This window comes from Spea bombifrons, chromosome 2 (genome assembly GCF_027358695.1).
Source record: "Spea bombifrons isolate aSpeBom1 chromosome 2, aSpeBom1.2.pri, whole genome shotgun sequence".
Classification (NCBI taxonomy): domain Eukaryota; kingdom Metazoa; phylum Chordata; class Amphibia; order Anura; family Pelobatidae; genus Spea; species Spea bombifrons.
Genome location: NC_071088.1, coordinates 8,756,040 through 8,896,393, shown reverse-complemented (window position 1 = coordinate 8,896,393; position 140,354 = coordinate 8,756,040). Strand labels below are relative to the sequence as shown.

Here is a 140,354-nt window from a genome sequence, read left to right as displayed (position 1 = left end):
GCTCGGGTAAGGGTCACAGAGGTAGCCGGACCCCAAACACTCCCTGAAGGGATATGCCTCCCCTTCCAGACATAAGCCTGAAGGAGGACCAGGAGATGGTCCTTTTCGAAGCCCAGTGAGGAGTCAGGAGCCAGAAGACATCACTGCCTCTCCCACCAAAAAGAACCGAATCTTGAAGGAATCCGGCTCCAGAGTCCAAAAGTCTGTCAAAAATTCTTCAAATCAAGTATTCCTGATATACAAAAACCGCACCAAAAAACCACAGACCAACAACTACATGCAAAAGCAGTCAAGCAGGCGTGTACAAAACAAAACAGCGCGTTTACGAGGGCAAGTGAAAAAGGCGAAAAAGTGTAATCTTATGTTTGTGTAACATCAGTTAAAAAGACTAAATGCATTTTATTTTATACGATGTAGAAACACATTCCCTTTCACGTTGTTACTTTTAGGCCTGTAGAATCCTGCGATATCCTCACGCCCAGCAAACATGCCGAGCTCCTAGAAAAGAGGGACGTCGGGGAGGAAAGAAAAAGGACTGACCCCCTAAACATTATCTATTTACATCGCAAAAACCGCCCGAATAGCGGACATTATACCTTTATTTCGCTTCCCTTGGACATGTCTATACACTTTTTTCACCCAACTCCCATACTCTGCTTAACACAGATGCCGATCTGGGCGTGTAATTATATTTTAATTTACACGGAGCAAACAATATACGCAGCACTCCTTACAGTCCATACGTTTAAGGGAATAAGAGTATTCGGAAGGAATATCACGGACGGTGAAAGGGCGTTCCATGAGGTATAGGGCAGCAGGGAACAAGAAACAGGTGACTAGCGAGGAGAAAAGCCTTAGCCCATCTGAAGAATGTCTGGGAAGGGGAGAATTTTGTTATTCAAGACAGCAGTTGCTGGCATTAGATACGAGTCCTCCGTCCCGTCTCAAGGTCTGGTATGTTTACCCGGTAGTTTCAGAAACATTTTGGTGGCCAGACATGATGTCCATTGCATGTACATATTAACCCTTAACCAATAAATGAAGAAGCCACAGACACAGTTTATAAACTCGATATAAATGGCGGTAGCTTTAAGCTTTATTTAAAGGGGTATAAGAGGCATTAACAAAACATTAACCATTTAACGTAATACATACAAACTAGATACAATCCACCCTTTCTTAGCCAGATTGTTTAGCCACCAAGCCTCTGTCCACCTCAACACAGAGGATTTAGAGGACCTAGCCCGCCAAAATTTGAATACCCTAACCTCCCTGACGTTTTAATGATCCCACTTATCTAACTAATGTCCAGCAATGGACAATTAGCGTGCCGCTTAGGAAGCTTGCGCTTTTAATTCTGCCGCTTTGGGAACCACAACAAGAATATATGTAATAGTCCATTCCCACACACATTATTTCCTCCTCCAACACCATATGAAACGGATAATCTATAGTAAAACAAAAAAAAAGTGTATCCTCAGGGCCAGGACTGGACTAAAGGAGGGTAAAACATCACCGCACCTCTTATTTACTGTGGTTTTATTATCCAGATAGTTAAGTCGCAACTAAGGAAACACCAAATGCCCAATTCAGGAGTTAAACTCAGATTACTTTTTCCCCACTCAACCATTTTACCGTACCGTGTGCCTTAGTTTCCGAAACACAGTCAACGCATTGAGATGTCTCAAACATTTCTTCCTTTTAGTTTTGCTTTTATTGGCTTTGAAATAAAAGTAACATTTTCAAAACGGTCAGGGGCCGATAGGACCGATGTTGCTCCAGATGAGGAAAAAAAACCCCAAAAACTGGAGATAATTGACCTACATTTTAATCCCATTTATGTTAAAACCGCCAATATGGGTGGAAGACCCATATTACATGCGTGAGCCCAATGTAAAAAACAGCCACAAAAACCCATTTACAATCAGTTTATTTTGCAAGTGCTGTACATGGCAAATGTGCAAATAATTCACACAAACCAAAATAACTTACATTCATAATTTTCTTCCCCCATTTTACATCATATTAATTCAAATATTCAAAAAACAAAACAAAAAAAAGTCGATATACCGTTCAGATTTGCGGCACATGTTCATCAAAATTTGAACGCCATGACCACGCCCGAACAGATAATGCAACCAAAATTTCCTTTAAAACAGGATTAAATATTTAAATTCCGACAATGGAAATTCCACTCATCATAGACCTATGGCAAGTGAAGTAATAAGTTGGATTTCTCCTTGTTTCACGAAGGTACCGATGTGTATGGGGGCGCTGTAGGACATCTAAGGGGAGAGAGCAAAATACATGCATCAAGATCTTCAGGAGATACAACTTTCAATCACTCCATGTAGTCAAAGTAAAAATATTCAGTGGCAACTTACTCCATTTTGTCCTCAAGCTTATGAATAGTCTGTTTGTCCAGATAACGACAGAATAGGGAGAGCAAATTGCTGGGCAAGAAAAGTGGTTCCACCATAGAGGACTTTGAAACATGGGATAACTCTTTTGCAACCAGGAACACCGTGTCTGTCCTGTATGAGAAATATAGCTGGCTATTTAAAAAGTCATTAACATTGCGCCCATATCACCAGTCCCCAAAATCTGATGGTAATTTGTATATTACCAACAAAATAATTTTATAATGTAACAGAGGTCAAATAGACCAGAGGCTGAGCATTATGGTTAAACACTATATAGATAGCAAACTTATTACCTCTTCCCCCAGCAAATCCAAAATGCCATCTCCGGCATGGTTTCTCTACGTTCTTCCAACCAGATATCCCTATACTTAATCTACATTCTAGATATCTATATGCAGTTTCTTTAGCAGTTGTATATATTTATTAACTGAATATTTATTAACCTGAATCTATTGGCAGAAACCCAAGATGCAATAGCATAGGGAATTTAGGTGCTGGGGGCACATTTGCCGAGACCTACCCTGCCAAACGCGGATGGTTTTATTGAAGGTAAACCGAGAACAAACATCTCTATGTCCCTACACATGCGCTACCCTCACCTACAGATATGAACCAGAATAATGTTTATATTCTCCTTGCGACACATACTCAGCCGCTCACAAGACAGTCAAAGCTTTGGGTATAAATAGCCGAAAATGACTCGATTACCATTTTTCAAAGTCACCAATGCACGGTTCCATTGGCGTGTCAGAGGACAGGAGACGCTCTCCTTGGCTTAATAAAGAGTATAACAGGGATATTCCGAACTGGAAGAAGATAGATGTAAATGAGTCAGCAGTATATATACGTCATTGTATTCAATACCTTATACAGAAGAGAGAAAAAAAAAACCCAAAAGAAAACGCTTAGATATTTCAGTTCTTACAGACAAGTAGCTTTTACCTGGTTTTGAAACGCCACAGTAAGAGGCATCTCATGAGTGTCCGGTAAAGGTCGGGTAAGTTCTTGGATGACTCCGATAAGCTCGGTGAACGTAAGCCTATTAATTATACCCGTCAGAGGCCCATACAAAATGGGGAGAGACTACAGGAAACAAATAGAGATAAAATATGAGAATCAGGACAAGTACATTCTGGGCAAAACTGCCTGTTAATTCAGCCAAGTTATCACCTTTTCTGCTGCATCATTTTTAATGAGGAACGACAAATGATGGACCACCACGAGGAGGACTTCTCCTGCCTGCTCGCTGTGCAGGAATGGAAACAGGCGCACCAATAACTTCTTGCCTTTCCCCACTTCTAACAACTGCAAGAACTTGTTCTCGGTTTCACTGCAAGAGGAACCCAGTGATCGTAAAAAGGACCATACATGCAATAGGCAACCAATATCTCTACTGTCAATATATGTGTGTAGCAGAATCAATAACCCAATGACAGCCAACGTTCTTAATGCCATGCTTTAGAAGAGGCGAGTTCTATACCAAATGTCATCACATACAAGAAAACTTGGACAGCCCCCATTCTTCCATCGTTTGTGCTTAAAAGCATTACGATAGAGAGGTCCCTTTAATTTCCATGGTGTCCCTCTTGAAAAGAGGCATATTGGGGAGGAAAGAGTGGCAACATTTGTTTTGGCACAGATAGAACCATCTGCTTGTCATAAAGCGGCCAAGTGGGGCTGCCACCACTTTAGACCCGTCTCCCTAGGAAGGGTACACCACTACCCCCAATGAAATTAGCACATTCACACTTAAACCTTACATATAAATAGTGCAGAAAAACCTTCACTGTGGCCATCATTTAGACACCTTACCTATAGTAAGTACATGTATGCTTTCACGCAAGAGAAAGTCCAACAAAAGGCATTGATTTCTGCCCACTATATACAAAGCACGTTTGCCCGCTCTAATGCAGCGTTTTGTATACATTGTGGTTTAATTCACGTACGCTTCACGATTGCAGGCCGTGACCTTTAGGGAGCCGTACAGTCTCTGCACTTTGTAGTCCAGTTTTTGCTGGAAGCGGTCATGTTGCTCCCCAGACACGTGGCGCATTTTCCTCTCCATTTCTTCAATCTCTAGCAACATTACAAACAACTGAAAAAGAATTGTAAACGTGCTGAAAGACAATGTAAAGCAGTAAGCCATGCAAAAAAAGGTTCACTCGCAAAGGTTCACTACAATAGGCTTAGCAGAATTTATTTCCAAGCAAAACCAAACTCAGTGAGGTCTTCTTGTTCTTTCATGCGCTTTATTTACTTGCTGGTTACTCATCAGATGGCTGCACAGCACCTTCATAGAACAAATTCCCATGGAAGGATGGCGGCAGGCAGGCATCTGCCCAATAGCTGCCTATGGCCACTAAAGTCACCTACCTTCAAGTAGCATCTACCTTATTGTATATGAAGCCAAGTGGTGGCTGGCACAGGTAGGTTAAACAAAACCTTTTGGCTCAAGGATTTATTTATTTATTATTAAAAAGGTCTGTAATTGATAAGTCAGCTTGGGATCCGTTTGCTTTATACATATGAACCAAAAGGGGGGAAAAAAAACAAAACAAAAAAAAGACAGAATTAATTACTCACCTTCTCTACATGTCTGAGAACCCGCAACTTCTGGTAACCAAGAGCTTTGATATCCTGGAAAAAAAAAAAAAAAAAAAAGTTCGCCATTAATGTTTATCATGGACTTCCAACTATACAGGTTACCCTTTACAGCGGCTGGTTTGGACGTATAGAGACGGATTATTTATTGCAGTTACCAAGAAAGAATGTACAAAAATATTCTAAAGAATGCGTAAAGTAAAGGAAGATCTACACACCAGAAGTTATAGTGGAGTACTAGTGCATTTAACAAGCCGTCAATGGAGTAACTTACAAAAATGAGATAAAAAAAACGCTAAGCAGAGACCCTTTGCCAGATCATGGACAAACATTTTTGTGCAGGAAAATGCAGAAGAGGAATCACACCCCAAAAAACTACACATTCAGATTCTGGGGTGCTGCTGAAATGACTAACATGTACAAACAAAGCAAGAGATCAGCACACACAGCAAATGCTATTAAAAAAAAAAAAAAAAAAAAAAGCCACCACATTTACACCTGGGAACTTTCTGGGTCGTGGGAGCGGCGTCTTGACACGCCCCACTCCCCGCCCATTTACTCTTTAAATGGGGAGGGGGGGTGTCCCACATCACTGGAATTTTGGGCACATTCTCCTAAGACCTACTTAGCTAATGACAAGTGTCAGACATGCGCAGACAATCGTTATATCACTTATATTACCTCTACTGAAAGCAGGGAGCATAACCCAGAAAGCTACTTGCACATGCTGCATAGCACTAGCTTTCTAGTAAGCCAATCACATGCATGCTATCCGATCGCTCATGTTTTGTTAGAACGAATGCAATTGGCTGCAGCATCAACCTCAATGGGAGAGCAAACTGTGTATGTGCAAGAAATTTACACACTAATCCTGCCAGGCAGCGGAGTAACACGGGCTCAGGGGGTCGCAGCCAAGCTCGTGACACTCCTGTGTTCCTTAAATAATTAGCATGTGTACATAGTTAGGGGCATATGCTGCTTGTGACATCAGGGGACCTGGGGTAATTTTTGCCTGTGGTTTCCATTTACACCCTTGCTTCCAAGTGGACAAGACGACGACAGAAATAGTCCCCCCCCACCCCAATAACTAAAGAATTTACATGCTTAATGGACTTCAATATGCATTAGAAATAAAATAGTGGGACTAGACTGTTCCTTTATAATAAAAGGAATACTTACTTCATCTGGTGTAACAAATGAGACAGCATCAATTGCTCTTCGGGGGCTGTAACAGGTAGAGACTGCCACCTGTCCCAAGGAACCTTCAATGTGGACCACTAGCAAATATGAAGTAGATACAAAGAGCACAATAAAAAAAACATTCAATATTTAGCACATAGCCATTAGGCTGTTTTTACCCCCAGCTCAACGACAGAGGCAAATGTAATTCATTGCAGTTGCCATTTTTGTTGTTGTATATACATGAGCTTTGTTCACTCAACACACTAAATGCCCAGTTAACACTACATACCGGATTCATAGGTTTCTGCCTTTTGTATATAAGGAGTAACTAGTTTAGTGGGTTCCCGTTTTTTCCGTTCCCCCAAAAGCTCTTCCTCAGCCAGCCTTCTCTCCAACCTCTCATAATAAGTCTACAACACAAAAAGAATATAAGAGAGCGGACATCAGGATGATGAATTCTAGGCTCTGAAACTTGTATGTACCATAACCTCATGGAGAAACAATACATTGGAATTGAACCTTTTCAGTAGCATGATTAGGCTGGGCTATCCTCCCTTTTCTTCTGAGGGACGAAATATGATGTCATCCAATGGATGTCATAAGTCAATGGGAAAAAAATACTGTCTACTGTAGAGAAGTTGGAAAGGAAGAGCTCTGATCTTCCCAACCGTTTCCTATAAGTAAGCAGCGCATCTGGATAAAATAGGCCCCTAGTTTGGGCAGCAGAAGGGGCCACTGCCCTCCTGAAACTGCCCTAGGCCAGAATATGAGTTTTTGTGTTTTTTTTTTTGCCACATACCTGGTAATAATAATCATCCAAATGGGGGTTTTCACTTTGCAGTTGAATCATCTGCAGTTTAATTACCCATTCCTTCTCTTTCTGAGACATGAGACTGGCATATGGATCAGGCCTGTTGTCCCACTGCTTCCGTGTAGAACTTAGCAGGGGTGATAAATAGAAGAAATTATAATTACATATCTATATATACACACACATATATATATATATATATATATATATATATATATATATATATATATATATCCTTCGATGAAGTCTCTCAAACGACCTTATAAAATCCAAGATTATAATGAATAAACCGAAACCAGCATATTTGCAGTACTGCCGATTATCTGGACACTGGTCCAGCACCTACTACATATACCCATTAAGTGGCCGTTCCGAACCATTCCCGTTACCTTTGTGTTCTCTGGCGCTGATTAAGTATTCTGCGATGCTGAGGATGTAGTTGTGTTACATGACCTGGAACCCTGCATCATGGGAGATAAGAAAACATATTAAGGAGCTCATCAAAGGTTCCATGATGTTGCAAAGATTTGACCTATTTAAAGAGCTTTATTAAAAATGCATGCTGGGATTTGGATAATACATTCAAGCGATCCAAATGTCCTCTTTGCACGTGCATGCTTACAATAGTATTACATCCTTTTCCAATACTTCATATTCCGTACCATACTGTGGTTATTGTAATATTTATTATCCCAAAAGAGATTCATTATCCTTAAGCCTTAGCATTACTAGAGGGGTGGTCCGCAGAGAGATTAACAAGGAAAAACTTAAAATCAGCATCCCATTAAATATATTGCATTGGGATTACAAAATTGTAATTTTTTTGGCAACACAAGTGTAAAAAAAAAAAAAAAAAAAAACATTTGGGGACTAGATATGTAGCCTTAAGTGCAGTTTAAAGGCAACAACCTGTGTATATTACCTAAAAGACATGCATTCACTAACAAAGCAAGACTTGCAGATGCATTCACAGTAATGAAGACAGGGTTGGGTATTGACTTACTTAAACCTCTGCAGTGTGTTACCCATGGGACTGAAGAAGGGGGACATGCTCGGACTGGGCGACATTGGGCCAAAGTGCATACGGACCATTTTTGGAGTCATAGGACGGGATGGTGTGCTGACATTGGGAGACATAGGTCTAAAGGGAGTCTGAGACATAAAACCCGGAGACTATGGGAAAAGAAAAAAAAAATGCACGTTTATATATAATCATTTGCATAAAATGCACAAAACTGTAACAGAAGCTGCCATGAAGGATTTGTAAGGCTTAATACACAAATCCATTTCAGTCATTGATTAATCACTCAATTAAAAATGGTGAAAAATAAATATATGTTTAACATAAGTGTATTGTGCCATCATTACAGGCAAGACCATCCCCCTCTTTGGACACTAAAGGGTGAGCTGTGGTCAAGCAGCAACAATAATCTAATTCCTTACTAAAGAGAAAATACCTGGTTTGGTGAAAAAGTCGGATGCCCCCTTCTTGGCGGGGTAAATGGATAGGATGGACGCATAGGGCGGGCTGCCAGTGGAGATTGCTGGAGAGGAAAAAAAAAATTTCAGAATCTAAAAATCCTTAGAAAGGTAGAATTATAGAGATACACCCCCCCCCCCCAATATACTAGGCCCGCTTCTAACCTCTGACCGCAAAAATACTACTAGTAATAGGAATACAAATAACTTAAAGAACCCATCTAGTCTGCCTAGATTCTGCAGCAAGATTAAGCAATTAGTTTGATCCAATCTCATATTTAGGGATGCCTTACATGCTATCCCATGCGTGTTTAAATCCCCTATTTTTTAGGGGGCCATACCAGAAAAGAACACGCTAAGCAGGTGTGCACATGTGTTGCCCAAGTTTGGAGCACATACTGACTGCTACATCTTACATCTGGTAAGTTAGAGGACAACCGATTGCCAGATAAGAACCGTTAAATAAATGGATAAAAAGCCGTTTATAACAATCATTTTCTTTTGGTTGGAACCAACAGCTTTGAGACACCAACACATTTCTTATAATAGATATTGTCACCGATTTCTTGGATATCCACTCACCTGCCTCATGAAGCGCTGCCGATAAGGCTTAGGAGACATCGCACCCATCTCCGGGCCTTTGAGTCTCGGTGAACACATATATCCTCTAATGGGAGAGTCCAGGAAATCCAGGTTCATTGGTGGAAGGTAAGGAGCCTTATCCATAACTCTAAGGATTGCTTTATCCTACAATGAAGAAAAAAAAAAAAAAAAGTCACTTTCCTTACATAAAGAGGCATCGCAATATGTTCCATAAGCACATAAATAAAACAAGCCATCTGTTCTGCTCACCTCGAGCTCCTCACATGACCTATGCTATAATCATGGCACGTTCTGTACCTGTACGTCTTAAGGCGTTATTGTTGCCGGCAGTTTATGTGTTATTAGTTTTCACGCGTATTGTACGCATCATATCAACTTTCTATTAAGTGGATAGCTCCCACTTCTGGTATTTTCACTAAAGCTGCATGATCTTTTATAAAGACCTACCAGTTTGCACGTTATGTCCAAAAACAGTAAGACCGCCACACGTTTCACTTATGAAAATGAAAGTGTTAACTCACTAAAGGTGCGAGTTTGCCGGAGAGTTGCGGTTCCCACTGGTCATCTTTACCATTTAGTATAAAAAGACCAAGATCTGCAAGGTCGCCCTTAGGCATCGGCTAGCAGGCCCCCAGGCCCCATGGTACAGTCGGTTATTTCTCTCCCGGTCTTTACCGTTCTAGCCCCCCCCCCCCCCGCTCCCCTTCTCTCAGCCCTTCAGAGGGTTTGAGAGAAGGCAGGAGCTCCAAATGGCCCCTTCCTGAAGGCAAAGGAGCTCCAAAACCCCCTAGCACCTCATCATACACAGATTTGAAAACTGGATTCGATTTTACACAATTTATGCATCGTTGGACTTGAAAATGTACGCCATAAACATTTAAATCTTGTCCATTATATATAAAAACATTCATAAATAAATCATGAGTTCAGACACAGACTGACCACACTGAGAAAACGCCTGGTGCCCCCACTCGTGCAGTGGACAACCAAGGGGCATGGTGTGGGAAATAGTAAGAAACACCACAATGAATTAAGACATCATGCCCTAAGGTGTCCTGCCAAAAGAAAAATACAACGAAGGGAAGATTTGTAGGTATCTGTAGGTGATCTGGGGAAAAGGGAACTATTGGGACAGTGGGATCTGATAGAGATTGGTATAAGGGGATCTGCTGGAAGAGAGAGATATATAGGGGTCGGTGTTGGTAATATGGTAGAAGAGGCCATGATAGGGGAAAATCTCCAATTCAACTGTTATTACAACACAGCTATCTTGACTTACATTTTCCAATTCTGTTGCACGCCCCTCAAAATTCTCACGAGGTCTTTGCTTAGTAAATAGACCCTACAGTGTTCTATGTATTCAAGTTTGTCAATACAAACATCTCTACATATACATTGTATATATCTGTATAAATAAAGAACATTGGGATGCTGTGCTTTAAAATGCCTGGGCCTGTTTTAAGTCACAGTTCGGAATGTTTAAATAGTGGAGAACGGTTTGAAAACACTATAAAAATTACGAGATTATGAATCCTGGAGTCTCCTGCACGTCAAACCTATGAAGCCGGCATAGTTGCATATTGCATAGTTCCACCTACAGCGTAGAGAATTTCCACATTCACATAATTCAGATGCACAAAAAAAAAAAAAAAAAAAAAAAAAAAAAAAAAAAAAAAAAACTTAATGTTGAAATCTTACCTCCAAAATCTGGTTAGCTAGTGCTGCTGAACCTTTTGGAGAGGCCTCCCAAAGTCCTGAATCCATCCCGGTCTGGGTATAAAAAAAATAAATTTTAAATAAAATAAATAAAATAGGAAAAAAAAAAAAAAAAAAAAAGGTCTATATATTTCAACCAAACGGAAGGGTAATTTACCAGTTCATATTCTGTATCAAATTCACACCAAGTAGATCCTATTCCACTGTCCACAACGGCGCTGTCCACACTCTAGAGAGAGGGGAAAAAAAATAATTAAAATACAATTTTGATCATAAATACGGAGCACCAGTGAAGAATGAGCTCTATTTGTTGTGTTTTTCTGGATCTAGCATTATTGCAACTAAAAATCAGCATTAGAAACAAACGTTTTTAGCGCCTTCCTAGAAACAATATCTTGCGTTGTGTTAATTTGTGTCTCTATAGCCATAAATCAGAAACACTTAATCACCAATGGGAATTGGATAGGTTGTTGCCTCGTCAATTGAAAAAGCTTTGTGATTAAACCTTCAGAGGAAACAAAATAACGGGCCTGCTAAGGTTAATTTGCTAAACATATTAGAAAGTGCAACTAACGTTTACCCATAATTCTACTCCATTGTGTTATACAAAAAGTAATTAGGTAGTATGCATAATAATAATAATAAATAATATATAATATAAATGTGGGGTGTCTGCTGCAGAGACATGGATATCGGATTACCCTTCACAGTGAATGTTGTAGGTATTGCATTGAATTGGGCAAGTCCATGGTGGGCAAACAGGACTTTTATCATACATTTAAGATAGATATATGGTACAGTTTTCCTAAACTCAAGTTACCTCTAATGTTGGTTTTCCATGATACGCCTTCATCACAGCAGGGTCTCCCAAATCAGAATCTTCCACGTGCGATCTGTCTGGATTATCATGCATTTCTACTGAACGTTCTGCGTCTTTATGAGATTCCACCACAATTTTAACTTCTTGAAAACGACACTTTTTATCCTCCTTTTGTTCTTTGACAGGCGATCTGACCGAGGAGTCCCCTTCTTCATCCTTCACCTCAGCTCTCTGTTCAGGCTTTTCCTTCTCAGGCTCCACTGGTTTTGAAACCTCATCTTCAGAATCTTGGTCTAATGAATAATTTTACAGGACGTTAAATGTTAAAGATCCGCATTTGTCAAAGTGTGTTGCATACATTTACACATCCTGACTAAAGCACAATATACACACACTGTTACCTTATGGAGAAGCTGCAACTCCCTGCTGACTCTATGTCCTGACAAGTCTCGCTTCAAGCAGCCAATCAGTGGCAGGAAAGCAATGAAATCACAAAGTGCTTACTGCGCATGCACACAGGGGTGTCTCAGGCCCCCACTGCACCTGTTACCAAGCTAGCAGGGCAGCAGATCGGTGGTAGGTAAACGATCAGAAGATGTGTTCAGCTGTACACATCTTCCCGCAAAACAGAGGCAAGGGGCAAATGCACATGGGGGATTCTGCAGAACCTTTCTATACATATCCAACAAGGACATCATAAAATTTAGAACAATTTCAACTATTATAAAAGTCCATATGATGGCTGGAGGATCTGTTTAAGATGGTCTATTAAAAAGGTCCACTGCCATTGAGCTCATCTGCTTTAAAAGGCATACAACTACCAATCCCATCCCCTACGAGAGGATATAGTGGTCTATTATAGACATGCGCGTGACACCTTTAGTGAAATATATATATATGCAAAACAGACATGCTCGATTCTGAGCTTCTTTAACCTTAAATAAAACCATTGTGTAAGACTTTACAACCGTATGACCCACCATTCCTTACCTAATCCAAACGTCACCTCATTGTATAAATCAATGTCTTCATCTTCCTCTGCCATTTCTTCCAGTAAAGATCCTTCTTCTGCCAGAAAGTAATCTTCTGGCAGCTTTTGCAAGGAGAGAACGCAGAATACTTGAATAAATACGGTATTTAAAAAACACAAAAAACACATCTTCTCCTGTAAATTACCCCCCAAGGGAAACGCAGACTGAAATACTCACAATTTTATCCGAGCCGAGGTTCATGGCTCACGTTTCGGACTGCAGGAGCGTTTGGAAAAAATATTAAACCTGCAGATAACAAGAAAGGGGGTTTAACAGGGAGACATTAAACAATTTACCGGGAGGGCTTCACTTGGGACATGTTGACACAGCCACATTATAGGTACACCCCATATATGACCCAAAATACAACACATGAGAAAGCGAGCAGAGCTGGCATACATGCAACACGCTACAGGACCGACATTTTACAGCTCCTTTTAAAGTGATCAGCATACACAAATTCTCATGAAAACTGGAGTCCACGCACAATGGGCTTGTATGCATTATATTATATATATATATATATATATATATATATATATATATATATATATATAAAAAATGTACAGAACAAAAGCCAAATAGAATTTTTTTTTTTTTTTTTCCAAAACATACTTCAGCTAACTACAGTAAACATAGCAAGTATGAGATATATCTAATATATACATCCATACACACATTACACAGTAAAGTGCATTTATGTTTCAAAACAATAAACATTAACAACGAAGCAAGAGCAAAAAATACTTCAAATTTACAAGTTTGCAATCTATTATCAAATAAAAGAAAGTAAACGGCATCATTCAGTGCAAATACAGTTAAAAATAAAACCCCTCTCTGGGGGAGGATTGGGGTTATTTTTTGTTTGTTTGTTTTAACAGAAATAACCTGATGCATTTAAATGATTTACTTTGAGAGGCATTGTGGACATATACCTGCTAAATCAATCCCTTACGTTACATAGAGGATATGAAGCTATAGGATTATTCCCATCAGAAGATAAATACAGGACTTAAATGTTCCACCTACCACTCCTAGCTGTAACCAAACTCTCAGAGCCAATCCACACCCCAACCCACTAAATAATCCACTCAAAAGTAGTCACCTGTGGGACTGCTCTGTGCAGCCATTTATGAAACCCACTTAAAGAAACAGAGCCTTTAAGGACTAAATAGGTTCTAGGAGAGATATATATTTCATATATCACAGAAACACAAAAGGATATATAAATCCAACAAAATATGCCAGTGACTTGAAGCATATAATGGTTCTTATCTCCAATCAAATACATGTATAGCACTGATCTGATATGTTTGAGTTTTTTAAATAAATTAGTTTTATTTGCTTTTTTTTTTGTTTTGTTGAAAGCGTCTGCCATGTTTTTAAAAACTCTTAGTGGCGCATTAAACACACTTATTACTGCTGTTTTTCTTTGCGGTGTGTAATCTAATGAAATTCTACGTTTCTGCGTGACTTAAAATATACAGCAGAAGGTTTCAAGATTCTGCATGTCATTCCGAACGAGTTTAGAAATGCATTTCTTCTGTTTTTATTACAGAAGAAATGCGGGATCTTCTGTTTTATTATTATTATTTTTGATATTATTTCTTATTTATTTTATCATTTTAGTTAAAGCAGTGAAACTGACGAGAGTCCTCCATTTGGCACCGATTTTCAAATACAACAATTCTACTAAGCAAGAAGAAAGGCATAATGTGGTTCTGTAACTGTAACCCTGTCTGTTTTAGGTTACTTATGTACATTAAAAGGGAAGCCTCATGTAAAGATATATTTCTTTCCATGATCATTAACCCCGGTGCGGTATACAGTAGGTCATGATAAAATGCTGTTTAACCGTTCCATTTGTGTATTTTTTGTTTAAAAATATTTTTTTCTTTAAAATAGCACCAAACTTTAACATTGCGGCCTATAATCGAGCCAATACAGTAAATAAAGATATTGGGATGCAATGGGTACGCAACCGCCCCCTTAATCAGAGACAATAGGGTCAGTAAAGGGATTAACAATACAATGGGGTCCCAACCTCCACTATCTATTACTGGCCGAATCAGTTCCAGGGATGGCTTGACCGGGTAAATGTCTGTAGTGGTGGTGGGGGGGGCTGCCTTATACAATTAGTGCACCATGGGGGGTGTCTGACATTAGACTGAAACAATGGCGGTCACTCCCTGGTTGCATTTCCTGGCTGTCTGCCGGAGATAATCCCCTCAGCAAGTGATGGGATGATGTAGTTCTGGGGGTGACACAGAAGTCTTTACAAAGCCAGGGCCCATAGGCGGTAGGGAGGAGGCTAGCTCTCAGGCCTCTCCAGTGGCCCCAGTGATGGAGGGTTAACTTATATGGGAAGTATGAGACCACTCGTGTCTCAAATGATACATGGACCCAGTAAAGTTATCGGCCAAAGTTCCAAACTAAAATGCGTATGTTCCAATTTTGACCCCACAATGTCTGAGAAACACAACTAACCGATGCATATGGGGTGTTGCTGTGTTTGGGGAGGGGGGTTGCTGAATACAGATCAATAATGTTTTTTTTATTCTTTTACATATCCGCTCAGAAACAAATCAGGAAGAATCTACAAAGTGGATGTGAAAAATGCTTTATTTTTTTGTTACGCCAACGTGGAGTCGTGGAATCAGCTGCCTGGGACACGCCGATACGCCTCTAACCAGATTCCCTGAGCTGTCTGGTTTTTGAAAATATATGGATTTATGGGGTTAAATTGAAATAGGCGACCTCTTCTGTGGCCCAAATGAGACGGGGACCCAGCAAGTGAGCTGTCAAAATTTCAAGTTCGAAAACCGATAGGCGCATGTTCTATTTTTGACCCCACAACATCTGAGAAACATGCCATAATCATGCATGTGGGGTGTTGCCGTACTCGGGGGTGTTATAGTAAGTTTCAGTAATTGCATGTTCCCCCTGGATAGAAATGTATGTATATAATGTGTTTGTGACAAAATTGGGGGGGGGGAAACTAAATTTTACTGCAATGTTTGGCACAGATTGGAGCTAAATTGATTAAATAAATATTTTGGGATTATTATTTATTGTTGTGTATAGCGCCATCATATTCCGCAGCACTGTACAGATACACCAATAACTGGTTTCTGTCTCCGTTACGATATTTTGCTCTTGTGTATTTAACTAAATCAAATACACGTCAGTGAAAATTCTCACGATGGAGTCCGTTCCACCGCGGCTCAGACTGCTTTATTCTCCTGAAAAATCATCTAATTTCACTGGATTTACCAAATCTTTATTTTTTTCTCGCCTATTTACTATGTTTTTCAGTAAGACTAATTTCTCCCTTAAAATTCCTCTCGCATACAAAACACCTGTATATTTAGAACATAGAATGGGATGGCAAATCGGCCCCATTCGGCCCGTTTTCCCTGCTGTAAAGACTCAAACCTTAATCAGTCGCTGGTCTCGTCTTAGATTCAGGAGCCATACGTCTATCCCATGCCCATTTAAATTCCCTCACTGTATTAACCTCTAACACTTCAACTGGGAGGCTCTTCCATATACCTACCACCCTATCTGTAAAGTAAAACTTCCTTACATTACATCTGAGCCTCTGACCCTCTTAGATTACGGCCTCTTGTTCTAACGCTTCTCTTCACTCCTGTCCTTTGAAGATACAGCGCTAAATTTTAGCACTTGCTCATAATAATAAACTTTTTTTATTATTATTATTTTTGGACTTTTTTTTACATTTTGCTGGAACTGGATGGTTCCCCTGATGGCGACATCACTGCATAATTATTTTTAAATGTTAACACATTTCTTTAAAAATATTTTACTAATCACATTGTGATTAGAATGCTAGGTTCGATTGACTTGCATGGTTGAATGCAGTATTTGTATTCAACCTGCAAGGGGAGCCAGAGTTCTCAGGAGGGTCTGGAGAGACCCTCTTGGAACCTTTGTCAACTTGGTTATTTTTTTAAATGACGCGCCTCCATCTTGCGAGTGGCAACATCTCTCGCAGTGGCAGTTGTGACTGTTCTCCGGTCACAGACGTGCCCGACCTGTCATTGGTCATTAAGGGGTTAAATCCCTTATTCCCTACATATTGAGAGCAACGTGAATTAATTGCCAATCTAATTGTAAAGCGCATCAGTTCTCACACGCATACAAATATACTTTTTACATTTTTTCCGCAGTATTTGCTCAGATAGATATCTTTAGTTAATAATCACTTTAATTTATCTTAAAACCCCCACTCAAAAGAAACAACACAGGTATTTTTAGCAACAAGTGATCTAAATATGTGTATAGCTTGGAGGATGTGAAAGAAACAAAGTTTTATTTCAATGGAGGAAACGTGTTAGAACAAGAGGCCACAATCTGAGGTTTAGATGTAATGTAAGGAAGTTTTTATTTTACTGACAGGGTAGTAGATAAATGGAACAGTCCCCCAAGAGAAATGGATGAGGCTAATACAGTGAGGGAATTTAAACACGTATAATACAGACATATGGCTCCTGAATCTAAGACGAGTCTTTCTAGGGGTAACAAAAAAGAAGCCGAATGGGTCTGATCTGCCTTGAAATTCTATGTTAAATGTTGGTACAAAGAAGCAGCAGATATCACGGTAAAATGGCCGGGATACACATAGAAAGTCCGTTGCTAAGGTGACAATAAGTAATTGGCGTTAAGAAGGGGCATAACCGGCTGTTTCTTCTATGAAGGAGACACAGAGGCGGCGTACACCCCGCGAGCTTCCAGAGCCTTCCCCAGCAGCCACTACGCTGCACTGTGCGCGCCCCCAGAGGACTTTACTCCCCGCGGGCACGCGCAAGCCAAGGAACCCTTCCATTTCCCGCCTTTGAGGCAGATCGGGCTCCCTGTGGTGGAAACGTTAATTCTACTAATCCAAGTCTCCCCATACGTACTGCCCGCTGCCTCTAACGCATCGTCTCTACCCTCTATGTGCTTTCATTACCCCGTCTTCTTTTATGGGAGCACATAGCGGATATTCCAACTGATTTACTAATGCGTTCGGCCTAGGCATTTCTGATTTTACCCACACAACCATCAGTCCTCTCTTTTAACCCCTTACACTCCCAGTGATTAATAAAGTTTTGCTTTCCCCCTTCCAGGTTTAAGATAGGGGTTAGTCGTCTGCCAGGTACCACTGTGTGGAATGGCGGAATGCACGGACGTACCACCAGTTTCCCCAGCCGTGCCCGCGCACTCAGTCAATGCTTACAGCGCTTAGCCGCGTACCCGCGCCGAACCAATAACACGGAACGGGTGCGCGAGCGCGCACGTACATGCGTCGGTGTGTCGGAAAGAGTCTGGCGGAGAAAGCGATCTGGAGGAGGAGGTCCGGGGCGCCATGGCGACCAACATAGAGCAAATATTCCGCTCTTTCGTGGTGAATAAATTCAAGGAGATCCAGGAGGAGAAGCTCAACAGGTAACCGGGCAGCGGTGGGGTTAGAAAAGCGATACGATAAGGGGAGGCCGCGGCTGTGCGGGATTGGCCGAGGCCTACTTTGGTTCCCCCTCCTCCACCGTTACCTCCGGGGCCTTGGAAGTGCCTGGCGATCCCGTGGGCGTCGGTGCACGGGCTGAGGCCCGGTGGCTACGGATTAATATCGCGCGTGCGAGGCGGGAAATGTATCTTGCGCAGTATCAGGAACCCGGAACAAGGTTGGGGACGAGTTAACCCTTTGCCTCCCAACTGGGCCTACGCAGCAGTATATTGCCCTCTAATATGGCACCCAGAGAGAAGTCTGATAAACACAACTAATAGACAATGGTTCCAATTGCCTTCGATTACACATACATGTGGTGGTGGGGGTGCTGCATAAGTGATGAAATATGGGTTTATTGCACATCGTTTTCTTACATAAGCAGCCGATAGGATGATACCCACCATATACATTTATTGTGGAGAGCATGGATGGGCCAGTTCCAGGCTAGGGATAGGAAGGTGGAATGCTGCCTATGGTAAAGTGTGGGCAAAGCCAGGCCCCGGCTGGTGTATGATGCATAGTAGACCTATGGCTGTATGAGATGCTGATGGCACGTGATACATATTAAGGAACTTAATAAGTCATGTGACTTTTGTATGCTAACTTCACTATGCAAAGAAGACTTCTCTGAGGAGGTAGTTAAGTGGAGCAGCCTTTCAGCAGAAGTGGTAGAGGTTTAAAGATAGGCTATGCATAAGCCTGTTCTGATGAGATGAGAGCAATGACTAAGGTGTGAGGTTTTGAAAGTAGAATCGTTCTTATCTGCTGTAGAATTCTGCTTTCTGTGTTCCAAAGAATGGCTGCAGAGTGTTTTTGGGGGGCTCTGGTTTGTGTCATGGCAGAGCTTTCTTTGGATGCCATTTTCAGATTAACAGTTAAACATTTAGTTTGATGAATACATTAATTTGCTATAATTGTTGCCAAATTGACTAAAACACCCAAAAATACTGCATTTGCTCTATTATAAGATGACCCCCCCAAAATTTGAATATTAACTTAGGAAAAAAAGAGCCTGAATATAAGACGACCCTTTAGGAAAAAAGTTTTACTAGTAAATATTCACATGTAAACTATTTTTTCGTATTTAATAATTTTTTTTTTAAATTTTGTTTTATTTGCCACTTTGCCTCAGTTATGCCACTCTGCCCCCCTGGAAATGCCTTAAACCCCCTATATGCCACTCTGCCTGCCTGGAATGATTTTTAACCCCCTATTCGCCACTCTACCTACTTTATAAGCTACTCTGCCCCAGATCTGCTTTTTAACCGCCTATATGCCACTCTGCCTCCAGAAAACCATTGAACCCCCCCATGCCACTCTTAACACTGATTGGAATTTGGAAATTTTTATTTTGTGAAGCCTGTGTCACATTTGGGGCTGTCTAGAAGCCCACCAGCCTGAAACCCCCCACAGAAGTATGTATTCTTCTGAGAGAAGATAAGCCGGGGTATTTCGTTAGACACGTATCATACAACCAGCGGGTCACCGATCCCTGACAGAAGGAGACGCAACATTAATTTGTGTTGATTTTTTTCACCAAGTTTTCCATGTGTTTTTACAATTTGTTGCCCAGATTACACGCAACTGCACAGAACCTCAACAAAACGCATCTCCACATTACAGAAATAGCCCAAATGCACAGGTTTTAGTATATATTTATACAGGGCCCGCTACATGACCTGCGGATTTCATTGGCTACAGCACACAGAATAGGGCAAGTTAGACAGAAGATAGAGGGTTAAATGACCCGATACACAATACAGTTTAGATAAAAACACCTTTTCGCAAGTATGCCAGCCTCTCGCTTGTGGGCCCGCTACTCCCACTACTCCCATCAACCTTATCGGCCTTGCTAACGGTGATAGGAGTTGTGATCCGGTGTGGGGAATTGTTTTTTAGTATTTGTGATTGATTTTATTCAGAGGTAGGGGTGGCTGGCTGTGGCATAATGTCTGATCATAATGGTTTTTTTTTTTCTCGATGGGCCGGTGCAGGCAGCCATAACGCCTGCTCCCTGCAACGGCCGCTGCCTTTCTTCTAAGCCCTGCTCATATTGCATACTGTGCTGGTGCTTTATGTAACGTGTTTGTAGCTGCCCCATAGCGCTAATATACTGCGCATGGATAAATACTGCTAAAGATCACCAGCAAGTTTTTCTTTTTTTCCGTCTGTGTTTTAGTTAAACCCGCAGAAAGTAGTAACCGGGACTTCACAGGCCAGTCTTCGGTTATACGGTATAAACATTCGTGTTTGTTTACGTCTCCTTCTCCATAGGCAACAAACACTGCAGATCGCATCTGAAATATGTGCTTTTTTTCTATTGTACAGTGATATTTTAAAGTTGTTCAGAGACCCTTTACATATTTTTATTCTGTTTCTAAAAAGTGTAAGCAGTGCGTTACAGCCGAGTCTGTACCCGGGTAAATTGCATCGTTTGTCTGCTTTTTCTTTTTAATCGAAGTTTACAAAGTAGTAGGAACCATTTTTCCTGCCCTAAAAACCCAAACCACAATCAGTGTCGTTTATATTCAGGAGCCGTATGGTTAAATTCCCTCACAGTATAACTCTACCACTTTTACTGGTAGGCTGTTCCGCTTATCTACAACCCAATTGCCAAGTTAAAACCTCCTTACATTAAACCCAACACTCTGACCCTCATGGATTTTAGTGCCCCAGTGGTAGCTTTGAGAGAAAATACTAAATTGGCACACAGTGCGGAAAGGTTACAAACGATTCTTACCCCGTCTCATGATTTCACAGACAGACGGTAATAAACCGCAGCTCATTGAACTTATACTATATTTATACATCTAATATATATACGCTGTCTGCGAGCGGAGCAACACTATGCAGAATAACGCACTTTTTAATCGAATTTAAAGATTTATAGAGATATGCTAATGAGCTGCGTATGTAGACCCCTCCTACTTCTACTGGGGGTCTGTTCCACTTATCAACCACCCTTTGAGTGAAATAAGTCCTATTTACGTTACATCTAAAAAATTGCGGGCAATCGGTGCTTTCCTGGGCAGATCTCCTGATGTCCCGGTGAGTGTGATAAAAGGACGTGTATGGTGTATGTGTGCGCGGTAGCGGGGGTGGGATGCGGGGCGTTCGCTTTAGCTTTACTGTAAATGTGTTAAAAGTAATCTGTGACATCGGAGGATTGGGTTCTGGCCTCATTACATTGGTGTGTGTTAGACATGACTTTAGGTTTCCTCCAGCAGCTCATTGCATCTACGTATTTTCCACCGGCCCCCGTTCTGTCGTTCAGCAGTCAGCTTTTATCACGTTAGGGGTTTCATTCTGAGTCGGACACGGCTTTCTTTATTACACCGTTGGGAAACTCTGCAGAATGCCATAAAATAGTAAATCTATCTGTACGCTCCAAAGTACTCGAGTCTGATTATACGCCTGACGCGTTGTACTTGCTATTAGCAGGTTTCCGGCCATCTTTCAGGAATCCTTCTTGCTTTTCGTTTCGCGGGCACCTCCCTCTGCGCTGCGCATGCGTCTTGGTGCGTGGTATGGTATGACGACAGCTGCTGTTGTAGGGGACGGCTGGCGCAACACCCAGCCGAGCTACAGCTCTGCTTCTACGTACCATGATGTTTTTCATGAAGTTATTTCTCTGGTGTAGTTAAAATGTTTCGTTTCAATAAAATAGCAACTTTATTGGTTTGATCCGTGTGGCTTTGGGTCAAGCATCGTTCTTTTATTGAAGTTCGACATTATGTTTTTATATAAGTTGATAGCCTTAGTCAAAATAGACAATATTAACCATTTCATATCACATGAGCCCCAATTAAACTGCCGAAGCAGAAATTGGTTGATGGAACATATTCTTGATTTGAAGGTCATTAGTTTAATAAGGCCGAGTCCATTACGGGAATGACCAAAAACGTACCCCTGTTTTTTTGACATATGGACATTGTGGGACAGAGAAATTATATAGCAATGTAATGATTCAAAGATTAAAATCGGTTAAGTGTATAATTGTATGTGTACGTAGTATAAACAAAATCTCATTATTGATATAACAGCTATTCACTTATAAACCCGTTTCCAGCCATTCTGCCTTCCTGATGTATTAGTGAAAAGCTATTTGAATTAAGTTTTCCTCCGTTATCTCTGCTGAGCTGAAGCTGGAATAGAGATTAAAAAAAAACAAAAATGGCAACTTGATGGGCTGCGGGCTTTCCCACAATCCAACCTATCGTGTCACAGAATACTGCTTGCACTGCATTCTGGGATGGAGGAAAAGGCAGCCTCTAACATCCATCGCATGCGCGATTGGGGGGGGGCAGGCACTGTCAACTGGTGTAGTTGCTAGCACAGTGTGTATATAAAGTGGAATATTGTGGTTTGGATCTAGTTAGGAACCAACTTTTTTTTTTTCTTCCCCAGTCATGTTTATTTTCATAATACCCAACCTGGCACCCAGTGTTTGTTGAGCCTCACCATGTACTAACATACATTTGCATGCTCTAACACTATACAGTAACACCATACGACACACCAGTGCCATACATGTACGCACTGACCCTGACACACCAGCGCTATACATGTACACACTGACCCTGTCACACCAGCGCCATACATGTACACACTGACCCTGACACACCAGCGCTATACATGTACACACTGACCCTGTCACACCAGCGCTATACATGTACACACTGACCCTGTCACACCAGCGCTATACATGTACACACTGACCCTGACACACCAGCGCTATACATGTACACACTGACCCTGACACACCAGCGCCATACATGTACACACTGACCCTGACACACCAGCGCCATACATGTACACACTGACCCTGACACACCAGCGCTATACATGTACACGCACTCACATAAACTATTCCCCCCCTCACCTGTCACGCCATTGCCTATCATTTGCCATCGCGAAGCCGGCACACTATGCTTTCCTGCGCAGTAAAACGAGCGATGCGAGGCATCCAGGGGGGTCAAGTCGCTTGCAATATGGCCGCCAGGAAATTATTTCTAGGTGACCTGGTACCCGGGATTTGTGAAGCCCTGGTTTATGACAATGCTAATGAAGCGATTTCCACTTCCACCGTAGACACACACAAATTTTTACTTTGCAGCTGTTGGAGAACATATATATATATATATATATATATATATATATATATATATATATATATATATATACACACACACACACACACACTACAGGTGAATTTAAATATACAGAGCTATAAAATGTTTTTGATGAGCATTTCAACCTCAGTGTTAAATGCCAAATGTAGCAACACCTTTGTAGAAATTATATATAACGTTCCTTTAATGCGTGACTCCACAAAAACTCGGGCACTAGGTCACCGTGGCTGCTAGGAATTGCACCCTGGCGCCTGGGGTATCGTTTTCCAAACATACCAACCGGCTTTATACGGAACCAAGTCATAAGTCTGGCTTTTCCCTCCCCTGCACTGGCAGGAGGTCAGTTGTAACTTAGTTATTACTTATAGTAAAGTATTTGTGTGAATCTTCATTCATTTTAACGCGCCTTTCAGAGTCAACTGAATTAAATTGTTTATCTCCTTAGCTAATGACTTGATCCATCGCCATCAAACAAGGACTGAAAAAGGCAAGACTCCTACTGCGTGTAACTTATGTATACTTACTGTATGTTTCAAAACAAGCAAAATCTACCTGTATTTTACAGAGAAACCCCATATAGATGAGGCTTATTTACCAGTAAAGACGTTTCTACAGTTCTAAACAGCGAGTCTCTTTTAAAAAAAAAAAAAAAAAATGGAACGGTGAGAGCTACCGATGCTTTGTTGTCCCTCTGCAGTAAATGTAGAGATACCATGGAAATGTTTACTGCCAGGAAAAAGAATGGAGATAAGATGCCTATATAGTAGGTATTATAGGAACAGTCAGGGCAGCTGTTTGGCACCATTAGAAGAATCCCTGCTGTTTGAGGCCACACGGCGCTGGCACGTGGCATCGTATCACGGAGCTCAGGAGACTTTCATCGGTGGCTGGTGGAGGGTTGGGGGACACAGGGCTAAAACACGTAAAACAATGTAATTCTTAGGGGCTTCAGAAGGGAGCCTAGTTAAAGAGTTTGTGGACATATTACAACAGGGGTCAACAAATTTGCTCTGTGTGGTTCTTCTACCGATTTGCCTCTCAGCCCAACAGAGACATACAATAAAGAAGGTTTCAAATGCAATGTTGTACGTCAAAATTATGACTTTACCGAGAAGCATGAAGAACATATTAGCAGATGCCACAGGGACATAGAGAAAATTGTTGCATACACTAACCCCCTTCACTCCCTCAGACATGTCTGCAGTAATCCAACTTTCTGCTGCTGACACTCAGCGCCATGTAATGCGGGTGCCTGCCTGAGCGTCCCCCTATAGCCAAGCCATAGCGGACCCTGAGACAGGTAACACAGGTATACGGCACTCAGGTGCCCGTGTTACATGAGTCTTAGAGACAGCTTACATGCAGTGCAGACGGGTCTGAGGAGGGGTTGGTGTATGCAAAATGTTTTTCTTACGTCCCTGTTGCATCTGCTGATATGTTCTAAGTACATTTTGAGGCTTGCTGGGGAGGGCGCCCACAGACAGACATACCTCCAAGGCACCAGGTAATGATTTTGAGTCGACCTGGCGACTCTTTGGATTTTACGGCTGGCATATATTCTGCTGGCTGTTCTTTTGGATCTATCACGTCTGGCTTCTAGATGGGCAGATGGTTCTCTGCCCTCAGATTCTATTTTTCTGTGTAGATGTAGTTTTTGTTCAGTCCTTTCTCTGTTTCCATTATTCTCAGGGCGCCATTTGTGCCAGGGTTATGTATATGTACCCTTCCTTTGCTTTAGCACACATGCTGTGAGAGGACTGACCAGATTTATTTACTGAACCAGTGGAAGTGTGGCTTCTCATGGAAGTACCCAGCAAAGCTTGTTGGAAACATTGGGCATCAGGGGGCAAATCATAGTTCGCTTCACTGATCTGTGAAGAGATTGATGTTGTGCTGCCCCTTTTAAATTGTTAAAGTATTACTTGTTTAAGTATCAGTTGCTTAATGGTCCCTGAATGCTATACGTACAGACTTTTAAACGGTGAGAAATAATGCAAAATCCATTGTATGTAGCACAGTGTTTTATAGACCTTTCTAAAAGTAACCATGTAATACACTGGAACGCTAGCATAGGGTGAAAATTTAACATAAGCCAGCATAGAGATACAGACTATGAATGTTTGGTTCTCCTGCCCTCCATGTCACAGAATGCTCTGCATCTGCGCAGGTGCACCATTCTGCTATAGGATAGAGCACAAAGCAGTCTGGGTAAAAGAAGCCATGTTGAAAAATACTGGCACTGAATTTTAAGTATGTTTTTATATGTATGTGTGTGTGAGCTGGAGAAATGTCCTGGTTTTCCCAAGGGTGTCTTTGCTTTCTTGTTCTGGGTGGGGACATCCTCCACTGACGTTGGACTCCCCTTGTGTGAAGCCACCTTACACCAAATACAAGGCCACAATGTGCTGTCTTTTCGACAGCACGTGGCTTCTATATTGGGCCATCGTACACTATTTGTCTTATTTCCATCAAGAACTTGAGCAGGTATCTTTTCATACCGTATAGGAGAACTTCCACATTTTCTAAATTAGATATATTTAACGGTTCTAGTTTTGCGTGATGTTTTCAGGTAGCTGCATATTAGCCATTCATATGCATTCTTGCTCTGTTGGCGAAGTATACTAGATAAACATTGTGACTCTTTATCGTGCTGCCTGTGGTAAACAGCATGGCTTAATCTTAATGATCCAGTCAGAGACTCTGACTAACAGAGGTCTATGGAGGAACAGACCATTATTATTTCCATAAAAAGTGTTGTCACCCAAAATCTTATAACTAACAAAAATGGCGGCCTCCAGGGTGGCACATAAAGCTTTATTGGGACAGAGTAAGATAAAACCAGATTGTTGTCAATGCTGACCTGCATTACTGTACACAGCGCTGGGAGATATGCTGTAAGAGAAAATATTTTTCGAATAGTTTTCCCAGTTAACCCGTTGATAACAATTGACGTGACAGGCAAGCATTGGCGTTAAACAAGCATAGAAGTCGATGGCTTTCTTCGCTCAACTGGTGTTGGCAATGCCTCGACATCTAAGCATTCAGCAACACACAAAAAATGTAGGGGCCCAGTTTGTCATATTCACCGTATCGAAAGGCTGTATGCCTCTCAAATATGGCATGGTACCTAGAAAAAAAAAATGCTTAGAAGGCAATCAACGATCACCTTCTATGCTCAGCCGCTGTTATTGAGGCGTTTGGCAACACAAACGGGTTCCTTTCAATTGCTCCTAGCACCATTAAAAATGCTACTTGAAAGAGACGTGCTGTCTCTAATAATACGGCAGTGCCCATTCAAAAAAGAGTTCCCAGAGGGCCGACCCTGCAGGTCGACTACAGGTACTGTAGCTCACTAATAACTAGTTTTTTAAACATATATGGTGTGATGGGTGTAAACTGAATTGACTGGATTTAAGGATGCCCAAAATAGGACATGTGGGCAGAATGACCAGATTTGAAAAAAGTGGTTTTGAAACAGCAGTGTGCTACATGTACTTATTGTCCTATAACTTAAATTTAGATGATATGATCCAAAAAATGGCATCTAAAGAAAAAACCCACCAATATATAATTTGCATGGGTAAAGTAAAAGAGAAGAAAATTATAGCTAAACACAATTACCATGAAAATGTTAGAACCATTATCACAAAGTGTACAAAGAATAAAAAAAACAGCTCTGTCCTTTTGAAGAGCCTACTAGATTCTGCTTGTTTGTGAGTGGATCTGATACGTATTCATATTCCATTTGTACATACATATTACACTATTCTGGTTGTTTCTTTTTTCTCCCCATCTATATATGCGCTCCATGGTTGGTTTATTGTGCTGTTAATACCTAATTTATATAGAATTTCCATACTTTCCCAGCACTTATAGGGAACATACTATAAGGTGTATATTATTTTTTACAAAGCCCTAGAATCTTTACATTAGGTATGATGGGATTGCAACTCCAATTTGGAACAAAAACCAAAATTAACCACAAGAGTATTTATTTCTGTAATGCAAGCAACCCAGACTATCCTGTCAGGGGTATTTGGGCATTCTTCGTGCAGCTATTTGGCTACCAATCACTGTCAAAGGTGGCCGCAGAAATTATTTCCTGCACTTTTTTTTTTTTACCAACACTTCTGTGTTGCTTAGATTTTATTTGCACAGGGTTTGTGTTATGGCAGAGAAACTCGGCCAAAATTGTTTAGCTGCATCTCCTGATTACGGAAATACCCCACATCCTTATTTTTTTCTCCCTAGAGAGTCATCATATCCATCCCTTAAAATACTACCTGATAGGGGGGTAGTGTTTTTCATACTTATGGCTCAATGGGTTTGGGGGTTGTGAACGGGGGAGAGGACGGTTATACCTTTTAGATGTTGTGCTAGGGCAATGGGATGTAAGGTTTTTTTATTTATTTATTATTCACTCTCCTCCCTGCACTTGCTGTTAGCAGTCACACTCCTATCATGCCAAGTCAGCCAGTACATGCTGTAATCTGGGTATGCCTGGGCATGATAGGAGTATGATTGCTGTTAACACTCATATACAGTATCTCACAAAAGTGAGTACACCCCTCACATTTTTGTAAATATTGTATTATATCTTTCCATGTGATAACACTGAAGAAATTACACTCTGCTACAATTGTTGTTATTGAATGTTTTGGTGTGTAACTTTTAATAAGTGTTTGGTGTTTTTTTTGTTTTGTTTTTTAAAGGTGTGTGTGTGGGGAGGGGGTCATTTTCGGTTTCGGCTAAGTGAATGCTGAATTATCAGTATCGGTCCAGAATATTCATTCGGTGCATCCCTTCTTTCATTTATTCAACCAGTTTTTGTTTACTAGTTTAATGTAACCTACAATTAGAATGTCCAAGCGCTACGCTATATAAAACATTAAATAAGAATAATAATGTTCCAAAAAGGCTTAGTAGAAAGGTGTAATTGTGCCTTCAGGATTAACATACGAAGGAAAGGGGTTGCAAAGTGTATAGTTGTGAAACCAGATTAACTGAGGTGCAGTGAAATATCTATTTTGCAATGGTTTGTAATCTAGCATTTCAGAATTTTTTAATTGAAATATATGCAATCATTTTCTTTTGCACCCTTTAAGAAGCCTAAGTCATTTGGAAACCTTAAGAGGCTGTCTCTCTAGTGTGTGCATTCCAAGCAGTCTACTTGATGTCCAAAAGACAACAAATTAGATTTGCTGTCTTGTGCATTTTAAGCCATCAAGGTAGAAAACGCTAGTGCAAGACATCATATCATATGATGCTCGCTAAACTTTGAAGACCCACAAAGCACACTGACACCTTTCAATAGAATAGTATAACTAGATAAGGCTCTTGCAATGGTAAAAGAATATGGATCTGTTTTGATACTGTTAATTCTTACTTGCTAATTTATTCTTTAGTGATAATGCTGAAAGCTCCCAGAATGGCGAACTGACACAAGGGAAGGAATCTACATCAGAAGACAACACTGTAGTTGTCCAAAGAGAACAGAGTGAACAGTCTCTGCAGAACATGGACAGAATTCCGTCTGAACCTCTTGCCCTTGAACAGCCACATGTTTCAGGTAACTTAGAAAATTTAGGTGAAGGTAACGTTTTTGCAACCAACTGGCCTCAAACAAAACCTCGCAGTAGCTCGCTGTCTCGGCTCCTATAAATACTCTCGCTCCTGCAAAAGACCGGTCGGTGCTCTGTGAATCACTGGGTTGGACACAAATTTGTTCAGGGAATCCACAAGGGTAGGTAGCACTCAAACTTTGTAGAAAGTGTTACATAAACTTCAGTACAAAGTACCGTAGATGCGCGATTATAAGACAACCCCCCCCAAATATGAATATTTAGGAAAAAAGAAAAAGCTTGAATATAAGACTACCCTATAGGAAAAAAACTTTTACCAGTAAACATTAATTTGCATGTAAACTATTTTTTCATATTTAATAAAAACTATGATTGAGAAATGCATTTCTTGTTCTTATTTACTTTTATTTGCACATCTGCCCTCCTGATATGCCACTCTCCCCCCTCAGACCTAGCAATGCATCCCCAGACTTGTCCGTTTTGCTTCAGACTCCCTGGTGTCTAGTGATGGCAGCCGGTGAGCATCTGCACAATCCTCGCAGACAACCTCTGCTGCTACCCTGCACTTCCGCCAGGGCTCCTATGACTGAGCACCGGAAGGTCCTGTCATGCTAGCGCTCCGTCATAGAAGCCCCGGGGGAAGTGCCGGCAGCAGTAGAGGTTGCGCTCATCGCACAGACGTTAACTGGCTGCCCAAGAGAAGCATCCAGGTCTCCTGCAGTGCTGCGGGAGATCTGGATCTTAGTCTTATTTGAGGTCAGATTATGACCACCTTGAATATAAGACGAGGGGTATTTTTTAGAGCATTTGCTCTGAAAAAAAACATGTCTTAAATTCGAGCAAATACGGTAGCATAAATCTCTTTATTCCATAACAAATATTTCAAATGATGCATTTCACACAAAATGCTTAGTCATAAGCTTAATTTTCTGATCCACTAAAAACATATAAATAACCCAGCAATTAAATCAACAAAATGTGTGTACAATTTGGGATTGGTTTACACAGCTGTAAAACATCAATATAGTGAATTATGTGACTTGAAAAGAAATAAGCAAATAAGTGACTAAAACAAGTCAAATAAGGATATAAATAAAATAGGGCTGCAACTAACGATTATTTTAATAATCGATTAATCGGCCGATTATTTTTTCGATTAATCGATTAATCGGATAAAAAAAAACAATATGCAAATTTTTCGTTTATTTAAAAGAATTTAATGAACTGGATGTTAAAAAACAACTTAAAATTTACATTAACATTCTTATTTTGTTATGATGTAATAAAAAACAATATTTTCAAAGTACAAGAACCCAAACACAATATTTATGAAACAAAATAACCCCAAACATTCTGAAAAGAGGTGGACTATTACTGTTCAAGAAACTTTGCCCCAGCACTTTGCACTTTGCACCCAGCACTTTGCACCCAGCACTTTGCACCCAGCACTTTGCACCCAGCACTTTGCACCCAGCCCTGGCACTTTGCACCCAGCACTTTGCACCCAGCACTTTGCCCCAGCCCTGGCACTTTGCATCCAGCACTTTGCACCCAGCATTCAGCACTTTGCACCAGCACTTTGCACTTTGCCCCAGCCCTGGCACTTTGCATCCAGCACTTTGCACCCAGCATTCAGCACTTTGCACCAGCACTTTGCACCCAGCCCTGGCACTTTGCACCCAGCACTTTGCACCCAGCCCTGGCACTTTGCACCCAGCACTGGCACTTTGCACCCAGCACTTTGCACTGTGCCCCTGCACCCAGTCTCTAACTCTGCCCTGCACCCAGCCCTGCCCCCACATTCTGCCCTGCCCCCACACTCACACTCTGCCCTGCACCCACTCTGCCCTGCACCCACACTCACACCCTGCCCTGCATCCCCACCCCCACTCTGCCCTGCACCCAGTCTCCCACTCTGCTCTGCACCCACACTCACACCCTGCATCCCCACCCCCACTCTGCCCTGCACCCAGTCTCCTGCCCTGCACCCCCCACCCCCACTCTGCCCTGCACCCCCACCCCCACTCTGCCCTGCACCCCCACCCCCACTCTGCCCTGCACCCACACTCACGAACCGCTCTGTGCGAATGGAGCCACTCGCACAGAGCGAACCGCTCTGTGCGAATGGAGCCACTCGCACAGAGCGAACCGCTCTGTGCGAATGGAGCCACTCGCACAGAGCGAACCGCTCTGTGCGAATGGAGCCACTCGCACAGAGCGAACCGCTCTGTGCGAATGGAGCCACTCGCACAGAGCGAACCGCTCTGTGCGAATGGAGCCACTCGCACAGAGCGAACCGCTCTGTGCGAATGGAGCCACTCGCACAGAGCGAACCGCTCTGTGCGAGTGGCTCCATTCGCACAGAGCGAACCGCTCTGTGCGAATGGAGCCACTCGCACAGAGCGAACCGCTCTGTGCGAATGGAGCCACTCGCACAGAGCGAACCGCTCTGTGCGAATGGAGCCACTCGCACAGAGCGAACCGCTCTGTGCGAATGGAGCCACTCGCACAGAGCGAACCGCTCTGTGCGAATGGAGCCACTCGCACAGAGCGAACCGCTCTGTGCGAGTGGAGCCACTCGCACAGAGCGAACCGCTCTGTGCGAGTGGCTCCATTCGCACAGAGCGATTCGCTCTGTGCGAGTGGCTCTGTGCGATCCGTGCACATAGACATGAAGAATACTTACCTCCGGAACGCGTCACATCCGTCACGTAGCTAGAAGGCGGAGACTGCAGAGCGTGTAGCAGAAGCGGGGAACGCTCGCGGAGGTAAGTAAAAGGAGCCGAGTGCTCCAACAACGAATTGATCACTCGATTAATCGATAACGGAAATCGTTATCGATGATTTCCGTTATCGATTATTATCGATTTTATCGATTCGTTGTTTCAGCTCTAAAATAAAATCTATTGTTTTTAATGTGAGAAAAATGTATCTTGTGTGATAAAATGATAAACTGAATTGCAACAATATTTATATAAATACTAACTTAAAGTAAAATAAAGTGTTAGGTGTATCTGACTCTTATCTTAAATATTTAATATGGAATATAGAGATTTATACTTCAATTGACTATGTAATATGTTCTACGAAATTTGAGTGCCGCCTATCCTTCTGTGGATTGTCTTAAACAAAACCTTGGTGATATAAAAACCCATTATTTTTTTACCAGCTATGTTCAAAACATTTTTTTTTATTATTATTTATAAAGAAGTAATGAAGTGACAGATTCACTTTGAATGTGAGCGATATAAATTTTGGATTGTGGCCAAGGGGTCTTGTAGGTCAACCATGTAATGCTCCTTTTCAGGATCCCCACCCCCCCACAGGCTTGCATGGTGATTTCAGAATAGAAATGCGAATGAGAAGGGCTTGAGGGTGATGGGGCTTAAACTTTGACTTAAATGAGGACAGGCGTTATGTAGTTCTTTTACTAAAACTGACATTGTTCTAGACTGCCTTCATAAAAGATCATAGAAAAGTGGGACCATACGTAATAGTAAAATGTAACATAAAATTCATATATACTGTATAACACAGGAATAAAATCCTCTAAGATAGTGACCATATCTATGTAGTTACTGCTTTTAAGTAGTGTCCCATTTGCCTGCGGAAAAAAGTTTTAATTTAATTTTTATGCATGCATAAGCATCCTCACTGGTTGGTTTAGCTTTAGAGTGCCAGTACCTGGCTTACAGTAGCTTATTGTATTGCAAATGGTTAATTTTATAATTCTATAAGTTTGGATAGAAAAATGTATGTCAGCATGTGCTTTTTGATGTGTAACAATGCTGTTTTCGCTAACATGCCCCATTTAGAAGTCTACAGTCTTGTTTTAATTTGTATATTTTGATCTGCTTATAATATATATTTACAATTGTCTTTATCAGCCGTCGAAGACAGCACATCAAAAGAGCTAAAAATGACTGAAGTAAGTTCTTCTGATGAAGTAAAAAAGGATGGCTCAAGAAAAAAATCCAAAAAGCATAAGAAACACAAAAGTAAAAAGAAAAAGAAGAAAAAGAAAAAAGAGAAAAATGAAAAAAGGTCAAAATCAACATCCAGTGATGACGACCAAGATGATGTTCCGTTAGAACCCAAGTCTATGTGGAAACCTGCCTTTGCTTCTCCTGCAAATGAAGGAGATAAGGGAGATGCATTATCAAAGACAGAACATGCGTCAGAAATGGACAATACATTAAGTGTACCATCTTGTGGAATTGTGCAGGAAGAACATCACGAATTTGCTAAGGAAACTGAACCTTCAAAAATACAAGCAGATAGTGATTTAGGGTTTTTTGGTCCAAAATGCCCTAATGAAATAAATCCCTTAGGAAGTGCAAATCTTCCCACCAGAAACGAAACGGAAGTACAAGAACTGTTCAGTGAACCGGTAGTCCATGTAGCTATGCAGAGTAAAACAAAACAATTAGATGGAAGTGACACAAAGACCACCACGCAAGGTGCAGAGGAAACAAAACCTCCTTCAGACGCCTCTAATTTTGTCAGTGAGACACATTTGCCTCAACCATGCTTAATTGCAAAAGCAACTGACTCAAATTCTAATAAACTGGAGTCTGAGATACTTGATCAGTCCTCATCCTTGTCCACCAGCAATGTTGTTCAACATCAACCTGATAACTCTGGGCATAGATCAAGATCCAAATCAGCTAGTAGTATGATTGAGAGATCAGCAGCCAAATCTCGCTCAAGATCTAAGTCCATAACAAGAAAAAATCGGTCAAGATCCAAATCTTTAGTAAAAGAGTCCAGCACACAGAGGATCAGTTCCAAATCACCTGTTGTAGGAAGTAGGACACGCTCCAGTCCTTCAAAGCAGAGACAACGGTCTCGCTCAAGCTCACGTGGGAGGAAGCGACGTTCACGCTCCAGTACTCCTCGTCGCTATTCCATATCACCAATAAGAAGCTGGTGGTCAAAATCAATTAGAAACAGAGAGAGATCAAGGTCATTGTCGGTTGCGAGGAGACCAAGGTCAAGAACCAGGTCCGCTGCAAGGAAGCACAGGTCTAAGACCAGATCCCCTGTCAGGAGGAACAGGTCAAGGTCCACATCGGCTAGTAGGAGGCGAAGATCAAGGTCCACATCAGCTAGTAGGAGACGGAGATCAAGGTCCAGATTGGCTACAAGGAGACAAAGAATAACGTCCAGATCAGGCAGTAGGAGGCGAAGATCGAAGTCCAGATCTGCTAGTAGGAGACGAAGATCAAGCTCTAGAACTGGTAGTAGGAGGCGGAGATCGAGGTCCAGATCAGCTAGCCGAAGGAAGAGATCGAAGTCCAGATCAGTTAGCCGAAGGAGGAGATCGAGGTCCAGATCAGCTAGCCGGAGGCGGAGGAGGTCGAGGTCCAGATCAGCAAGCCGGAGGAGGAGGAGATCGAGGTCCAGATCAGCTAGCCGGAGGCGCAGGAGCTCGAGGTCCAGATCAGCTAGCCGGAGGCGCAGGAGCTCGAGGTCCAGATCAGCTAGCCGGAGGCGCAGGAGCTCGAGGTCCAGATCAGCTAGCCGGAGGCGGAGAAGCTCGAGGTCCAGATCAGCTAGCCGGAGGCGGAGGAGATCGAGGTCCAGATCAGTTAGCCGGCGGCGGAGGTCGCGGTCCAAGTCGGCTATCCGGAGACGGTCAAGGTCCATTGCAAGGACAAAGAGGTCAAGGTCCGTTTCCACTGATAAGAAACGGAGGTCTAAGTCACCTACAAAGAGTCGAAAATCACGTTCTTTGTCAGCTACCAAAAGGCACAGGTTGAGGTCTGGGTCTGCTGCCAGGAAGAGAAGATCTAGGTCCAGCTCAGCTGGCAGGAAGCAGCGGTCAAGGTCCCGCTCATCTGCTAGAAAAAGACGCTCCAGATCTGTTTCTAGGAAACAAAAGTCAAGGTCTACATCATCTGCTGGAGGAAACCAATCAAGGTCCGTATCGGTAACCAAAACAAGACGTTCCAAATCTTCTTCGGTTGGAAAGAGGACTAGCTCAAGTAAAGGCGGAAGTGATGATAAAATCGGTCTACCAAGCAAATCACCAGTATCAAATGAAAAAAGTCTGCCTTGTAATCTGACTCCTAACCAAAACCAGCAGTCCTTATGTCCACAGCCCAGAAGCCCTATCCAGGATAAGGAGCAAATACCCTTACAAGGCACTAGTGCAGTGGTCCAACCACCATCAGATGTTGAAAAGTTAGAGACTAATTCCTATGCCCAGTCACCTGCGAAAAGATTATCTGAAACTGCAAATATATTTCATGGAACCAGAAGTCCATTACAGGAGCTAAATCAGACTGCTGTCCAAGAGGTAAGTAATATAAATTTCCGCTCTCTAATACTGTGGTCTATATTGAAGAGGGAAACCATTTTAATTTAGAAAAATATTCCATATATTCCATTAGGTCAGAGTAGCTCTTTCACCCACTTTTGTGGTAAATCCTATTGGGACCAAAAAAAGCAAGGTGGGACAGCGCTATGTACTTCCTGTAGTTTTGCATGCAACCTGACAAAACAGGCAATGAAAATTCTAGTACTATCTCTGTGCAGCCATCTGTAGCGTGTTTTTGATCTGGAGAATCTATTGACTCCAGAGTCGCTTATTAATCTGGGTTTTGTTATCAGTCTTGGTTTTGTTTTATACACATGCTTGTATTCAAAATCTGATCGCGGGGCCAGTAGAAGACCCTTTGAGCACTTTTCCAACAGCATGACCAGTAGTTTTGCCACAAAAGAAGTCTGTAGTTGTATGAGATGTTTTTATTGGGCCAACCTAGAAAAAATTGTAGATTGAGGCAAGCTACTGGGACTTCTGAGATAATGAAAGATTATGTGGCGTAACAATGTCGACTTTCTATTTTGTCTCAATAAATATCAGTAAAAAGTGAAGGGACAAATATGGCTATATTGATCTTATTTCCTAAAGAAAACAGCCCTATATCAACATTCAAACTATCTCACTGTTCTGATTATTGAAATATTTTTACCCCGCACAGGTTCCCACTCTATTGGAGGAGGATCGCCTGTCCCCAAAAACAAATCTAGATTTGAATGAGGAATCTCATTATTCCAGAAATTCTGATGAGCCAGGTTCATGTGATATGGATATTGAAACTACTACCACAGAAGAAAATCTCTATTTAATCAGAGAAAACACAATTCACAGTGAATTAATAGAAGACAGACCCAATGCAGCAGACTCCATTCAATGTAGTGAGAAATTGCATACTTGTAAGTCGCAAGAGACCAGCATCGAATTAAGTCGCTATCACTCAGAAACTCTGGAATCCTTAAGTGCAGGGGACCTCTGCAAAAAAGAACTATTTCACCCAGTAGATGTCACACAGGAAGGCTGTTATAGTAGTGTAGTGTCTGACCAAAAGCTCGTTAAAGACAACGACGTTTGTGTGACTGTTGACCATGCTGTTTCAACCTCTCTATTTACGCAGTTAAGTACTGAGACTGTACAATCAAGGCTTGACCCACAAGTCCATCAGAGTTGTGAAATGAAACCGAAGCCTGTGGAAGACATTGAAATTACTGAACCAAACATAAACTTGGAGACGGCTGCAGACCAGAGTCTTTTGTCACCATTAGGTTGTCAAACACATGGCACTTTTGGCCTCAAGGGTGACAAATTTACCTCTGCTGGTATAAAGGAAGCTGCCACGACTGCACTGGTTGAAGTCAAAAGTACTAATTCTGCTTCTATTCCCACACCTGAATTACACTGCACTGTGGCCTCCAAAAGTGATATTTTCCCATTAAGTGCAACAGAATGTGTGGAGAATAAAACGTCCATGTTTAACTCTGAGCAGGAAAAAAGTGAACCTAAAGTATTTACTACCTCGTTTGCTGACCAGTACGTTGAAGAGTCTCAACAAATTGCCTGTTCCAGTGTAAAAATTCCTCAGGCATCTGTAGATACAAATGCAGGTGTGATAAGAGACATGCAGGCATCTAGAGTTGAAGTAGTGCTACATACTGCATTCCATCACAAGGAGATGGCTTCTTCAGTTCCTGTTTCCACGGAGCTACCCCAAACTAATGTCGTTTCCGATTCTAAAATTTACAGATCAGTTACTCCTGACTCACAGAAAATTGTGGTTGACACCGCTTCTTTGAACAGAAATGAAGAAGCTACACCTAAATGCAGTGGACTTAATGAGTTTGATGTCGGTACTGCTAAAGATGACATTCTACCATGCAAGTCTCTTGTACCTAAGGGGAAAGATGTCTTTAAGCAGCACTCGTATGGTGAGATATCTCGCATTAGTGATGTAAAACATGGGCCATTTGGAGAAGACATGAAAGCATTGGCAAGCGGTGCAACATTACAAGAATCTTGTTCTTTTGAAGAAATGCCATCAGAGCTATATAAGGCTCCTAATACTGTGAAGCACGCATGTCAGAGCAAGACCGAATTGATAAAAAGTCAGACGTTTTCCCCCGCAAATGTTAACCGATCTGAACTGAATGAATCTAATGAAAATAGTGTGGAAGGGCGGAAGACTGATAAGGTCAGCATGGACATTACACCTGATAACTTTGGGCAGTCAAAGATAGGTCAAAATCGTTCCTCAAAAGATAAACTAATTTCAAATAGGACTCCCGAGACATTTGACAAAATTTCATCTGGGCCATTAGTGGTACAGACAGAGTCTCTGGAGGCCAAAGATACTTCTACAAAGCCAAGTGCAAAAACTGCCCTACTACAAAGAGAACAAACCCCGGCAAAACAAAAAAGTCACTTTGAGTTATCTAAGGAACAGGACTTGGTTATAAATACTAATCATTCTGATGCTTCTCACCAAGCTAAGTACAATGAAAATCAAAGTGCCGCAGCATCTGTCTTATCTGGCCAGACAACAAGTGCCCATAATTCACCTGACTTAACATCAAAAGTAAAAAAACTGAGTACTCATGGAGTTGAAGTTTCCAAGCATGCAGAAGGCAGTTTACATTTTGGAAACGAGAGATTGCAATCATCTGTGCTAAATAAAAAAACAAGTTTACCTTCCAACCCTGAAACATTGCCACTGATGCAAGAACCCAGCCCAGGCAGTACACAAAAAGATCAGTCTTTGCCCAAGTTGACCAGTCAGCTTGATCTGCAAAAGTCGAATGTGAGCACAGGACAAAATATTACTTTGCCGGCTTTAAAATCTGTGCCTTTGAATTTCAAGTTCAGCAATACTTTTAAGCCCGTTAGCATCACACCACTACACGTCAGATCCGATTCAAGTGTCTCCTCTGATCCTGTTGCATCATCAAAAGATACCTCCTCTACCTCAAAGATAAGCTCATCTGCTTTTGACTTGACAGGAGCAGTTATTCATCCACAGAAGTCGAGGATCATGTCTGTCCTGAAACCTAGTGACTCTGACACTATAATTGTTCCTGAACCCCAAGAGACTTTGAAGTCCAGTTCCATAAGAGTTAATGAGAGCATAGCGTCCAGTGAAACCGCTAAATTACATTCTAGCAACAACACAAATCCGTTACTGATAAACTCTCCTTCAGTGATCGATCCCGTGCAGTCTTCAATTCATAAACATCAGCCTGAAAGTTTAGAGACGGCTTTACTAAAGCCATCCCAAAAAGGACATCAGTCTGAAGAATTGCCAACAACGTCTGAGTTAGATCAAATGGAGCCAGCCAGCCTCCACAGACCAGAGCCATCCCAGTCTGAAACGGCTCACAAGCCTTCGTTTGCCCACCTTTCTAATGCAACTTCAAAGACTGCAGTCAAACAACGGCACTATCGTTCAAGGTCTAAAGCACAAGAAAGCAGATCGCCATCTGTTGATCGGGTGCGACCTTCTCGCTCTCGTTCTAAATCCACTACCAGAAAAATGCGTTCTCGTTCCAAATCACTGCATCGAAAGAGGCGATCGTCATCTGCTCGGAAGAGGACGTCTCATTCAAAGTCTACACGGAGAAGGCGCTCACGCTCAAAGTCCGGAGGAAAGAGAAAGCGCTCAAAGTCAAAAGGCAGGAGGAAGCATTCACCGTCAAAGTTGGCTGGAAAGAGGAGACACACACGTTCCAAATCAGCAGAGAAGAAGAAGCGTTCAAAATCAACAGAAAGGAGAAAGATGCGCTCAAAATCACCTATCAGGAGAAGCAGCTCACGTTCCAGATCTACAACAAGGAAGAGATGGTCACCCTCCAAAACGGGGAGGAGCAAGGCTTCACGGTCCAATTCACCAAGGTGGAGGAGAGTATCGCGTTCAAAATCTGCTTCATCAAAAAGCCGTTCGCGTTCAAAGTCTGCATCAAGGAAGTATTTTTCAAAGTCCAGGTTGCAAAGAAGACGCTCGCGATCAAGTACTAAATCTGTATCTCCAAGAAGACATTCTCAATCAAGACGAGGGCGCCGTCTTTCTCGGTCACCTATCCCGTGGCGACGCACGCGCTCCCGATCTACACGCAGACGTACTTCTAGGTCTCGGGGAAGGTGGCGACGTTCTCGTTCATTGTCGACCTCTAGGAATCGGTCCCGGTCAAGTTCGAGACTTTCTCGCTCACTTTCTATCAAGAAACATCATTCAAGGTCTAAGTCACCGTTGCGTAGACGCCGCTCCCGATCGCAAACGAGGCAGCAGGAAAAATCCCCATGCAAGTCAAATTCCCCACTACAGAAAAAAACAGCACAATCGAAATCTACTACTTTTAAGCCCAGCATTGGATTGAAGTCTCTTATTCAGAAGCAGTTATCCCAAGCTAAGTTACAAAGTTCATCAGGGAAGTTACCTTCAAAGGAGCAAGTATCCGAACCCAGGCTGACTGCCAAACCACAGTCTAACTTATCTACAAAAACCCAGTTGCCTGCTTTGATCCGAGCTCCTAGAACACAGTCCAAATCAACCTCCGGTGGGCAATTAACCATGCCTAGTACACAGTTGCCAATGTCCAACATCACTACTGAAGCACAGATGCCTGTGCATGAATATTCCACTGAAACTGGAACACAATTGTCTATGACTGAACTATCAACTGGAGGTCAATGGCCTATATCTGAAATGGCAACTGGAGCTCAGTGGCCTATGTCAGAGCTTGCAACTGGATCACAGTGGACTATGTCTGGCCTGCATACGGGAGCACACTGGCCAATGTCTGACCTGTCAGGTGGAGCACAGTGGCCTATGACAGACTTAACTGGTGGAGCACAGTGGCACATGTCTGATCTTAGTGCCACTTCACACTGGGCTATGCCTGATATGAGTGCTGGCTCACAGTGGGGTGTACCTGATATGGCTGCTGGCGCTCAATGGGCTATGCATGACATGGCTGCTGGGTCACAATGGACTGTATCTAATATGGCCACAGAAGCACAGTGGGCTATGCCCCATCTGACTGCTGGAACACATTGGAATATGCCCACCCTTCCTGCAACAGCACAGGTACCAGTGCCAAGTTTACTAACCGAAGCCCAAGTTCCTGTGTCCAGTCTGGCTGATGAAATCTCAGTTTCTGTAACCGATGTTAACTCTGAGACCTCTGTTCATGTCCCAGACTTGGCCACAGAGCCCCCCGTCCACGTGAGCGACCTAGCCCCAGAGGTACCCGTCCACGTGACCGACCTAGCTCCAGAGGTACCTGTCCCCGTGACCGACCTAGCTCCGGAGGTACCTGTCCACGTGACCGGCTTAGCCCCCGAGGGACCTGTCTACATGACTGGCCTGGCCGCTGAGGTGCCAGTCTATGTGCCTGACTTGGCCGCTGAGGTGCCGGTCCACGTGCCTGACTTGGCCGCTGAGGTGCCGGTCCACGTGCCTGACTTGGCCGCTGAGGTGCCGGTCCACGTGCCTGACTTGGCTGCTGAGGTGCCGGTCCACGTTCCTGACTTGGCTGCTGAGGTGCCGGTCCACGTTCCTGACTTGGCTGCTGAGGTGCCGGTCCACGTTCCTGACATGGCTGCTGAGGTGCCGGTCCACGTTTCTGACTTGGCCGCTGAGGTGCCGGTCCACGTGGCTGACTTGGCCGCTGAGGTGCCGGTCCACTTGGCCGCTGAGGTGCCGGTCCACGTGCCTGACTTGGCCGCTGAGGTGCCGGTCCACGTGCCTGACGTGCCGGTCCGCGTTCCTGACTTGGCCGCGGAGGTGCCGGTCTGTGTTCCTGACTTGGCCGCGGAGGAGGCGGTCCGCGTTCCTGACTTGGCCGCGGAGGAGGCGGTCCGCGTTCCTGACTTGGCCGCGGAGGAGGGGGTCCGCGTTCCTGACTTGGCTGCTGAGGAGGCGGTCCGCGTTCCTGACTTGGCCGCTGAGGTGCCGGTCCGCGTTCCTGACTTGGCCGCTGAGGTGCCGATCCACTTAGCGACCGAGGCGCCGGTTCACGTGCTTGACTTGGCAGCTGAGGCGCCGGTTCACGTGCCCGACTTGGCGGCCGAGGCGCCAGCTCCCATGACAGATTTGACAACTGAGACACAGATTTCTGACCCTGACATAGCAGTAGAGGCGTTGGTTCCCATGACCAACATGGCCACGAAGACCCCTGTTCCTGTGCCCGATTTGGTTGCAGAGACATCTGATCCTGTGCCTGACCTGGTTGCTGAAGCCCCTGTTCCAGTGCCTGACCTGGTTGCCGAAGCCCCTGTTCCAGTGCCTGACCTGGTTACCGAAGCCCCTGTTCCAGTGCCTGACCTGGTTACCGAAGCCCCTGTTCCAGTGTCAGGCCCCGTTGAATCTTCTGTGGTCAACCACTCCCAACCAGTCCAGGATAAAATCATTGCCAGCACTGATCATATCCTTCATGATAAATGCCCTTCCAGTCATCTTTCCAAGAAATCCCATGGCTTTTTTGAATATCCTCTGGCTAGTGAACCTTATACTTCACCTAAACAGTCCCATTTGGCAGACCAGCTTGTCAGTGTCCACGACGATGACCACAATCAAACAGAACCATCTCCCAACCCACATATACAACAACTGGCTGAGCCCTGCCCTGGTTTACCCTTGTTTACTGAAGCTACTGCTAGACGTAATGAAGTCATACTGGCCAAAACCAGTGACAATACCGTCAATGTCGTCTTGGCTGAAACCCGTGATATCCTTCAGGATACTATTTTGGTTGAACCCACTGACTACTCTAGGCAGCCCTTTCTTTCTGACTCTAGTGACAGTGATAAAAGTTCTGTAAGTACAAAGCCGTTAGCCGCCACAGATCAAGTGGTGCTAGTTGAACCTTATCTAAGCCCTGACCATCAACTCTCAACTGAACGTTGTGGAATCATTGATTCTCCAGCCCAGACTAGACCTTGGAAAAAAAACACCAACTATCTGATTGACCCTTGTGGGAGTACTGCTAACCCCCTGGCCGAACCATGTAACAGCCCTGGCCAAAACATTCTAGTTGAACCTTATACCAGCCCTGTTCAGCCGCTTCTGGTTGAACCTTATGCTAGTCCTGAGCAGTCTTCTCCTTTTGATCATTACGACAAATCTGACTACTCCACTCCTCCTGAATCTAATTCCAGCGCTGATCGTCCTGGTCTGGTAGAACCTTATGAAAGCCCTGACCGTCCTATTTTGGTTGCACCTTATGTTAGCCCTGACCACTCCCCAAATGCTAAACCACATCTGAGCAATTATTGCCCCCCCTTCCTGGACACCTATGGCAGTTCTGATCGCTCATCTCTGCTAGAACATTATGCCAGCTATGACCACTCACCACAAATGGAAACTTATGCCCATCCTCAACAAACTCCTCTGCTGGAAACTAATGCAAATCCTAATTGCTCACCTATAGCTGAACCTTATTCCAGTTGCGTACTTCCCCCTGTGAACGAACATTCTGGCAGCTCAAGTTGCTCCTCTCACTGTGAATCTGAAGTTAATCCTAACTGTTCCCTTTATTCTGAAATGTATACCAGTGCTAATGAGTCTCTTCCACTGGATGAACTTAACACCGGGCCTAATGACTCTCTACCAACTAAACGTTCTACTGACAGCTCATTGCTGACAAATCGTAGTGTGAGTCCTGCTCAAAATGTAATATCGACTGAGTCCTGCCCTAGTCCGACCCACCTTGAAGCTGAACCTTGTGCCATCTCCTCAGGATCTTTACCGTCCACTGAACCCACTGACAGCCCCGACATTCCCTTGCTAGCAGCTGAGCCACATGCCAACATTGATCAGTCTTTGCTTGCTGCTGAAAATTTTGCCAGCCCTAGTACTTCCGTGGGGACTGCTGATCCGTATACTAGTCCTGTTGGCCACATAGTGGCTGCTGAAACCTTTATTGGATTTTCTAATTCCCAGGTCAGTAAAGAACAAAAAATTGATTGTTTCCTAAAAGCATCTGAACCCTGCTCCAGCCCTGAGGATAGTCAATTGGCTACAGAACCCAGACCCCATCACAGCTTACTGGCTGCCACCACTTGCTCCAGCCTTAACTCCCACTTAGTGGCAGCACCCCTTGCAATCTCTCACCTGCTGATACCTACCCCTCATGCTAGTCCATCCTGTCCCATTTCCGAATACTGCACCAGCCCTAAACCACAGGTAGATGAATGCTATGCAAGCGCTGACCCTCCCTTGGTGAATGAGCCTTGTACCAGTTTGAAGCGGGACAAGCCTAGAGACAATCTTGAGTGTCAGCTGACAGATGAGCCGCTTGCCGGCCCTGACCACCCACTTGGAGACAAGCCCAGTGCCAGCCCTCTGCTAGAAGGGCCCTGTCCGAATACTAGCAGTCCCCTTGTAGACAACCCATGTGCTGGCATTGGCCACCTCTTGGATGATCTGGGTAGTAGCCCACCAATAAGTCAACCCACAAATTTACAGATCCACAAGTCTGCTGTCCACAGCGCTCTGTATGATAAAACTGCTAGCAATGATGCATCCTGCTCTTCTCCAAAATATTCTGTGGTGGATGAGACCTGTGACACCAACAATTCTCAGGAAAATATTGTATCATGTAACTCCCATCCTACTCTTCCAAGTAAACCTGATCAGAGTTCTACTAGCTTACTGTTAGAAAGAGATTCTCTTGAGAAGGACCTCTCTCAGTCTGAAAAAGCAGGACAACCCGAATCAGAGAATTTGCCATCGAGTGCAGAACAACCTCTTTTGGAAAAAACTAATGTTGGTTCCAGTAGTACACCGCTAAATGAAAAGTCTACCAGCACTGCCTTTTCCCAGATGTCTGAAACAGTTGTAGCTTTCTGTGCCACGCAGGAAAGTACTAAACCTCTATGTGCGTCTGCTGGTGGGGTTTTGACATTGCCATCCGTGTCCATGTTATCTGGTGAACTAACTCATTCTGGTGGAGAGCATTCTCAAGGGGTTCCAGAAACTGATCAGCGTCATAAAACTTCACCACCAGACTTAATGCCGTATGACTCAGAGCAACCAGTATTAAGTTCTTCAGTTTGTGAGCCTTTATCAGAACAGGTCCTGTTAAATTCCCAACCACCACCAGAACTGCTACCTTATGACACTGAGCAGCCTGCAAACACATATCTTAGTCTTTCTGATTATTCATCTGAACAGGCAACTCTAGTCTTTCAAACACCACCTGAGCTGTTGCCTTATGATTCGGAACAACCGACTCTGTTGGATACAACTGATGTGCAGCATTCAACGAAGGAAATATCCGCTTCTAAATTATCAGACTGTAATTGTGAAGCTGAATCTTCTGACAGGGTGATGTCACCTGAATCAAAGTTCCCAGCGTTGAACCATCCCTCGGTGTCTAGTTGTCCAGACTCCCTGAAACAAGCACCAGAGAAAAGACGGTTAGACAAGGAACATCTTTCTGTCGCAGACTTGCCAATGACTGACATTCAGTTGGAATCTCTTAATACTTTATCAAAGTTTCCCAACGGAACCACCTGTGAGAAATTAGGTGCTGTGATTGAAACATCTGATTTGCCTCACTATACGTCCAGTGATACCATATTGTCCCCTAGAGAAAAACAAGACTCGGTACCTGTGCAACCAGCAGAACAGGCACAGCTGCCCGCTGAAGAACGCACAGAAACGCTGTTACATTGCCAGATAACACCTGATGAAAAAGCAGTTTCTTTGTCAACAAAGACAGGAGTGATTTTAAGGCCCGCAGAAAATGATTTTAAAGTACCGAGTTCGGAAGCTATTACGGCTGAGCAGTCTACATCTGAAGAACAACCTGTAATGTTGGGCTTCTCTGAACAGTCTACGGAACGGTTGTGTGATAATGAATTGGTTCAAAATTTAGAAAAACAAAGCTTGCCGTTGTCCATCTCCCAAGAACCCACAGTTTCACCCCTGGAATCTTCTAAAAGGCAAACCCCATCAAAGTCTATAACTAAGCAAAGCAGCTCAACATCCAGGTCAAGACGTTCTCGCTCAAGATCACTGGGCAGAAAAAAACGCTCACGGTCAGAAGATAAGAGATCAAGGTCTAGGTCGACAACGCGCAGAAAGCGTTCACGCTCTAAATCGGTGGTAAGGAGGAGGAGGACTCGGTCAAAATCAGCCACTAAAAGTAAGAGATCACGTTCTAAGTCTACAACACGGCGGAAATCACGCACAAAGTCACCTACACGAAGACGCTCTCGCTCAAAGGCTACTGCACGGAAGAGGCACTCCCGTTCCACATCCCTAGCCCGCGGGAGGCGCTCCTACTCTGCATCGCCAACTCGGAGGAGGCGCTCCCGGTCAGCGTCACCTGCTCGGAGGAGGCGCTCCCGGTCAGCGTCACCTGCTCGGAGGAGGCGCTCCCGGTCAGCTTCCCCGGTTCGGAGGAGGCGCTCTCGCTCAGCGTCCCCGGTTCGGAGGAGGCGCTCTCGCTCAGCGTCCCCGGCTCGGAGGAGGCGCTCTCGCTCAGCGTCCCCCGCTCGGAGGAGGCGCTCTCGGTCAGCTTCCCCGGCTCGGAGGAGGCGCTCTCGGTCAGCATCCCCGGCTCGGAGGAGACGCTCTCGGTCAGCATCCCCGGCTCGGAGGAGGCGCTCTCGGTCCGCATCCCCGGCTCGGAGGAGGCGCTCTCGGTCCGCATCCCCGGCTCGGAGGAGGCGCTCTCGGTCCGCATCCCCGGCTCGGAGGAGGCGCTCTCGGTCCGCGTCGCCAATTCGGAAGAGAAAAACTAATTCTAAATCACCGATACCTAAATCTCCAACAGAGAAACAACGTGCAGGCTCAAAATCTGACAGGTCTCGAAGCCCCTCCCAGAGTAATGCAACACGCAAAAGAAAAACACGGTCAAGGTCTACATCAAAAGATAAAAACAAATCCGGTGACAAGAGGCGCAAACGATCTACCTCTAAAGATCACTATAGCAATAAATCAAGAAGAAGGAGTCGAACACCCCCCAGGCGGAAAAAGTCAAGATCTCCAGTAAGAAGAGCAGGCGTGTGTTTATCTCCAATAAGGAGGAGACGATCAAGGTCACCCATACGAAGAAAAAGCTTCAGTAGATCTCCCACTCGTCGTAAGAGGTCACGATCTAGAGAAAAGTCATTGGAATTATGCCGCTCACCTAAACGTCTCACCGATCTTGGTAAGTACAAATTTTATAGTAATTAACTGATTTTTGTGTGTGTGTATACATAAATATATATCAGTCTGAGATAGTCACGCGTTTACAGGACTTTGCAAACAAATAGTTTATTAACCGAACCATCAACATACCATGCAAACCATAGCCTTGTCAAGGCAGTGGCCCCACGTGCGGACCGAAGTGTTGATGTTATGTGGATAAACTATTTGCAAAGTTCCGTGAGTGCGTGACAGATAGCTATTGATCCCACTGCGTGCAGATCCTTTCAGTGTTTATTTTATTTATTATATATATTTGTGTGTTGATTTATGCATTTATATAATATGGAGACATTTTGCTCTTAAAATAAAGCATTCATTATCTTATGCCTTATATCATGTGTAGCTAATAAACAATATACACCCAAAAGGAAACGTATTGAAACGTGAGATCTAGAATGAAATAATAGTTTGAAACAGTGCATCATATGTCCTGTATCACCTGTTGAGGCACTTGTCACTATAATATCCAATCTGCTCACTATGTACACAAGAAAATGGTTATATATGCATAACGTGTGTGTAATATGTAAAACAGGAGCAATAACAACCTTTATTTTTCCACTCTGCAGACAAAGCACAGCTCCTTGAAATAGCAAAAGCTAATGCAGCTGCCATGTGTGCTAAAGCAGGTGTTCCATTACCACCAAGTTTAAAGCCTGCAATAACTCCCGTTGCATCAGCAGACGAAAAAATTGCCCATCGGACATACGGTGTTACAATACAAGAGCTTACAGAGGTAAGAGAGAGAGTACACGGTACTAAAACACGCAATTCTTAATACTATATTAATATGACTGGCTTACACATGCTTACAGTGTATATTTTATGTAAAAAAAAGTTTTTGGAAACTGACTAAACATAAACATCTCGTATGCATAGGCACAGAATTTCAAATATGTATTTGAAATTCACGTAGCTTACTTTTATTAGTAACTTAAAAACCAATATACTACTTGCCTCTTTCTAAAGCCCTGTGTATTACATTTAAGTGCATTGGATAAAACCACTGAATAAACATTCATTTTTATACCTCATTTCCATTATGAGTGGTCTGCCGCAGGGGCATAACATCCCTTAAACCCCTTTTGGGGCCCTTAGGACTTACTATTAACTCCTTGGTAACGAGCACTAGGAGGCGGTAATAAAACGTACTACAGGTACTGTTATCAATAATGCAGTGCAATGGAGCATTACTGTCTAGTTCCAAGAGAAACTCAAAGGAATCTCAAGTCAAAAAATGATTTGACACCCACTGAAACTCCGCTTGAGAATGTATTGCAATCAGCATTGCATTGCAGGGCTTCTGAAACCTGACAGCCCTAATCCTGAACAAAATTATGTATAATTTGTGCGGGTTCATCAAATATGGAAAGGAGGAAATATGATAGAAATGACAAAAGAATCTTAAAATTAGTATAGGTTAGAGTTTTTAGGGTATTTTTCTATTATCGCTAATAGTGAACACAAACATGGAAAGGGGTTTACCAAGCATGATAAAAATGACAAAAAAATCTGGTCCTTAGGTCATGAAAAGCCCTGGTACTGAAGGGGGGTAATAAAGTATTTGCCTAATACCTTGTGCATCTTCCACTAGAAGTGGAACCCCTTTCTTGCCCTGGTCCAAAGTTCAAAATTAAGAACTCAGGATGTTAAATGTAAATCAGAGTTTCTTCCTCATGTTAAGTCCCACGCAAAAAAACCTTCTAAAGTTGTTAAAATGTTTTTTTTGTTTTGGTTTTTAAGGCAAAAGCCTTCATTTTACAAGTTAGTGCAATTATATTTCCTCTTCTTTGAATTATTTTTGTAAATCCTAATTGCGCAATGTGTGTCAATATATTTATATATATCTATATATTTTTATTTTTTGAAGAAATGTAAGCAAATTGCTCAGAGCAAAGAAGATGACGTGATTGTAAATAAGCCTCACGATTCCGATGACGAGGAGGAGGAACGACCTTTTTACAACCATCCTTTTAAAGTCAACGAACATAAACCCATTTCATTCAGCTTATTGGTGAGTACCGATATATGGAAAATAGTATCGGTAAAGGTTAAAGCTGCGTGGCTCATCATGTAAACCCTTTTAAAATATCTGCATTAAGACTTCAAACGTTATTGAGGTCCTTGGCATTGTCTTATGTTTAGTGTAGCCAGTAAATGTTTATATTGATATTGTAAGCATGATATCAATCCCTGTCATGTATTTAAATAAAATTATTTTGGTTAGATCTTAACACACACATGCCGTAACATTATGACCACCTGCGTAATATTGTGTAGTGGTAAATATGACATGTATTAATGTAACTGTGGGATATTCGAAAATGCAGCATGTGCATTATCTTTTTTCTGTTTTTTATGTTACAGAATCCATCTATAAAGCCAGCTCCAAAAAATCCGGTAACTCTGACAAAAGAGTTCCCGGTGTCATCTGGTTCTCAGCACAGGAAGAAGGAATCTGACAAAGTATACGGCGAATGGGTCCCTGTGGATAAGAAGACAGAAGAAAGTAAAGACGATGTTTTCACTAATGCAGGTCCTTCAGAGGTAAGCCTCGCAATTTGTTTTTAAAGTGTAACCGTTAAATTCTTAAGGTGGATCTGTCACTATTCCCATTCATGTTTCTCAGTTCTGTAAGATAAATAAGTCCATGGAATAGTAGCACTTGTGGTAAATGAGCATTATTTATCAATTAGAAAAACCCACCTTATGTGTATTATGAGAGCAGCCACCTTAAGTTCATGTTCTCAGGATCTGCATGATTGTTCCTGTTAAGTTGTCTGCTTCTTTACACACGTCCACCTTTTGTCACTTGGTCTCTTGGGACTCCACTTTCTGAGATAAAATCACAAATCAAAATTCAGGCTTCAAAGTCTTTCCAAAGCATCACATCCAGATTATTTTAGAGCATGTATGTAGCAAAGGAAAGCCTTCAGAACGTCAATATTAAAGAAGAGGTAAAAGTTAAATCTGGCATTTCAAAAGAAGAAAAATTAATTTATGGAATGTAAGCCTTGAGCAACACTATTGTTACTTTGTAGTAGTTTATAGAATTAAGCAAACTTTTTCACATTCAGCTTCCTGCTGCTTTCCAGAAGTTTGTCTTGTGCACAGAAACGGTTCTGTAAATCCACTGGTGGCATCGGCTCAGATCCATGCCAGGCCATTCTCTCTACGCCCCTGTAACCTCGCAAGGAATAGCTCCTCATGATATTTAAGGAGAATGTGGGGTTGCGGGGAGATTTACAGTACACACCTTTTAAGCCAGGCTGTAAAGTAAGAATGCTTTAAAAAAAAAATGGACATGTTAGTGGTTTCTTTTTATCATTTAACAAAATGTGAAGTTAAGTAAACAGAAGAAAACTAAATGAAATCAATATTTGGTGTGACCATCCTTCGCCTTCAAAACAGCATCAATTCTTCCAGGCGCACTTGCACGTTTTTTTTTTCTCTAAGGAACTTGGCCCGGTAGGTTGGGAAACTAACCACAGTGCATTAGGCAGCCACAAGTGCTTCTATGTCTTCACGCAAAGCCAGACAAACTTGATCATGTTGAGATCAGGGCTCTATGGGGGCCTTACCATCGTTTTCAGGACATCTTGTTCTTCCTGTGCTGAAGATGGCTCTTAATGACTTTGGCTGTATTTGAGTTCGCTGTCGTGCTGCAGAATACATTTTGCCTGTACTCTGCATTAAGGAGTCCATTAATTCTGACAAAATCCCCCTCCGCCATTTACAGAAATACAGCCCCAAAATTGCAAGGAAACTCCATCATGCTCCACCTGCCAACGCTCATTCTTGTACCTCTCTCCATCCCTGCGCCAAACAAACTGCCTACTGCTACATCCAAATATTTCAAAATTCCACTCATCAGTCCACAGCACTTGCTACCATTTTTCTGCACCCCAATTTTTGTGAATAGTTAAGTCACGTGGCCTAGTTTCCACATCGGAGATGTCTTTTTGGCTGCAAGTCTTCCACTACGAACATTACGTAGGTGTATCAGAGTCCCACGGTTTTCTGCCGATGCTGGGCTGATGGCACTGCTGGACATCTTTTAATGCCAAAGAGAACGTAAGCATGATGTTTCCTTGGCCGACCACTGTGTATACGTCCCTCAACATTGCCAGATTGTGCTTCTTAAGCAGAGCTTGGACAGAACATCTCTATACCCCTGTCTGCCTTGAAATTTCTGCCCGGGCAACACTGCTGATGCACTGTAACTACCTTGTGTCTTGTTGCTGTGCTCAGCGCTGCCATGTTAGTGCGTTTGGCTGTTCCTGACCAAGCTTTATTCCTCCTACACGTCTGTTTCTGTTTCAGTTAACGATTGTGTTTCAACCTACATATTAAATAGATGATCGTTAGCACCATCATACAACTATTAACTATATGGCTACAAAGCCCCTGACTTTGTGCAAGTGCACCTAGAAGAACTGGTGCGGTTTTGAATGCAAAGGGTGTTCACACCAAATATTGATTTGAAGTAGATATTTTTTCTGTTCACTTACTTTTGCGTTTTGTTAATTGATAAACTATTAACATGTCTATTTTTTTAAAGTATTTTTGCTTTACAGAATTCTTTCACACCTGCCTATAACTTTTGCACAGAACCATACATACATAAATAACAGAACTGTGCTTAACCACACAGTCTCTGTATGAAAGGATTATGTTCACGGTCTTTGTTGTTCCTTCAATTCACTTTATCCACGCAAGAACCTGTGTTGTACAAATGTTTAGGTAGCAAACACGGTATATTTAGGTGTTTTTTTTAATTTTTTTTTGGTGTTCTACTTTTTTTTTACATTTTTTTTTGCCGTACTCTGGTTATCCTTAATTTTTTTTTATTAACAGTACAAATGTCATTGTGAGCTTGTGTTTTGTAGTGGAATTGAAGTCAAACCTTCTTAAGCGACAAATGCACACTTTGTTTATAGCTTTTAAACAAGCAGTGTTCCATATGACTGAAACTACCTAACCAACCAAATTAGCTTTTGCTTGGAAGCCAAATATATATATTATAAACGAGAAGCCAAAATGGTTAAGGTTTGACGATTTATTGCGTAAATGGAACCAATGCGCTTAGATCATTACGAATGTGGCAAAGTTGTTTTGCTGCATACAAGAAAAGTGTTTAAATGTGATCTGAAATTCTACTGTTTGTCGTGGCAAATACTTTCTTGAACACAGGGTTTTTTAAACAAATGGAGTGTTTGCATTTGGAAGAATAGGACTAATTTACTTGCAATGACGTGGAGCCCAAGAGATTTGTGTTTTTAGATTTGATGCCTTTGATTCATGACTTTATAAATACATTTTGCAATATGGCGTGTTTTTGTTTTACAGTTCTAGACTTGTTTGAGGAAGGTGGATTAACCACAGTTAGATACCTGTTGCCAAACCAACGTTCTGATGGGCTGTGACCCCCTTCTTTAATGGCCTCACATGGACCTAATGCTTCCAGATCCTGAGTTCTGATTGGTTGCAAACTGGTCATTAAAGAAACCTAAGGACTGATTTCTTACAACTACAGGAAAAAAGCAAAGAATGCCAGCCCCAGACGTGCAGAAACCTTGTACTATTCAACAAAACAATGGACGTATAAACTTTTTTCCATTTTTTTCTTTTTTTTTTTATGTGTGTGCACAGTTTATTACTTTCCCAGCATGAAAAAGCGCTCAACACGATTTCCGGTAATGTGTCGAAAATCCCCCCAAAACGTGAGCTGGGTGGGGGACGAAAGCAGTGAGAAGTTTGTCAGTTGCAGTGGAAGTGTAATATTTCGCACACAAGTTTTTGTATTCCCCCCTCCCTTTTTTTTTTTCAATAGTAAATTTTAAAAAAAATGTTGCTTTACCTTGGGAACTGCTCGCATCACACACTTGTATAGACACGTTCAAACAAAATATAGTATTCAAGTGGTACCAAAACCAAGACTGTGTAATAGACAATAAAGTCCTCTTGTGCATGGACCTATTCAGAAACTAAATGTTTCCTGTTTCTTAAATCGTGTTTCTTGCTTTAAAGCCAGCTAACCGTCCGTATCTCATCTCCTATTTTACAGATGTCTTTATATCAGTCAGCTTTACCTCCTCATTAATGTGCAGTACATAAACCAGGCCCATTTAAACATGGTCCGCTTCGCAGGGCTGGTACCGCTCTCGGTCAGGAGATAGCGCCACACTCTGAAGTACTTTGTGGATTGCTTAGTGCAGTTTTGTTCGTGTAGAAGTCACAAAACGTCTGTACCTATGTAATGATGCGTAACAAGCACATTGGTGTTTTTAATAATGTAAAAAGTACTTTAATATGGCAGGACTTGACATCTTTAAAATTAGATCTATAAACGTTTGATAAAAACATCCTGTTCTCAAACTGGAGCCATTGTGCTTCTGGGAGAAATAGCCCATGAATATTTTTTTCATTCATTGGATAATTCACAGTCCTAAACAATGTTAATGCGCTGAATGTGCTCTTTTTGGACAGGATCTGGTTTAAATACCAGGTTCTTAAGTTCTCTATAAATGTATCTGGTCTTACTGTGTGATTTCTAACGAATACAACCAAATGGTGGTTCAAACACCAAGAAAGAGGCCCTAACAAAGAAAAATAATCTTTGTTCCAGTCGGTGTGCTTAACTCTTGAAGGTTGACCAGATAAATATTCCTAATTCATTCGAGTTAAATGCTCTCCTGACGAGAAATACGGAAGCATCCACGCTAATGAGGAGCATCGTTTTTTAAAGTACTTTGCTAATGGAAAGTAACCAGATGATGGCTGATGAACAGATACAGAAAATACAGATTTTTTAAAAAGACTTATAAATACATGTTTTTGACTGGCTGGTGATGCGAAAAAGGGGGTCTATACAGAGAAATTCAAGTGAAAAGATGAACAAAAGGTTGGACCTAACAGAGGAGATGGCTGAGTCTGAACTTCATATTCCTCATCACGTTGTCTCCTACGATCAGATGTTCATCGTGGGAAGTGAGTAAGGCCACCATCTGCGGGGCACCAAACACACGACAAACTTTTTTTCCCCTTCGGCAATTTCACTGAACCCGTTTTTTTCTCGCGGTCACCACAGAGCTCTCCCAGAGATTGGAGATACGGAATAATACTAACAGACGAGGACTTGGAAGTTTTGATACCGTTTAGAACATCCTACAGAATACACAGACCTATTAAAAAAAAAAACAAAACAAAACAAAAAAAACATAGAAAACCTTCGTTTTTATATTTATCTCATCAACGCTACGTGTTTTCTTATGCATGGAGTCTTATTAAAGCCATGTTTTATACAAAGCGTGGCTCAGAATACAAGCTTGGATGTTCAGTATTGTGGAGCTGTTTTTTTGTCCTTTTCAATTCAATCTGACGATATCAGGTTTTACAGCATATAGTCTAAATTAATTGTAAATTTCAATACAAGACCTAAATATTACGGCTTTGCTTGAAAACTAGCATAAAGCGGACACAAGTGTCAGAAAAAATACCTTTTTTTATGCTGTTTCCCATAGATCATGAAGCTTGTAATCAATCATGAAGCTTGTAATCAATGATTATAAAAATAATTAAATTTAGGCCTGAGCATTTCTTGTTACTGAACTTTACACCAGAAAATCCTAAACCACACACAGAATTAATTATTGATGTGCATAGCACGAGTTTTGTTAAATTACAGAATCCCCCCCCAAAAAAAGTGGTGCTTTAAACATTAGTAGGATTGTAATTGTTGAATAACACCATACTGCATAAATTAATCACGAATGACAACTCCCTAGAGCAAGAGAATAAAACTTTTAACAGCGTTCTGAACACAATTTCTGTACGGAGTCCCTCCGTTGCCAGAGGACCCCGCAGCGCCTCTCTGTGGACCCTCCTGGCGGCCGAGCGGTTGACGCTGCCTGTATATATGTTTCTATTGTAAATTTGCTCAACATAAATTCAGATACAGCTGTAAATACAGATTGTTTAAATGTATGAAAATAGTTGAATAATGGGCTGAATACTCGTGTGCTTTAATTTTAAGACCATATTCCTAATTTCTTTTTTTTACGGGATATGATCTTTTCTTTTTTTTGTGACAACCTTTGTGAGTAACCCTTATGTTGTCGACATATAACCCACATCTGGAGTCATTGCTGGTTTTGTGTGATTAAATACGATTTCCTTTCAGTCCATACATTATATCTGTAACGTTAGGAAAACGTTCCCCGTCATATAGGTAAAGCTTAACGCTTATGTTGATGTAATCGGCAAATTTAACCCGAATTGTTGGGGGGGAGAAAACGATTTGATCATCTGATAACCCGTTTATCTCAGCTGATTTTAAAAAACGAACCATTATATGAAATTTTTAATTTTATTTGAATGAAATTACCTACATTTCAAAATGCGTACTGTACGTCTCCTGGGGGCAGGGGTGACGCCGAGCTGTGAATATGCAGCGTTATAAGTCAACATAAGCCAATGCTGCTGTATCCTATCATGATGGAACCTTTTCTTATGGAAAGCATTCACGCCAGATACCAAATAACATGTCCTTGTAAATGTTTGTTTAATTTTCCTCAATGTCATTTTGAATATGAATAAAGAACTAGTCCAATCATTTTGGTTCAGTTTCCTTAATCACCTCCGTCGCTTTATCACAAATAGCGTGTTCTCTTCAGAAACGGATAATCTATAGGATGTACGACTGAAGCTATTCAGGGCTTACTGGGATAGTTCAGCATCTCCTGTGCCCTCCGCTTATATTGGGACCCTTGGTAAACATGCGCAAAGAAGGCTGTAAAAGTTTGTCTTTATTGTTTAACCTATTGGTCTTCAAAAATACTCTGCTCTTATGGATATCAAACAACTGCAAACACAACACAGGTTTATCCCCAAAAAACAAAATTGTGAAATATATCACAATTATCGGCCCCCTTTTAGTCAATACTTCACACTACCTCCCCTTGCCATGATAACAGCTCTGAGTCTCCTTTAATGCCTAATGAGGTTGGAGAATACATGGCGAGGGATCCAAGACCATTCCTCCATACAGAATTTTTCCAGATCCTTCAAACTTCGAGGTTGATGCTGGTGGACTCTTCTGTTCACCCCACAGGTTTTCTATGGGCTTTAAGTCAGGGGACTTGGGTGGTCATGGTAGGACCTTGAATTGATTTGTCAGTAAACCATTTTGTTTGGTTTAATTTATGGTTTGGATCTTTGTTCTGTCAGAAGATCCAACCACGGATCATTAAAGCTTGATGGCAGAGGCAGTCAAGTGTTCATTTCATATATGTTGATATTTATCCTAAGAAAATGTCCAGGTCCTTTGACAGAAAAACAGCCCCAAAACATTAAAGAGCCACCACCATATTAAACCGTGGGCATGAGGTGCTTTTCCAAATGGCTTCTTCTGGGTGCATGATCCATTGTGACGAATTGCTTCTTATCCATTGTGACGAATTACTTTGGGGAATTTGGCCTATATGTTACCCAATATTTATACCCCAGGTCACCCAGGTGTACTAAAAAAAAATGTAAAATATCTGGGAAAATATATTTTAAATATATTTTTCTCATATGAATTCATAAATTCAATAATTGTGCCACACATATAATTAACTTTTTCTTTCTGGATAAACCTTTGTTGTGTTTGCAATTGTTTGATATCCACGAGAGAAGAGTATTTTAAAAAAAAAAAAAAAAAAAAAAAAAAAATTTAAGAAAAGATCAAAAGCTTAAACAATAAAACCAATTTTTCATGATATCTACCCATCAAGAACAGCAAATAATTTGGTTCTCCGAGAGCAGAAAGTGGGTATAGATACAGAAATGCAAGATTTAAATAATATATTTATGGTAGACAAAAAAACCAAACTAATTTGCTTAAGTTAACGTAATTAAGAGTCGGGGCACAAGGGACACCACCATCGCCCACGCTAATTTCACCAAATAAATATCGGGAATGTAAGTGTATAAACATGAGGTTATCCGCGTGTATGTCAGGACCTCAGCTTGGTCAGAAGACGCCTGGGGACTGTTCCATCGTATGAGTTAGCTTATAGAAGAGACAGTGGGAACCTCCGCCATGCCATATCTGTGGCTTTTTAAGGTATGTGTAGGAAGACTGTAATAAATGGGTGTATTTTACCTTTAAAAATAGAAAATCCCATCTAGCTTCATATACATGGCTATGTACATTTGCTTTAATTTCAGTGTAAATAATTCCTCATGATTTACCTACAAGCATAAAACCACTATTGAGGTGGTAGCTGCCCTACTAATAGGCCATGGGTGTCCAACCTGCGGCCCTCCAGCTGCTGCAGGACTACATTTCCTGTACTCCTCAGCTAGCCCCTTTCGCTGAAAGAGCATTATGGGAGATGTAGTCCTGCAGCAGCTGGAGGGCCGCAGGTTGGACACCCCAGTAATAGGCCATTTGTGTGGCATTGGAGTGGGATGTTATTGCCTTTCAGGTGGATCTACCACTGAAACTAAGCACTTTGGCTGTACTCCCGGTCTCGGCTGAGGCACCAGGGAGAAGATATGGGAACCTTGAGGCTTCGTTTTTGCAGTGGATCCCCCCTTAAAGGCAATAGGAGAATGACCCGGGATCCCCTCCAATACATGACAGATGGCATGTTACGGTAAGTTGAGTGTTCTCCGGTAAGCCGCGTCACTAAAAGTTCTTTTGCATCCCTGGTGTGAAAAGGGACTTTAAAATAAGTTAAATTGTAATGGCTTTACTCTTTTAAAAGCTGTATATTTAAAGGAAAAACGCTGTGTGCTTCAGGAGCGGTAGTTTCAGAGCCATCTCAAATAAGGCTGATTACATTTCCGGTGCTTTAATAGTTCCAGAGTCCGAGATATAGCATTTAAAAAGATTATACATGTCCACAGTCCGCACAGTTTTAGGCTTTTTTAATGTTTTTTTTTTTACATTTGAGAGTTGGATGGAATCATGCACAGTGTCAGTTACTGGGGTTTATTCACTAAACTGTGAGTCTTGGTAGGGTGTTGTGACCTGTCACATCTCAAAGTACCATCTCCGCTATGCATTGTTACCATTTTCTGGGGTGAGCCATTCTCAAAGAAATATCTCTAATATATCTTGCGAGAGGCTGCGCTTGCCCGGCACGATGTGTAGTCATATAGGGGAAATCCCATTATGGAACGACGGTTTCGGTGAGATTTCCCTCGTTTACCTGTGTGTTATGTAGGGTCAGCATAGCCTTTTGTGCTGGAGATTCTCGCTTGAGTGTCTCTTAATGCATAGTCTCTGCATTTAGAAGCCCGTTTGTCCATAACGCTAGTCTGTAGCGAGACATCTCTGAAAGGAACGTCTTCAGAGAAGGTTAATGGTTTATCAGCTTTCGTAGGTCTTTGTCTTACCCCAGCGGTGGCGTGTTCTGCGGCCCTTCAAGCAGCAGATCGGGCTGTGGACCCTTGGGCGGATTGGGGGGCTTAGAGATCTCCCTCGTGGCTACCACATTGCCACGGCAGGTGTCGGTGCCATGCATGGGCAATTATTATAGGGTTGGGAGGTGGTTTGGGAATGGCTGTGTATTTTCCTCTGGGTAATCACTCTGATAAAGACATCACTGGTTTTTAAGTTTTGTTTAGATCTAGTCCAGCTTGAACTACGTTATTATATAACATGAATATTTTGGTCCGCATTAAAGAGTAAATTAGACGGTAGAGCGATGTGTGACCGTGTATTTTATGCATATCCTCACTTTTGTTTTTAAATGTCTTAACTTTCCTAGATGTGCTTCTGGTCTTAACTGTAGGACTTCTTCAAACCCACTCATCTTTAGTGCCCTCGGGTTACCAGATCTAACCCATAGATGAAAGGATACTGCATGATGTTTAGGGTGCTCCGAAATCCTCAACCATTTGCTTCTCCGTTTAAGAGTATTGGGCTTTCCCCGACTTTGGGTCCCGTTTTGGTTTTCTCAATACTCTGCACCATGTCCAACAGATTATGATCTCTTGTTCTAACATTTCTCTTCCTTTGAAATAAACCCCTCCTTTGTTAAATCCCTGTAGTTTAAATTAACTAATGCAGACCTCCAACTTCAAATTCAATGGCCGTGAAACGCGTCGGCATCTTGGAGAGAGTCGCTTTTCACTTGGTTACGCACCTCGTTTAAGTGGAACTATCAGCTCCAAGTAAAAACAATATATACAATGTAACAAGTTGTCACCAATTCCGTGAACCAAAGTGAGAAGAAGATGTGAAAGAATAAATTGAAAAGAAGTGAAAAATTAGTAATAAATATTTCTCCTACACGTTCTGCAGCTCCCAAAAGAAAAACACTCCTCGCAAATGTTCAATACAAGATAGACTTCACAAAATTGGTGCGCAAGGACATGTGGAAAAAACAAAAACAACAATAATAGTGCAGTAAAAAATGTATACACTTAATAGTGTAGGTGTGCAGTGCACTCACAAGTGTAGCAGTATGGGAAGCTCATCAAAAAAGACCAAGGGACTTGGGTTCTTCTTATGATCTGGAAATGTAGAGACAGGTCAGATGGTCAGATGTCCCAAATACTTTTATCTATATAATGTGTATATGTATGTATACATATGCTGAGCATCAAAGAAGGCAAATCATATACACTACTGTTCAAAGGTTTTGGGTCCTTGTTTTTGAAAGAAAAGCAAATGCTGTGCATTAAAATAACATGAAATAGATCATAAATCCAGCGCAGACAGAGTTAATGTTGTAAATGACTATTGTAGCTGGAAACGGCTGTTTTTTGATGGAATCTCTTCATAGGCATACAGAGGCCCTTTTGTGTTCCAATGGCCCTTTATCACTCCCATCACTCCTGTGTTTATTGATATAAACCTTTTATCATTTGCTTCACTATGTAAAAGTAGAATTGAATGTGACCCGAATAATCTATATAGTTACATAGTTATATAGGCTGAAATAAGACGTGCGTCCATCGAGTTCCGCCTTTCCTATATCTGTTAATTTGTTGCTGTTGATCTAAAAGAAGGCAAAAACCCAGTTTGGCTCTCTCCAATTTTGCACTAACCAGGGAAAAAATTCCTTTTTGACTCCAAAATGGCAGTCAGATTTCTCCTTGGATCAATAAGCCGTTTCCCCATAATTAAAGATTATATCCCCGAATATTATGTTTTTCCAGGTATCCACCCAGTTGCGGTTTAAACGTCTGTACAGACTCCGATAAAACTACCTCTGCAGGCAGAGAATTCCACATCCTTATTGTCCTTACTGTAAAAAAAACCCTTTCCTCTGCCTTAGACTAAATCTCCTTTCTTCCAGTGTGAACGCATGACCACGTGTCCTATGCATAGTCCTGTTTATGAACAGATTTCCATACAGACTTCTTTCAATGCCATGTGAAGGTTTTCGTGGCAGTGTTTTGGGGACCGTGGTCTAAAGCTGATGATCCGTCAACTCGCTTATGACTCCATCCTTCAAACTTTAAGCCATTTACAGAAATATTTGTTAATTTCTCACCATTCATCATTTTCCCATGAATGCTTCATTGTCATGTGATACATACGCAGGCTCACCTAGGTTGTTGCCGTAGAAACTGAAAAGGCTTCTTAGTGTTTTATGAGATGAAATGATTGGATACCGTACAGCGCAATAAACGTGTTATCTGGAACCCTTTAATGCATAGCGTGCCACAGACACGGCTCTGTGGCCACCAACACGCTACGGTTGCTCTGTATCGATCTCAGAGGATGAATGCACCGTCTGGGGGTCTATTCACTAAATGGAGAGTTTGCAGGAGAGTTGTGATTTCAGCTCCATGACTTCACTTTCCATAATGGAGAACCATCCCAATTGAGCTTCTGCCTCGGGAAGATCTTGGTTGGCCCTGTATAATGTATAGTGAAATTATTGCGATTAATTATGCATTAAACAGGGCCAGCTCAGCCCTGGAGAAACAGTGTTGGCCCTCCATAGTGAATAGTGAAGGGTGGGCGGTAAAACCCATAACTCTCATGTTGGTGAATAAACCCCGTGGTTTTCGGGGAGGCCCTCATGTGGCTCCAAACCTGGCCCTCCACCTCTCCGTAATGTCAATTACTCTCCTGTTGAGCTTGTCTTAACCCTTAAGGTGCCCAATCTGTTACTGTTATCTGAAATAGCACGCTATATAATCCATGCTGCTTTGGCAATTTGAAACTAATGCTTTTTTGTTTTTGTGTTTTTAGCCGATAGACATCACCGCCGCGATGAATGAGAGAGCGATAGCCCAGACCAGACTCAATGGAAATCCTTTCGACCTCGAAGCCTTGTTCATGCTAAATCGTGCACAGGAACAGGTCAGTCTTATTCCTTGCCAAGAATTTATTTGCTGGTTCTATGCTTATAACAATACATCAGGGCACCGGTACTTATTCCAGATCTGCGTGAAAGCCTGTATGTGTCATGCAGGATTTTGTGACAAGTATTGTTTAGTATTCAGATGTGATTAAAGGAAGTTTAACTTTAGTGAGAGGGTGGTGGATAAGTGGGACAGATGCCCAGCAGAAGTGGTAGAAGCTAATACAGCAAGGGAATTTAAACACGCACAGACTAGATGGTCGAATGGTTCTTATCTGCCATTAAATGTCCGTGTCTTGTGAGCTTGGAGGGTCAAGGTCCCTTTTTGTTCATCAGATGTTTTTATGTTTGATTATTTTTTTAAATAAAGTATGAAAAAACTTTTAAGAAGACAAATGTGTTTATTAAATGCCTTTTTTAACCCCTTGATGACAATGGACGTGCCTGGCACGTCATGACTTTAAACGGGGGTAGAAAGCAATCTATTGCTTTTTAAACCCAAAGGTGTTGCTGTAACGCCTCGAGGCATTCAGCAACACCGAGATCGGCGTCAGGGGCCATGTCTGTCCCCTGCTCGGATCATCAGCGTCTGCCATAGACTGTGGTAGAATTACTGCATGGAAAGGGTTAAAGCACCAGCATTTGAAATAATAGAATCAGCCATTGTCACAAAGAGGTTAATAAAATATAACAACATTTACTCAAATAAACCTAAATATGGATCATTGAAGCAGACTGTTCCGCTGATTGCTGAAGGACGGGCCTAAGCCGTAGGTCATGTAGCTCCAGGAGTTACAGGGCCCTGATGGGATATTTATTTAATAAATAAATGAGGTTTCGAAACGTGTATAAAGTCTACGTAGATTCATAAATCTTAAATATCATAAATGTTGGACTAAATCACTGAAACCAATTCTATTAAACGGCATTTAAAGTGTATGCGATAATATCTGTATCACGCAGGAGATGTGTAGATCATTGTGTGCTGATCTGCACATGTATGTTAGTATGAAGAATGTAGAGATGCACGGGATCGGCATAATGCCACGGACCAAGTCGAGTACGCGGGGTCCTAAAGGGTTATCTGCTGTCATGTTTCTATACTATGTGCATTCTCGCTGGAGCCTGGCTTCACAGGCGTGTAATGGTTTGTAACACGTGTTGTGTCTCGTATAGATTGATGCCTGGGCTCAGTCTACATCGCTGCCTGGCCAGTTCACTGGGAGCACCGGCGCGCAGGTTCTATCTGCAGACGAGATCAGTAACAGTGGCCCTCAGGCCTGGCTTAAAAAGGTATGTGACCGGCAAGAAATGGTACAGGTGTAAAATATAGTATCTGAAGACACAGGACTTACTGTAGGACGTAGGCTCTAATCCTCAAATGCTTGTCTACATATATGACCCCTTCGGTGCCAGAGGGGGTCCAATGCTCTCACCTCTGCTACAATAAGGAGTTTCTCTATGAAAACTTGGCCCGGTCTTTGGCTAATGGTCGGATAATAACCTGAAACTGTGTTTTTATGTATTGATTAGGTTTAGCTTTCAGGATACAAGCTTTTCGTTTAGTTTTCTCGTTGGATTAACTTTGATGAACTTGTAATTTTGATCCCTCGTGGTTACACCCTACACTTTTACCCAAATCTTGTCTGTTTCAGTGTACCTTTTCATTATGTAATCAGTTCGCTTGTCTGGACTCAGAATCATTCTTGTGACCTTTTCTAAATATTGTGCCGATATGGCACAAAAGTTGAAGCCGTTCTTAAGAGTTTCTTTCTGTTGCATCCAAGCATCTTATAAGTATACACAAGTATTTTTTAAAGACAAAAAATGCCAGGTAAAGCATCTACCCGCAGCTTGTTCCTCCGAATGGTTTCAGTGACAGCGTAGACCGTGGCGTCTACTTCTATTTATCCAGCAGTTTTTTTTTTTTTTTAATTGCTCCCTGGCACCATGATAAAGGGCACCGGTTAGATTAAATACAAATAGAACCTGGTGCCTGTAAACATTTTATTGTATTTAATGCTGCATGCACTGGTTTCCTGAGCGGGGGCGGGATTTCTCCTTTTGCACCTGCCCCTGAGGAGCACTTTCTAATGGCAGAGCTGCTGTTGGAGAACAGGAGAGGGGCAGTGTAAAGGTTGACTGCATCTCATTGCCCGTTGGAAGCTCCAATTATTTTTTTATATGTATATAATTATTTTAGCTTCATACTAAACTCAGATAAAGAGTGGCATCCGGCAGTATGCCGAGAAGTGGAGAAGCCAATCGACCGGGAAAGGAGAGGTTCCGGAACAAGCACCGCGCAAGGACAAAGCTAAGACCTAATTCGGGACCAGTATGAAAAAGTGTCTTCTGGCCGTAGGACGGAAGCTGACGTCTGTGGATTCTGAGCACGTGGACTACGCCTGGCGGAAGAGGACATCCGCGCTGCCGTGGCTCTCCCCTCTGCATACCAACGGATGCGCTGCTTTTGTCTGAGCATAGTTTGCGGATAGGGCTCAGGATCCCAGTGCATGTATTACCGGTCTGACATCTGCAAATCTGCCAGCCACAAAAGTTAGGGAAAGTATAGTCTACGACTAGTAGTCCGTAGAGGAGGAACTTGTCTTGGTAATCTGAATGGTTTTCACAAGACAAGAATGTTTCTGGGTTGTAACACGTGAACTGAGTACACATAGGAGCTCGTGGAAAAATCAATGCAGTTGCGCTTTAGTGCCGTTCACTGAAACCCACCGGATCGTGAGAACTGCATTGCATTTTATTCCGAACCGAGCTCCGTCAGGGACATTGAAACAGATGTTCATGTTGAAAATTCTATCATTGCAAAGCAGGTACAAAAGAGGAATCGGACCCCGGTGTGACTTGGGCTGAGGTGTATATCACTCTCAGCACGGTTGCTCTTCTCGGATGGAAGCCGTAAGTAAAACGCCTTCTGGATACGAGGCGGTTTTTGCATCTAGAGCGACTGAAGGTCACCTGCTTGATGCGGTTCGGCCCTGGGTGCCTTGGACGTAAATCAGGGGGCCGGGATCCTTTCGCCAACCCATCTGCCTTATGTGGTGGTTTGTTATTTCGCATTTGCAGTGCAATATGATTTACGATGTTAACCAAAAGAGTGCTGGTTTAACCAAAAAAAAAGCGCAAAATTTGGTAAAACTGTTGTCGTTGTCCCAAAGTACCTTTTTCGTACTGCGTTGTAGGATGAACTGAAAATGACAGACTGGCATTTGTCCAGTGTTTCAGATTTCAGCATCGAGTGTTTTTTGCTTGGGTCAGCGTTGGGGTACGAGAGAGGTGATTGTTCACAGAGTAACCTGTGAACTTTTACCGCTCTGTATGGAACCTTGTTGCAGGGTCATATGTAGCTGCCTTCTTGCCACGGTCACTGCCTGCCGTACTTATCGTCACACTGCAGCCAGAGGCGTAGGTAGGTACCCATTTTAAGGAGTTTTATCGATTGCCTTGTAATGTCGCTCTGATTTCTGCGTATGTCTGAATTATAACACGTTTAATGTCGAAACTGCCACTTCTAACATTTGTGTTGCGACAGCAAAGCTAGAGTTTGACTTTAGAAAAGTTTTTCTGACTGTTATTTTGGATCTGTATCCAGTAGCCGAAATGTCGTAGGAATAACGCGGCTTAAGTCATTTTTAGGTTGTGTTAGAATTGATATATATATATTTGTAAATGTATAGACAATGTACTAATACTACACATCGCTGCTTCCTCTTTTTGTGTCTCTTTTAGGATCAGTTTCTGAGAGCTGCCCCAGTTTCTGGAGGTAGGGGTGCCCTTCTCATGCGGAAAATGGGATGGAGAGAAGGCGAGGGGCTCGGGCGACACAACGAGGGAAACGTCAATCCCATTCTGATTGATTTTAAGACTGATCGCAAAGGTAAGCGATGCGTCTGCCGGCTCAGCCAGCGTTAATTTAACGGGACAGTCCCTGCCAGCGTACGGGTTCTGCCGGCACTTTTCCACTTGGTATAATGTGACTGCAATAGGAGAAATGGAATAGTTATAGGGGATTATTCCCCAACCCCCTTACCTTTCATTACGAAGAGCCAACACTAGCAGGTTCTTCCAGTGTGAAGGGCTGAGCTAGCCCTGAATAATGTATAATTCAATGGGTGAGGAGTCTAACTGATTTAAAATTAAATAAATAAATAAATGTATAGGTTTCCCCAGCACCCCCTGCAGCAGAAGCTCACCAGAGGTTGGACCTTCATAATGTATAGTGAAGTTAAGGAGATGACACAACTCTCCTTCAATGCCCCTTTCAACCTTTCCTTTAGCTAACAGACGCCTTTTATGTCTCCCGTACAACGCGCTTCCTTCACTACGTACTCTGTTACTGATAATGGGACTTAACCTAATATTTCTGGTTCTGTCTCCTTTTATCTCGGCAGGCTTGGTTGCAGATGGTGAAAAGGCTCCAAATAAGTTGGCCTTGCCGGCAATGAAGGATCTTTCAGGTGAATTATTCACACTATTGTGTAATCGTTGCTTTAATCCTAAACTTGTATGTCCAGTATTGGCTTGAGGAGGACTATTAAAGACCTGTCACTTACTAATAAACCCGCGTTATGCTTTCATTTATCTCTGGAAGCGGGGAGTTGGGCTCTTCGTGGATCTTTTGTCAACCACTAAACATGGCTGTCGGCTGCCTTTAGTGTAATGCTGGTGGAGCCAAACCCTCTTCTGTCTGTTGTCTTTAGGGTTGAGGTGACCCAGCAGGTGGAATTAAGAGGTCCTCCTCTAGCCAAAGTCTTGTAAGGAAAGACTTCTGGGGCATTTGTTTGAAGGCATACGAGGGCCAAAAGACTCAAATGATTAAATATTTTGAGCCATTTCTGCCGTTTCCTCCTCTTCACGAGCTGGACTTAAGCCCACCCTATTGCTCTATTAATGTGCGCTGATACCCGTTTCTAGGAAAACACCCGATTTCTGTGCTGATGGAGCTCTGCAATAAGAAGAAATGGTCTCCTCCAGAATTTGTGCTGATTGATGATGCCGGCCCAGAACATCGCAAAAGATTTCTTTTTAGGGTAAGAATTATTCTTCAGTCGGGTCTTTATTGTTATTCCAGAGATAAGGTTTTAGCATCAAGATTAGTCCACATTAACATATGCGATATTAGAGCCTTTCTCTGCTACAAAGAATATATATATATATATATGTGTGTACAACCTTTTTATGAAGGCTTTTTTTGTAAGTAATGTACTTTTCTAAAGAGCTGGAAAGGACCCCAGCCTATGTCCGGTCTTAGTTTAGATTATTCATTTTTTTTAGCCAGTTACATTATCGAAGTAACCAAGGTTCATGGTAAAAACTCATCGGCCTTTTCTCTTGGTCTAATGGCTTTCTTCTACCCTTGATACTACAAAAAGGTTCTAACCTTTTTAACCCTTTAAGGACAATGGGCGGTCCCTAAACCCATTCAAAACAATGCATTTTGAGCCCGTACACGTACGGGCTTTGTCATTAAGGGGATAAACCTTCCCCAAGTGTTTAGGACCCTTCATAAGAAAAAACATTTTTTATTCCAAAATGCAAATTCCAACATACAAAAGCTGCATAAACTCCTGAACCTCTGAGGTCTATTAAGTTCCATTTCAGAGTCCCTTCTGCTTTTCTCCACCTTTTGCACCGTCTTAGCAGTCTACTAGTTACTCGAGTCTAACTTGAGACAGTTTGAAGACAAGAAAGTTAAGAAAATAAATATGGGGCGATCATGCTCCAATGTATCACTTAACCCTCTGATGAAAACGTATGCGTGAACCGGTTAAGGGTTAATTGTGTTTCTCGTTTGCAGGTTACCGTCAATGGCACCGTTCATCAACCGAGCCAGCCCAGCGTCAACAAGAAGCTCGCCAAAGCCACAGCTGCTGCGGCGGCTCTTCAAGGTCTGGGTGCATTATCGAAAGAGAGCATGACGCCAACAACGTCCTTTCGAAGCGCCTCTGACAGTACTTCATAGGACTCGTACATTAATGGGCGGCGAGATGCAGGAACGCTGTAATATATATTGGGAAATGATCCAAAAGTGTATACGCTTTGGGATCAGAATTCCTCCGAATGGTTTCTTTGCATAGTTTAATTTCCGCATGCCGGTTTTGTGTTTCGACGTGTTCTTATTTTCCGAGGATAGACTAAAGATTTGATTGGTTAAGTTAGTCTCGTTTTAACTTTTCATGATCTGATGATTGACAAAGTTTGATAACATGATTTTTTTTTACTATTTGTAAAAATGCTAAATGTGAAAACTTAATGTGAATGTATTAGCTTTTTAATTTAGCTCAAGTCTTAGCGCTGTTGGGTTTAATGGCCGTACTGACACCCAGGGACCTGTTGTCGATCACCAAGCACACTTCATTCCGTGGCCCATGTGCTTTTTTGTCGCACTAACCCTGTATCAACCTATTAAAAGCTCATTGTGCGTAAAAGTGTGATGGGGGCGCGAGGTTAATGCGGATGTCAGACTCACTAGTGGTTTTTTCAGACAGTAAGAATGTTGTAAATCCAACACCATCCTTGGCCGTGGTTTCTGTATGAGGCCGGAGAAACCTTTCGCCGCTAATATCTGGTACCGCTGGGTCCAAAAGGTAAGTAGAACAGCAGGTTCTTATCACACAGGAACTCATTTGCCCTGTGTTCTTAAAGTAAATTGGCCTTGGAGGTGATGTCGCTGGCACTGGGGGATCCGTGGTACCTTCTTGTGTTTTTAAAATAAGTGAAATTATGCCTGTTTGTCGTTTTTTTTTTTTTTGTTTTTTTGGGTTTTTTTTACACTCATTGCAAAATGGTGGCTTCAGTAACGGAGCTAACGTTGTTGGGCCGCAGCTATGGCTTGTAAGAAACACGCTAAACTGTAAATAAGTCTAATAAACTGTTACAATTATTTGGTTTCTGCTTTGTTCTATCGTGTCGTATATACTTTGTATACATGTTATTGGCTGACCGGCAGTGAGTGAATGTCCCCTCTGCTTCAAATAAAAAAACCCACATCTGCCTGGGGCCGCCATGACGGTCGGGAGGTAACAAGCAGGCACCCAAGTTATATTCCTGCTTAGCGCAGTCCCATGGGGTCTGGTATAAAGACTCTTCCACCAGTTCTGATCATGAATACATTAAGGTTATCCCCGGACTTGTGATTGCTAGCCCTGTGTCAAGCATGTACACAAAGGGGGTTAATGTATTTAAAAAAAGAAAAAAATTTGAAAAGTCATAAATAAATAGAATATTCTTGTCGATTTATTGGTTGCTATGGTGATAAGACCGTTTATCAAACTTTGCACCAGAATCTGATACATAACCTTTGCCCCTGGAGTTACTCCTGGCTACCAATGCGCCATCCGCTTTAACAATGCAAGCAGCGCTCCGTTTCGGGGTCTCGGACGGATTAGTTTTCTTGCTCTACTTCTGTTGGTCCCACTCGGGCGTCACCATTATGACCCAAGTTCTTCCTAACCCCTGCACTTCAAATGCTGCTGGATCCGGATATAATAACCCACCTAATATGCGTATCATGGGAAAAGGTCCCTTAGATCATTCATAGTAAACCCAGGATGCCGACCATTCCTGGCCCCTAAAATTACGTTTTGTGTGAATGCTGCGCGCTCCTCGATGTCCCGTACCGGTGACGTGCTGTCACCTCCCATGCTAGCTACATTTCCATTATAGGTGGAAGTCTTATGTTTGGACTCAAACACAGGACCATCGGAGAAGAAACAGGGCTGCTAATCAGCGGTGTATGAGCTTGTATGGGCTAAATGTCGGCTAGAATTATGGGAGTTGTAGTTCACAATGCAGCACAACAGGTGGAAAAAAGCCATCACACCTTGTAGAAATGTGTAATTTTTTTTGTGTCTAAGAATTTCTGAATATATATGGATGAAAGTATTGGACACCTGACCATTACACCAACAGGGACTTTTATGACATTCTAAACACATAGACATTAATATGAAGTTAATCCCCCCCCCCATATTTGTCACAAATGTTTGTAAATGCAGACTGCAGGGCTAGGGGCTTGAATTAATACACCGGTGGCAATGGGTCTGACTGAAGCACCTGAATTCAATAAATTCATATTCCCCTTTGTTCATATAGTGTGAAAATTAGCCCCTTCAGACCCCAGAATGCACTGAGCTCTCTGGCCTTTATCCCTGGTAGGGTAATGTTTTTTGAAGGGTTTTCAGTGCCTGTGGCTAAGGCATTCTGCTTTACAAGCCGTTTAGTTTCTGTATTTATAAAAGTGCTGAAGCTGCAAAGGCACATACCTTATACTTGGCCTTTTCCGGCTTTGCATGATAATTCCTCCCCAATTATGGTTCGGGCAGCCTCTGGCAGGGTGAGGGGGAGGAAGAAATTCAGGACAGAATATTAGACGATGCTGGAACAAGCTCAGCTCCAATCGGAAGTTTAACTAAACGTCTCCAAAATAATTTCACTGCCAACCAATTACCAAAACTAGAGGTAATTTTAACCCCTTTATGACATTAGAAGGCATTATCATGCCCTAAGCGGGCACGCGGATATCAGGAGTACAGGGGCAGCATCCAAGAAACCACCTAAGTCTCTGTTAGTCCTATTTAGAAGAAAAAAGGGAGGTTCCTGAACTTTAATCAGTTTAAAAATGTTTAAAAATTAATTAGCCCTAAATGGAGCTACAGTTTGTGTAAAGGTTTTTTAATATAGGTTCATTGATATAATTTAACCCTGTAGTGTTGTGTCCTAGATAAGTTACATTTTACCTTTTCAGGGCTCTTATTCTACTGGTTCTAGACCACGACAATCCGCGATGTACAGAGGATTCTACCGCACCGTGAAATTTTCTCACGGTCTGAGGCGTTCCTTATATCTCTTAGGTTCATGAAGTGTCACCAAGGTAGGAGACACCACTGTATCTACAGCTGGAAGCATCTGCTTTCACCAACCTGGTATAAGGTTTCTGGGATCTGGGCTGATATTTTAATCGTATACAGCCGGGAAACAGCATCTAGTTCCTGCAGCGTCCCCACGACTGAAGCCGTTTCTGTAACGCGATGGCATATCCGCCGGTCTAGACAACACCACCAAAAGATTAAGCACTAGGCGAACTCAACCCACTAGAGGAGAATATGGTGCGGACAGGTAGAAAACTCACAGGGAAGTTTTTTTTTTATTCACAATAATTACACTTTAACATTAAAAATAGCCAAAACAGCAGCATTCTCTCACATTGAAACATACAAAATAGGCAGTGACCACTTTATAATAAAAAATGTGCATGAAATCCTAGGTTTGCTCATTAAAAGGTCTGCTCGGGCAGCTGAGTGTTTTTTATATAACATATGGTAAATGGTTCCAAACAGGCTGGGGGCAACTTGGCCGACTCAAGGGGTTTTAAGGAGCTAAACTACTGCTAGATACGATAAGGCCATGTATGAAGTTTAGTAATTGTACTTAGAATTCGATTAATTCTACTGGCAGTGAATGCAAAGGTAACTTTTACGAGTCCCTTTAGCAGAGTCAAATACTGAAGCGTGATCCGCGGCGTAAACCTTCATAGGACAAATCAAGATTTCCAGGTGTATTTATAGTCTGACATTTCCAGCTGGCGTAAGGAGTTTTTCCCCAGCTGACAAAGCTGAGAGAGATGCTCCAGGGTCGGTGGCTGAAGTCCACAGCTTGTAAGGTCGGAAGAAATGTTCTCCTGGGGAACAAGAAAATGCATTAACAGAAAAACTCCAGGATAAAGTTGCAATTCCAAAATAATGCCCCAGAGGGGACAAGGGTAAGTTACAACTAAAAACAAACCAATCCCGTTCCCGGGATCAAAAATACCCTTATTATAACCCCACCCTAAAACATGACTTATTAATATGTTTGGTAAAAGGTATAACCAAAAAAAGATTTTTAAAAACACCAGTCCTACCATGAAAGGTATACGTCACTGTAACATAAGGGCATATGCCCACAGCTGTGTAACACTAATAATATCAGACCTCTGATGAAGCTCTGAGGAGCAAAACATGTCAGGGGGGCTATTTGTCTGAGTTTTTAATAAGCCTGTGTCACTGGTCATAATTCAATTATTTTTGTTGTTAGGACTGCAGCCATCAACAGTATATATGATCTGATATTAGTGTTACACAGCTGTGGGCATATGCCCTTATGTTACAGTGACGTATACCTTTCATGGTAGGACTGGTGACACTGGTGTTTTAAAAAATGTTTTTTTGGTTATACCTTTTAACAAACAACAAAATAAAAGTTATGTTTTAGGGTGGGGTTATAAGAAGGGTATTTTTGATCCCGGGAACAGGATTGCTTTGTTTTCAGGATAAAGTTGATAACAGCAGTAAGAAAAAAAAGCCCTTTGGAACTACCAGCATTTATGTATGATCTGATCTCCCTCAGTTACAATAATGAACCAAAAAAAAAAGTTTTAACTAATAACACACAGATTATTGTATTCTTGTCCATATTGAAAACAATTCACAGTGTGGGTTACAAGGAGTCTATGAACCCCTAGGCTAATTGTGTCAACAAATGCTAATTGGAGTCAGGAGTTAGCAAACCTGGAGTCCTATCAATGAAACGGGATTGGAGTTTTGTTTTAGAGCTACTTTAAAAACACTAAAACGTTTTGAGTTTGCTATTCTCAAGAAGCATCTGCTGATGTAAATCGTGACAAAAAAATCTCAGACCTACAAATAAAGAATTGTTGATTTACATAAAGCTGGAAAGGGTTACAAAGTAACATCGAAGAGTTCACATCTTCATCAGTCCAGTTATATTGTTTATAAATTATTTAGTACTGCTGCTACTGTCCCTAGAAGATTAGCTACAATAGTTGCACAATATATCCAGACTCTTTCTTTGGCAGAGGCAAAAGCAAAAGTGAACTGGGAATTATAAATCAAAATAGTTTAACAGAAAATGAAATAATAAATCAACTCACCTTCGTTGTCTGAGGATGGATGGCCGTGTTGAACACAGCGGTTGGCTCGTGAGTATAGAGGCTTGTAGAGAAACTCCCTCGCTGCGCAGATTTCAGTAACAGCGAAAAGCAGTGCAGAGAATGGGGCAGAATAGGGCCGCTTATCTCCAGACTAAACAGATCTTTATAACCAGAGTTAACCTGTGTCTTCACGTTTATGCTCCTTGTCTAAATGGAAAAATAGAAGATGGAGAAAAGTTATGGTGTTTGTAGAAATGCAGCATAAAGCATCTTAAAGCAACAACTCTGCCAGGAGCCACGCTTATTACACATTTGATTTTAGAGTTTTCAGAGAGTAACAAACCCGAGAGGAGTCTAGAGCTGACCTGGCTTTCTGTAAGGGTTCAGTTGGCAGCCGATGTGATGAGAGTGCAAGTCTGGCTCCAGATGCCGCTCACTTTTCTCTTAATCTACATTACGTCGGTCACGGTTTTAGCGGTTTTAGCGGTTTTAGCGACCACGGTCAGAACGGACCATGCAGGTCACCCAGAGAAAGAGCTTGTAAATGTATTACCAGCCGCTCCTTCATTTTCTGGGGGGTTTGTTGAACCAACTAAGTTTTTTTTTTTTGTTTTTTTTGGGGGGGTAATTTATGGTAGATTCAACAGACTTAAACAATTTGACAGCAGATTTGGCCCATCTGCCGCTTTGAAAAGTATAATTAATTATTAAGTTGTGAGGTTAAGGATGGTCAGTTTACAGTTATGCTCTCAGGTTTAAAGGATAAAGCGATGGTCAGTCTTATAAAATATTTAACGTTGGCTGTTGGAACATAAAAAGGAATTGCAAGCACCAGAAACCATGTGTTGTTACCTTTAACGTCTGCATCGTGGCTCCTCGGAAGGCGATTGGGGACAGGAGGGTCGGAGGAAGCCCAGCCTGAGGTCCCGCGGCAGCCACTATACTCTTGCAGTTTATTAGAAAGTTCAGCAAAGTGAACGTGTTCGACCCTTTTATCAAGACGACAGATTCAGGCTTATGATCCATTTTTACTTCCCGCTTCTCTTTACGACTGATTTAACTTGTGTTAAGGCATACAAAGAAAAGGTATCAAAATGCCTAATATTATATAACATTGTGCCATTCTATGTCCATTCCTCCCTACACACCTCAAAGAAAAGATTCAGATTGTATAACCTGAAGGTGATAGACATTTACCCCTCTATCTGGAATCTAAACCAGATTCGCCAGTCATGTGTATTTATATTTATTCCAGGCACGTATAGATGTACCTATACAGAGTCCCTTAAAGCCAAAGTCATAACTCCAGGTAACCGGTTTAAAATCAAACTACAAAACCTCATATTGGAAACAGAGTTCGATTGGAAGGATACAGTTTAATAGAGATTGCATCCGGCTTCTTTATTTGATTTTCAACTCCCATTTCTTCCAGCCAAGCAAAGCTTTCCTCTGCGTCGCTGTCGCATGACCTTTAATACAAGAAATACTATGGAGTGAGCCTGGAGACAGCGGCATCACCAAGTTATAGGTAAACGAATTAAAAATTTATACACACTCTTCTCCTCCGCTGTGGGTCCCGCTCTCCTGGTCTGTCGTTCCGTCAGGCTGGTCACCGGTTTCTGGGACGTTTTGCTTTTTGTTATCGTTTTCTACCATTGGCAGAGAGAACTCAATTCCTAAAAGGAAAAAAAAAAATGGATGTGTAAAACACAATGTCTCACAACACATCGCTAAGCTGAACACTATAGTGTTCACACAACTGTTATTGTCGCCAATAGGAAAGAGCTCCTAGTTCCGGTAAGAAATTACCTTCGCTTTTCATGGCTTCTCTGAGCCCTCTTGTCGTAGGAGATACGACGGCCGTGATCACATCGCTACCCGCGAGGCCAGCGGCCCGGAACAGCACGGTGAACTGGTAGGTGCACACGTAGAAGTACGGGCAGAACTTTGCCTTCAGCAGATTATACAAAGACGTAAAACTCAGAGCCCTGCAAAAAAACGAAGACATTCAGCAAACTGTAATTATCCATACAGCGGCTTAGACGTTACACACACAGTTTTATACTCGTGTTTATTTATCATCACGTACACGACCCCATCCATGGCACTAGATCCAGGCCGTGTTTTGCCCTTTTGGCAGTATGTATAAAACATTTGCACAAGAATTAGATTTTAATAGAGTTACTCACCAAAAAGGGAAAGCAATGTGTAATTGTTCTAAAACTCCGAATTAAAATACAGATCTCACTGCTCAATACCGTACACCATATGTGTAATAAGTATTATTGGCAACTGGATGTCATTTTATAGAAATTATTCCTGCGTTTACTGTTGCGCTCCCACGGGCAGAAAGGATTGCGGTACACGTAGCAGCACTCACGCAAATAGTTAACTTTAAATTAATTACAATACTGTCCTTTAAACGCAACCTTCATCAGATTGGTCTTTAAGAAATTATGATGCGGCCCTTCCAGGGGAATTAAAAAAACAAAACCAAAAAAACCCCCAAAACGAATAAATATTTTGGCAAACCATAAAGCATGGAGAAACTCATTTTCCAGAACATAAGAAGAGCAAAGAAATGACCCAGCCCTGGAATAAAGCATTCTCCGTAACCTACCATTCACTCATCAAAACTTGGTGCAGCGCATCATCCTGAGACCAAGGGCTGTTTTTCCCGGCTATTTTCCGGTCGGCTCCGATCCTAGGGAAGAGTTGTAGCCAGGGAAGAGAAGGATGCTGCCAGTAGACAAGGCACTGTTGGAACGCACATCGCAGCTCAGGGCATGACTTTGGATCCTAAAAAAAAGAGAAAATGATGTATAGAAACAAACCGGCGGCAGATCAGAGCAATGAGGCTCATCTAATTATGTAAAATCATTTAATGTACTATCTTCTACCTCCTGTACTGAAAGGCTATTCCACATATCCACTACATATTCAGTGAATAAATTACATATCTTCTTAGGATTAACCAGAGCATAAACCTCCAATTTTTGACCATTTACAGAAGCCTATTAAACCTTAATACAACAAAACGTGACCACGAGCAGCTCTCAAGGGCTCTACACAGAGTGCCACGACAAAAATAAGTGAGCGATAAAGGTTTTTTCTGGATCGATTTAAGGATGTTCAAGAAATAAAAGTACCCCAGACAGTAAAAATACTCCACATCTAGTATGAATAATAAAAATATAAAAAGCTACTCAGCCCTCCCAATCACCAAGAATAAAACCTGCCCTGGCCATAAGAAAAGGGTAACAATTACCAGAATATTCTGAGGCAAATTGATGGGGGCAGCACGAGAATGCAAAGCCAAGCCCTGGGCTTCTTCTTGGGCTTTTAAGTGATCAGTCCAGGAGAACGGATGCGAAGAGGTGAACAGCAAGCGTGTCTTCAAACTCCAATCAGCAGGAAAGTTAACTGCTCCCTGAGGACGCTCACATACAGTCACGGGCTTCTCCGGAGACTAAAACAGAACAGATATATTATATAAGAAACAGATGCACGTATTGTTCTGTATGTTGAGATACAAGAGTGTAAGCTGTTCTGTTGTAACATCGCTATGGGATCTGCTGATGCTATATAAACACAGAAATGGTTCATTATAACACTACGGTCAGTCAAGAAGCAGCTCTTTCTTGAAGCAGAACACCTGAGCCGGTGGGCACCTGGTGACAGCTCAGTTTTGAGATCGAGCCCTAAAGGATTCCTACCATAGTTAAGCGGTAAGCTGCCAACAGAGGGTGGGTGCTAACTGAGCAGATATGGCGCAGGACATCAGCTTATGGAATGAATTAAAACTTAAGATGTTTTACTTGTGTCTTTGTAGCTGCAGCAGGATCAACATCAAGGTGATCTTCAAAGAGAACATCTTCAACAGAACTAAACTGTAGAGAAAGAAGGCTTATGAGTTATCTGTTACAATCAGTAGGCATATCTTTGGCTCACGCAGCTAGAAGTCCCTCCTCTGTAAAGAATGTAACGGAAAATACTTCACATTTGGGCTAGACTTCTTAATGCATTAAGTGTTGGCTGCCATTGATCTCTATGGACCGATGGATTCCTGCAACATGCGCCCAATGCAGTCCATGCAGATGTGTAAAGCCGCTATAAGGCTTTCTGCTGCTGATCTACATGATATAAGCAGTATTCCAGGGCAAGTCCCTGGCTTCCCGCCCAGAGAGGTCCCTCCGGGTTTAGTTTAAATGACAGTCTTTTATTCCAACATTTTAAAAAGACAAACAATGTTAAGCGCTGAATAGTTTAGGCAGCGAACGGCTGTTCGTGGGATCGTTTAGCAAACGATAATATTGCATTCCTCGCAGCGTCATGTATGATCTGTCGCGATACAGGCAGACACATGCATGTACTGAGTGCAAAACCAATGAGCCGGCGACAGAACAGAATGAAAGCGTGTATGTAAACACAGAACCGGCATCCAATAAGAGGAAGGCGTGCTATGACGTCTCACCTTCTGATTGGCCCATTTTGGCGGCTTATTTAACTCCTTTCCTAAAACAGAGGTGTTGGCACCTGTTAGCCCCGATAAGCGGCAGCTGTTACCCTACAGGTACCAGGGGTTAACAGCGGCCATTAACTCTTTACTAGCAGGAGAAAGCATGTCTGACAGGCAGCTTCACACTCTCACCTGTGCAGTGAGCGGCGAGGGATTCTCGGGCAGCTTGGCCCACGGCTCGGTGGCTACCGGATTGCAGTCGTACACGCTCTCCGCCCGCCTCTTCACTGGACTGCACACTGTGTTCTCCAGACTAGCGAAGGGGTTCCTGCGCTTCACACCGCCGCCGCTCCGCTGGGGCCCCGGAGAGAAGGGCCGGAGCCCTGGTATCCGCTTGGGGGCATCACCCGGGGAAAAAGGTCCGCCCCGAGAGGCCTCGCTGCGGCTCCTCTTTCGGCTCAACCGCAGGATCTCAGACGGCTTCTTGAAGCTGGGAGAGTAGCCGGGGAGCAGGTCGGACATGGCGGCGGCTGTGAGGAGGCAGACGGGCCGGGCTGCTGCTCAGTGACTGCAGCGCGCGCTCCCCCGTGACGTCACAACCCACACCTTCCCGCCAAAACGCCTCCTCTCAGTGATTGCTTTAAGCAGCTGTTACCCCTTATTGTGCGGCTAGCGAGAACAGACACATAAAAACCGGCGGCAGATCAGACCCAGTCTTCCTGCTGTAAAGACTCACTGTAATCAGTCGTTGGCCTCGTCTTAGATTCAGGAGCCATATGCCGATCCCGCGCATGTTTAAATTCCCTAACTATATTATCCTCTACCACTTCTGCTGGGAAGCTGTTCCACTTATCTACCATCCTCTCAGTAAAGTAAGCCTGCCTTACTTTACATCGAAGACTCTGACCATCTAGTTTTAGATTATGAGCTTTTGTTCCAAACCTTCTCCTCCTGTGAAATAAACTCCTGGGCTTTGTTAAATCCCTTTATGGACACACAAGCGAGGGGGGCTCCAAAGGTCTAGGGCCATCAGCGAGGTTTGGGGGTCTCCTTCTATATCATTAGTTAGAACGTAGCACTCTTTTAATCGCTCGCTTATCCTTTCCCTTTTATGCCGTTTGATTTCCGCTTTATGCTGTTATTACAGGGATGAGGTCATTAGATTGTAAGCTCACGAGGGAAGGGCCTTCCTCCCCTTCTGTGTCACTATGTCTTACTGTGTGTTGAATTGTCTTTGTTAAATACTTTTACTGTAACAGCGCTACAGTATATGCTGGTGCTATACGGATAAATGTAATCAAAATATTTAGGGCCCAGTGTCAAGCAGATGGAACAGCATTTATAAAATATTTATAACGATATCATTTTAGGATTACGTCCCTTACTGAAATTGCACCGTAACCCCATTGTACAACACTACGGAATATGATGGCGCTGTATCAATATATGATAACACATTAGAATGAACAATAAGAAGGATCCACCGACGCCACAATGTATCAACGCAAAAAAACATGATTTTCTCCCCATGTGTTCCGAATGGTCTTGTTTTTTTTAACATTTTATATATATATATATATATATTTTTTTTTTTTTTTAAATGTATGTTATTTTTGAAGACCGATAAACCAGACACATTTGAGAATATTTTTTTAAAAGTGTTTTTATTTGGAAATAATTAGACATGCCTCAGCTTGCGATGCCAGAAGCTTCTATTATATACACGCTTCATACACGGAGAATCTGACGATACAAAACAGAAGCCGGAGACCCCAAACGGGATTTTATTATCAGGGAACCCTTTGGGTCAACACAGCGGCCAAAGGCAGGAAAATGCTCCAGATTAAATAAATGGGTGCAATGGTAAACGTGCATTTGGGGGGGGTCACCCCCACGTCTGTGAAACAAATCAAACTTCATTTTCCATCGGGTCCTAAATCTTGATCTGATTTCGTGTTTAGACCCCCGCATTAACCCATTCCTAGTGGCCGATACACCCCTTCTCTTTAACTCGATCGATGTAAGTCATTAAATAGTCCCCAAATAAAAATTCTGTGGATCACATGATATCAATATCAAAGGGGGCAGATTCTTAAATTACAAGCTTTCCGTACGATTCGTCGTTAAAGTGTTCGATGCCCAGACGGGGCTTTGTAACGATTCGTCCTTCGGCCCTTTCTCAGGATCCCGGAGCAGCTTATCTGCAGGTGGGGGCTCCATCTGGACCCCCAGAGCAACGTCCTCCACCGGGTCTCAGAGCTGGACAACTTGGCGTTTCCTCACCTCGTTCCGCTGAACCATTTCCATGACGACTTTCGCTTCGTACAAAGGAACCGGGTCATCTAACAAAGGCCTGACGACGAGAAAATGAAATGTTTGCTCAGCTAGCATCTCACGGACGGACCCGTCCTAGACGTCGGCCTTTTGTACTTTAAGGACGCGGCGAGGAACCTCTGGATCCTTTTCTTATTTACAGCACAAGCTACAGAAGCCGCTATACCTTCCTACATCAAAAGCCATAATCCTATATTATCAAAAATCAGGATGTAAGCATGATAAACCGCCATACAAAAACACAGAGAAGCGTGATTATATGCGTGTGTGTATATGGTTGTGTGAAAATCTTAACCTTTATCAGTCGGTCTCGTCTTAGATTCATGAGCTGTATGCCTATCCCATGCATGGTGAAATTCCCTTACTGTACTAACCTCTACCACTTCTGATGGAAGGCTGTTCCGCTTATCTACCACCCTACTAAAAGTTAAAAAAACAAAAAAAAACATAAAAAGTATCACCAATGAAAAGCTCAGACAGACATATAATACCTGAGTATTCCACTCGATGTTTTTTCCATCACGTCTTTTAGGATATGTGAGAAAGCAGTTAAGGATGCGCTGTATGTTTGTAGCCTCACCTACTTTCCCTTTATGTCTCTGTCCTGCATTCTGTATTTAACAATTTTATGTGTTTTATCAGGGGTTTATTTACTAAAGCAGGAGTTGGCGGATGGCTCGATAGATGAGGGTCACATCCAAGCTGTGCATGGTTAACCTTGGGAAACTTCTCTTGTAAGAATGCAGATATATAGTATCTATAGTTTAATGGGTGCGCTAAGCTGGGCTAACCAAGCTCTTTCCACAACAGAAGCTCATTAGCACTGGCCATTCATAACGAATAGTAAATATGGTGAAATAAAACTGCAACTGACCTGGTAACTCCTGATTTAGCGAAGAGGCCACTTATTACATGTTGCCTTTATCTAGTTGGTCTACCAACCCAGAAGTATCACTTACCCCGAAACATAAAATAATTTAGAGTATCGAGCACCTAACCGGCCATCTGACCAATCCGCTGCGAGATAAGCGTTTGCGATGCCGCTCATTTACCATGCATAGGGTTACCGGCTTTAAAATATGCAAACGTTACATTATAAACATCGGTTAACTAAGAAAGCTGCAGCTACCGACTCACACCCAAACTCAGGGGTCAGCGCCGATATGTTTATAGGTAGTTTTTAATATTATTTACGGTTTTTAATTCATGTTTAATAAGAAATAACGATTGTAAAAGGCTTCTGGTCTGACCCCATCTTGAAAACCAATATCTCATTATAATACGGATAACACATGAAGATCCTGCTATATATTATATATATATAAAAACAACAAAGACAGAGCGGAAAAGGATATGGAGATATCTCCCTTGCTGTGCATGAGATAAATTCCAGACTTCGTCATTGAGAAAAGAGAGCGATGCTCCTTTAAGGAAGAGGGTCCGGCTGTCCGGTGGGTCCAGCTGTAACACAAGACGTTAGAACGCAGACATGATGCTTGTGGTCTACAGAACGCTGCGTGGCCGATAGGAAGCAGACGTGTCAGGGCTCTGTTTACTGCACTGAGTTACACGGAGCTCACGTTCCAGTTCTTATCTGTTTAACGAACGGCTGACAGTCAGAAAGTTGATTATTGCCTAAAATAAACACGACTTCCACCTCCTTTCACATATCAACGGGACTCGGTGGGACCCCCCCAAAAGCCAACCCTGCAGACAGGGCCATAACTTCCATGGGGTAAGAGGGGCAGCTGCCCCAGATGCTGCAAGGTGGGGGCGCCCTGCACCCCATTCCGCTTCCAGATGCGCCTGAAACCTGAATACTGTTTAGCGGAACAGGAACCGCCAGCGCTTTCTACCACTCCGGGGCTATAAACTAAAAGTTTTACCTCTCAAGTCCTAATATCGTAAATGTCGATACACAGGCAGAGAAGACTCGCGAAGATACCTGGAGATTCTCCTGTCTCGTTACCCAGTGGCTTCCCACGGCGAGAAGCGAAATGATGTCATGTTTGTGCGGACGAGGCTGCGGTTTGGTAATCACGTCCTCCTTTTTGTACAGAATCACTGCGAAGCACAAAGAGCGGATTCATCCATGTGCAAGCCAATTTGTGTCGTTACCATAGCAACGCACGTAGCGAACGCACGGCCGCGGCACAAAAGCCGAAAATAAAAGCCGGCATGCTCTCTGTAAGGAGCGTCTGGGATTGCCGTTTCATCACATCTAGGAGGCAGAGGAAGAACAAGCCTGCCACCGGCTCTGGACCCACCATGGGGCATTCAACACCTTTATACAGAACACCCCGCACACTTTAATAGTCAACAAGACCTGTTTATCCTACATCAGAGGGTGTCCAACCTGTGGCCCTCCAGCTGCTGCAGCACTACATCCCAGTACAACATCCCATTACTCCCATAATGCTCTTTCAGCTAAGGGGCTGGCTGAGGAGTACGGGAGATGTAGTCCTGCAGCAGCTGAAGGGCCGCAGGTCGGACATCCCTGTCCAAGATGAATGTGACCTTTAACAGAACAGTAACTTATTATAATCGTAGTGATATTTATAATAAAATCCTGAGCCGCATAAATTACCTCCAGCATCAACTACAATGTCCACTCCAAGACCCCCCGTCTCCTCCAAGCAGCTCTCCGCTAGCTCCACGTTCCCTTTAGACATATCGAGCACACGAGCTGAACAAACGGGGTAAAGTGAAGTTAGAATGAACGAGACAGGTATATAGACAATAAGACAAAAAAGAAGTTATACAGCAACAGCATGATATCATGGATGGGGACCGCTGCTTCTCCCGAGGGTATGGGTATGAGGGCATGAGAGCGTTCTACAGCCATAAACCACACAATAATGTGCACAGAGACAGAAGAAAATGGGTTAATAAATAAATAAGTGCAAATAACGTACATTTTTGATCAATAGGTCATAAACTTACGTAAAGCTTGCCAGAGCCCCTTTTTGGCCGTATGAAATGTCGGCAGGTCTGGCCCTAAACGTATATTCAAATAACTCACCTATACGCGGTTTAAGTTTCTCTAAATACTGCTTGTCTTCATCGCTATACGCTGTAGCAATCACCGCGGCTCCTCTGTGGTGCGATAACTGGATAGCAAGCGTTCCGAATGGCTGTTAAATACATAATAATAATATTATTTAATATGTATTAAAAACGGAGATAAAATTCTTTTAAAGCTGCTGTCCCACCTAGTCTGCAGAATTTTTCCCTCGTATAACTAGAATAACCGGCTTTCCCCGTTCATAATGGTTCTGAATTGACAGTTTACTGCCACGGGAGCTGAAACGAGCCCTGATTTTATGGGGTTACGTCATAAGAAACATAAAAATACAGAATTTGACAAACAGGATTATTTGCTCCTTGGGCTTGTCTTAGATTGAGGATAGTCATAATATCTACCCCACACTAGCTTAGAACACCTCAATGTATTAACCTTTTATTAGCATGCTGTAGAGCACGAGAGCACGATTAGTGCATCTCTCACCAACACTATTATTAAATGTATGAATTTCACTGCATTCTGTACCTCCAGCAAGTACGTGTGTATCATATAATAGATATATATATCCCCCCATGTAATATTTGTATTGATAAATTGGCCAGTATAAATATACAATATAGTTTGCTACATACACTCGCACCGTCTATCACCAGCACAGATTTTCCTGGTCCGAGGTGAGCCAGGGTATGCAATGCTGTATAGGCAGATAAACCATCGCGGACAGCGCCGGCAGCCTCCATCCAGCTAACCTTTTCTGGCTTGAGAACTGGGAAAAAGAAGTGATAAATAATTTAAGAGGAACTTTAAAAACAAACCCTCTCTCCTTAGTGTCCTTATCACGTTATCCAAACCCATCTGTCTCACAAATCCGGTACGGATAACCCCCTCCCCTATGTGGGTTAACACGTTACAATCACGGTAGCGAGTTGCACGCGCAGATTTTAGTAGATCAGGGCTTCTTGGGCATCATGGTTTCTTAGCTCAAAGCCAACTGAAGGGCAACTTGTTATTGGCCAAGTAGTTTCATGACCAGAAAACCAAGCGAAGGAAAGCAGTAGCCCTCTAGGTAGAAATTCATCAATTTAAGGTATTGCCTGCCTGAGCATGATGGACGATGGAAGGGATAGCCCAAGAACAGCCGGAGATCTATTATTGCAGAAGGGACGTCAGCGCTTCCTCCTGAGCAGGTTTCTACGAAGTGTGGCCTCATGTTCTCGGATGAGAACGTTAAACCATTGAGTGTTAAACCATCACGCATAGCAGAAGCCCCCCTACTGTCTTCCATGAGCTGAGACTTATCGTTTTACTAGGTTTAACATCCATTCATGGAGTTTTGAGCCAAATTTCCCTTCCCCTGGAAACTGCTAGGTTCTTCTTCTGTTACTTAGCTCCGAATGACTAGTTAGAATGGTTTTTCAAGGAGTAACACCGGGCAAGACCACCAGTCTTCTACTTCGCTCATGTTTTTACGCAGCTTACCCAAATGATGCTCGTGTACCCAGAGAACTTCACAAAGCCCGGAGTCTTCTGCGTCGAGCGGCAAGATGCCTGCAAAAAGAAAATGACGGAGATAGCACGGGATCTTCTAACAATTATTCTAACTCTGCGTGAAATGTGTTAAAAGAAGAGAACTCTAGATCTAACCCATAAAAAATATTCAGAAAAAGACAATATCTAGTCATGTCTTTCAATGGATTCATAGTCATTCTGCTTCTAAACACAACGTGACCCCAGAATAGGAAGGTTAGGAAAAGGCGGGCTACTCCATATTAACCAGAAAGAAGAAAAACAAATCACTTGATGCTTCTTGTTTGTTGATTTAGCGGATTACCGCTTTTATTTTGATTAATTTTATTTTGATTAACAAAAATATTTTGTGATCGACCATGAAATCTGTTAATTTGAGTTTGTGCCCCCCCCACTCAATATTGAGATTTATGGAAGAACATGCAAGGTTCCAGACTTACCAACTACTTCATCATCCGGCTGGAAAAAGGACACCTTGGTTCCAACTAGAATTAAAAATAAATAAGAGAATCGGAGGGTTTAATAGCAGTCTTTGGGAAGGTTATAAAAGCATCTTATCGTAAGCAATCGTCACAATTCATAAAACCGCCGTCTTCAGACGGCTCTCCTGGCCTTTGGACTTCTTCCTAATCCCTTCCACATCCCCAGCTGTAGGTCCTGCCGCAATATCGCATCTCCTCGCATCCCTGAAATCATCCGCCATGTTTTCCAGGGTTGCTGTTGCGCCTGTATCTGGTGTCAATGTTTGAATGATTGCTGGCGGGTTGGTGTTTGATGTTAAGTATACGGTCTGTATTACTGAATGCACACATTATGCCTGTATATACTGATCATTACGTTCGGAGCTGTGTCATAAGTCGTGTATATGATATGTACGCTCAACACGAAGATTGAAACAGCTGTATGTAGGTGGAATAATATATATTGGAGCATGTTGCATTGGACAGCCCCCCCCCATGTCCATTCCATGCCTTTAATTTGTATTAATATGTATTTTATTCCTCTATTTCCTCTTTTGACTATTTAGCGTGTGCTATTTACCCAGCCAAGACCCTGGCTATGGAATTGATACAATATGTATAACACGGGTTTGCCTTAACACTGGAACAGAAGAACAATCACATATTTAAGACAAAATAAAATAAAAAAAATATCATTATGCTTGCCGGCTTACCTTCTAAAATGACGCCGGTCACTTCTCTTCCAACTGGGGCAAACTCTCTGCTCATCTCCACTTCGGATAGCAGCTGGAATAAAATATAAAAAAACACGGCTCTGCTTAAAGCCAGACCACTCTGACCAAGCAGCGCCAGCCCCCCTCATACTCTGCCCTTAATAATACTTAAGCCAGTTCTAAGTAGCTTTTATTTATTATGTTTTTTAGTATGGGAATGTTAGTGGTCTGTGTCCCTTGGGGCACGTGGTTCGTAAAACTAGCCTGTAGTCGACATTAATGGGAAACATACATACACATATATATATATATATATATATATATATATATATATATATATAGCTGAGCCCTCCTGTTTACAAGACTTAAGAATGTTTACGGAAGAAAGGACCTCATTAGCATTGCCATAAAGCATCAGCTCAGTGTGGTGCTTTCAGTAGGCAAAGTAACCAATTGACAACAAAGGCAGATTGACCACGATTGACAACAAAGGCAGATAAAGGGAGTTTAATGGAACAAAATGAAAGAAGATCAATGCTGCACTACATTACTGTACAGAACCATGTATTAAATGTCGCAAAAATACCTTTATGTTGATGGGACTCAGTGCACAAGCTTTCACTTGGACTTTCACATGGTGTTCACTAGGCCGCGGAGTATTATCCTGGAACAAAGAGAAGAGGAAACAAAGACATCAGCAACCAACAGAAAAAAGAAACAAGGAGGAGCGTTCAGGCTCCCGAAGTTTAGTTCTGAAAATGAAGTTCAGTAGAGTAGGTGGAACGGCACCTTTAATAAACCAAGGAGAGTTTAGGAAAGTTACCTCTCAGCTCAGAGCCTAGTAAAGAAAGAGTTAATAACCAACTGGGTTTCCCTGGCTGAAAGATGTGTTGTTTAGCCTTGTTTCAACGATCAGATTATGCTCTTATAGTAATGGCTATATAATTACTCATTGTACAGCCCGACGGAATATGATGGCGCTGTATAAAATAATAAATAATCATGAAAACTTACCACTTCCTGAAATAAAAACATTTCTTCGGGGGCTGAAGATTTCAGCTGACAATATAATCCCTTCATGTCGACCTGAAAAGGAAAAAAAGAAAACCTTTTACAGTTTTTTAGATTATTTATACCCCTCGGAAACGGCTCCTAATCAGGCAAAAATATTGAAGGGGCGTCCGCTTACTACGGGCAGGGTGGTCTTTAAAAATAACAGCCCTGCGCTCTTCCCTGAACACTACAACACCAGTAACATTTACCCCGCAACAGCAGACCTCGTTTTCTCTTCCCTCAACCACCCCCGTGGAAGACATGGTGTCTTAAGAGCCAGACCTGGTTACCGGCTCAAGGGGGTAGACGGAAACCACAAACTCAGCATATTACTACTGGATGGAGAGGGTAGAGAGAGAGCACTCAGCTAGGAGCTCCACTTACTTCTGGATGGAGAGGGGTAGAGGGAGAGCACTCAGCATGGAGCCCCACTTACTACTGGATGGGGAGGGTAGACGGAGACCATTCAGCTGGGAACTCCACTTACTTTTGCATGGAGAGGGTAGAGGGAGAGCACTCAGCTTGGAGCTCCACTTACTTCTGGATGGAAAGGGTAGAGGAAGAGCACTCAGCTTGGAACTAGTTGTCTGTGAGAAGCAGCCTTATGTGGCTTTTAAGCCGGATAGTTTGAGCCCAATTGTTTTTGCTTGTTTTATTGTAATCGCATTGGATAGTTCCTAACATACAATCTGCTCTGGCCTGATAAAAGCCCGGACATTCGGGGACACAAGAGCCTCGTCCTTCTGCTTTTTGGGTGTTAAGATTTTGCTGTGGAACGCTGTTTTTGGGAGATTAAGTTAAAACATATTATTATTTATGGTTTTTATAGCACCATCATATTCTGCAGCGCTGTACAACGGGATGTTATCATTCCAAGCTGTGACGACTGCATTGCATGTACTTGGCTCATAAAATTCAATAAAAATCTAAAAAAAATATTAAGCATTATCTGTATTAGTTTTCTTCTTTGTATAAAATCAGCAGGGGGGGGTATCAGGACCGGACAGGCGACAACGAGACATCCGTTACTTCCTGATGTGCGACAGTTGGATATGCGCGCTACGTTTCTAAGCTCACAGCGCCGCATCTACTGCGGGAGCGTTATAATATAATGATTTCTATAGCGCCATCACACGCTGCAGCGCTGTACACCGGGAGTCTTAAAGTGATACTAACGGCACGAGACACTGAGTTCACTTATTTCCACACCGTTTGCAACAAGATCTAGAAAATGGAAAATAAAAAGCGCAGAATTGACGTCTCAGGAGGAAAGAGAGTGACGAGGGGACCTTTGTGACGCTCCTTCCCCTACCTTTCTGACCCGGCCTCCCCTCCTGTCCTTCCTCTGCTGAATGAATGAAAAAAACTCTTCCTTCTTCCGCCCCAACTGTGAAAGTGAATACGGGAGGAGGAGGATGGGGAGGTGGCGCTGGGAAGGTATTAACTATCTGTTATCCGGCAATATCCGACATTCCCGGAATGGTACTCTGTATGCTGTGCCTGATCTGTTACAAAGTATCAGGACGGAGAATTGTTATTATCCAAACAATGGGGATATTACATGTATATAGCGCCAGCAGATTCAGTAGCGATGTTACAATAGGGGACAGAGAAAATATGTAACATGTAAGTGAATCTGAAATGACAATAAGATGAACAGAAGTGCTGAAGGAGGAACCGGCTCTCAAGAGCTTACAATCTACGGGGTGGTTGATGGGGACGTGAGACGGCGGGAGAGGAGCGCTCGGGCGAGGATGAGTCGATTACAGCGAGAACGCTACGGAAAACATTTGACGCATAAATTGCATTAAAATAGGGGATAAAATAAAAATACGTTTCTTTTCACTGGAGCGTTGACGGTATGCTGGAGAGAGCCGTTAAGTTCCGTCCATCCAGATAACGTACACTCGCATTATACAGAATCTGACGGCAGATCGGCCCCGTTCGGCCCGTCTAGTCTGCCGGTTATTCCTGATGTAAAGACTTTCATCAGTCGCTGGTCTCGTCTCAGATTCAGGAGCCGTACGCCGATCCCAGGTGTGTTTAAATCCCCTTACACTAAAAATCACTGATAAATGTATATAATAAACTCGCCGGAGGATCTTGAAGGGAGTATATATTGCTCATCCCGCTGTACACCCCTACGGAATAGGATGGCGATATAAACTCTTTAAATGATAATACTGCAATGAATAGAGATCTGTGTACAGAGATAATGATAACAAGAACAGACTGCCTGCACATGAACGGTTTGCAACCAAAGTGTGCTTTAATCAACCGGTGCAAAGCAAACATACGTGTAACATGCAGTCACCATAGCAGGGTCTGTAGTGCAAATGAAGCAGGTCCCATCCCCCCCCCTTAATGTTGCCATGTGAATTAACCATTAAATGCACCAAAGCAGTTGCGATGCCAGAATTTGCCTACCTCTGACCCAAACCTCTGTTTCTTTTAGGATGATAATTGGGAATCATTTAAACTCATGAGTTCAAGTGCTGAAGGGACAGTGTAATTTATCATGAAAATGTTTGAGGACTAACTACATATATGCCGCACATGTTATTTGCATGATTGGTGACGCGGTCCCTTTAATCACTGGCGAGCAAGTGGTAAAATGTATGATAGTTAAAGGGTTAAATAACGGGGCGCACGACCCACAAGCAAGAAAAAAAAAAACTATAAAACGGACGGATCACCAGCTTCTTTTCTTAGGATGAGGATCCATCCGCCTCCCAGTGATACGGTGAAGCGCTTTGTCACGTGACGGGACTAACAAAAAGTAGGGCGGATATTTTGGCTTCTGGGATGAGTAAAAAAAAAAAAAATCATGGAGTCGTATTTCGGAAGTTATTGCTATCGAAAGTATTAGTAATCGAATTATCTCTCGCGGTTTCAAGCGCCTCTTTACCTGAATAATGAACCAATCCTTACGCGGATGAATAATGAGTTCCCTCTTTGCGTTCCTAAATTTTCCTGGCGCCGTAGCGGATTTGAGGTTCGGTAAAATCAAATAAATAAAATAAAAAAAAAAGCCGCCAGATCAATGTCAATCACCAGTCAACCTATATCTGCCCCGCCTTCCTTTTACATCCTCCTAGCCGCAGTTAAGTAGGGATTAATGCCCACAATAACTATGGCGCCTCAGTTCGTTCACATGATCGGGTTGCCCTTATGGTAACCTCACCACGTTCCTACGCACAGCGTGATAGGCGGATGCCATGGAGGGGGTGTGGACACCGTTGTTTCCCATTGGCTGGTGTGTGTGGGACGTCGTTGAGCGGGTTATGGTGTGTCGTCGTAGCTCTGTGGGAGGAGACGAGCCGCCACTGCTGCTGCACGGTGTGTGCTGCGGTCTATAGGGGTACCGAGTACCGACGTTGAGGGACACGGGTATGCCGTATTGTCACCGGGCTCCCTGAGAGGAGACCGTGGCCTGCACGAGCCCCTGCCAAACGAGAGATGTGGGGAGCGCTATGAGGTGAGGGGCCTTGCCGCTGGCTGTTGTGGGATGATGGAGGGGTGACCCTGAGGGCAAGGGCGGGATTCAATGGAACAGCTGCATCCAGAGGTGTAAGATCACTGGCGGCCCTCAGCATTCCTGCACTCGCAGCGCACCGGCCCCTGCCGGGGTGAAGCCTGCCTGGGGGAATGCGGGCAAATACTGGGGCAGATGGGACTAAAATGACTGCTCCACACTAAAGGAGGGGGGTGGAAAGAAGCGATCTGCCCACCTCTGTCACACCTTCATGCATACACACTACAGTCCCAATACACATATATAGAAAAGACGTGTGTATCCATCATGAGCATACGATATGATGTGTAATATATTTTCTGTTGAAAGATCTGTGATTAAGCTACCCACTGCCATCCACGTACGGTCTGTGGCACCGGTACTGAGCCCGTTTATACCGTATACGTCCAGCCTGGCGATGGCTCCCTGAACGTAAGCCACAGGAAAATGTATTTCTTGGCTCCCTGTCTAACGTGTGATAAATCGTTTCAGGTCTCTGCTTTAATCATGCAGTATACAGGGTTAGGTGGTCTCTCCATGCAGCAGAAGCCCCCCAGGGCTGGCCCTGCAGTCACTGCAACAGCCGGCTGTTTAGTCATCAATGAAAACCTGAGATTTCCAGCAGACCGGCTGATTCTCAGCATTTTATTTCTTTCTACTGTAAATGAATCTGTTTTCTAAAGCAAGTTGCTCAGACGCCATCGAACGCTACGTTGAGCCAGGGCCAAAGGGAAGAAACAACCAAAAATGTTTCTCTCTCTCTCAGTGATAAAGGGCCTGTATGTGTATATATGATTAGAATGTATACATGTTTACATGTGCTATGATATCCTAGGGTAATATGTCTTCCCATATAGACACGGCCACTTGTTTGTAGTAGTCTCTCCATTCACAAATTCCTCCCCGGTGTTTCCTTCAGTCCCAGGAAATGCTCCGGATGGCCTGAATGTTTGTTTTTTTTCCCCCCGCCCAATTAATTTTGCTTTAAGTCGCAGAAATGTCCCAAGGAGCCTATTCGTCACATAAGGATATAACGTGTGAAGGAGCGACGCTGGCGGCTGTGGTTCTCCCGTGGTTTCTGATAAGGGAATCGCGTGGACGGTCCGCTCGTGTTGCTCTACGTTATAGATCTAAATGTAATTACCAACAATTGAGAGAATTATCGCATCGCAGAAGGTCCCGGTTATCTGTTTGTGACTCGGTAGCGTTGCGTGTCGCTGTATAACTGTGTGCTCTGTGAACCCCACCCCCCCGGGTTCTGTATTGTGTCTGATGGATGAATGGGTTCTGTTATAAGGATTCCTCCCCGTTGTTTTTAAACACTTGATGATAAAGAAGTACAGACAAAAAACCTCACCCGCGTTTCTTTTCTGCACCGGGAGACTTTGTGCAGCGTTGAGATACTAAGACGGGTGAATAGAGGGGTCAAGAGCCAAATACCTCCCCAAATCCTACAGCTGCCCTCATAGCTCTCCATCTACTTTGTTTTCAGATTCTTTCTATAGATGTCGTATTTTTATGATAGAAATATGAATTTTAGCCAGAATCTGACGGCTGAGACCCATTTGGCCATCTAGTCTGCCTTTTTCTGCTGCAGTACAGACTCAATGATTAGATTCAGGAGCCCTATGCCTATCCATGTTTAAATACTTTATTAACCTCTACCACTTCTACCGGGGGTCTGTTCCGTTAATCCACCACCCTCTGAGTTGGTGAAACTTCCTTTCGTCAGCGGGAAGGCTTTTTGTTGTACAGATGCTGCTGTCTGAAAGTGTGTGAGATTTGTGGCACTTCTTATGTGTTTTCTGGCTTCTCAATGTGCCGAACGTTGTGTTGCCGTAACAGACCTGTCGGTATCTCGAGCCGCGAGTGTCCCAAATATAATTATTCATAATCAAGCCTACCGCCAAATAAACCATTTGTCTGATGGCATCGGATGGCAAAGATTGTTTATTACTTTCAACAGGTAAACTTTCTTAGGGTTTTTTTTCTTCTATCAAGAAACGACACAAAAGCAGATCCAAGAGTTTTTTTTCCTTTCGTTTTAACCCTTCGTGCCAAATGTAACATTAAAGGGGACCTCTCGTAAAATTTTTCTCATTGAGCACAAGCCCCGGCGCTGTATACAGTAATGTCTGTTGTTTACAAAGAAGTTGGTTTTATTGTTTTCTCCCAATAACCTCCGTTTACCTGCAGACCTGGAGGCGGCCATTGCTGTCAGTCATGTGATATTTTGGGGGACTTTCCCGGCTCAAACACCACACTGAGCTGATGCTTTATGGCAATGCTAATGAAGTCCGTTCCTCCATAGACTTTTCTTAGTGAGGGTGTCTGAGTCGGTGGTTAAGACTGAGCCATTCTATTGTTTACCACAGGCAGTATGATAAGGAGTTGGGGCTTATAACTCATCTTGTGTGCTGCCAGCTGATCTGCTAAAAACATAGTTCAAGGCTACCACGCATGCATCGGGAACCGTCATGTTACATGTGGTCCCCCCCCCCAGAAAAACAAATTATCTATCACCTCCAGCCAGGATACGGATGAGTTGTAGCTTCGGGTGTAGGAAGGTTGGGGTACTTGTATGTATTTTCTACGTCCCGTTCAGGTCGCCGGCCGGCTGGAGCGCAGCAGTGATAAGTAAAGCCTGAGTCAGGGGAAGTGTTCACACGTCTCCTCCAGGAAGAAACCGCTGATGAATGGGATTTGCGGAATCTCTCCACGCGTTCGCCACATGAATGTAAAGAGGCCGAGCCGCTGTCCTACACATTAAAGAGCACGTGGTGGCTGGAGCGTCCCTTTAACATCCTAGAAAGCTCGAGTTAACCGGGTGGTGCTGTTACCGAAGTGTCTGTAATAAATGATTGTATTCCGCATATTTTATGCAGCTTTTCGGGAATTCATCCCAAACTGTTCCAATTTCCTGTTTCCCTTAACAGATGCTGAAGCCCAATTTTCAAAGCTGTTAAATGCACAGCCGCACAGGGGGGGTTGGTTTCATGCCGGTGTAAACCGTTGGCATTTTAACGGCAATGCTTTTGTTTATCTTCGGTTACTCCGCGGTGTTGGCACGTCAGGTCATTTTTGTGTTCAGGTGTACATTCTGTTTGTCAGACTTTTTAACTGACTTGCAGATACTACGGTCTCATAATAATAATAATAATAATAAGGGAATCCGGAACGTTTTAAATTTCACCGTTTTTAACAATACATTATTAGGGACCAACTCCTGCAAGAGAGTTTCTTGTGAGAGGAACCGTAATGGCCTTGCAAGACTAAAGATTTGGAGGATGTTAAACTTTAATATTCCCGGGCGTCACAGAGTATTTTGTTTTTTGTTCATGAAATCGCTGAAGGACGTGCTAAATTTTTGTTAAATGACTGACTTGGTGACGCTACTGCATGTGTGGGTGTGCTGGATTAATCTTTCGCTGCGATCTGAACACTTGCTGAACATCTTGATGAAGGAAGGGCTGTTTGGCGAGATACCTTTTCTTTTGCAGGCTTTGTGTCAAAGGCATCCGAGAGGAACATCTTTCCAGACTAAAACCGCAATATCCTTACTTACTAAAAGTTACAGTATCAGGCAGACCTTTCCGGAGATATTATACGTATATAATTACGGTCCGCACGTAGTAAAATGAAACTGGATTTTAGGAGATCTTCTGTTGTATTCATACGTGACATGTTGTCTCGAGCGCTGGAACGTGTCGTGGGTGAGGTGAGCCTCTGCCTTAAGAGCAAAACAATAATCATAAAAAAAATACGCAAAGATCCTCCTCTCCTGATATTCTTGTCATGGTGCCTTGTAGGGAACGCGCTCCGCTATGTCATTTGCGGCCGAGTTATTTTTCTGTATTGGGGTAGAGAGGTTTTGAAAGCGGCTGCGTCCGGGCTTATCCTTTACGGGGTCAGTGACGGGGCTGTTTGTTAAATCCATGTGATGGCTACCCCCATTAAAGCAAATTAAATTGCTCCATCTCGCATACAGATGGAGGGATCCTGTAAAATCCCAACTCCTTGGCTTAAAGGTCAGACACCATGAGCTTTATACAGGACCGACTCAGGGCCAACCCGGTGAGCTTCTCCTGCAACAAGCTCGCTTTAGTTGACTTTATGAGACCAAACCTTCAGAGGCAAGAATAAGGTTTATTTGCTTAATGTATTGGGGAGTGTAATGAAAGTTTTGCCCCAGCAACGTCCCTTCCACGCTTCTAATGTCCCAGCTTGGTGTTGGAATAGGCAGTGTCCGGGGTACCAGCGGTGTCCATGCATGCGCTGTTAGATCCCTACTTTTAGTAGACATACAAAGCAGAATGTGAGACCCGTTTCCCCCAGAGAACCCGGACCTGCGTTTCACCTCCTCCTGGGTCTCGTCGGCGAGGTGCTGTTGGTGTTGCTGTAGGTGCTGTAAGCGAGGAGGTCCACGCCGGGACTGTTATCGCGCCATATAGTGTGACTATTAAGTACTAAGCGTGTGAATATAATGGTGTCCGAGCCGCTACAGAGAAGGTGGCGGGATCGTCGTTACCGCTGCCTGCCGGGGATGTTTATCGAGGGTTTAATGGAGGTGTGGGGCAGGTGGGCTGAAGGCAGAGGGGAGAGGGGGTTAGATGAATGGGGCAGGAATCCGTTTCGTCTGCCGCTTGTAAAGTGACTTGTTACTTCTGCGTTTGCTTGTTTTGGCTGACTGCACCCTAGGCGGGATCCGGCTTTTGTAGGTCACAGGCCACTGGGTAATCGGCACGTTTTCATTTTATTCCTTCCCCAAACGAGTTTAAGTTCTTTATCGGTAAATGTTTGTAAGCAGTTGGCCGCTAAAACTACATAGAAACTTCCTTCTGTTACATGTGAGCCGCGGGCCTCCTTGTTCTAACGCTTCTCGCTTCTCTTCCCGCCTGTCCTTATTATTCCAATATTTCTCTCTCGTCTCTTTACTCCGAGCCGTACGTATCGAGACCTCCAGTCTTTCCTGATGCATTTTATTTTGCAAACCGTGTACAGAGATTCTAAATGTTCAAAGCTTGATACCGTTTTAAAGGTTGAGATTCTTAATGAGATCAGTGTTTTTTGTTTGTTTTATTTTTTCCCCATATTCTGTGCCATTTCAGGCATTTTCACGTTGCTGCACTTCTAGTCTTTCCTCTCTGTGAATAACTTTTAGCTGTGATCTCCTCCGGGGATCGGCCACCGCGGCGTCCGTAGTCTGTCTGCCCCGGCTGGAAAGCCAAGTAAGTGATCGCCGGGAGTCTAGATCAGAAAAAACAACTTCACAAGGAGCCTAAACGTCCCGGCTGTACTTTTTATAAAAGATAAACGCAGAAATCGCTTTTGGGTGACTTTTTCTGAAAGTTCACATCCTCGGCCTTTGCTGACTGCGCCGTTTCAGACTCTTCCCTTTCCTGTTAACCCCGCGGAGGCTGCTTCTTGCACAATCCTTTCCAGTGAAAACCCTGCCTCATCAACCAGATGGGGCCGAATGGGTCTTATGTAGAATCAAATTCAATGCAAGTAAATACATGGTGCCTGTCCAGACTTCATTCATTCATTTGCTTCTGTGTCCTGCGAGAAAAGGTACTTTTTCTTCAATATAAACGACACGGTTTGGTAAATATATTAGAATTCCTCTGACTCCGGGCGTCGGATCACAAAAGATTCTTTTCAGGATGGGTGGGACGAGCTTCATGAAAGTATGGCTCGTCTAACCAAACTGCCCCCTCCTCTATACGTGAAACTGTTACCCAGAGCTGACACTTTGTATGACCCGTTCTCATTGGCGTGTAACATGTTCAGTAAACACAGAGGATTATCTGCGGGGCCTAAAAATAGAGCCGAGCGCGGCTTCCATCAGCTGTGTTAGTGCTGGATTATTCATGTACTTAATCAACATAATCGTATCGCTTTTATTTATATTTCGGAGCTTTTTGGCTCCGTGCGGATGTTGATTTCCATTTTCTTTCCCAAGTCACTTTTTTTATGTTTAGTTGGACGTTCTGCGCATCTCAATGAAAATATAGAAACATTACATGTGTTTTTCCTGCTGTAAAGACTCCGACTTGGTCTCGTCTTGGGCATGTTCAAATTCCCTCACTGTATTAACATCTGTCACTTCAGCCTTGACCATGTTCCACGTATCTACTACCCTCTTAGTAAAGTAAAAACCTGTTTATTTCAGCATAAGAAGCCAGTACTGGCTGGGAAAGTGTGAGTGCTTTCAATGTGTTTATTTTTTTTATAACCCAAACTAATCCCATAATGTGTCGTCCGTCTCGCCTGTTCTGCACCCGGAGAACATTCTGTTTCTTGACCGGCCGTTGGAATTGTTTAAGCGCAGTAAACACTTGTGACCCGGCGTTGGCTTCCCCGGCGAGCTTTGCGCACCCGTGTGTGAAATGTCTGGCCGCGCATGAAGTCAGCGGGGAGCGCCAGCTGTGTTTACTCTGCTGTCTTTGGGGCCGTGCGTTCTGGCGGAGACTCCTCTCCTGGGAAGCGTCGCCCGCTCTGGATTAAGGCAGAGGTTGGATATAACTAAATGGGTCTGATTTGGGTGGCAAAATAATCCTGCACTGTGCCCAGTGAGCGACCGCGTGAACCTGGCCGATGGTGGCTTCTTCTTAAAATGAACAGACGGAGAGATATACTCTGCTGAGATCTGCCGCGCTTTACAAGCGTGAGCCGCAGTTTAGACCCATGGTCATTGACATTAACGTTTGCAGAATTCCCGCTCCTGAGTGGGAGTGGAGATCTGTGTGTAGGAGCCGACCGTTGTACAGCGCTGCCGAATACGATGGAGCTATATAACGCAATAACCTGTCCTGAAGTTATCTGCCTTCTTTACCCCACCTTTACAGAGGCTGCCTGACCCCGTCCGCAATAGTGCCGGAGGTATTAATGCGGACCCTTTGCAAAGTTAAGACGCCCTTTTATCGTGGAATGCACACTAGGAGAGTTTTAGAAACTCAATGATTTATTAAAATAAGAAGAAATGGATCAGAAATCCAGCGCAGACAGGGTTAATGTTGTAAATTACTATTGTAGCTGGAAATGACTGGTTTTTAAAGGAATCTCTTCATAGATGTACAGAGTCCCTTTATCACTCCCATCACTCCTGTGCTCCAATGGCCCTTTATCACTCCCATCACTCCTGTGCTCCAATGGCCCTTTATCACTCCCATCACTCCTGTGCTCCAATGGCCCTTTATCACTCCCATCACTCCTGTGCTCCAATGGCCCTTTATCACTCCCATCACTCCTGTGTTCCAATGGCCCTTTATCACTCCCATCACTCCTGTGCTCCATGGCCCGCTGTGTTGGTTAATCTGTTAATGTCATTATTTTTAATACTTTGAGTTTCCCGTTGGAATGCATTATTTTGCTCTTGAACATGTTGTTTTTTGTCCTGCTTCTTTGCTGAATCTGATCTGAGGGGTGATAGCGAAGGAAGAACGACTATCCCTTCGGAATAGTATGGGCTAGCAGTCTGCCTCCTCCCGGCTCATGGACTCTGCTCTGGGCCGGTATACGCCGGGCTGTGTTTTCTGATGGCTGTTATGAAGCGGCCCGTATGTAATCTCTGTAATGTATAGAGCTTTGTCTTGGATCCTGTCCAAGCTTTCTGGCTCCAACATTTCAGGAAGGCAAACACCGACATAAATTGTTGGCTGCGCTTACTAATTGTATCCAAACGTTGACATACATAATCCTGTTTTGTAGTTTAAAGCGTTAGTTTTTGTTAAACAAAGGTAATCTGTGTGGATTTCACTAACTGCGCGGAGTCTTTGCTTTTCTGGAAAGATATCCAGCAAAGTTACCTTGGGGTATATTCACTAAATGGGGGGTTATGATTTAAACTCTCGTACTTCAGTATTCATTAAGGGGGCCACTATACATCATACAAGCCTTGGACCTCCATATTATTATTTTAATTCATTTTGTGTTTATATATATATATAATAATAATATATATAAATAAATGTGTGCAGCTATGCTTTGCTTGCATTGTTGCTGCTCAGTGAGAAAAAATATTGATTGGTTTTTTTTGATTACATTTTTTCTTGGTCTTATATTTTTGTTTTTGGTTAAAGCACCTTATTTGCTGCCAGCTGCTCCTCGACTGAATCTTTATTTTGTCTTTGGTTCCAGGCACCTGTGGGCAAGCTGAACGGGACGTGACCATGGCTCAGTTTGGGGCTCCTTTCGGGGGTAAGTGTGTGTTCTGGGAATGTTGCTTATGAAGCATCTGGGATTTTACAAACATACGCAGGGGGCTCTGCGTCATCACATTCGTACGTTAGTAGAAAAGCATACATAAAACTGTAAAGAAAAGTCTAGGTTCCAGGAAGTCATCCAGTATTCCCGACTCCACGTGCCTGGAAACATGTCGGGTTTAGGGTGGTGGGGGACCCCTTAATCTGTAACGATAAATGTTATTAAATACACATAGGACATTACTGCCCATTTAGACCTGGGGATGAATTCACAAAGTTTCAGGCTGCAGCAGCCTATCCGTTAAAGTTACGCTCGAGTGTCTCAGGGAGCCCCCTGCACAATGAACACCTATGAAAATACATGCATGCGTTCTTAAAGCTTGTAAAAGAAATGTACTTGGGGAGAAGCTGCAGCTTCCCACCAATTCTGCGATCAGACATGCTGAGACGCTGAATGGCTGCTTGAATGCATTCTCTCTGTTATCATAAGCAGTAAAGTTCTGCGGCCTCCCTTTAACTACCTGGGGTGAAGGGTCAGGCCTGCCTTTCATGGGGTATATGGCTAAGGCTGGCTCAGAGCCATGGGTGTTACCCCCAGTCTGTGGTTTCATAGATCCATGCGTTTGAAGTAACACTTCTGCTTATGAATGTTTCCATAGCTTGCCTACAATGTGATTCACGTGCCAAGCATTGTTGCAACTCATCTGTTTCTTTTGTTCTCTGTCTTTTAGGGAACTTGGACATCTGGGCCATAACTGTGGAGGAAAGAGCCAAACATGACCAGCAATTCCATGGACTCAAGCCCATGGCTGGGTTTATCACTGGTGAGGTTGGAAAGGGTTAAACAGAATGTTGAATTTAAATGTACAGTTCATAGCTCCCGTCATACAGATTCATTGAAGGAGAAGGTCTGAAATTAGGCTTTGCGTTCTATGTTCAATCCCATCTGAGTACAAAAATGAGGTTTTATTCCAGGCTCCTTTCACTTGTAAATGACTAAATAATGCAGTAACCCCAATTCTCTAGAAAAGCAAAATGTAAAACAAAACCATCTGACGAAGAGACCTCTGAGGTTCTGAAAGCTTATGTAATTTACGTAAATATTTTTCTATGTTGGACCAATAAAAGGTATCGTCTTAAACAGTTATGGACGTATCATGAAGTCCATGCTTTAGTAATAAATATATAAATACAATATTCTAAAAGTATTTTGTCCACATTTTTCCCGTGGCCATTGAACTTATGACCTTATTTTCTATAATATATAATCAAATCTATAAAAAAATATATTCAGATTCTTGCAACAGGATTTTTTTTCTATAATATATAGTAATCAAATCTATTTAAAAAAAAAAAAATTCTTGGTTATTCTAATTCTGTTTAGATTTTAAATATTTAAATATATATATTTTTTTTTTCCTGGCCTCCCCGACTGAGTCGCCTTCCGGAATCTTGAAAGGTTGCCAAAAATCATATCTCTTTAAAGCAGTTCCTTTATCTAAAAGCCCAATTAGCTGCGGACAGCTTATAAATGTCTGGCATGTAGTAACGTCTTTGGGTGTGCCAGGAATTGCAAAGCAGCGGCAGCTCTTTCCATCCTCGTATTAATCTGATTTGCCCCGTTAATCCTTCTCGGGATCCAATTAATGCTGGAAATGGAAGCCTGACTTCCGAACGCTGTTCCTTGTAAATAGTTCTTAATTTATTTACGAATCTATGCCAAACACATGCGTTTCGAATTTAATTAAACCTACCACTGACAATGTGTCACATTAATTAAGGATTGCCTTTCTGTGCTCTCTGCTACCAAGTAATATGAAAGTCCTAGAGGTTTGGAAGTAATTGGATTTTAAAGGCCCTGCACCATGGTTGGCATTTGAGCTTCTTGTGTCTGGTAAATAACAATGTAAACCGTTCCTGCATAGACGTTAGTAGGCTAATAAAAAAATGTATTCCATTAACTGCTGACATGACGTACCGTATTGGCTCGAATATAGGCCGCACCCTTAAAGTTTGGTGCTATTTTAAAGAAAAATATATTTTTAAAGAAAAAAATACATATTATTGTAATGGTAAAACAGAATTTTTATCTAATGAAGAGGCATACATGTATTTTAACACTTTTGGTATCTATTATACAGTTTGTCAGCATATGTTATACACGGACAGAAAACGGATTTTAAGGTCCCCCCCCCTTAATTCATAATGCACTTTACTTGTAGATATGCCCCTCTGCCCCCCTGATATGCTTTATGCCACTCTGCCCCCTCATATGCCACTCTGCTTCCTAGAAGTGCCACCCCCCCGACTTACGAATGCACCCCCAGACTCCCTGGTGTTTATCGGGGCAGACGGATGTCTGCGCGATGCACGTAGACAACCTCTGCTGCTGGCACTTCCGCCAGAGCTTCTATGGTGGAGCACCGGAAGGTTATGTCACGACGGTGCTCAACCATAGAAGCTACAGCGGAAGTGCTGACAGCGAAGGTTGTCTAAACCGGAGAAGAGGATCCAGATCTTTACCTGCAGCAGGGTTAAATAAAAAAGGATAAAAACATTCGCCTGGAACTGCATGTCCTGGGTGTCGGGCGACACAAACTGCGCATCCCTGCGCTAAACCCCGAATATAGACCGCACCCCCACTTTAAAAACCTAAAGTGTCTGGGGGGTGCGGCCTATATTCGGGCAAATACGGTAATTTACTGCCGATTTAATACATTTACCCGGTTATTGTCGGTTACAATATATGAAAGTCCAAATTTAAGTTTACGGATTGAGGGGACCTCTTTCTATATTAAAAGGAACAGTTACAAAAACACTTAATGTGTGTAATGCCTTTTTTAATTGTAATAAAAAAAAAATATATATATCTCTCTATCCTTTCGTGAAAAAGGCGATCAACCCTCGTGCTTATCTTGGTAACCTAAAGCACGCGATTAGTAGGCAGTCAGGAGAGACATGATGCTTTCCATGAAAAATTAAAAATGTATTTCAAGACATGGCTGCGTTGGCCAAGGTATGAACTTCGACTAAAGACGCCGTCTTTTCCTGGACAGATGGGTCGGTCTATTTGTCGTATGTTCTAATCCCAAGAGACTAGTGGTGGGCTTTTAAAAGACCCCCAAGTACAGATATGACTTTTATATCTTTGTCTCTTCCTTTTTATGTTCAGGAGACCAAGCTAGGAATTTCTTCCTTCAGTCCGGATTACAGCCACCCGTTCTCGCACAGATATGGTACGTATGGAACAAGGATGCGAAATAAAGGCTGATGCGCAAATTTTAGCGTCATGAACTCCCTCTCCTCTCCGCCCTCACCCCTACTCTGGGCAATGAAGCCCCAACTACTGCTTGCTCCTCACAACACTGACATTTCCAACCCTGGAACCTTAACTCCTCACATTCCCTCCGTCTAATGGTAACTTTCCCTCTATGTCAATGGTGCAATAATCTCTCCATCCCCTTAAGCTTGCTGCCTTGGTGTCATTCTTGACCTCTCGTTTACCATCTTTAAAACATTGTCGGCATCCGTCCCCTCCTAACACAAGATGCCGCTAAGAAATAAACAGATGTGGGAAATTCTGAACTTGATGGCCGCAGGTCTTTTTCCAGCCTATGTAACTGTAAAGGGGCCGCGCAGCTATCGTTAAAGTGCATGTGATGGCTGGGGTGTCCCTTTACACTTTCATTGTGTGTTTTGCAAATGCATGGAGGGATTTTGCAGATGAATGAATCCTACTCTGTTCTCTAGCTTATATATTGCCGTTTAGCGTGCTTAAGTGCTACAAACCCTGCCTAAGCTATAGATTGAATATCCGTCAAACTACATGCCCCGTAGCCATAAAGACTAACCTTACTAGCACTTGGCTTGCCAGCTGATGTGCTATATGGATCGTGCTAGAAAACTTCCCTCTTAGAGAAATTAAATATTGATGATATCCTTTCTTGTATCAGCCCCGGTGATCGGGTCCATCTGATGCTCGCCGTTTTAAGCGTGGATTTTTAGTATAAATGGAAGTCTGAACGACTGTCGAGTTGCAAGATTAAGCGGTGAAATCCCATTGTTTAGCTTTTTAATAGAACAGATAAAAAAGTTTAATGTATAGATTGTCATGAAAAATGGATGGGTGTAATTTAAAAGAAATGTTGTTTTCATCTGCTTTTACTGGTTTCTTTAATACACTGTTTTGGCTTAAATGTCAAGGTCTAAATTGTCAGCTCACAAGGCAAGGGACTTTCTTACCTTTTTGTTGCTTTAAATCCAAATTAAGTGATACACTACTTAACTCCCTTTTTCCTATTATGCAGCGCCGTGGAATATGATGGCACTATATAAATCAATAAAAAGCAGCAGCCCGTTTTACCTGATATCTAAAACTCAAAGCTGCCTCTTGTATGGAATGATTTCTATGTAAAGACGTGCTCCGCAGGCGTGCCCGGCCGTTACTGGCTCTGTGTGGTTTCTGATTGGTTTTCGTTGTTTTTTAGGGCTCTGGCTGACATGAACAATGACGGCCGAATGGACCAGCTGGAGTTCTCCATAGCCATGAAACTCATTAAGCTAAAGCTCCAAGGTTACCCCCTGCCCTCCGTCCTGCCCTCACTCATGCTGAAGCCGCCGCTTTCTGTGCCTGCGCCGGCATCGTTCGGTTAGTACGATTTCCTCACTATAACGTGTGTATGCGGTAAACTCGGGCAGTTAAATGTCTCTTGCTGTGCGTCAATGATGTTTTTTTCCTTTCTTTTTTTTGTAGTTTTTAAAACCTTTCATATATATATATATATATCTCCAACACCTAACATTGCAGCTGATACTTTTCTCTCCTCTTGCAGACTTAGTTTCTCTGGTTCTATACGCCACACTTTTATTTTTGTGTTTTCCAGGTATGAGTGGAATGGCTGCCATGCCTCCCATTGCCGCCGTAGCTCCTGTGCCATTGCCAACCATTCCGGTAGTAGGAATGTCTCCTCCTATAGTGCCCCCTGTCGTCCCCGCCGGTGCTGTGCCACCCTTGGCTAACGGAGCCCCTGCCGTAATACAGCCTCTCCCTGCTTTTGCTCACTCTGGTACGCTGCTTGATCTTAATGGCAAACTCTGCTTTCTTACTGAGTGGCGCCAATCAATGTCTAGGGTTTGACTTTCGCCGGGGATACTGTATAGAGCACCTACGCTACCTACGTTTAAGTCATTGAGGCCACAACAGTCTCTTCGAATTTTCCTTGTCACTTTGTTTTGTGACTTCTCTAGTACATTCTGCAGGCAACAAGATTTCTGCTTTCCTTAAAATATGCGTTAAAAATTTCTGCAATTTTTTGGTACCCTTTCAGTGTGTGTAGAATCAGTGTTTGTATGTACATACGTACAAATATATCACACATTATTGTGGAGACCCAATTTTGAGGTCCTAGCTGTGTATGAATTAGTTTTATATTTCTACATACTCGCATGGGACCCGGTCTAGATAAGACTCCCCCAGAGATGCTCGTCTTGCACTTTGCAAGCTGCACATTAGGTCTCCACAGAGATCTTGCTGCTGAAGTTATGGATGTGTAGAAATAAGTGGAGAAAAGGTTCATACCCAGCTGAGTGTATAGTTCTAAATTTTATTGTTCTAGTTAAATTGGGTGGATTCACTTAAACGGTTACCTGACGGCAACACGGTGGGACATCTTGACTCTAATATTACATTAAGACTCAATGAACGTCCCCTATAGAAAGGGCTGAGCTGGCCGTACATACTTCGGCGATGCTGACCTTCTGAATGAAGTGCGGCCTCTTGTCTTTACTTGTTATGGGGAAGCCGCTTTGGTTGGCGAGTATTGTAAGTTACTACATTTAGGCAACTGTCCCTGTGGCCACCTCTATAACCTTAGAACTCGCCACGGACTTGCAAAAGAAATATTCCAAGGGTGAACCCACTGTGTTTATAATACTTTCTAACTTGCGACATCATAAGCGCTGTAAATATTGTGACAGAACATAAACATATTGTTTTATTAATGACATGCCAGCCGTCTGTTCATTTTCCGTGCCAGGCTTGTTTCAGGTACAATATGACGGCTGATGTTTTGCCAACAACATAAAACTGAGCACCTGAGATCTGGAGATATTCACTAAGTGCCTTGTGAGCTCCAGTTTACTCTTTGTGGCTTATGTTGCCAGTACACAGCCTCACCTGTAATAAAATGTGTCTAAACCACCCTAAAATGAATGTTAACTTGGTTAATTTATGTTTGCAGCCACTTTGCCAAAGAGTTCATCGTTTGGCCGGTCAGGCGCTGGGTCACAGATGAACACCAAGCTACAGAAAGCCCAGTCTTTTGATGTTGCCATGTAAGTGGGATATGGACTTTCTGTCGAATTATCTGAATTTCAGGTTATGGCTTTTTGCAAACAGGATAAAAATAAGCTTATTAACCTCCCTGTATTTAACTTGCACGCTGCTGCGATATATGTTATGTGCACATCCATTTATTCCAAAATGGGAATGCAAAAATTGTAATTTTAGAGCCTTTGCTTTGTGAGATATATATATATTATTTAAATCTTTTTTTTTTCTTTTACCCTACAGCCCTCCGCCATTGCAAGAATGGGCTGTGCCACAGTCATCAAGACTTAAGTACAGACAACTATTCAACAGCCACGACAAAACCATGAGCGGCCACTTAACAGGTAAAACTCACACAATAACGTTACTGCAATGAAAACCGATACAGCCATAATCGACCAAGCAGAGCCTTACGCCAGTAAATGGAAACCACGCCAACGGAAAAATCCAGCCGAATTTATTCTTTTCACTGGGTAACTGAAATAATAGACCCGGGAGGAGCAGATCTGGATCTCAATAAAACATTTAATGCATAAATACATTTTAGCCTTTGGGTGTGGATAGTAAAGTAATTGAAAGAATAAGGAAGTGGTTGAATTATAGGAGGCAGAAGGTCGTAGTTAATGGGGGTATATTCAGAGGAAGGTCTTGTTATTAGTGGGGTACCTCGGATCAGTATTTTAATATTTTTATCAGTGATGTTACAGAACGTCTTAATGGTAAACGATATCTTTTTGCAGATGACACAAAAGTCTGCAGCCGGGTAGACAAGCCGAATGGCAAATAACAAGTAAATTAGAAGAACAATGCAAATAATGCACTTGGGGCATAAAATCCCAAGGCAGAATATAGCATCGGGGGCTCTGTGCTGTCAGTGACAACAGAAGACATGATTTTAGGAGTAATTATTCCTGAGGGCTTAAAAGCTAAGCAGGCAAAGCAATAAAGTGTTACAGAAAGCAAGACGGGTGCTGGTTTTATAGCGAGAGGCATTAGTAGCAGGAAGAGGTAGCTGGTTCTGCCACTTTGGGTCATCTAATGCATCTGTGGGGGGGGGGGTAGTGTAGGCACCTGCCTGTATATGATAGTTTTTGTTAATTGTTTTGGGGGACAAAAATCCCATTATTGGCAAACAGGCTCTTCTGAGTTCAGAAGCCCAGAGAAGGTGCAGAATTTTACAAGGTTTACAAAATAAATCAAAGTTTTATTTATTGCACCAGGGTCACACTTGAATAAAGTCTTTTTAGCTAGTGCAGAACTGGTGCAATAACCATTAGATTTTTATGCTTTTTTTGCCAAACGTCATATTCCGCAAGTAGCTGTTTAATTCTTTTTACATATTCCATTGCCTAAAATAAAATCACGGGTAATGCATTTGGGTTTAAGGACTAGGCAAATAAATGTGTTTTTGATCGTATTCTGCATTACATTTTTTCGTACAGACGCAAGTGTCTGTACACAAGAGGGGATTTTTGTCAGATTTATCAAATATGTTTGTCTGCTTCAGGACCTCAAGCAAGAACAATCCTTATGCAGTCAAGTTTACCACAAGCCCAGCTAGCTACGATATGGTATGTGTATTATAATTAAAAGAAATAAAAACAGAACTATATGTTATCATAGCCATTTTAATGCATATGATAGCTGTGCGTCCCCTTTACATTTCACTTCCAGCCCCTTGTGAATCGGCGCATCCCTTGCTTACCATTGCTTACGCGCTATTCTCTGCCCCAGTGATTGTCTGCCTCCCTGCTGCTTGGCTTGCAGTAGATTCAGCCGAATCCGGCCCGCATGCAATATATGTGCTGCTAGGCAGTTCCATCCCCGGCTGTTGCAAGAGTTCCAAGGGCTTCAACGAGACACCTACCCCCATCCCAAGCGCATGCACAGAAAGAGCTCTCCCATTCATCTTAAACATGACAATGGAGGCAGCTCTGGGGCGCTGCAGCTTCTCTTAAATGTAATAGTTGTGTATAATTTTCGATGGCTTAGGAATGTATATTTAAAAAAAAAAACCCTCAAAGCGTTCTTCATTGGCGGAGTTGTATAGAAGAATCATCCGTACGCTTTTGCAGACAAATAAAGTAAACTGCATTTGCATTAAAAGCTGTCCCTGTGGATATCTTTCCCAAATGGTTTATAATAATATGGCACCTCATGTAGTATTTATAGTAATATCATATCATTTATCATGCCCCCCCCGTCTGTTCTGTAACTGCACACATACACGATCCATGTCCTTTACACCTTTGTAACCTTTCAATTTTAGGAACCTTTCTGACATTGATCAAGATGGAAAACTAACAGCCGAAGAGTTCATCCTGGCGATGCATTTAATAGATGTGGCGATGTCTGGCCAGCCCTTGCCACCCGTCCTTCCTCCTGACTATATCCCTCCATCTTTTAGGTGGGTATGTTTAGTGCTGAGTGAAATGGCTTCTGCATCAGAGCTACTTCATTTAAATGGCTATACACCCTCAGAATGGCCATAAAAATGTGCGTTCTTATGTCACACACCATTTAATATCCATTCTGTGGCTGAGAACCGGAAAGTGGAAGCGGGCAAGCTGATTTCCCTGAATGCCACGTAATAAAGCTCCGTGTGCCATTTTGACACAATGGCAATAAGCAGTTTGAAAAAAAAAAAAACATTTTCTAAGTGTGTTAATCTAAATATATAAATATAACCTTCCCTTTTAAATTGGGCCTAAAGGGATACGTTCTGTTATGTATTTGAGATAAACGTATGTAGGTTGTTCAAAAGCTCAGCGCCAACCGTGTAAAATAAAATCGTTCACAAAGGAAAGTGCTTGTGGCGCCCAGTTTCAAAAATATAAACTGAAAATCTTTAAAAGGAAAAATTAATGAATCACATCGATATATATATAATATAAAATATAATAACTATCATTGCCATAACTCGTTCAGCTGCTACCTGAAAGTTTTTAAAACTGCAAGCTAAACGTCTCCATCCTTTCACCGTTACAGACGAGTTCGCTCTGGCAGCGGATTGTCCTTAATGAGCTCGGTGTCTGTTGATCAGCGGGTCCCCGAAGAGCCGGCAGAAGAGGAGCCTCAGCAGACAGACAAAAAGTTGCCAGGTAGGAGTCCTACGTAATACGTTATTGTTTAGTGGAATGAAAGCTGGCTGTAAGTGCGCTGACTTCCACAACTCATATCCGCTTCTGTTTGAATAGATGTCCCTTGTGTGTGTAAATTGTGACAACCTTTACCATGCTGTCACCAGCCTTTCTTTCCTTTTTTGTTTTGTTTTGTTGAAGTAGTTTGGATAATAAGGAGGATAATTGTGTTTCTTGGTCTGTATTGCCTCGCAGTGACCTTCGAAGACAAGAAACGAGAAAACTTTGAGCGCGGGAACCTCGAGTTGGAAAAGAGACGTCAGGCTCTGCTGGAGCAGCAGCGGAAAGAACAGGAACGCCTGGCCCAGCTGGAAAGAGCGGAGCAGGAGAGAAAGGAGCGCGAGAGACAGGAACACGAACGCAAGCGGCAGCAGGAGCTGGAGAGACAGCTGGAGAAACAGCGAGAGTTAGAACGCCAGCGAGAAGAGGAGCGCAGGAAAGAAATAGAGAGGAGAGAGGTGATCACTTCTAGGTGGATGGGACGAGCCGTTGATGAAAATGGTTTAGTAATCATTCAGATGTGTCTCAAAGTACCAGTTTCTGTCCATTTAAAGGGCCGTGCGCTGTGAATAGTTGTGTTTGCAGACCAAATACCTATGCTTGTGTGATCAGAATCCATGGATGCAAAAAGCTATAAGAATGAATTCTGCATCCTAGGCTGTGCATTGAAAGGAGACAGCAAATGGAATGTATTCCTTCTATTGATCCATACATTTGTGACATGCGTAGCTTGATAAAACAAGAAATCCTCTTGCACTTTATGATTTGGTAGATACAGGTTGACACCGTAGAGTCTTTATATCAAGGGCCTTCATATTTTGTATCCTTTGTTTTTATCATATGCTCATCTATAGGCTGCAAAGAGGGAGCTGGAACGCCAGAGACAGCTGGAATGGGAGAGGAACCGGAGGCAGGAACTCCTGAATCAACGGAACAAAGAACAGGAGGACATCGTTGTGCTGAAAGCAAAGAAAAAGACGCTGGAATTTGAGCTTGAGGCTTTAGTGAGTCCAACTGTGCTAGTAAAATGAATGATCTTGTTCCTGCTGTCATATTGTTCTTTTAAAGGGAAACTGTCACATTTCATATTTAGTCCATATCTTAAGGAGTAACATACAGCTATAAACGTCTCTAGTGGTTGGGGCTCGGTAGCGATCTGCTAAACCCATAGAGTCAAAGTCACGACTTCCAAGCTATTCAGATGGTATTATTGCAAAACTGTCTGCTGTGTTCTCGTGGGAAACGGTGGTAAATATGCATGAAATTCCCTGCCTATGCCATGGGTGGGTGTCAGGGTTGGAAAATAAGGAACAATATTTTATAGCATGTGTTCTCTGTAACGGTATAATGTGTTATTTGGGACAGTACAGAAAAATATGGCGAGTCTGATCGCCCTAAACACAGTATATTAAATAAAAATGACAAGTGATGATGGGGGGTGTTCCATTTAATTATGGTTTGCATTTAGATGTTTTAGTTCTCTTTTAAATGTTATCCGTCTGACATTCTCCCCTTTTAAATGTGCTATCTCCCTAAGAATGATAAAAAGCATCAGTTAGAAGGAAAACTACAAGATATTCGCTGTCGTCTCACTACACAACGGCATGAAATTGAAAGCACTAATAAGTCGAGGGAGCTGCGGATAGCAGAGATCACGCACCTACAGCAACAGCTACAGGTAAGCGGTGTACGGCTTCGTTTAGTGCGCGTTAAGTAGGATCATTTAGTACGTTTATGTAAGACGGGATATTGTTATAATTAGGCGAAAACTCTATTCTCAGCGGTTCACATTAGCAGGCTACTTCCATTCAGCAGTGTTTTGATCTCGGCTCCTATATCCTGCATTCTTTATTTATTTTTTTGCCAAAGATGTTATGCAGTTTAATTGCCTGACTGCTTGTTACTAAAGAACAAACACCCCCCCCCCCCCCCGTTTTAAAAGGATTCAGGCTATTGATATATCTCTACCTGCTGTAAAAAAAATAAACAAATAAACAAACGGTCAACAGTATACTGATATATACTCTGATTAAATCACCCTTCTTGTCATCATGGGGTTGTGGCAAGAAAAAAGGGGTGAGTTTGTTTAAAACGCTTGTATGCTAACACACCTATATATTGATACGCTGTACATTAACATAATTTAATATTTTAAGGTACATTCTCACATTCATGCACACAAATTCATGCACACACATTCATTCATGCACACACACAAACAGTTCGCGTAGTAATTGTGCACCCCGTTGTTTGCTTGCCCCATCAGTCTATTGTTCAGCACGCAGTAGAGAATAACCCTTTTAAACGCCAATAGAATGCAACAATGTGTTCTGCCTGAGTCATTCGCTTGGCACGCCGGACCGAGCAGACCAAGCTGGATGAAGTCATCCCTTTTCATCGAAAGCTTACCGTAACCAGAACAGAGGCTTCTTTTCTGCTGCTACTTTTGGCACAGCCCTTTAATGTAGTCCTTTGTTTGGGTTTGATGTATGCGTGTCAGGGGGTAGCTGGTAGGGAGTGCATTAGTCCTCCTGGGCTGCTTGAATTGGTTTTGGGCCGCCGACTCAATACTGTCATGTAACCTCTCGAGTATGTTTGCTTGTGTGTATAATATATATACATTTGCGATTACAGCAAATAAGAACCATTGGCCCGGTTTGTCTGCCTGTCCGTCCCGATGTAAGGCACAAGCCTTAATCAGTTCTTGGTCTTATCTAAGATTTAGGATAGCTGTATCTTATCCCATTACTGCATTAACCTCTACCATTTCTGCTGAGAGGCCATTCTGCTTATGTTCATTGTTCTGGCTGGAGGTAAATCACAGCTCTTGTTTTACCGCTTTTTATTAGAGAACATAATGCTGCATTTAGTTAATGTCGTCATGTTTTAAAGACCATATCGATCTTTTTTGTTTCTTCAGGAGTCCCAACAGCTTCTTGGAAAACTGATTCCCGAAAAACAGTCTCTTAAGGACCAGCTGAAGCAGGTGCAACAAAATAGTTTACACAGTAAGTTCATCCTCGGCTTGTGCTTGAAATCTCCCTGTGGTCGCGGACATATTTTAAGAGGACAATGATTAAACGCTGCTTTTTAGACCAGTATTTTGGCCTAATAAAGCCCTTTGTGACTAGGAGTTTATCATACCCTAAGCACCAGACCCGTTCCAATGGAATTAAACCATCACTCCCTTTTAGTGTATCCACGCGAATGATATTTCTTTTGGATACATAGGGTTATTACGTCTTCGGATTTGCAGCCTAAACAAGGCCAGTAAGATGATGAAAAAGGAGAAAAAAAAAAAAAAAAGGAAAGGCCGTTACTGGGATTTATTTGTTTCGCCGGAAAATATACTGTATTGGCCCAGTTATAGGCCCCATAATTTAAATCTTTAAAGTGGGGATGCGGCCTATAATCGGGGTTTAGCATTTTTACCGTCTCCAGGGTGTCTGGAAGACCGGATCAGAAGACTGCAGAGCGGTTTCGGTAGCGGGATCCGGCGAAAATGCGGCCCCCCCGGCAACGCAAGCAAAAACTTAAGTTCCGCCCTGATTCTCAACGTTGATGTGGATGAGGCAGACTGGCGCAGGAAGCGGAGGTCACGTCTGCCGCATCTACATCAACGTTGCGAAACTAAAGTTTAGGTTAGGAGGGTGGGATCCTCCCTACCATACATTAAATCTAAAAAAATATATATATTTTTTCTTTTAAATTGCACCAAACTATAAGGCTGCAGCCTACAATCGTGTTTCTTATTAATATCTGGATACTGTTTCTTTCTAGGAGATTCGCTTCTTGCACTAAGACGAGCACTAGAAGCCAAGGAAATCGGTCGTCAGCAGCTTAGAGAACAGCTAGATGACGTGGAGAAAGAAACCAGAGCCAAACTTCAAGAGATTGATGTCTTTAATAACCAGCTAAAGGTATTGCGTGTGTTGCCAGGACGCCTTTTCTTTCTTTCTTTTATTCTGCAAAGTTTATTTACTCTCATTTCTGTATTGAATTCGGTGTTCCCTGTGCTGTATGCTTTCTGTCTTGCAAGGCAATTAGAGGGATTATTGCAAAAAATACATTGCACTCTATCCAGTGCAAGCTGCAGTTTCTTTTTTAGGATTCGCTTTGTTGGCCCGTGAATAGCTTTAGAGGTTGCTTATTTTTACCTAAAATAAATTATTCATGTTCAAATTAGTGGCTGGAAGAAATAATCGGCGTTGCTTGTGTTTGACGATGGCCCAGGCTTTTAGAAGATGGTGGTAAATGAAACGCCTGCCTTTTAATAGCTTTTTAATGCTTTTGTTCAGGAGCTCCGAGAACAGCACAATAAACAGCAGCTGGAGAAGCAAAAAGACCTGGAGGCCGAGAGGCTGAAGCTGAGGGAGCAGGAGAGGAAGATCATTGAACTGGAGAAGCAAAAGGACCTGGAAGCCGAGAGGCTGAAGCTGAGGGAGCAGGAGAGGAAGATCATTGAACTGGAGAAGCAAAAGGAGGAAGCTCAAAGGTATCTACTGTCTGTGCTTTCTAGATTTTGTGTATTACATTAAACGTACGCTTCAGTGCCACATGCAGCCCTGCTATCTAGTGTATGTTAAAGTAATTTGTAAGAATGCATTCTTTAGCTGGAGAAAAAAAAAAAGCACTTAACTTTAGGAGAAGCTGCAGCTCTGAAGCTGCAGTGCATTGCCCCATACATTGTCTAATTTTTGCATCGGTTTGGGGGCTTGAAACCCATGGGTTTGTTTTCTGCGTGTGTGTGCAGGGGTCTTATTAGAGTAGCAAACTGTTCTTTACTGATCTTTGAGGGTAATATTATGTTCTGTGGCACAGAAGTGGAGAGCGTGGGAATGTTAGGTGTGCCTAATGGCAATATAAAGCTACCGTTTTCACGTGAATAATAATGCAGTTATTTTGGAAGATTGAAATGTTTTATTACCAGTAGTCACCGGTGGGATTATCCAGTTTGTCTGTTCTATTGGTTAATATATTGGTAAGTCAAGTTTTCAGACCACGATCACCTTTTATACAAATCCTTCTGTGTTCTCATATAACAAAATTATAAATGCGTTGAAATGCAAGTTAATTTTACATACTGGTCGCCTTGATAAATCAACCACATTTTAAAAACAGGCGTACACAACTGCTGTGCGCCTGCCCCTGTGCAGTATGTCTGTGTATGTATATACATGTATATATAATTATTGTTTGCACACTTTTTAGTGTTTTAGATGTTTTTCCAACCTTGGACTATCATGTATGGGCGATCAGTGGAATAGGGTTCATCAGAGAGTAATATAGGGTCTCCATCATGCTGACAGATCCTTCCTGCCATGCACGCTGACACCACAGGAAGGAAACTCTCCATGCGCGTTACACTAAACCTTCCTCTGCTAAGCACGGGCCGCGCATTGCCCAGGCTGTGTGTTGTGTACGCCTGGTTTTAAACATACTGTAGGTAACCGCGCGTCACTATGCATTCCTGTTTAGGCTAAAAAAAATATATATTTTTTCTTGGCTTTTAACATTTTAACCGCTTATTGTCCAGGGCAAGTACAGAGCCTGCAAGGATTTATTCTGAGGAGACAGGAGTCAGGCCAGGCAGTGAGAGAGAGCAGCCAAGTGACGTGTTCCAGCTCTTCAGGACTTTGCAGAAAGCATTTAGCTTAACCTACCTGACCTCGCTTTTCAGCATGCCCAGCTTGTTTAGGTATTCTGGTATAGAGGAGGAAGTATTAGATCTGCTAAGGGGCATTTCAGCGTTTGAAGTTTATTGCACTGCTTAACGCTCACTCCGCGGGGTCCCTGCTTCTGAAGAACAGTCCTGGTTCAACCCAAATTCATCTTTCAAACTTTCCTGTCCTGGTGGTGCTTTCTAGGACCTTTTGAAGGTTTCGTATAAGAGCGTGTCTCAGGGCCACCAGTCACATATTGTGAATAACTTCAAGGGACAGTTTAATGCCCTTAACACCCCTACTGCAGCTGAATGCAAATCGAAGTGCTCTGTGTGTAACCCTCTGTGCGCACGTTAATACGCATTCTTCTCAAACTTTAAATAACCCAATTACCTGAAATAGATTTTGCAGCCAAATATTTTCTTCCTCGATAAAAAAAAATTGTATTTTTTTATAATCCTGACATCCCCATTAAAGAGGAAATATAACACATTGCTATCCTAAAGTACAGAGCCGTAACGGTACACACATGCACGGATACGTGCGTACGATAAAAGGACTTACGTAATAGGGATCCAGCGGAATGAGTTTAGTGGTATTTTTACGCGTCTTATCCGTGTAACTCTAGTTAATGTCAAATATCAAGGAGCTCAGATCTTCACCTATCTACCTTGGTAGGACTTACTACCTATACAGTATTCCTTTGTGCGTTTTGTATATACTGATTGTCAGATCATAGACGCGTACATCCACAGGACTCGATCTGATCTTCGTTGTGCCTTATAAAAGACTTCAAGTCCATGCACGAGCGATGATGCTGAATAAGTACGTGCAAATGAATGCCTCGTCTCCTGCAATGGTTATGAACTTTTGTTCCAATCTATAAATGGAGTCTGAAAGAACAAGCGTGTTTTTTTTTTTGTTTTTGTTTTGTTTTTTTTTGGCAAGACCAGGGCGGCAGAACTGCTGTCCTCGAGGGCCACAAATTGTTGCCTATCCCAGGCTGAGCAATTAAATATAAATATTGTTAGAGCTTTCCAGGCCTTTCTGCGGCTCTTGAGGACTTGGGTTGTGCGTTCTTGCGCCCGGTTATCTAACAAAGTCTTTCATGTAAGTTCACGTCTATGAGAGTTTGCTAGAACCACATCCTTGAAAACCTTTGTATACCCCCAGACCTCGCGTAAGCTGCCTCTACTACATTTAAATGTGACTTTGCTGTTGGATTGGAGCGGTCAACGCTAAGAATACAGAGCCACATCGTGCCACATTCACATTCCTGAGCCCCTCTGGAAAACAACGATACATACCAGTTTAGAGACTCCGAGACACCATGGATCTCTTTCAGAGCCGTATTCACAAATGGAAGGAGGTTTGGGACAGTAGTGAACCTTCCCAAGAGTAGAAATTCTGCCAAAATATCTGAGCAAGGTGTAAAGTCATCCATGACGTCTTAAAGGACCCCAGAACATCATCCAGGCGTTTTTTGGTTGTGTTTTGCTTCAGCTGTGTTCAGTGTTTGATACCACATCAGAGAGACACTGGGCATCATTCACGGCAGGGTACCGAGGTGGAAACCGCTGCTTTCTAAGAACGTCAATACACCTGCATACTTTGGGACGAAACAAACCAGTATTAGGTTTTGGCTGAAGATCTAACAAGCACTCCATGCCAAAAACACATTAAAAAAAAAAAAAACGCAATCAGACAGGGAAACTACTATTTTCACTCGTGTAAGCACAGACGCTTAAGCCGAAATTGTTAAAATGCCATTGATTGTCTCTGGTCCTCAAGTGTTCTATTATTCGTTGATGCCGCTAGATAATTTAACCGTGAAGGAACCAGATCCTAAATGTTAATTTTAATAGTATTTTATTTATTTACCAGACGGGCACAAGAGCAAGACAAGCAGTGGCAGGACCGCGTCAAACGGGAGGAGGACATTGTGCGGCACAAACTACTCCAAGAAGAGGAGAAACAGAAAAAGCTAGACTCCTCTAAAGCCAACGACGATGAGAAAAAACAGGATGTGCAGGAAAAACCCAACAAGCTTTTCCATCAGCTCCCAGAGCCGTTCAAACCAGGAGGGCAAGTCCCCTGGACAGGTACAGGTGTGTGCTTGGCTTGTGCCAGATTGCAAGAGATGCTTTTTTGCTTTGTCGCCTGTATACCAACAGGGTCCTTCCTCTTCAGGACCGACTTTTGCAAACTGCGTCTTCCCTTGAAGACCGCAGTTTTTTTTTTAAAATATTTAAATTCCGTGCTCGTGATTCGCTGCAAAGCGAGCACGTGCACGGAATTGAGGGGGAGTGGCTGCTACGGATCGCTGGGGACACCCAGTGGTCAGTAGCAGCTGCCCCTCGCGATCCCAGCGTTCATAGCGACGCTGGGATTGCGCATCATCGATGACGTACCTGGTACGTCCCGGTCTGCCAGTGACCTTTGACCAGGAAGTACCAGGTACGTCCCGGTCTCGAAGGGGTTAAATATCTGCTTACTGTGTGTGTGTTTATATGTTACTGTGAACTGTTTTTACATCTGCTTCGTCAGCCCGTCTTATTTACTTGGATAAATGTTGGGAAAAGTCTGTTCTTGAACAATCTGTATTTTTTGCCCTTTTAGAAAAAGCACCGCTAACGATCTCTCAGGGGGAGGTGAAGGTTGTTTATTACCGAGCGCTCTACCCTTTCGATGCAAGAAGTCCCGATGAGATCACAATCCATCCCGGGGATATAATCATGGTGAGAATGATTGAACGCCTATATCTTTATTTCATTTAAAGGTTACTATAATAGAAGCCACAGATGTGAATTCCCAGGGTCACTGTTTGTATGAAGAAAGCTTTTATTGTCCTCTGCTAATAAGTCACGTGACCTGTGTCTGCTTCTGTGCTTTAAAAAAATAAATAAACAAACAAACAAAAAACCTTGGATCGAACTTTTACTTTGCATCTGTAATCAGTGAGTCCGCTAATGTATACAATAGGGATTAGTTATAGAAAGGGTTTCAGGTGCAGAGTTTAGGAATATCGTTAGGTTGCCATGGAACCCTGAACCTTTTATTTGGCCTGCATAGGTTAAGATGTGACATCACAAGCTTTCAGGACCTTAGAGGTCTCTTCTTCCATCTAAAGAGACCTTTACGGGCCAGACGACTTATGTGGCTCCACACTTTCACAATAAAAGCTGTTGCCCTCGACTAAACCGTCTCTTGGGCCAATATGCCTACCTCCATTTTTCTTATTGGGTTCTTATGTTGTTAAAGCTCCTGCTTACACTTTGCAGCAGACTCTCCTTGTCTACATACCCCAAATTCCCCCCAAAATCATTCAGGTATCTGGACTGGTTATCTAAAGTGTAAGTTACCTCCAGGGACTCGTGTATTTCTTGTGAGAACCCCAGCCTTGTGTAAAACTTGTGTAAAAATGTGTGTTTCTATTGTTAACTGGAACTTTTTTTTCTCACAATCCACAGTCGCTATATTTCTTAATTCCATCAATTATTCAAGATCATAATGGATTTTTCCTGCGCATGTCAATATATTTCTCTATTCTGACTTGCTAATTAACATTGTTGCCTCCAAACATTAAACTGTCTGACTGTTCTGATTCATTTTGTTTGTTGCGTCGAAAAGACTCTGTTGTAGATGTGCTTAATGAATTGATTTAATGTATCGTAAGCTCATTTCCGTTTGTTTCTGCAGGTGGACGAGAGCCAAACCGGTGAGCCTGGGTGGCTTGGAGGGGAATTGAAAGGAAAAACGGGATGGTTTCCAGCCAACTACGCAGAGAGAATGCCCGAAGGCGAATGTCCAAGCACAACCAAGCAGGCAGCAGACACCACGTCCAAAACCGCTGACCACGTGGCGCAGGCCACGAGTACATCGGCAGCGTTCACCGACTCGACTGCGAATGCCAACAACTGGGCGGACTTCAGCTCTACGTAAGTGCTTCATCGCCATATATGTAAAATAAAAGAAGCGCAAAAGTTCAGGTAACTTCAAAATTAAATATTCAATCAGAATACTTCTACGGGGTTAAAAAAAAAAAAAAAAAAAAAAAAAAAGACGTGTAGCTTCTCCTGCATGATCGTTCAGCTCGCCGTGTCTTTCAGATCACTGCTTTCCTTAACTTTTTTTTTTTTTTTTTTTTTTTTTTAACGGCTTTTCTTCTTTTTTCAGGTGGCCAACCAATAACAGTGACAAAGCAGAGACTGATAATTGGGACATATGGGCAGCTCAGCCCTCGCTGACCGTACCAAGTGCTGGCCAGATAAGACAGCGCTCGGCATTCACTCCGGCTACGGTTACTGGATCATCTCCTTCCCCCGTGTTAGGCCAGGTATAGCGCTTCTCGTTAAAGTATTTCAGCTTAGAAACTATGAAGCGATCCTTTCAAAATTACTAAAGTTTAAGGTATGTTTCTGCATTGGCTATATGTTAACTCTAAGTGAGTGTCAGACTATATCTGAGTGAAGTTCGCCTTAAGGGCTGCAATCCATTTATTGTCACATCACCAGTTTGTCGATATGATCTATAGGTCGGCACACAAGGTGCTCATTTAATGTTTCTTTTCATAGGGTGAAAAAGTGGAAGGACTCCAAGCCCAAGCTCTGTATCCATGGAGGGCAAAGAAGGACAACCACCTAAATTTCAACAAGAATGACATCATCACCGTTCTGGAACAGCAGGACATGTGGTGGTTTGGAGAAGTTCAAGGGCATAAGGGCTGGTTTCCTAAATCGTACGTCAAGCTCATTTCCGGCCCCTTGAGGAAATCGACCAGGTATACTTGTCATACGTGTGAACGTGGAACTGACTGTTGTGTTTGATAACCATTCACTGCATGTTACTGCGTTTTAACTGAATATCTTTTATTCATACCATTTAAGGAGTATTGACACTCACCACCGAAGGTGTTTTGCACCCGAAAGCCCCAAATTTTTACTATTCTTACCATATGTTTGTTCAGTTGTGGCTCTTTTGTGGACCTTTGTTTGAAGCGACAGTCCTCCATATAATTCTATAGCTATAAAATACAATAAAAGCTGAAAACGGAGGGGGAAAAATGACAGTTTGCTAGGATTTCTTAAACATGACAAGATCAACAGGGTTTGGAAAAGCCAAAGTGGTCCCAAACCACTTATTTCCTTGCGGGTTTTTGGGGGCAATAGCAAGGCTTTTTGTTTTTGTTTTGTTTTTTTGCATTTTTTTTTATGTTTTATTAAGGGGACTGCTATGTGATTTCTGATCTTTCTACACATTTTTCACTTTTTTGAATATTGCATTTTTTTTTTACTTATTGATGTGCAATTTACCTTGGTCGTTACAAAACAAGTGTACTTTTGTTTTCATAAATGATCAGACAGTGAAGCTCTTGGGTGCTGTGGTGTAATGATGTACTTTTATCATGCCAGTATCGACTCGACGTCTTCAGAAAGCCCGGCCAGTTTGAAGAGAGTGTCTTCGCCAGCGTTTAAACCTGCCGTCCAAGGAGAAGGTAAGGACCAAACGTTAGTCCTGCACATCGATGGATCCGAAGCACTGACGGTGAACCGGTCTTTTTTCTTCCTGTAACTTTTGGCCGTTCTTCCAAGACCTCCAAGAAAAAAAACTGTCCACATTTTCAGCTGTTTACGTCTTGGGTGTTAAGAGACATTTCAGTGAACAGAAATAAAATGGCAACGAGGCAAGTGATCGTACCGATTACCGTGAAGCCCTTTATATGTTTGTACATTGGGGGAATTAGGCTTTCTTTCGCGTTATATCTTACTGTCTGAGGACTTTTCATTGAAGGATAGTTCAATTCAGAGACCCGCAGTGTTACGTGTTCAGAGACCCTGAAAAAACAAATAAAGACCTGTGTGTTTAGCTCATTATTCAGCTGGTCATATGGTAAAGAAATGTCACTTAACGAATTGAGCCCAGTAGATCGGTACCATTAATTTCCATTAATAAGTATTCATTCCAGGCACCTCTAAGCTGAAATGAACCGCAGCCGGTTTGTTTTTCAGAATACATAGCTATGTATACGTACGAGAGCAACGAGCAAGGAGACTTGACTTTCCAGCAAGGCGATATGATCTTGGTAATTAAGAAGGATGGAGACTGGTGGACGGGGACCGTGGGTGATAAAACTGGAGTCTTCCCGTCAAATTACGTGAAACTGAAAGATTCTGAGGTAATTTCACTGCTAAATGTGTTTCCAGCGCGTGCGAATACAGCGTTACCAATAAAATCGCTCAACGCCTTGGGTTTATCTGTCTGCTATGGGAAAAGATTTCATTCATTCAGCAGTCACAGATTTCTCTTAGGTGTATTATACTCTACACTAGTGTTTGTCACCAGGAATTATTCCATCCGTAGTTAAATTGCATTCACATGGTTAAAAGCAGCCAAAACCTCGTTCCCAGCTCTTTTAAACTAAACTCTGAGATTATCTGCTAGTTTGGCGTAGAGCTCATGTGCGCATCTAATTCTCTGCATTTCTGATGAATACGTTGTGTGGCACGCAGTTTTCTTCGTTTTAGCCATTTTTGGTAATTTGCAATTTTTTTCCCCCTTTAGGGCATTGGAACAGCAGGAAAAACGGGAAGCCTTGGAAAGAAGCCAGGTGAGTTGGAAAATTATGTTCTAGATCAGAGTCATTCTTATTCAGGTACGGAGGTGCGCTCACGCGGCTTGTTTCTGGAAGTCGAAAATTCTACTTTTATTAGCCGGTCCGTTAAAAATGTAGTCGGAAACGTGGCCGTTTTTAATTGACAGTCTATGAAAAAAAGATTAATGTTCTACTTTCATTAAAAAAAAAAAAAAAGCCCAATGAGTGGCGCAGTCTTTTGTGGGCTTTTATATTGTGGTTAAGGCTATAAGCACTCGGGCAGTGATGGATTGAAGCAGGGTGCAGGTAGTGCAGAGTTTATTATATGCAGCCAGTCAGTGGCGAGGCATTTAGAATCATGGAGGATGATAGAAGATCGTGTAGAACGGCTGCATTCTCACCCGGCCTTTGATCAGATTAATGAATTCAGACACAAAAAAAAGAAAAGGTATTTGCTATGTTCCATTGCCTTCTGTTACAGATGCATTTGGAACTTTATGGTTTTAAGCTTTGTTTTTGTGTTTTCTTCTCAGAAATTGCCCAGGTCATCGCATCTTACACGGCCACTGGCCCTGAGCAACTAACTCTGGCTCCGGGCCAACTCATTCTCATCAGGAAGAAGAATCCTGGCGGCTGGTGGGAGGGAGAGCTACAGGTTGGCTACCTTTTCTTTCTTTCTTTATTTTTTCTTTTCTACATAATTAGAACAAAACAGAATTATAAAATGTTTTATTTAAAAATCCAAAAAAAGAATTAACTTTTTTGGCTTTCCATGTTTAACTTGAGGCCATGGTACGTTTTCATACACACTATTGTTCAAAAGTTTGGGGTCACTTAGAAATGTCCTTATTTAAAAGAAAATTTAATTTTTTCCATTGTAATAATGGGGTTAATGTTGTAAATGACTATTGTAGCTGGAAAAGAGATTTTTAATGGAATCTCTTCATAGGCGCACTTTATCACTCCCATCACTCCTGTGTTCCAATGGCCCTTTCTCACTCCCATCACGCCTATGTTCCAATGGCCCTTTCTCACTCCCATCACGCCTATGTTCCAATGGCCCTTTCTCACTCCCATCGCGCCTGTGTTGCAATGGCCCTTTCTCACTCCCATCACGCCTATGTTCCAATGGCCCTTTCTCACTCCCATCACGCCTATGTTCCAATGGCCCTTTCTCACTCCCATCACGCCTATGTTCCAATGGCCCTTTCTCACTCCCATCGCGCCTGTGTTGCAATGGCCCTTTCTCACTCCCATCACGCCTATGTTCCAATGGCACGTTGTGTTCGCTGATCAAAGTTTAAAAGGCTAATTGATCGTTAGAAAACCCTTCTGCGATTATATTACAGATAGAAATGTTCTTGTTTTCCTTGAAAGCAGCAAAGAGACCCCCAAACCTTTTAAATGGTAGTATGTTTTGATGTATTGTGAAGATGTAAGATACCAATAACATTTGAAGAGCAAAAAGACAAAATGGCCTTAACCCGTGAGGACTCTAAATGTTTTTGGTTTTTTTTGCATTTTTCTGGATCTGGGCTGTGTGGTTCGTGCACGTTTGTTGTTTAGTTACCTTTGTGACAAATGTCTCCTTAGGCACGTGGGAAGAAAAGACAGATCGGATGGTTTCCTGCGAACTATGTGAAACTATTGAGCCCTGGTACTAATAAAACCACCACCCCAACGGAGCCGCCTAAACCAGCAGCATTGCCACCGAGTAAGTAAGCGGCAGTCAGGTCTTCAACTGACACTTTCTGTATCTTCAGAATATGAGTATATGAGTATCTTACTCCAGTAAAATTCAAAAGGCTGACTCTTAGATGCGCCAAGAGAGTAAATTATTCACTGAAAGGGTTATGGGTGAATGTAACAACCTTTCAGCAGAGGTGGTAGAGGCTGATATTGAGGGGATTTAGGTATGCACGTGACATAACTTCTGAATGTTTGGCAAGGACACTATCAAATTACCCATCACATTTGTGTTTGTGCTGCAACTTAAGCAAGTTGTAAGAATCTGTCTTTCTGTCTGTCTGTTTTAACCCTCGGCTGGTAGAAAACCAGATATGGACAAGAAACCTACTTACAGCAAACTTGTACTTAATCATCATAACGTTTTATAGTGCCACAAATTTACACAGCGCTTCTTACAGTCCATACGTTCTGGAACATAGTTTTTACCTAAATGTTTTTTGACCGGGAGCACTGTTGGGGTCTTTAAAGGCCTCGGGGATCTCTCTTGGAACTGGACAGAACCGCTTATGATATCATGAGGGACTCATCAGAGGACCTTCTGGGAAATACTCTGTTATATATTTGCACTTGCTTTCCATTCTTGTTGTCTTAATGGTCGCATATAATTTAGTTAATATTTAAAGTAGTCACATTAAACCAAACCATAACGCTCCTAAAAATTGGATGCCGTGCAAATTGACTCCTGAATAAGAGCTCATACTGTGTCTTTTGTATAATTCTATCGCGTTTAATATGCTGCATAAATACATAGAGTTCATTGACTCTTTGGCTTCTTACAGCGTGCCAAGTAATCGGGATGTACGACTATATCGCACAGAACGACGACGAGCTGGCGTTTACCAAAGGTCAAGTCATCAATGTACTGAACAAAGAGGATCCTGATTGGTGGAAAGGAGAACTAAATGGTCAAGTGGGGCTCTTCCCAGCCAATTACGTGAAGCTGACTACAGACATGGACCCCAGTCAACAATGTAAGTAACCGGGGCTTGTTCTGGCAGTCCCTTTTCTGATCGGTTTATAACGCCATGCAGCATTGCTGGGATTCTGCGTCTCTTTTGCAGAAATCAAAGCTTTAGCTGCTTTCGCCAAATCTTTCAAAATACAAAGAATTTCCCAGAAAATATCGCTTACCGTTAGAACTTTCTAGATGAACCCAACTGAGTTTGAGCAGAACAGTAATTTAGTTTTTCTAGCTTTATTTCTTTTTTCTTTTTTCATGCCTTCCTCTTCGAGGTCAAAATATCTTGTTGCCTTTTTCCTCCCCTGATGCCCCTCTTTTCTAGGCTCTCGGTGTGTTTGCTGGGTATGAGGTTTATCACTGGGTTCTACAGCCTTAAAGCAACGTCTGTAGAAACCATAGACATTGAGTAAGGAAATTAGATTAATAATTTACTTAAAACCGTTTAATTTGTACATTGTTACGTGAATAGCTATCAGCAGGTCACAGTCATATTAGACAAAGTAGGCCCTGGCCACGCCTCTAGCCGCACCCCTTTAATTACCACCCCCCCCTTTGGCTGAAATATTGAGTGATATCTGATTTTATTTGATTGCAAGGAAGTTTTAATTATAAAAAATAAAAAGATAATGTATTCACTGCCACTAAATTAAGTCTACGATTATGTGGAATTTAAAACCCTCCTGCGCCAGATCACACAATAAGGGGGTTTGGGGTGTTCATGGATGTGTTGCATCATATTTAAAAACAACATTGAAAATCTGTCTCAAAATCAGTTGGATGACATGCTTCAGAAGGGCCTGCTTTGGGGGTGCTGCGGGGGGGAGGGGACGGGGGTGCTGCCGGGCGGCTTGACTCCGGGTGCCAATACTCTCGCCTGTGTCCATCGCAAACACCGGGAGAAGATAGACGCTTCGATCTGAAGCCCTGAAATGCTGTGTTTGATGGACATACGAGAGAGTGTGGGTCCCTGCAGAGAGCTGTGCCTGGGGCGTCTGCCTATGGAAGGTACAACCTATGCATTAGTGATCTAAAATGCCATTTATTCGCTCCCCCCCTATATCACCTCATTCCCTGTTTGTAGCATGCCACATTTTATTTTGCCTCCCTGTCTTTCGATGCTTGACTCATCACAGCACAGTGCGCCGTGGCTGGCTTTTTTTTTTTTCTTTGTCATTTGTGGATTTTTTTTTCTTTTTGCTTATGTGTTGTTTTCCTCCTTTTTCTAGGAATCATATGTTGTCCACCCCCTTTCTCAGGCTTGAAAGTCCTCAAAGAGACCCACTATCCCCATATCACTGCCCCGAGGGATGATGGGAGATGCAGCCTTGATCATGTGACTTCCAGCATGATCATCTACTGCCTTCTGAATAGAAGAACACTGCACTGCAGTTATACCTCATTTTCCATTTAGATGCATGTAACCACGACGTTATCGGCAGATCCAATGTGCAAAAGCGATTAACTGATTAGAGAGGATAGTGGGTCCTTTTGTGGCTTTCTCCATTGCTAGAAAGAAATAAAAAAAAAAAATAGTAATTTATGTTTTGAATAGGAGGTTTCTAATTGTTCACATTCTACAGTTCATATGCAATAAGTCAACAAGGAAAAGGTTTTTGAATGTTTCAGAATTTTTCTTTTTTTGCTTTTTTTTTTTTGTTTTCTTGCAAAAAGACCCACTATCAAGGAATGCTGCATGTGCTGTTAAGTGTCCACAAAACCTGAAATGTCTTGTTTTCATTTCATTATGTTCCGTGTGTCGTAATAGCATATATATATATCTATATATTATAGATAGATATATCTATAGATAGATGATTATATATATATATATATATATCTAACATTTTTACACGGATTACATGTTTACAAGCAGATTGGCAATAGTGAGATGCTTGTAGCCGGAGGTTCCCGGTTATACAGAAGGTTGATACTGCTAACTCGTAGACACTAGTACATTTTGTACATGATAAAAACCTATATCTTCCAGTGCAATGGTTGCTACCTTTTAACATCTTCATTGCCTGAGATTTTTAGACGCTAAAGGCATTAATAACCCAGTTATATTTTGCACATATAGTTAAGTACATGCATCCCTCTTTTGTACCGTTTTTTTTATTTATATATATGTATTCGTGGCGTGATCAGCCGGTTTTTATTGTGACTCTAGAGTGGGCTGCGCATTGTATTGAGCATACACCCCACCTCCTCCTACATAGCTCTGAAAGGGTTAATGCTCATATTCATAAATTTTACAGTTTTTTGTTTTTTTAACTTGGACACTAGAGGGGCCGATCAGTTAAAGGGTTCGTTTTATATCTACCGGGGCAGAAGAATGTATACACTATTATAACTTGGAATTAATTGCAATGTTTACATATTTTTTTTATTACTATTATTCTTTTAACTAGACTGTGGAAGTGTCATTTTACTGTTCATAACCGCTTACAGTGTTGTATTGTGCCGTATGAGTCATTACCTGTTTTCTTAAAACACCTGCATCTGCTTTTTAACCCTCTATGCACAAAAGGAAGGAGTAATGCATGTTTTGCCATGGCTGCCTTTCCGCTTCGGTGCTTGAGGGGTTAATGTCGTGTGTAGAAAAAAAGGAATAATTTTTTTTTTTTTTCTTTAAAAAAAAATAAATAAAAAACTTGGGGGGGGGGGTTGAGTGTAACCAACTGAAGATGGCAGATTTTACTAATGGTTGAAGCATTTTACTTTTGTCCGTCGGACCCGGTTCTTTTTAATGTACGCTGAACGTGTTACAGACCGCACTCCTTTCCTTTTGTTGTGGTGCAGGGTCTCCGAAATCGCATTCATTCATTCACCCGCACTTCAGTATTTTCATAGGTATGAATGTAAAATATATAAATATATTAAACTTACAGCTTTAACAACTGTAATACAGCCTTTACAATCAGTTACCTGTATAGATAATTAAATCCTTCTTATAAAAGCTGGGCCCTCTGCGTGTGTTTCTTGTTTTATGGTTATCTTGATATTCTGAATCTTTAACGTGCGTCAGTTATATTATTTACACTATATAACCAGGCCTGGAATAATATCCATAAGACTTACTAGCCGGCAGGCAGAGATGTACCGGTAAAGCAACATTCGTTTTTTATTTTGTTTACCTTTTTTGTTCATCAGAAGCACACTACATAAAACTCTTTTACTGACCAGAATTCTGCTGCCCCTCCCGGCACCACTGCTACCATACATTCATCACCGAGGAAAACCCCCAGGCAACCTTGTGAGGACACTTCATAAGTTACTTCAGTCGTTGAATTGTTGATCATTATTTTTTATATTTATTTTTTCATTTATTTATTACTCTCCCAATCACTGTGTACAGACAGCTTAACTCTGCACCGCAAACCCTGCCATTAATATATAATAAAAAGGTTGTGTATTAATAAGGGATTTCCCGGAGTATGAATCCAAATAGCTTAACCAAAAAAAAAAAAAAAAATGCTAAGAGCTCTAAACTTTTCAAAAAGTAACAATTTAGTTAGAAAGTATCCATAGCCCAGGCGCTCAGCTAATTATGGTGAAATGTAGCCAAAGTGTGGCGGTTCCAGCAGTAACGATGAAACAATTACAAGACGTATCTCTGCAGACTATTGAGCTCGCAACAGAAGGTGTTAGATAAGTGGAACGACCTCCCGGCAGAGGTGATAGACGTGTCCTGCTCGTCCACTCTAGCTCTGTTTAGTTAGAGCGACTCTCACACAGTGTGAACGGTAAAAATCTTCCTATACGTTAAACTGGCTTTGTCATAATACATGAAGACTTCCTAGATATTAAATGAATAAGATACTGTTAATGTTGATTTTTTTTGTTACATTAATTGCCATTATTTTAGAAATAGGTTATTTGCTTTTAATTGTGCTCTTATCCCCTTTAGATTATGTTATCGGCACATGACTTAAGGGGAAGTCAAATGGAGAATATTTTCCTTGATCATGGTTTACGCTGATCAGCCATAACATTCTGACGGGTGAAGGGAATAACGTGGATAATCTCGTTGTTATGGCTCCTGTCAGTGGGGGGGGGGATATTATCACGCAGCGAGGGAACATTTCTGATGTCAGAAGCAGGAAGAACAGGCAGCGTAAGGATCTGAGTGACTTTGACGAGGGGCAAATTGTGATGGCAACAATGTGCAGTGTCAGTCTGCGGTTGCTAAGGCCAGTAAGGTATTGTCGTGTATAAAAAGGGGCATCGAGTCGCGGAATAAAGATATAATTTTGCCTCTGTATAAATCAATGGTAAGGCCGCACCTTGAGTATGCTGTGCAATTCTGGGCACCTATTCTAAAGAAGGATATCATAGCACTAGAAAGGGTGCAGAGACGGGCTACAAAATTAATAAAAGGAATGGAGCACTATAGTTATGAAGAAAGGTTAACTAATTTAAATCTGTTTAGTTTAGAAAAACGTCGCCTCAGAGGGGATATGATAGCATTATATAAATATATTCGGGGCCAATACAAACCATTGTGTGGAAATCTGTTCATAAACAGGACTATGCATAGGACACGAGGTCATGCATTTAGACTGGAAGAAAGGAGATTTAGACTAAAGCAGAGGAAAGGGTTTTTTACAGTAAGGACAATAAGGATGTGGAATTCTCTGCCTGCAGAGGTAGTTTTATCAGAGTCTGTACAGATGTTTAAACTGCAACTGGGTGGATACCTGGAAAAACATAATATTCGGGGATATAATCTTTAATTATGGGGAAACAGCTTATTGATCCAAGGAGAAATCTGACTGCCATTTTGGGGTCAAGAAGGAATTTTTTTCCCTGGTTAGTGCAAAATTGGAAAGAGCGAATCCGGGGTTTTTTGCCTTCTTTTGGATCAAACAGCAACAAATTAACAGATATAGGAAAGGCTGAACTTGATGGACGCATGTCTTTTTTCAGCCTATGTAACTATATAACTATATATGGCGAGACAACTGGGTCAGAACATCTCCACCACTGCAGCTATTGTGGTGGTGGTGGTGGTGGGGGGGGGTTGGTATTTATCAAAAGCGGTCCAAGGAAGGAAAAGTTCTGAACCGGCGATAGGGTCGTGGGTGGCCAAGGCTCGTTTATGCACGGGGGGGCGGCTCCCAACAGACGAGCTACTGCAGCTCAAACTGCTGAAAAAGTGACTGCTGGTTGTGATAGAAAGGTGTTTTATATAGCATCATCATGTTACGTAGAGCTGTACAAGGGGTAGACAGCACATGACATAAGTAGTGTATCATATAGCACTTTGACTTATGGAAAGAGCAGGTGAGGAGGGCCCTGCTCAAGGTGAAAGACCGAGAGGGGTCGGAGGAATTCCAGAAGATAGGGTCAGCCTTGTGAGCATGCATGAGAATTAGAGAAATCAGAGGACAGAAGGAGATCACCAGATGAGCGGAGAGACCGGTTAGAAGTGTATTTAGAGATGAGTGATGAGATGTAAGTAGGGGAAGCATTGGTGGATTGTTGAGGGGCGAGACGGGTATGAGGGAGACCAGCTAAGACAGAGTTCCAATATTCGAGGCAGGAGATGAGGGCAAGGACAAGAGCCTTAGTGGCATCTTGTGTTAGGAAAGAAGGGATGTCTGCAATGTTTTTAAGTCTCTGTAGTGTATCAAGGGGCAAAAACCAAATTGAAGGGGGTGAAGTGAGGAGTTGGGTATAAGCAATTTCTTCAAGAAGCTTGGAGGCGAGAGGAAGTATAGAGATGGGACGGTAATTGGACAGATCAGTCGGGTCCAGGGTGGGCTTTTTTCAATATGCGTAAGGAGATGGGATTAAGTAGTCAGATAGCATCAACCTCACATGAGGAGAGAGAGTGTGATGGAGCAGATTGAAAAGTACAAGTTGGGAAGAGTAGGAAGCAGACCCCACCACCCTTCCCGTCATCAGATCTGGGAGTGTGAGTGAGGTGGAGGCCACCATAGAGAGCAGCGGGAGAAGCGGTGTTACGAGACGTTAGCCAGGTTTCAGTTAGAGCGAGAAGGTGCAGGTAAAGTGGTTGTGTAAGGCTGTTAGTTTGTTACACATAGAACATACGTTCCTGAGTGCAAATGTAAAAGGGGGGGTAGGAGGAGTAGCAGGGTATGCGGGCAGGTTTATTGAAGTTTCTGGAATGTTGATTCGCAGAGGATAGGCAAGCAAGCAACAAAGGAGGGCCAGAATTTTGGGAATATCCCCAGCTGCTAAATGTAGAAGAGAGAGTGAGAGAAGGTGGGAATAGGACTTGTGTGAGCGGAGAGATTGCTGGGAGGGAAGTGAGGTGGGGGAAAGAGAAGAAGTGAAGGTGAAAAGTGCCTGGGGGCAAAGAAAGTAATGAGGGGGTAATACAGACATGTGGAGGTGATGGAGAGAGACAACTGTTCTACTAAGGAAAGTGAAAAGAGGAACAGGATTGTTAACCTGGCGTTTGGAGAAAGATGATGGGAATGGAATGGTGGTGGAGCACGCAGTAGGCAACACTTGATGACGGTTCAGTGGAGTATTGATTACAGGGAGCCTCCACGTTCTTCTTTGTCCTTCCTTGTTAAACTAACTTGGTAAACTCCTATACAGCGGCACTTTGGAAATGGGCGCATAGATGGAAAGTGGCACACAAACGGACGGTGGCTTGTTCCTTTCAATGTCAGTTCTGACCCCTGTCCACTGTCGAAAGCACCTACAACAGGCAGGTGAGCATAAGTACTGGACCATGGAGCAAGGGAAGACGTTTGCTGGTCTGATGAATCACGTTTTCTTTCACATCACGTGCACGGCCGGGTGCGTCGATTACCTGGAGAACATGCGGCACCTGGATGCGTTCATGGAGGCTGCACCTCACAGCTTACAGGACTTAAATGATCTGCTAATGCCTTGGTGCAGATACCGCAGCACACCTTCAGAGGTCGAGTGGAGTCCATGCCTCGAGTGGTCAGGGGGACCTACACAATATTAGGCAGGTGGTTATAATGTTATGGCTGATTGGTGTATACTCTAGCGTTACGTTAAAACCGCTGGTTCTCTATACCGTTTCCATAAGTAGCCTGAATTAAAACAGACTGGGGTATCAGCATATATTATCTTAAACAGATATTGGGATTTCAGGTTGATCAGGATAGCAGTTAGTCCAAATGTTCCCTACCCAAGTTGACCTCTTACAGCTAAACGTTTATACTAGAAATGAGAGTCTTAGCATCTATGTGTACGGACAGGTCATCCCTGCGAAGGTTCAGCTGTTCCACCCTCTAGAAGTCTGATTGTGTGGAGATCAAGTCCTAGTCCTGTTTGGTAAGTGGTGGGTGTGGGGCTAGAGGCAGAGGTCCTGCCTATTCCGAGTGGGCTCCATGAATTCTGGTGGGTCTGCACAATATACAACAAGGTTAAAAGCCTGAACTCATGTTGGGTAATATTCAACGAGAATGATGCATTCTGTCCATTAATTTGAAGCTGTTTTGGGTGACCTGCCTATTCCGCCATTTGCAATTACCTGTTCTACAGCAGGGGTATCTATAGTGAATTACAGTTTATGACGCGTAAGCTTTTATTTTCCATCTTCCCTGTTTTTGTTTTACCTCCATAGGGTGTGCGGATTTACATCTTCTCGACATGCTGACCCCCACAGAAAGAAAGCGACAGGGCTACATTCATGAGCTGATTGTGACGGAGGAGAATTACGTCAATGACTTGCAACTGGTCACCGAGGTGAGCTCAAAATGCATACGGTGGGAGACGCTGCGTCCCGTTATAGCTTAATCCAGGAAATTTCACTTCTTCTTAAATTCATTTTGGGGCCAATGGTACACTTGACCGTTTCGCTGGCTCTGTTCTTGAGGACTGTTTTAGGAACCACTGATGAAGAACTCTTTGCATTTATCCTGATCACGCTTCCAACGTTGGGCTGCTCGAGAGTCTAAATCAGGGAGATGAGCAAAGGCAACAAAATAGGCTTTAGTATAATGTAATATAACATTTTGTTTTCTCTCTCTCCTCAGATATTCCAGAAGCCGCTGTTAGAATCTGATCTACTCACGGAAAAAGAAGTGGCCATGATTTTCGTCAACTGGAAGGAGCTGATAATGTGCAATATCAAGCTACTCAAGTAAGGCCATAAATCTATTATCACGTTGAAGTCCTGTGATAATTCCGTTGTGAAGGCTCCAGCTTCCTGGCCATTGGCCTTATAATTAATCAACAGCTGGAAATCTGTCAGTTTGACCATCTTTATATACAGCTGCAGGGGACACCAAAGAGGTCCCCGGTGGTTGAGGCCAAATGGTACCGGAGAGAGGAAGCAGCCCCCCGCGGCTGTGCTGTTTGGATGATCTCCATCCCCAGCAGCAACTGTAGATCTGTGGGGGGACACTTTATGTCCCCAAATAACACAGCATGAAAACACATGAATATTTTGGTAGTACCTGTCCCTTTAACAGCAGCCGTTACACGTTGTATATAATTTATGTATTGTTACCACCCCTATGCTTTTACGCAGGGCCCTGAGAGTTCGCAAAAAGATGTCTGGGGAGAAGATGCCAGTGAAGATGATCGGGGACATTTTGACGGCCCAGTTACCCCACATGCAGCCGTATATTCGCTTCTGCAGCTGTCAGCTCAACGGGGCTGCCCTCATCCAACAAAAAACAGACGAGGTTCCCGAGTTCAAGGAGTTTGTCAAGGTAAGACTTAAACTAAGATATTTAAACGTCCCAAAGGGGAGTAATCCTTTAGATGCACAAACTTCTGATATCTTCATATTCGTTCCATGTGTGGTTAGGTTGTGGGTGAAATACTGAATGATGAGAGCGGCCAATCATTTGGCTGAGAATCGTGAGACATGTAAATCCAAAGTATTGACATTACGTTTCCTTCCATTGAAAGCAAGGAGCATTTATCAGTATACTTCTTGCATGTCCTCAGTAGAACTCTCTTATAGTCAATGGATCTGATCTGGGAGCAGCAGCCAATGACACTTATGCTGTCTGGCTACTCCCAGTGCTACTGAGCATGTGCGGCCGCAGGTACACTTTCCGCTTTCAGCAGAGGCGTCTGAGGTTTCCAACTTTAGTAACTACAGATGTCCTGCACTGATGTGAATGCAGCAAAATGCATTGGAGACCATGCAAAATGGGCTCAAACACCTATTAACAAGAATCATTTTTAATGTTTAATGGCATAAAAAGCAGAAGACATTTATTTAAAGTTAAGTGTTCTTTAGAGTTAGGAACGGCATTGAATATTTTAGTAAAAGGAATCAGGTACCTGTAGCATTTTAGTTCAGAACTTCAAGAGGGAACTCTTCTCCAGCTAATGGCGGTAAATCTCCAAGTAGAAGGAGTGGTTTGTGTGACACACCCACTCCCTGCCCTATTTTCCTCCCACCTCCATACAAATGTAAGGTGTTTGGTGATAGCCCCGCCCATACACATATTTAGTCCCTGTCCCCTAAGGTGACTTACCCCACCCCACATCAAGCCCCTCCCTTCAAAGATGGAGGGCTCCAGGTAGCCATAGCCTTCAGGTTCCCAGGCATGAGCATTAGGTACGAGGACGTAGATGAATAAACTGTGATGGAAGCCGCAGGAAATCCACTAGAGATCAGGTAGCGTTGCGGGGGGGCCCCGCCGTGTCCCGTCGTGCAGAGCTTTCTGCCAGGGGGCGTGGAGCTCCATTAGCAGGTGTTTTCCCTCTTTGTATTACCTGTCAGCAATATTTTCCTCTGAAAACAGGTAAACTTTGTGCGCGCTCACCGCATGCTCTTTTTATGTCCTCAGAGGTTAGCGATGGATCCTCGGTGTAAAGGGATGCCGCTGTCCAGCTTCCTCCTGAAGCCCATGCAGAGAGTGACCAGATATCCTCTCATCGTTAAAAACGTATGTATAAGGATGTGACATTTCCCAACATAAGACTGATTTGAACGGTGCGTGTAAGTGGCCCAGACAGGGGCAGTAGAACTCCTTGGATCAGTGGTGTGGACCAAGATTGGCCCTTTAAGACAACGGTACTTATTATGATTTGATTTTTGTCAGATCATAGAGAATACTCCCGAAAATCACCCTGATCTCAGTCACCTGAAGCACGCTCTGGAGAAAGCAGAGGAACTTTGTTCCCAAGTCAACGAAGGAGTCCGAGAGAAGGAGAACTCTGACCGGCTGGAGTGGATCCAGGCTCACGTTCAGTGTGAAGGTTTATCGGAGGTATGAAGCACGTGCGCAGCTAACATGTGAAGTCAAGTGGCGTCTACATGACATAGGTAGACCTGGACCTTAGAATAAATCAGTTTTAAATGAATCCATATAAAAATGTGTTCTGTTCCTCTAAATGAAGCCACGGACGGTGTCGTACAGTCCATCCAGTTGACTTTCTGCCGTAAGCCTTTGGGCGCCCATGAACCGAGGCGCTGCTTCATCTCATCCCAGCCCCATATTGTGTTTCTTCTCCCCAGCAACTGGTTTTTAACTCCGTCACAAACTGCCTGGGGCCGCGCAAGTTTCTGCACAGCGGCAAGCTGTACAAGGCGAAGAGCAACAAGGAGTTATATGGCTTCCTCTTCAACGACTTCCTGCTGCTGACCCAGATCATGAAGCCGCTGGGCTCCTCCGGCACGGACAAGGTGTTCAGCCCCAAATCCAACCTGCAGTACAAGATGTATAAAACGGTGAGTAACCGCGGGGCGCGTACACAGCGGGACCCGCGCATGTCGGTGGGTAGGATGATGTCCAAACTTTGAACTTTTAGTATTTGGTTTGGTAGTTGGCCGGGTGGCATTCCATTCCTAATAAAAATGGGTGTGTTTTCATATATTGTGTCATCATATATGATGTCATTATATATTGTCATTCTATATTGTGTTTGCTGCGTTCCATACACATGGCTCTACATCTTCACTGATTAATTCCAGACTTTAAATGGATTGTTGCAGCCTATCTTTCTGAATGAGGTGCTCGTGAAACTGCCTACGGACCCTTCAGGAGACGAGCCCATCTTCCACATCTCTCACATTGACCGGGTCTACACCCTGCGTGCAGAGAGCATCAACGAGAGGTGGGACTGTTCTGCTAACCAGCAGCCGCTCAGCAGCTTTACTCACTGCGAGTAACTAGGGCATGATAGGCCGTCTGCTGGAAGTAGCTTTAATATGATAGGCAGTCCACTGGAAGTAACTATGAAATGATAGGTCCTCCGCTGGTAGCTCAGAAATGATAGGCCATCCCCTGGAAGTAGCTATAATATGATAGGCCGTCTGCTGGAAGCAACTGTAATATGATAGGCCGTCTGGTGGAAGTAACTATAATATGATAGGCCATCTGCTGGAAGCAACTGTAATATGATAGGCCGTCTGGTGGAAGTAACTATAATACGATAGGCCATCTGCTGTAAGTTACTATAATATGATAGGCCGTCCGCTGGATGCAACTATGATATGATAGTCTGTCCACTGTAAATAACTATAATATGATAGGCCGTCGGCTGGAAGTAACTATAATATGACAGGCTGTCCGCTGGAAGTAGCTGTAATATAATAGGCTGTCCGCTGGAAGCAACTGTAATATGATAGGACGACATGTCGTCTGCTGGAAGTAACTGTAGTATGATTGGCCATCCACTGGAAGTAACTATAATATGATAGGCCCTCTGCTGGAAGTAGCTATAATGTGATTGGCCGTCCGCTGGAAGTAACTATTATATGATAGGCCGTCCCCTGGAAGTAACTATAATATGATCGTCTTCTTCTTTCAGGACAGCCTGGGTGCAGAAAATCAAAGCTGCCTCGGAGCTTTACATCGAGACGGAGAAGAAGAAGAGAGAGAAGGCCTATCTAGGTAATAGGAGATTTTACTCCTGATAAAATGCATGCGTTTAACTGTCTCAGCGCTGGAATACAGCTAAACAATGTCTTTTCTCCTTCCCTCAATAGTACGGTCTCAACGGGCTACAGGCATTGGAAGGCTGATGGTCAACATTGTAGAAGGGATTGAGCTGAAGCCCTGCAGATCCCATGGTGAGTAATTGACAAGTTTTGACTACAGGCTCTGTCCTCTAATCTCCCTTGAGTTGACTCCTAACTAAATATTTGTCTCTTTTGCAACAGTATATCCAGTATTAGTATTTGCCGAAATTTGTGTTGTGTGTGTGATATGCCCTCATTGCCCCGTTTAGGGAAGAGTAATCCATACTGTGAGATCACCATGGGCTCCCAGTGCCATATCACAAAGACTATACAGGACACGCTGAACCCCAAATGGAATTCCAATTGCCAATTCTTCATCAAGGACTTGGAGCAAGACGTGCTCTGCATCACCGTGTTCGAAAGGGACCAGTTTTCCCCAGACGGTAAGCAGATACACCATTTCACACAAAACACATCCAGAGGAGCAACAACGCCTTTTATTCTATCATGTCTTGGGAATGTATTCATCATATATGTCCATTAGAAAGCGCGGGGGGGGGGTGTACTTTCAGCTTAGTGGGAATGCTTTATCTCTCAGCCTTTCCTGCATTATCCAAGGCGTGGATATGGTGGGCTCTCAGCCCTGTACCAATTAACCCGCACCGTGCCAGCTTCAAGCCAGAGGCACAGATGTTTTAGGTGCCATTTTTCTCTATAGCGAGGACACCTATTGGCCAGCATCTCATTTGTTATGTTTCTTTCAGATTTTCTCGGGAGAACAGAAATCCGTGTTGCAGATATCAAGAAGGACCAAGGTTCCAAAGGGCCAATTACAAAGTGTCTCCTTTTACACGAAGTCCCGACCGGAGAGATAGTCGTCCGACTAGACCTGCAGCTGTTTGACGAGCTGTAGCGTCCACCGGGCAGACCACGCGCCGCTCCTTTACCGTCCACTCGCTGTCCCTCTATAGACCTTTCGTGGTGAGATGGTCGCCAAACCCTCGAATCCAGCGTCTCTGTTAAACCATCCTAAATTTTTAATTGGATTTCCCATTTTCTAAGAAAGCCTGTGTGTTTTATATGTGGGACTTCATTTTAGATTTTAGGAAGTTTTCTTTTTTTCATGAAAAAAAAAACAAAACAAATAACTGTGACCTTTGCTGTGATATCAACATTTAGAAAATGTTGTAGAATTCACTGCGTCGCTAACTCAGTGTGTAGTTTTAAATCAATTGTTAATGTTTGAATATTACAAAAAAAAAAAAAAGTTTAGTGTATATATAAAAGATATATAAATGGACTATGATTAGGAAGTGTGTACCTATAATTTAAAAAGGTGATATTTGCCCAAAAACTTATTGGAGATCCAGACTAGATAAATCAGATAATAATAATAATAATGTATATCCTAGATGAAAATTATACAGTGAATTTACTTTATTCTGCCTTTTCTAGGCACTAACAAGGCTCCAGCGGGGTAACCGGACTCCGATTGTGGGTCGTAAAGAGACGGTATTTTTGTTTTGTGTACAATTTTACGGAAAAGGGAGATTTGTAGTCCTTGGCTTTAACCCTTTGACTGTTAGAGAGAAATGCTGGCAGTGAAAGGATCTAAATCCTTTGCCGAGGTCAGAGAGCTGTTAGAATTAGATCATTAGATCATTCCGGTCATTCCCCCTTATGTTCAGATAATACTTTTTTTTTTTTAACCCCTCCTGCACTAATGTGTTTTGTAGAAACCTGCACTAAAGTTCAGAAACCGTTTTCTATATATTTTAGAGCCATAATAATCTAAACGTGTGTTCTGACCCAGAATCCGACCACTACTTTAGGCTGTGTTAGAATACCGAGCACCGTTTGGGGTTCACTCACAAAAGGGAGAGTTGCCAGGAGAGTTGTGTTTCAGCTCCGTGACTTAACCTCCAACCTCAGTGAGTTTCTGCGGCATGAAAACCTTGGCTGGCCCTGTGTAATGTATAGTTAAATCAGTGAGCTTTCGCTCATCTCTCCCCCACCCATTGACCTATGCATTATCCAGGGCCAGCGCAGACCTTCCATGCGACTCTTGTCCCTTTATAATGAATAGTGTAGTATGAGTGTTAAAAATCACAACTCTCCTGCAAACTCTTCCGTTAGTAAGATCTCCTCGTTCCACCCCGAATATGAAACCCACTATAAACGAGGCTGATCTTCCTCCCCAGTGCCGGTGTGGCTCGTCCATGCGCACACTCCAGGGACGCCTCTGCTACGTTTAATGGTGCAAGCGTCTTGATTCTGGTCCCGTTAGAACGAAGCTACAAGTCCCAAGCATTAAAATTCTAAGCCTGTAAACGGGGCCGATGGTCGAAGCCACTGTATGCGGGCTAATTTACTTTTGCCGAGTGCTGCTTGTTAACCCTTCGAGCGTCAGAAGGGCATTTAACACTTTGCACAGAGATGCTCTCCATCGCTTGCTTGTAGGGAAACACGTAGTTAGTGTTACATTTTTGCGGCGCTCTGTATGTTACGTTTTGGTACTTTACACAAGGTGCGCTCATTAGGACGCAAACTTCACCGTCGGCTTTTGGCAGGTACGAGGCATGATGTGAGTTACTGCTTTCAGAAAAAGACAACTATTCCCATGATCCCCAAGGCTGGAGCTTGGCGGTGGTAAAGTTCCAACGTCTATTGCTGATGGAGAGAGTTGTAGTTATTAACAACTGAAAGCTGAATAGGATTGAAAGCTGGTATGTTGGTCGTGTGTATGTATATACCGGTACATACACTGTGTATATATATATATATATTCATGGTACGTACAAAGCCAGATTGAGAACGATAAACAGGATTTTTCAGGTTAAGATCATGAAAAGGTGATTTTCTAGAATAGTGGTATAACGCAAGAATAGGGAGAAACTGTCATGTTCCTCATGGAACAGTCCTGAGGAAGCGGCAGGCATTAATAACTTTTTTTGTTTAATAACGTTTAATAATTGACTGTTACGTTTGAACTTTTACGGCGTATTTCTTTCCTGCGGGTCCGGCTCGTTCTCTGCGCCCGGATACAGTAAACGGGTCCTTTGGGCTCCTGGGCTTATTCTGTGCACTTTGGAAACGCGGCACACAGCTTGCAGGCTCCGCTATAGAAGCACCTTAACGAAGATGAGCTGTTACAGAATTTAGTCAGAATAATTACATTTAGCTGATATTTGGCCGGCTCCAGGCAGCGGCAGGCATCGTGTTCTAGGCTATTTCTCCATAATAATTGGGTTTGTGGTAGAGGATCTTTTTTGTTTCACTTTCTAGATGCATTTAACCTAAAACCGATCTCGCTGCCTTAAATAATATTATCAGTGGAAATAGTGATTTTTAATTTAATAATAAAAAAAAAAACGTACGGTACTGAAGCAAATTATATAACGCACTCCCAGCCCTGTATACATTTAACATGTGAGGGTAACCTGAGAATGATGGGAGTTAGAAGCAGCTACAGTGTCAAAGTATTGCATCCCCGGGTTTTGGCGAATAGCCGCGATACTACTGAATCCTGATGTATATTTGACATTTAATTTATTGACAAATATTTTATCTTTTTTGCCAATTATGGTGATTTTTTTTTTAACTATTTCAGTGCTAGAGTGGCACAATATGTTGATTTTCCCCCCTGTATGGTTAACCACGGTGGGTAAGACCGTATTTTTTGAATGGCCCGGTACGGACGCATACCATTGCACAATTATTTACACGGCTACAGACCACTTTAATAATAAGAATGAATATTTCAAAGCGCCAAGTAGGTTTCAATGACGAGAAGTTTACATTTCATATTTTGGGTTTATTTATTAGATACCGTGTTGCATTTCAAACTCGCACGTCACCGTTCCTTCATTCTGTTCTTCTGAAAGTTAAATAGAATTATTTTAAATGTCGCGCATGTGTTTGTTTGCCACTTTAACGCTTAAAACCTCTAAAAGTATTTTAGTTTGTTAATTGTGTGTTTTTGTAAAAATAAAGTTGCGGTATCACTTCCTCGTTGACTTTTAAAGCGCTTTTTTAATTTACCTACAGTAGCGTTCACTTTTTTCCTCCCCTGCCCTTAGGAGGTAAATGTTAATGACCAGCAATGAGTATTTGTTTTTGTTGGTGGTGCTATAGCATGGCCGAGAACCCCCTTCTAGGGTAAAAAAAGGAGTATTTTACATAAAATGGGGCACGAGCTAGCAAATGTCTTTTGTATGAAGCGGCGTTGGGTATTCGGGATCCTCAGAATCATCCGTACATTCGCTAAGCAAGCTGCGGTTTTAGGACCTCTCTGACCTGTAGACATATCAAAGACATTTTAAGCACCTCTTCTGTACTGTATGAGTTTCATGTTTTGTTGGGGAATAAAAGTTTATTAAATATTACCAGTGACAACCAAACTTTTTTTTTTTTGCTTCTCTCATTTATATTTTACTCCACTAAAGCGGATTCGGCAGACAATGCATTTGGTTCTTCAGATGTGGGGGATGGTAAATCTAAAATCCATGGGTTAATAATAAAGCTCCAAGATGGGTTAATAATCCTCTAGTTAAATCAAAATATCCAGAAACGGATGTATAATTGAGCCATGTTGGATGCCCCAGACTCAGCGACTGTCGCGGCATTTAGGAGATACAGGACAAGTCATTTCTGTCATTGAGAGTCTGCCTTCAGACAAACATTACGGAGGATCTTCCCGGTCACTTACACTAAAGAAGCACCCTGCATGAGGTTTGCGTATGTACCATGGGAGCAGCCATCCCAGCTCCCTGCTTATTCATCTGCATTAAGGGTTCTCTCACCTGTTCTCAAGTAGCCTTTGGCAAGGGTACAACATCAGATCAGGAAGGTGGATAGCTAACTGTGACCCCCGAAACAAAATACAAATAAATCTTATATTCTACAAGGTTTAACCCCTTGGCTGCTAAGCCATTTCCCACCTGGGTGCCAAGCTGGTTTTCGGCATTTTGGCGCATCTCTCGTTTAAACGCGTTTAGAAGTACATTTCTTGGGAATAAACTATACAAACCATATTTTTTTTTTCAGCACACCCAGCAGATTCCAAATATACCATTTTTATGTGTGTATGTTTCATAAGGTTTGCATAATAAAGCCAAAAATGGGAAAAAAGTGTATTTTTTCACTTCCGACTCAATAAAACTAGTTTGTAATTTTATTTTTCTAAACTCTAATATCAAAACCTGTGTTGCTAAATATTTGTAGTAGGTAACCGGTCTAAAATAAACAGAAATTGAGAACAGTAGACTGTGCTTTTCTAATACTTTATTGCTAAAAGTTAAATTTACTAGACTATCACAAAAGACATCTTTAAATTTAATGCATGGCTGCGTCAATTAAACAGCTCTAGCTGCGCGGGATGTTAAAATATGCCAACAAAACTATATATTTTTAGAAACTACACCCCCAGCTGCAGCAAATGAGGTCTTAGTTGTATTTGTATCACAAATCTGCCGTGCACAACAAATAAGTGAATATCACACTTATAAAAATAAAAAATAAAATTGAATTAAAAGCGACAAGTTCATTTATGTCTTGCGCACTCCAGTCTTGTGTTAAGAATACATGCAGCCCCTCATTTGATGCGCCAAGGGGTGTAGTTTCTGAAAATATATACTTTATGTACCATAATTTAACTTTCCAGCTGTCTAGAGCTGTCTAAATGCAGCCATCACCCCTAAATGTTTTAAGACAATTTTTTAACAAGATTCTCCAATCTGCCATATCTGAAGTTAAAGTGGTCTAGACATCTGGGAAGTTAAATTAGGGTACATAAAGTACATATTTCAAGAAACTTCATCCCTTGGAGCTTCAAATGAGGGGTTACATGTATTTCTAGGATAAAAGTTGAGTGCACAAACAATGATGGAATATGTCACTTTGGCTAGAAAATATGTTTTTTGTAACCATAGCGACATGTTCATTTGTGTCTTGCGCACTCCAGGTTTGTACTAGAAACACATGCAGCCCCTCATTTGATGCGCCAAGGGGTGTAGTTTTTGCAAATATGTACTTTTTGTGCCATAATTTAACTTCTTACGTGAGCAGTAATGCCACGTCAAGGCTTCAACCCTAATTACTGACCATTCACACGCCTTTCATATCTTCATTCACTCGCAGAAGCACACACCATACTTTCCATACATTCACTCACAGAAGCACACACCATTCTTTCCCCTTACAATCCCAAAGAAATGATGGTAAAGGGAGAAAAAAAAAATCACTTTTACAGCAAAAATAAGTTTTGCAGTAAAAATGCAAGGCGTTGCAGGGATGAGATGGTTACTCACGTACCGCACAGGCTAAATGGCTGATTTTAATAATATTTGCAGTTCATCAGGATTTCAAAAATTGCTTTCCTCTACCATTGGCTAAATTTAACCCCATGATCAAAGGGATCATGGGGTTAAAATTTAGTATCGGCCATTTTTAAAAAGGGAATGTGACTTTTCATAGCTATATGATCACTGTGGTAACATTGGCTACCGCAGTGATCATTTAGCTAGAATACTTTTTTTTTATTTTTCAAGTTAAATTAGTTTGTTTAGATAATTTAATTTGGGGGTCTCTAGGCAATTTTGATCTTTATTTATCTTCCTTTAGAGACCCCCAAAATCATTTTTTAAACTTTTTTTTTACATTTTAATTTTTTTAACTTAATAGTTTTTATTATTTTCCAACGGTATATGTTGGGGGTCTGTAGCTGCTTAGATGCCCCCATACCGCTTTAACTGACAATTATCAATTAATAAAGTTGCGCGGTGACGTCATTGCGCGTGTCGTCACCGGCCGGATCGGGTGGCCCCGGTGATGCCCTTCAGTGTGAGGGGCAGATCACCGGGGTAGGTGGTGATGATGGTCCACAGACCTCCATCAAGGTAAGATAGTGCTAGCGACGGCATTGGTGCCGTCGTTAGCACCTGACTGGGACTGCTAGCGATGGCACCATGCCGTCGTTAGCAGTCAAGGGGTTAAATAATTCAACACACAAGGGGTGAGTTTGATTTATGACATATGCTATAAGCCATGACAATTTGTGGTTCTGATGCCCCAGCTTCTGTCTAATAAAT

The 140,354-nt window shown here is 42.6% G+C and overlaps 4 protein-coding genes and 1 long non-coding RNA gene across 7 annotated transcripts; 1 reads left to right on the top strand and 4 right to left on the bottom strand.

Moving 5' to 3' along the window:
• Positions 1-1,931: 1,931 nt before the first annotated feature.
• Positions 1,932-12,867, bottom strand: PATL2 (PAT1 homolog 2). Its single transcript, XM_053456546.1, has 19 exons — positions 12,844-12,867; positions 12,626-12,728; positions 11,636-11,928; positions 10,973-11,044; positions 10,798-10,869; positions 9,079-9,243; positions 8,475-8,561; positions 8,021-8,190; positions 7,407-7,478; positions 7,006-7,144; positions 6,496-6,616; positions 6,204-6,301; positions 5,007-5,060; positions 4,370-4,518; positions 3,594-3,753; positions 3,366-3,506; positions 3,132-3,229; positions 2,385-2,534; positions 1,932-2,285 (listed from the first exon to the last, which is right to left on the bottom strand). Exons 1-19 carry the CDS (start codon positions 12,865-12,867, stop codon positions 2,246-2,248), a joined length of 2,208 nt encoding a protein of 735 aa, XP_053312521.1. The 3' UTR covers positions 1,932-2,245.
• Positions 12,868-40,301: 27,434 nt separating this feature from the next.
• On the bottom strand, positions 40,302-40,699 carry LOC128474261 (uncharacterized). The gene is made up of 3 exons (XR_008346334.1): positions 40,515-40,699; positions 40,466-40,481; positions 40,302-40,432 (listed from the first exon to the last, which is right to left on the bottom strand). It is a non-coding gene; the product is annotated as an uncharacterized LOC128474261 (long non-coding RNA).
• Positions 40,700-69,861: 29,162 nt separating this feature from the next.
• DONSON (DNA replication fork stabilization factor DONSON) lies at positions 69,862-76,710 on the bottom strand. The gene is made up of 10 exons (XM_053456843.1): positions 76,317-76,710; positions 75,484-75,555; positions 74,934-75,134; positions 74,286-74,464; positions 73,475-73,653; positions 73,221-73,341; positions 73,039-73,134; positions 72,518-72,716; positions 71,666-71,872; positions 69,862-70,414 (listed from the first exon to the last, which is right to left on the bottom strand). The coding sequence occupies exons 1-10, from the start codon at positions 76,644-76,646 to the stop codon at positions 70,277-70,279; spliced, it is 1,722 nt and encodes a 573-aa protein (XP_053312818.1). The 5' UTR covers positions 76,647-76,710; the 3' UTR covers positions 69,862-70,276.
• Positions 76,711-78,264: 1,554 nt separating this feature from the next.
• On the bottom strand, positions 78,265-88,331 carry CRYZL1 (crystallin zeta like 1). 2 transcript variants are annotated; one of them, XM_053456885.1, is made up of 13 exons: positions 88,146-88,331; positions 85,199-85,270; positions 84,771-84,848; positions 84,185-84,257; positions 83,451-83,495; positions 82,963-83,031; positions 82,116-82,249; positions 81,481-81,592; positions 81,046-81,144; positions 80,404-80,522; positions 79,815-79,919; positions 78,950-78,996; positions 78,265-78,477 (listed from the first exon to the last, which is right to left on the bottom strand). In XM_053456885.1, the coding sequence occupies exons 2-13, from the start codon at positions 85,262-85,264 to the stop codon at positions 78,378-78,380; spliced, it is 1,047 nt and encodes a 348-aa protein (XP_053312860.1). In that variant the 5' UTR covers positions 85,265-85,270; positions 88,146-88,331; the 3' UTR covers positions 78,265-78,377. The 2 variants fall into 2 exon arrangements, with proteins under 2 accessions (XP_053312860.1, XP_053312861.1); XM_053456886.1 differs by lacking the exon at positions 88,146-88,331 and adding an exon at positions 86,550-86,588.
• A 194-nt stretch (positions 88,332-88,525) lies between these two features.
• On the top strand, positions 88,526-134,513 carry ITSN1 (intersectin 1). 2 transcript variants are annotated; one of them, XM_053456533.1, is made up of 39 exons: positions 88,526-88,715; positions 96,891-96,950; positions 97,687-97,779; positions 100,128-100,191; positions 101,443-101,603; positions 101,839-102,021; positions 103,195-103,288; positions 103,527-103,627; positions 104,791-104,854; positions 105,553-105,690; positions 106,272-106,384; positions 106,619-106,881; positions 107,278-107,427; positions 107,961-108,101; positions 109,344-109,431; positions 110,204-110,343; positions 110,722-110,918; positions 113,971-114,194; positions 114,706-114,824; positions 115,786-116,024; positions 116,263-116,422; positions 116,661-116,866; positions 117,498-117,580; positions 118,095-118,261; positions 118,648-118,693; positions 119,212-119,333; positions 120,272-120,392; positions 121,207-121,398; positions 128,962-129,083; positions 129,374-129,480; positions 129,871-130,054; positions 131,150-131,248; positions 131,405-131,572; positions 131,821-132,033; positions 132,298-132,419; positions 133,116-133,198; positions 133,294-133,377; positions 133,536-133,709; positions 134,031-134,513. In XM_053456533.1, the coding sequence occupies exons 2-39, from the start codon at positions 96,923-96,925 to the stop codon at positions 134,177-134,179; spliced, it is 5,202 nt and encodes a 1,733-aa protein (XP_053312508.1). In that variant the 5' UTR covers positions 88,526-88,715; positions 96,891-96,922; the 3' UTR covers positions 134,180-134,513. The 2 variants fall into 2 exon arrangements, with proteins under 2 accessions (XP_053312508.1, XP_053312507.1); XM_053456532.1 differs by lacking the exons at positions 128,962-129,083; positions 129,374-129,480; positions 129,871-130,054; ... (6 more) ...; positions 133,536-133,709; positions 134,031-134,513 and adding an exon at positions 122,615-122,982 and having other exon boundaries at positions 88,533-88,715.
• The last annotated feature ends 5,841 nt before the right edge of the window (positions 134,514-140,354 follow it).

Excerpts from the sequence above, each read along its gene's own strand:
- PATL2 (XM_053456546.1), bottom strand. The coding sequence starts at position 12,867 with ATGAACCTCGGCTCGGATAAAATT. Across the intron at positions 7,145-7,406 it reads CAGCGCCAGAGAACACAAAG|TTCTACACGGAAGCAGTGGG; the intron begins GTAACGGGAATG and ends ACCCCTGCTAAG. Across the intron at positions 2,535-3,131 it reads ATTGGTGACTTTGAAAAATG|GACAGACACGGTGTTCCTGG; the intron begins GTAATCGAGTCA and ends TTTCTCATACAG.
- DONSON (XM_053456843.1), bottom strand. The coding sequence starts at position 76,646 with ATGTCCGACCTGCTCCCCGGCTACTCTCCCAGCTTCAAGAAGCCGTCT. Across the intron at positions 73,654-74,285 it reads CAAGTTTTGATGAGTGAATG|GGCTCTGAGTTTTACGTCTT; the intron begins GTAGGTTACGGA and ends GTTTTTTTGCAG. Across the intron at positions 73,342-73,474 it reads AGAAGCCATGAAAAGCGAAG|GAATTGAGTTCTCTCTGCCA; the intron begins GTAATTTCTTAC and ends TTTTCCTTTTAG.
- CRYZL1 (XM_053456885.1), bottom strand. The coding sequence starts at position 85,264 with ATGAAGGGATTATATTGTCAGCTGAAATCTTCAGCCCCCGAAGAAATG. Across the intron at positions 84,258-84,770 it reads TGAGTCCCATCAACATAAAG|CTGCTATCCGAAGTGGAGAT; the intron begins GTATTTTTGCGA and ends ATTTTATTCCAG. Across the intron at positions 82,250-82,962 it reads GGTACACGAGCATCATTTGG|TTCTCAAGCCAGAAAAGGTT; the intron begins GTAAGCTGCGTA and ends TCTTTTTCCCAG.
- ITSN1 (XM_053456533.1), top strand. The coding sequence starts at position 96,923 with ATGGCTCAGTTTGGGGCTCCTTTCGGGG. Across the intron at positions 101,604-101,838 it reads GCCTGCGCCGGCATCGTTCG|GTATGAGTGGAATGGCTGCC; the intron begins GTTAGTACGATT and ends TGTGTTTTCCAG. Across the intron at positions 110,919-113,970 it reads CAAAAGGAGGAAGCTCAAAG|ACGGGCACAAGAGCAAGACA; the intron begins GTATCTACTGTC and ends TTTATTTACCAG.